Source organism: Diplotaxodon limnothrissa, linkage group LG14 (genome assembly GCF_057381915.1).
Source record: "Diplotaxodon limnothrissa isolate DT_005_m linkage group LG14, D_limnothrissa_male_GT1.1, whole genome shotgun sequence".
Classification (NCBI taxonomy): Eukaryota; Metazoa; Chordata; class Actinopteri; order Cichliformes; family Cichlidae; genus Diplotaxodon; species Diplotaxodon limnothrissa.
In genome coordinates this window covers 34,052,492-34,174,387 of record NC_140609.1, presented here as the reverse complement: position 1 = coordinate 34,174,387, position 121,896 = coordinate 34,052,492, and the positions used below count along the sequence as shown (strand labels likewise).

General features: G+C 40.5%; 4 protein-coding genes across 4 annotated transcripts in view; 2 read left to right on the top strand and 2 right to left on the bottom strand.

Moving 5' to 3' along the window:
* Positions 1-1,960: 1,960 nt before the first annotated feature.
* LOC146619243 (LHFPL tetraspan subfamily member 6 protein) lies at positions 1,961-54,086 on the bottom strand. The gene is made up of 4 exons (XM_085370987.1): positions 53,807-54,086; positions 52,422-52,933; positions 6,000-6,098; positions 1,961-2,708 (listed from the first exon to the last, which is right to left on the bottom strand). The coding sequence occupies exons 2-4, from the start codon at positions 52,804-52,806 to the stop codon at positions 2,590-2,592; spliced, it is 603 nt and encodes a 200-aa protein (XP_085227113.1). The 5' UTR covers positions 52,807-52,933; positions 53,807-54,086; the 3' UTR covers positions 1,961-2,589.
* On the top strand, positions 8,440-10,092 carry LOC146619244 (zinc finger MYM-type protein 1-like). The gene has a single exon (XM_085370954.1). The coding sequence runs from the start codon at positions 8,468-8,470 to the stop codon at positions 10,079-10,081; it is 1,614 nt and encodes a 537-aa protein (XP_085227080.1). The 5' UTR covers positions 8,440-8,467; the 3' UTR covers positions 10,082-10,092.
* A 1,323-nt stretch (positions 54,087-55,409) lies between the features above and the next one.
* cog6 (component of oligomeric golgi complex 6) lies at positions 55,410-78,885 on the top strand. The gene is made up of 19 exons (XM_085370675.1): positions 55,410-55,575; positions 56,012-56,155; positions 59,279-59,350; positions 59,528-59,586; positions 65,834-65,945; positions 66,343-66,425; positions 66,653-66,723; positions 67,623-67,716; positions 70,530-70,658; positions 71,636-71,727; positions 71,992-72,056; positions 72,137-72,228; positions 72,618-72,735; positions 73,927-74,058; positions 74,211-74,378; positions 74,879-74,986; positions 76,602-76,655; positions 76,744-76,823; positions 78,432-78,885. The coding sequence occupies exons 1-19, from the start codon at positions 55,441-55,443 to the stop codon at positions 78,577-78,579; spliced, it is 1,956 nt and encodes a 651-aa protein (XP_085226801.1). The 5' UTR covers positions 55,410-55,440; the 3' UTR covers positions 78,580-78,885.
* Positions 78,886-108,903: 30,018 nt separating this feature from the next.
* The window catches only part of foxo1a (forkhead box O1 a), a 25,236-nt gene continuing 12,243 nt past the window's right edge, over positions 108,904-121,896 (bottom strand). The window contains exons 2-3 of the mRNA XM_085370922.1: positions 113,419-113,610; positions 108,904-113,044 (exon numbers count right to left, since the gene is read on the bottom strand). Of these exons, the coding sequence (XP_085227048.1) occupies positions 111,857-113,044; positions 113,419-113,610 (1,380 nt within the window). The 3' untranslated portion in view covers positions 108,904-111,856. The remainder of the gene's footprint in view (positions 113,045-113,418; positions 113,611-121,896) is intronic.

Here is a 121,896-nt window from a genome sequence, read left to right as displayed (position 1 = left end):
ATTAAAAATAAATACCCCTTTTTTTGCCTTCAAGACTGCCTTGGTACAGATTTGAAAAGGTGCTGGAAACATTCCTCAGGGATTCTGGTCCATATTGACATGATGGCATCACATAATTATAGACAGTGGAATTTAAGGATGCTCAGTTCATCTTGAGGAGCCGACACAAAATCTCCTAAATCGTTACATCACCACGGCCAGTCTGAACCAGTGAAGCAAGTTAGGATGAATCCGTGCTTCTATGGTTTAGCTAATCCAAACTTCCATATGTCCAAGGAGAAACGATGACTCATCAGACTAAGTAATGATTTTTCTATATTCTGTTGTCCAATTTTGTTGAGCCAGTGCAAACTGGAGCCATAGTTATCTCTTCTTAGCTGATAGGAGTGGCAGCTGGTGTGGTCTTCTGTTGCTGTAGCGCATCAGATTCAATGATGCCACATTCAAAATCACCTTAAATTGCTTTTTTTCTGATGCTCAGTTGAACTTTGAGATGTTGTCTCATTCATACCTAAAAGCACTGAGTTGTTGCCATGTGATTAGCCGATTAGATTTTTGCAATAGCAAACAATTGACGAGGTTTACCTAATAAAGTGGGCTGGTAAGTGTATACTACTACAGTTGTGGTGATGTGATCCTGCTAGTAATGATTGTATTGTTTTTTGAGTACACGACTTCATAGTTCATCATTTGTATTTGGTCTTTAAAGCTTTGGCTAACTTGAATTTGTTTGTTGACTCCATTGGGGTTTTAAATCATCACCCTCGCTTATAAAAAACAAACTTCTGCTATCTAATCTTATTTTTAGATCTCTTCCAGCATAAATTAGGTGTCTATAAATCTGTTTGTGATTCTTAGAGCACAAAAAATATGTACAGCTCAAGGTGAACATCAGCACCAGTCAGTCTAAATTCACGTCAGTTACGTCAGTTGTAATATGTCTTCATTCAGGAGCTGATGCGAGCAACTGAATTTCTCAGCCACCACTCATTTATCATGTTTTAAGACAATCAGCCTCTTACTTGTTACAAGATCTCAGATTGAATGGTACACCCTGTCAGTCTGAGATTCGGGTGCAGATATAAAAGAGGGAATGCTCCAACGTGACCCCAATGTGTTTGCGTCTGCTGATGAGGCATCTGGTTGACTCTCTGTAACAATCACTGCTGATATCAATCAGCACAGGAGATCAGAGAGAGGGAGAGAGCAGAATGCAGAGGAGCCATACTAATATATTAAACAGAGCAAGTACTGAGAGGGAGGGGGCGTTGCCATTATCTGGGTGATGTTGAGAATTGTGAGAAAATGGGCATGCTAATAAGGGCTAAAACACATCGAGAACAGCTGCATTGTAAATGAGCTGACTTTGTGCACTTGAGCTCGGATGTGGTGTTTGTTAATCAAAGAAAGGAAAAACAGAGAACAAATGGCTAAAAATAGTAACTGGAAAAGCTGTGTTCAGCTCGCACCTCTAATGACACGCATGCAGCGGCGGTAATTGCTAAGAAAAGGTTGCCATTATTGTTATTCACACTGTGAAGGCAGGGTGAGGAGCTACGAGATAACCCCTGACATTAAACTGATGGCCCGACGGACGCAGAGCGCCTCAATTTCCCAGGGTATGATTGCATCTCAGGCTTTGTCTGGAAGACTCTGAAGCTTTTAAGCTGAGAAGCCTGATCAAAAGGCAAATACTCTGACTAGAGGTTACTAAATTTACTTCATCAATAAGGTGGAAAAATTAAATTCACAGCACTGCCCATCCTTATCCTCTTTGTCGATCAGAAAAAAAATGACTCCCACATGTAGCGAACACTATCAAGATCAAGAAGTCATGGGAAAAAAGCTTTTTAGGAATGCACGACTGTTCGTTTTTGCTCCGGGGCGTCGACTCAAAGAAGACTTGAAAAACCAGACTTCCAATAAACATTTATTTACAAAACAAACATAATGGCAAAGAATAATTTGAGGGTGAATACAAAACGTGATAAAATGATAAAATACGTTACCATACACAATGTATATCTTATGAATGTGTTAAATAAACTATGCTTTGATTTTTTTTGGGGTCTGAATCGAGGAAGCAGGCAGCCAGTGTCGGATTGCTTTACATTATAGGGATTATTGCATTTCTGTTTGTGTTTAAGGCAAGAATGAGTGATGAAGAGGAGACCGCAAACACTTCACGTAACAATGAGGCAATATTACTTCTGTTCATCACAGGGCGCACTATCACATAAACATTAAAGACCAAAGAAGAGGAAGACAAAAGAAAAAAGAGAGGGAGAATACACTTTTCATTAAAGAAATAGTTATGTAACAATCTTACAAACAGGATTGGTCCATACATTTTTCATTTAAGAACAGCTTTTAAGAGAAGTACCACTTTTCAAAGCCATGTGTGTGTGCTGCATTATGAAACAGTCCCTGCAGTTGTCAGATGAGTAGTGTCCCATGATGTGCAGAGCACCATAATGACTTGATGTCTTTGGTGCCTGATGTGCTGTACTGGTGTGAGTGCACAGAGTCCTCTCCCTTTTGTCGTACCGCCCGAGGTCTCCGCCTGTCCCTGTCTCTCTGATGCTCTCTTCAGTAAGGGTACTGCTTTTGCTTCTTCCCTGCGAAACAGGACAGCCAGGTGCACAGCAGCATAGCACCCGCCGCTCCTGCCCCTGTGCAGTAATACGCCCAGCCGATCTGACAGGAACCTGCAGAGGATGAAAAAAGAAAAGGTCTTTTCACCCTCTAGAAAAACATTGTAACAGATTCAAATTAATCTGGGCAAATAAGTCTTTAGCCAGTAAGACAGTCGCTTGATTTTAATGGAGAACGACACAGCTTACTCTGTATGTATAGCCCTTTTTAGGAAAACTGCCTAAAAATCTCACATCACTTCTGCTATGAAGGGGAACTCGAATGTTTACTCCACTCAGATCAACTACACTGTAAAATTGGACCTAACAGCTCACCCATGCTTTGAATGATAATTGAGCATTACGCTATGCAAAACACACCGAACCATTCAGACGTTAGTTTGAAACGCCCAATCATTTTGTTTGAGATATATCACGAGAACTCCGCACCGCGCCTTTGATCTTGCCCTAGATCTAACATTAACGTGTTAATGTTAATCACAGAGAATGGTGGCAACTACTTAACATCTCTGCTCAGGCTACTATGTTCCCATCTTCTTGTGAAATACAGCTAGCACTGTTGAGAAAATATGCACAAAACAGAGCCCCAATTCATGTGCAAACAGTCTGCTATGTGGGAGATGAACAATTAGAGACTTGGAGAAACGCAGAAATGGAGTCTCTGGAAATTACAGTGATGCAACAAAATGCTGAAATGCAAATAAAACCTAAACCATTAAGTGCCTCCTTTAGACACACCTTGCATAATCATCAGAGGTAATTATATGCATTATGAAATAGGATACAGTGGTTGAGTTTCTTTTGAAAGTGTTGAAAATACTTATTTCCCTTTTTCTGTGGCATTAACAAAAAGTACATCCCCTCTTCTTAAATGTGACTGTAGCTTATCTATTCATTCAAATTAACGACAAGGGTATTTTCCACTTGCAAAACATATCCCATCAAAGGAATCACTCGGATCCTTCATGCTTTGCTTCTTTGGACTCAGGTATGGAAATGAACACGTACGCAGTTAATTACCTCCTGCAGAGGCATTCAGAGTTTTCAAGCACTGACTACAGCCTTCATGGCTAATTAATGAGAGATGAATTAATGAAGGACTGCTTCAGATGTGGTGAAAGCATCATTCGTCGTCACCATCTTATCATAGTGTTGACATAAATGAGACGAACCTTGAGTCGCCAGTTGCTCTGAACAAAACTTTCAACCAAAAGCACTTGTTAACACAAACGTATATGTGCCTGTTCCTCCACAGAGGAAATAAAATGAAAACTGCGAATTCAACATAATTACCTCTGATAGCGTGTGGTGATGTGTTCTTGAAATTTAAAAGGGAGAAATCTGTTTGAATTATGTGGTTTAAGAGTAGATGCTGCTAGAATGGCAGAATCGGTGTGAATCCATAATTCATGTGACAGAAAACTGGATTAAAAATCACAGTTAATGTTTGCTGATGGTGTTCCTAATACATCTGGCTGCTTAGCATTTATTAACTTGCAACTCTTAACTTCATATTAGCAACATTTGCATTTTTTTTTCTTGTGGCAACAGTTGGAGAGGACAGTGAAGCTGTTTGGTTTTCCATTAATCTGTTCAGAGTATCATCTCAGCAGCGACAGAGCACATCTTCATGAAATGGGATACAAGTACTACAACCTGCGGCTATTTTGCCCATTTCCAGTCAGAAAATTGATTAGGATGAATAAGCAAATAAACAGTGGTTATTATTTTTTTAACATTTTATTATTTATTTATAATCTGTGTGAGTGCTTCTTCATATTCTGCAGTTGCAAAAAGAAAAAAAAAAAAACACATGTAGCCTGTGTGCTGAATTACATTTTAATGTTTGCATCCACTGAAATGTGCATCATACGTCTGTTGCCCGGCACCTTCTTTGACCTGTATGCTGAACGGTAGCATGCAGCATAGATAATCCAGTCCCCTTAGTTATTTTAAATCCCACCTAAAAAAGCAAAGAAAAAGTAGTGCATGGGCAGATTTGTTTGCTTTCACGACTAAGAAATTAGCATTAGCAGAAATTTCCCCCAAAAAGTCTATCTTGAAGATTGATTACTGTATGTCGCTGAAGGAAGAAAGACATCTGAAAGCAAACCAAACTGCACGTTAATCAAAATGAAATTTAAACGGATCTGTTTTCCACTGACTTTTTTCATTTATAGTCAAACTTGTTCACTTTTAATTTGTGTGAACCCAGGTAGAAGCTTTAGAGCTAGCAGGCCTATAAATGCTAATAAGTATTTCTTCCCTCCACTATTTGTTTTGTTTTATTGGTAATAAGATTTAGTAAAGATACACATTTTTCTTCTTTCCTTTAAACTTGTAATGAAATGTAAAAAGTAGAATGATTGTAGTGAAGAGGATAGAAAAAATCTCAAACTGAAGAATATTCACATGGGAGTAGGCTTTAATTACCAATATCTATAGTGATAATGATAATCTGTGTCCCCTTTATTATGCAGGTCAAATGTTTTGTGCAGCTCCATACAGATTCTTTTAATTCAAAAATCTGTTTTTATAGGTTTCCCATCCCTAGACTAGTGGTTCTCTGGTGCTCTTTTCCCTACGGCACGCTTTGATTCTGGACAAAAATATAAGAGCTGAATTTTCTCGAGGTTGATTTTGAGTATTCATGGTCCACACTCAGTGTTTTTAGTGAACCCCACTAAGCATTCAGATCAAGTCAAGATCCAAGCATGTGGGTGACGAATATCAAAATGGGCTGGGATGCTTCCAGGGATCCTCAGAGAGGATGAGCCTTTTAATTTTAATCCAGTGACATTAAAAAAAATCTCCATGTATTCTTGTGTTGAGTGTTAATAATATTAATCCAAGTTCCCAATAAAATATTTTACATCCAGTGAAAAACCAAACACTCTTTGATTAGTATCAAATAAAGGAGCAGCCGCAGTATGAAAAGCTTTTCCACCTCCCTAGTGTCTGATAAAGTAGCATATTACTGTCTGTGAGATAGTCCTGATAATACCAGCTGCATGCAGAGCACAAATCAAAGTATTGCTTATTCTCGGCACACATTTAAAGCTATAAAACATTTTGGAAATGGACAGCTACTGGATCTTCTGCTGTTAATTTTTTCCAAATGCATTAATCAAAACAACAAGAAATCACATCTTTTTTGACTACCAGAGAGAGACAAAAGGCAGCATGTCAACACATAAAGACAAACATCGGTCGTCTGTTTCACGTTTTCTGCGATTCGTCTGTTTTTGGGAATAAAAGATCCAGCGAGCACGGCACAAATTTATGAACCATCTGTGTGTAATTAAAGCCTCTGTGTGTGATGGATCTCCCTTGCAGACATCTTACCTAGTTGAAACTGGCTTGAGCTGTTGTTGCAGGTTTGCTGTACTTCCTCGCTGTCCCATCCCAGTGGATAGAGTGCGCAGCCCGATCCTATGAGCAGACCTGAGAACGAGATGAAGAGCAGGACAGTCGGGTCATGTGACGAGGGAATAGCACTAAAGACCGATCACCGGGGGTTCAAAAATATCACAAAACGTAGCAGCAGGCTGCAAAGACACCGTTTACGAGATAAAACCTGCAGCAAGGACAAACTCATCATCAAGGTGCTCGCTCAGCTCCTTGACGAAGGCCAGCATTGTTTTTAGGAAACCTCGCCTCTCCGGGTTTTTTTTTTTTTATAATTTAAGAATCTTTTAAGCGCTGTGAATAAAAATGCAAAGCGCCATGTGTTTTCTTATTTGTTCCATCCAGATATCAAGCAAGGTTTAATTAATTTTAACCTCAGGTTTTGTGCGGATTCTTCCTCATTATTTGGTCAATGATTTAATTAAAATGATCAAAAAGAGACAATGAGCTGTTGCTCTACAGGCATACGTGTGACCTCACCTCTGTGGTTCTTCCTTCTCCTTATCCGCAGCTTCTCATTCTTGTTCTTCCTATTACAGTGGCGTCGTTAGGCCTATTTTAGGGGTGCTGAAGCCTCCCTAAAATATTCTTAAGCCCCCCTAAATAATTTGGTGGGGGTTTTTTTTGGGGTTTTTTTTTTTTTTTAACTTATTCGATTTTTTTTTTTACAGAACTTGCAGACAAATTCAATATAAAGATGCAGGAATATGAGTTTAAAGAAATAATAATATAAACCTGTCGCTATTCACACAAATATGATCATAACTCGGTTGGTCCCTTTCGCTTTACATTGTTAAGGTAGCGTCAGTGCTTCGTTATCCAATCCGTTCCAGTTGTTCACAGGGGACATCCACATGACTGAAAATCCAGTCCTCGTTTTCACTGCTACTTTACACTCCGCTCGTATACACCTGCGGACACACTAGCGTACATGTGGCAAACGGCAAGAAATCATGGATATACGCAAGTTTTTCAAGAAAGTAAGTCTTCATCACTGGCTGGTAGTAACAATTAGTTAGCTCCAGCTAACAGCAGAGAGTCCCATGTAATTAATGAACCAGGTGCTCCCCATTTTGTAAATAAAAACCTGGCTAGCGCACTAAGTTAAATTGTTAGCATAATTTTAATTTCTGTCACTCGTTTTAGCTCTGAAAAATCCAGCTGAGCTCATTCAGGTATGGTTATCATCAGAGGAAATAATAATAATCACTCCATCCCCATTAACCTGTAGGAGTCAGGGCAGAGGAGCACAGAGAGGCAGAGGGGAGAGACGTCTGCTGGAGAGGTGAGTCAAAGGATGGAGTCATTTGTGATGCAGACAGTCTGATTAGAATTTTATGGGACTCAATATGGATATGAAATATGAAACATTTCAGTCACGGTACAACATATAAGACCCGTTTAACTTGAGCTTTTATTTAGGAGAGTCAAGGTTAGAAAGTGGAGAGAGCAAAGAGAGAGAGATATGTATATAAGTCAAATTAGCCTGACTCACATATTTTTGAGGGTTCTATTTTAATATTACTTCAATTCAAGTAATTTAGTAATATTTTTCAGGGCTTTAAATTGCAACCATTTTAGTCACATGCGTGCTCAAAATATAATGTTTGTAACTTCAAAATATTTGGGAGCAACAAATTACTGTGGAGCGGGAGCAGAAGTCATGATATTAGCAATTTACATTACAATTCAGTATGTTTTAATGTATCTTGAAGGGTGAGGCAGAAGGAGTGGCTGAGGGAGAAAAAGGTCAACAGGCAAGTTCAAGTCAGAGAGAGCAAGGAGAGACAGAGGAGCTGCAGCAAATGGATCGAGAGGCAGAGGAAGATCAAGTTATTACAGAGAGAGGAGAGCAAACAGGCCAAGAGAGGGAAAATGATGAAGCAGCTGCAGCAACTCATTCTACTACAGGGTTTGATTTAGGTGACAAAGACACAGGGCCCAGACAGGTGAAGCTGAAGAGCTATCCACATGATACATTTGGTACACAGAAGCGAGCATTTAACCACAGCTGGTTTGAAAAGCACAACTGGTTAGAATATTCAGTCAACCAGAGTGCAGCTTTCTGCTTCCCATGTAGAGTGTTTGGCAAAAACATCAAACATGATAGTTTGGTCAGTAACGGTTGCAAGAACTGGAAGAAAGCTTTAGTCATCTTTGGCAAGCATGAGATGGCACAAACACATAAGGACAGTGTTGTTACATGGAAAAGCTACCAGGGAACTAGCAAACAGGGAAACGTTGCACAGATGATAGCAACTGCAAATGTGAGTGAGATAGTCGAAAGAAGAGAGTATCTCAGACGAATTGTTGCAGTCACCTCTATGTTAGGGAGACAGGGACTCCCTTTTCGTGGCCATGATGAAGGTGAAGACAGCCCAAACAGAGGGAATTTTCTTGCATGCATGGAGCTTTTGAAGGAGTTTGATCCTTTTCTTCAAAAACATAATCCCCCATCAAATGCACAGTATATCTCACCAACATCCCAGAATGACATGATTGACTGTTGTGCCCAGGAAGTTACTAGTGTCATTGTATCTGAAATGACAAAGTCTAAAGTCTATTCCATCATGGTGGATGAGGCAAGGGATAAAAAGGCAGAGCAGTTAGCTGTTTGTGTCAGGTACGTGTCAGAGGGGGCAGTGAAGGAGCGTTTCCTTGCACTTGCAGAGATAAAATCATTTGATGCCCAGTCCATTGCAAATGAGATTCAGCAGCAGATCCAAAACTATGGTCTTGCAGAGCTTAAGTGTGTAGCACAAACATATGATGGTGCAGCCGTTATGAGTGGCTCCACTGGAGGTGTACAAGCACATTTTAGAAGGCTCCATCCTGAGGCTATCTATGTGCATTGTTATGCTCATCAACTCAACCTGGTTTTGTGCAATACTTGCAAGGCTGTCCCAGAGGCTGTGGAGCTTTTCAGCTTGTTGGAGTGTGTGTATTCTTTCTTCAGCACCTCCCTAGTCAATCATCATAAGTTCATGGAGACTCAGGCAAAGCTTGGATTGACAAAAACTGAGCTTGTGCAACTTTCAAACACTCGCTGGGCATGTCAGTTGCGATCAATCAGTGCAGTTCTTGAGACATTGCCTGCCATTTTGGAGTGCCTATCTGCAATTGGATCCCCCATAGCTGTTGGTCTCAGAGCAAAGCTCTACAAGTTCTCAGCAGTCTATGCACTACTGATGTTTCAGTCGATTCTGTCTGTAACCGAAGGACTCCACAAATTCCTGCAGAAAGAGACTTTAGACCTGGCAGAAGCTTTTATCTGCAAACAAGCTGTGTGTGACACACTTAAGGGCAAACACTCAGATGCATTTGCTACAGAGCTGTATGAGAAAACCAAGGCCCTGTGTAACACCCACAGTATCCCTGAACCAGGTGCCAAGACAAGGCACAAACAGAGGAAAATGGAGGATTTTGTCCTGGAGGCAACTGTGGGTTCACGCACTGAATTGAACAACTCAGACACATTGAAAAGAGAGTTACTTTTCCCTTGTGTGGATCGGATGGTTGGCGAGCTTGATCAAAGATTTTGCAGTGTAGCTGCAGGGCTGCTAAAAGGCGTCCAGGCATGCAGTCCTAAATCTGAGAACTTCTTGAGTGAACCACACTTGAATGAACTTGCAAAGCACTACAGACTTGACCTGAAAAAAGAGGAGGTTCTGGTGGCCAGAAACTTTCTTACCCGGAAAACAGAGGCTGGATGTCCACCCAAAAATATGTTGTCTGTGTACAACCTCCTTGATTCAGACATGTTTCCCTCTCTGAAGGCAACCATCCAAGTTGCCCTAACAGTGCCTGTCAGCAGCTGCTCGTGCGAACGGTCCTTTAGTGCACTGCGTCGGCTGCACTCCTGGCTGCGTCAAACAATGGGTCAGAAAAGACTTCACAGTCTTGCAGTCATGTCTATTGAAAAAGACACGCTTCAGCATCTGAGTCACAACAGAGTGATTGACCGATTTGCCACTCTTAAAAACAGACGTCATTCTTTGATGCTTCCACCCACCAAGTAACTGGTGATTGCAGCCAGAAAAATGTACTTTTTTATTTTCAGTTTTTTTCTTGTTATTGATGCGGCAAACACATTTCCTCTGTTTTCTTGTTGTACTGTATTATAAAGCAGACTGAAATAAAACAATAGATCTATTGGTGGCCTAGGATGTTTAATCTGTCCAAAAAAGTAGGAAAACAATTTCTCAGTCTTTGTTTTCTGTTTGTGAAATTTTGTGCTCATTCACTACGTTCGTTCATGTCGTGTGCATCTCTTGGGGGCTAAGCCCCCCCTGTCCTTAAAACCTAGTGACGCCCCTGTCCTATTATGTTTTAGCACATATCACCAGAGAGGCAGCACTCACCGCGTCCATCAGTTCTACCTCTGAACTAAGCCTCGCAATCCTTTGGTACATGACACGGGCTGTGATTTTACTACTCTATCACATTTATACAGCAACAAAACAAAGCACCACAGCCATGTAGCTCATAAAACTGAAACAAATGAATGAGAACATATGCAAATAACTTGGCAATTTCTCACTGAGGCAACAGTGAAAAAAACAAGCATTTTTGGTACACAATAATTACTGTAAAACTCTGGAAAATCCTTGAGGGACTTCTTTATGTCAGTGATTAAAGAGACTTATGATTATGCCTAAAGCTGCGCACAGAGACAAGAGCAAAATCTAGTCAAGGCCATTACATTAAGGATTAATATCCTCAATATTTGCCTGCAGCCAGGTCTTGACAAGTTATTCCCTGGATGTCAAGGCCTGTCTCTTAAAATTACCCTGTGGGGGCCCCTGGTAGGTGGCTCTGCCATCACATTAGCTTAATCCCCTCAGATGTGTCTGCTCTGCTATCAGTTATGGGATGTGATGATGGCAGCAGAGGGAGAGACGGGAAGAAAGCGCTGCCTTCCAACCTGATTACCCCTGCCATCCAGGTCTGCCTTATTACATCTAGGCCAGATAACAAGCAGGAATTAGTCCACATGTTAATGAGGATGGGCTAGACAAACTGGCTAACATCTGAGGAGGAGTAGGTAGAGTGAAAGAGACATCTGTGTTGTCCCTGGTCACAGCCAAAAGGACAAACGAAAACGGGCTGTCTCAAATCAATTGGGTGAAACTCTGGCATGTTGATGAGAATGAGGGGATAGCAAAAGGCTCTGACCATGTCTGTGTCATTACAGCTCAGGATCAGAGGGGATCCAGGGATTTTAATACATAACAACTGAGCTGTTTCTCCCTCAAACCCTTAAGAAAACTTCAGACGAACTCCTCCTTCAGACCTAAAAATACTACCTTTAGCCCGTGCACTGCAGCAAAAGCGAAACAGGAGCATTTGATGTAAATCCCTATTCAAGCAACCACTATGGATACCTGATGAGTCTAAAAACCCACTATTTTAAAAGGTGCAAAAATGTATTTAGGAGGAAGGGTGCATTCACGCAGCCATTAAATTTTCTCGGTTACATAATGTTACTCGGTATGTTTTGATTCAAATTTGTAATAGCAAAGACTGTAAAGCATGCCAGCATGATAATGTATTCATGATTAATATTTAACATAATTTAAAATTCTCTTTCAAGTGTTGTGTAATGCAGAGATAGAGCAGCATGTAATCAAACTGAATTTCCTTGCAGCAAAATGAGAGGAGGTAAAAAAAAGAAAAAAAGAGCAAAAAAAAAAAAAAACGACTTTATTTCCCAGAGATGTTATTATTCTATCCAGTGAGGTATAATATTTCCATTTGAAAAATCAAACTTGATGGCAATTCTCAATCATACTTTGGTTAACACGTTTGCTAAAACGATCAAAACCATAAAGTTGCTCAGTTCTGCAGCAGGCACCAAACAGAGTAGAATGGGAAAAGAAAGACTTCATTGCATAGTTTCCACATCAGGTCAGATTATGATGATGACAGTGAATGCTGGAAATTGCTCCAAGACTACGGGCGGGAGGGGAATTATTGCCACAACAAAGACTGGAGCTGAGGTTCATTGTGTAAGCGCCTAAAATCAAAGGTTTCCATGTGAAATGTCACTGTTGGCTGTTGTTTTTTGGAAGTAAACTCCCAGAGTCTGCAACGCTGCAGTGGGTGAAATCAATGTGAGCGCTCACATGTTACCGTAACACTATTAAGACAGTTACCGTGGGAGCAGATGAACAAAAAATATGGGCACACTGCTAAGGTGTAAATATGAGGTCCCACGTTTCTCTTTTGGCTTTTATTTATTTGATTTCTTTATTTTTTTTCCTCACGATGGCTAATTCCATCAAATCCCATCCTCCACACTCCACACTGGTTATTGAAAACCAGAGGTAGGGGGGCTGTTGACTGGGATGTAGGAAAAAGATTACTGAGAAAGAAAAAAACCCAAAAACATTCTTTCACATAATGTTCATGAGCCAAGCTGTTAGAAAGAAGTGTGCTGTTGTGAGAGGCAGCTACCTCAGGCTCTCCTTCTGCATGCACGCTGTTATAGTCAGATACTTCTCATCCTTCTTATTATCCCGTCCTAAGCTAACACTGCTACACCCCGATCTGCACAAACACACAGTTGGGGATTTGTGTCAGTTAGCGTGTGGTTGTCAGCTATAGATATGCTTCTCGACCTTTTGTGCCTTTCCAAGTGAGATTGAAGATTTCCTTTATTGCGACTGTTCTTGAATGTTTCAAGATGTTCTCACATTTTGTGACCTAAATCGAATGTCCTGAGTCCTGGTGTGAAACCTACTCAAGTTACAGACACACGACGGTCACAAGCACTAAAGCTAATTAACCATAAACAGCATTTTACTGCATGGAACTTCACATTCTCTTTGCTGCAAAACAGATTCTCTGAAAGAATTTAAAAGTCTTGAATTACGAGTCGTTTCGTTTCATTGAGGTCTTTGAGGTATTTCAGAGCTTTTCCCAAAGCACAGAAAGGAAATCGTCTCTTTCAGACAACATGAACAGCAGATGGTCTCATGATGAAATCGTTGCAGGACTCCGCTATAAGCTGTCATGAGAATAGTTAGTGGAATAAACCACAAGTCTGTCACAGAGCCTTTGCTGCAGCTAGATGACACTCTGAGACTGACAGAAAGGATGACAAATATGAGAAATATACAACAACAGCTTGCATCGACACACAGAGGCAGGCAGAGGAGTTATCACACCTAATACCCCCCCAAAATAAACTGACCCGCTGAAATGTCTGTGCGATCAAATCTGCCTCTAAAGCAAAGAATTAGTGAACATAAAAGTTCCATTACAGATACGAACTATTCTGTAGCCTGTCACTTTAATAACCTCTCTGATTTCCTCCTGTAGCTTTCAGCATGTGGAGCAGATTTCTCTTCACAGATGGGGTGATGGTGACAGGAGGTTATGTCAGAGAGAGCTTTTGTGCATGCACTCCTTATGAACATTGTAACCACTGCGAGGGTTTTTAGTGTAATGTTATGATTAAACTATAATGGTCCATATATGCTATGCCTGATGGTTGTACAGCATTTATCTCTATTGATGAATATTCTACCACATTATGTAGAATATATGTTGATGGTCTTTGTGTTTCTTTACTGTCTCTATAGATACTTTCTCAAACTAGTCCACTTGATTTTTATACTGTGTTCAGCTGGTATTACTGTAATAGAGCTGTTGGATAAGCCCTAGTATTCCTGCATTGGTGTCTTCTTTCTTCTTTTAACATTTAACGCTCTCTTGAGTGCCACCCATAGGTCAAAGTCGGAGGTGTGATTATAAGCATAACTATGGAAGCCCGTTTCCGCCACTAAAAAGAAAAAAGTACCCATAACTTGAAATTTCGACTTATTAACTCAAAATTTTGAGAAAAGTCACTTGAAATTTCGAGTTAGCGCTGCCAATCAGTAATCTATGTGAATGACAATGACATGAAATGCCTTTCCCTAACAGCCACACTTTGAACATAATGATATCAAATTGTCATGGCAACTGTGCCCGACTGAACTACTAAGTCCACTAGTCGTTGCTTGAGCCCATTGAAAAGTTTTGCACTGATCTGCATGCATGCTTTTTTAAGATTCAGTTTTATCTACTGCTCCAGTGCAACTGAAGTCAAATGAACTGTACTGAAAAGCCAAATTTGTTACTTAGTGAGCTTGTTTTTTTTTTTGTTTTTTTTACTATTTCAGCACTCCTCTAAGCTGTCATGATAGGGTAGTTAGTGGAATTCACCAGAATGCTGTTGCAGAGGCAAGGCAGGAACTCATAATCTTTAGAAATCTGCCAGCACCATCATCCACAGACCCCGTGTGTGCTTTCCACAGAGGTGATTAAGGATCCAAAGAGCTAGCTTTCTTTAGTAGCATCAATCATGACCTCAGGTCAAATTTAAAGATTCCCCTTAGCTTTCCGGGAGATCAGGAGAGGTTCAAGTGTGTCTCTATCTGGGAGGTATGTTTGTTTGCCTTACTGCATTTCGCCAGCAACCACTGTTTGTAGAGCGTGCCCCCCCCCATTTTTGAAGTTTTGTTTCAGTTGCTTTGGCAGCCAGCTGATGCTTTATAAGCTTCAGGGGTGGATGAGGCGAAGAAGAGGAGGAAAGGGCTGGATAGTGAGTGCAGTGCAGAATATATGAGGCCAGGCAACTTATTCATGATCGAATTTCAATTGATCTCCGTGTGGTCATTATCGGAATGACTATGTCAGGGCTAATAGCTTGTCTGAAAGGCTCTTCTATGAACTTGAAAGAGTTGGGTTAAATAGATTTAACCAAATACAATCAGCCTCACATATCAGTGTACAATCCAGAAAATCTGCTCTAAAATAGTGATCTTTCTTCTGCCTCTGCTTGCCTCAGATTTCATCATCACAGTTGAGCACTTTTTTCAAATCAAATTATTGCCTGCCTAAAAAGCATACAGAGAAGTGTTTCATTCCATCACGGCTAAGCCATTGTTCCCCATCTTTTTTTCTCTGTCAATGCTTTTTTACCTGAATGAAAAACTGCCCCCTTTTCATATCCCCCCACATTCTCTGATTCAGGCAGTGCTGATGCCTTTTGTCAAGCTTTCTTGCTCTCTGTCAAGACCCAAGGAATTTCTTTACCCTCTTTCATGCCCCGAGACAATACCATTCAAGGTTATCATTCAAGAGGCCAAAAAGGGCAGGGGGAAAAAATGCAGAGGCTAAAGCTGGAGAGAATTTTTGTGGCCAGGGAATTGGAGTGTGGATGTGCCTGAGTGAGCTGGCTTAATGTAAGACAGTCCCTTTTGGGCTTGGAAGATCATCCAAAAGAAGTAGGAAAATGTAAGAGCAACCACACCTGGGAAGACAGTCTTGTTCTTCTATTAATATACCCTTTGCTCAGCATATGTGTTAAGACTTTTACTTACCAGAAACATGCCAAAGATGGATAAAAACTACACGATCAATAAACTGCTTCATTACTCCAGGAAATGCATGAAACGTGACTCTAGCCACATTGTCATTCTCTCCGTGTTTATCTTCCAGAGCTATAATGAAAAGCACCAGGGGTTCACAGTGTCATATCAGCCTAAAGAGGCCAGTGTGACTAATCTGTTCACAGACCCGTCCCTGCATGTCGAGGCATGAATTCTCTTTCATTTAAAAAACAAGACAAACAATAACATGTAACGTTTCCCTGCCTGCTTTTTAAAAAAAATCTTATTTTGATTGGCTCTGTCATTCAAGTTGGACTGGCTTAGTCGTTCTAGCAGGGCTTACTCCTGTGTGAGCATTTTTGCTGGAAAAGTTGGGGAATTTTTTGTGAGTGAGAAAGAGATCTGGAGTTTCACTTGAAAGGAGCAGTGAGATGGTTAGATGGAGGAAAAGGGGGGTGCAGAGACAGGAGGGATTTAAATAGGGTATGTGAAGTATGTGATATTTGATATGCACAGTGAAGCATATAAATATTTGCTGCTGCTGCAAGTGACTGGCATTTGGCTGCAGCTGACTGTTAGTCTTCTGATTGGTTTTCCGTGGCTCAAGAGTTGGGAGTTCGCCTTGTAATCGGAAGGTTGCCGGTTCGAGCCCCGGCTTGGACAGTCTCGGTCGTTGTGTCCTTGGGCAAGACACTTCACCCGTTGCCTACTGGTGGTGGTCAGAGGGCCCGGTGGCGCCAGTGTCCGGCAGCCTCGCCTCTGTCAGTGCGCCCCAGGGTGGCTGTGGCTACAATGTAGCTTGCCATCACCTGTGTGTGAATGGGTGGATGACTGGATATGTAAAGCGCTTTGGGGTCCTTAGGGACTAGTAAAGCGCTATATAAAATACAGGCCATTTACCATTAAAAAGTATCAAGTATTTTTAGTTTATTCATGTTATTTTGTTAAGTAGCTACCTCTGCGATCCTGCCACATACAGGGCAGCTGGAAAAGACATAGTGGGAAAGATGCTTTTCCTGTTCTTTTTAAGGTGTTTTCATACTTGTACTGTTGAGTCTGTGGAAACTGAAATCTGGTTTTCTTTCCCCTTGGTACAGTCCATTTGTGCAGATGTTAACACAGCAATCACACTCAAGTACAGTGTGATCCGATCTTGATCTGACCCAGCTACCAAACTGTGCATGGTACGGTTTGAGCAACATGTCTTCCACATAGCCACATATGCTTTGCATTCTGGGATGTGGCTGATTACCATAGACATGCAGGAGTAAATTCTCCCTGTTATCCACTAGTTACGAACATGGCACCTTCTTCCTATATTTACTTTTGTTCTCCCTGCTCCAGACACATGTGGCCAATAAGTGGATTGAGGGCTCTCGCATGGTTTGTAGCGACACATTTTTGATTCCCTTGGTGTTTCCTGTTTGCTAGAAAAAGCCACAACTTTACAAACTCATAATTCAGACCAGAGTAAACGAACTACAGGTGAAAAAACATCCTTACTTGGTACCCAGGGGCTGGACCATGGCCAACTTCCAAGCAGAACTTCATATTCATTTAAACTACACACAATTACCTCTGTTATTTGCACAGTTATTGTTAAAATTACAAGTTTAAAAACCACACCCTTTCTGACATCCCTACATCCATCATATTACATCATATCCTGACAGTCTGTTAGACACACCAAGGACTCTATAACTGCACCCTCTCAGCCTGGCAGGCCTTTTGTGTCCCTGCCATTATACTGAAAACAAAGAAAACAGAACCATCAAGATGGTTGATGCATTAGTGTAGTTGAATTTAAGTTAACCTAATTCATTGAATCCTTTCAGCAGAATATTAGTACTACAGTTTTAGTTTGATCTGTAATTGCATTTATTTGTCTTTATGTATAAGGAAAAACCCACTGAACCAACCACCCACTCAACAAGCTACAAATTCTAAGAAATAAGCCTTTGGAACGACTTTTTGCATCCCAAGTGTCGATGTGCACGCTGCATCACATGTGCTGTGAGCCAACGCAACCGCCTTCACTGCAGTTTTTTTTCTATTATGTCATTATTATGCTGACAAAATCTGCCCAGAACGACATGCAAAGTATTGCCAAAGTACGGCAGATGGCGTCTTCTGCCATGATGAAACTGACAGACAGACTCACGAGGTGAAAACAGTACCTGCCACACTGTCACAGCTAATAATAAACTGAATAAATTTGTTGCCTACTGCATGATGGTTGACTACACACAGAAACTCTGCTAGTCCGCAGCTTCTGTTTAGTTTTATGTTTCTCCATGATTTGCTTCACAATTTGAATATTAAACACAGGAAACTCTATTACTGACCCGGTCGGTGAGATCAGAGCACTGTGACAAACACAGTCTGACTATTCATTCAGAGTGTGACCATCATCTCCATGACGCACCCACCTCATCTTCTCTTTGGTATTTGCTTCCGGCCCACAAAAAAGGTCAAACTGATAGAAACACTCACACACCCACATTATTATTTCATGCTCATATGATGTCTGTGTGGTTTTACTTTTATGTCATCCTGCAAACCTACATGTTTTTTCATGTATTCTCTCATTGTTTGGCTTATTTGCCTTTTGTCTGTCGAACATCAGTTGCCCTCCAGGAATGACTTTAAAGTAAGCTGAACAAAAGCGAATTAGAGTGTTTTAAATATCCATCAACAACCCTTATGCCGTTTAGTGGCTAATCAAATTAACATTTTGTCAACTGTATCTTGATTTAGCAAGTCAATTTAGTAAGTTCCTTACATTGTCAGAGATATATAGTATATGAGACGATCTTACAGAGTTTAGTTTCCTACTACAACCAGTAATTAATAAAAACACCAATTACACAACAAAATGAACTTCTGCTTCATCGGGCGTGATCAAAACCTCTCTCGGTCTGGTAGCCCAGGAGAACAACACGGTGCAGAAAATGTGCACAAGCTGAAAATGGGCTGTGCTAAATACGTAGCAAGTAACTTTCAAAAGAGAACATCCTGTGGATGCGTGCGGAGAATGAGCTTTTCACACAAGGGCGTAGATATTTTCTGTATGTCTCACCCTTTCCACTGACAAACCCATGGCTCTCTGCAAGCGTAACAATGTCTCCTCTGATCTCATACTGCAAATTGGATATCATTTCCCCTCCCTTTGGCTAAGATGAGAGTGCAAGTAGGAGGTATGGAAAAAGAAAGAAAGAAAAGAATTTCAGCAGCATCCAAGAGAAATTTCTCCTTTTTATTTTCCAAATGCTACTCATTTAGTTTTCCTTAAATGCAATGCATACTTTAACCTTTCTCTTAAATGTAGTCACCTCTGTGCTAAAGCTAGTGTGTAAAATCCTGAAAATTATATTCATATTGTATATCTTAGAAACCCTACCATTCCTGGATCACTTGACTTCTACTGTTATCAATTTGCTGCCTTATTCCCCCCCCCCAAACAAAGTCCAAAGAAAGATTAGCTTTTGAGCTATCTAGCAATATTTTAATGACTTATTATCACTATGAAGCTTGGTGGCAGGGTGGTGACAGTAAGCTACTTTGCTTGCACATGACACAGATGGAATCAAAGACAACTCTCAGGCTATTCTGGGCAACAGTTTTTCAGCCCTCTTTCAAATCAATTTTCAGTAATTAAAAGAAAGACGAAGAATGTGCTAAATAACATGCATCTATGGCAAAGTGTTGAAGAAATGATCTGCATGGCAGCCTGGAATCTCTGTAAGTCATAGCTTTTCCATCAAGAGTCAAATGAAGAAGAAAATGTATGTTGAGCACAACAGAGCCAAAGGTGATGAAAATCCTCCTCAGGGTAGGATCTACTTTATAGGGTCCTGTGTAGCTGTTTTAACTGGGTCATATCTGATGTGTCGAGTAGCTCCCTCCTCCCACTGACAGAGCCTTACAGAAAAGCATAATGGTGTGCCATGTGTCCGAAAGCCGGCATATACCTACAGCACTGCGTTCCTTTCTTAATTACCCTTTATAATGAGCAAAAAGCATGCTAGCACAAGGCCTTCTAGGGAGAGGCAAATGAAAGACATTGCAATCTACGCTGTAATATTCATGTTAATAGCATCCAAATATGCAATGAATGTTTTAGTATCCTCCATGCAGACACTGCCAGATATCAAAATGCCTTTGACAGTACTGGGTCTCATCATGTGAGCTGTTCCATACCGCAAACACAAAGAGCCTCCTTTCAAAAGACAATGCAACGCTTCAGGGATCAAGGAAAAACTGACTCCCAATGCCAAGTGTAGCTACAAAGTACTCCACAGCCTGTGTTTAAAATCCCGGCCCACTACATTCACGCTGCCTTCTGGGACACACACCAGGCTAGCTCACCACCAGGGATTTAGTTGGATTGAGTTTAAGCAGCCTTACTCTGCTCTCTAAAATCAAATATTCCCTAAACTAACAGGTCACTCTCGCTTCCAGGGTTTCATTGTGTGGGTGTGATGTGAAAACCATTCAGCAAGAGCGGGCTCTCTTAGGACCTGGGGCCAATTCTAAAGCCTTGAACATGTGTATGGATATCACCAGAACATAGATAACATATACATATATATATATAAAAATGTAGTAAACAATTTCTGAAGGTAAATAAGGCTTTATACTGAGAAAAGAAAAAATATTTCATAACTACATACTGTCTCTTAATGTCTATTTTCAGTCCGCATGCTAAGCTAAGCTAACTATGAGATGATGGAAGTTTTGCATTTCCCATCCCCACATACTAACAACTTCAAAAGTCAAACATTTTTTTTAGTGTCTTACTTATTTACAACCACCCATCCATTCTCTTCTGCTTATCCAATTCAGATCACATGTGGAAATTACTTTTAAAAGAAATAACTTCTTATGCATTAATGGTGAATGGTTATATGATAAAGCTCGAGTGGCTCCTCTTTCATGTTCTGCCGTACTGTTGACATTTAAGAGCCCTTGAGGAAGAGAATAGCAGAAATGAGAGCACATTATGCAACATGTCATGTAGTCTGTGAGCAATACAAAAGGGCAAATGGAGAGCCAGAGATCAGATTATATGTGCTCATATAATCATGTGTGCTCATGACATTTTGTATGATACTGAATTGGTATTGTGATCCTATAATCTTATAATATCTGGTTTATCCTGTCCACTCAAGGATGAAAAGCTTTCTGCCACAGTGACTTTACAGATTGAAACCAAACAGATGTCAAGAAAAGGCTACTGGTTCTATTTCAGGTGAAGTTTTACCATTACAATACTTTATATTGCTATGCCATCCATGACAGTGCAGTAAGTACTGAGGTAAAATGAAGCTAATGCTCTTACATTGTAGGAGACTGTGCTGATGAAATTATAGCTTCCTTGTGAACTCTTGTATTTTGGGCAGTGCTGTTAGACTCACAAATGATATAATATCATCTGAAAAAAGTCCAGTTTCTCGACACTGAGCGGTTGGAAAAGCGACATCACAGAGAAACTTGTTTGAGTCACTTTGGTCTTAAAATCTCAGATGCGGTAAAGCATGATGAAATATACAGAGCCCCTGAAGTCGTTTCCAAAACTAGTGATTATTTTTTTCCTTCTTCATTAGACTACTAGCTAAATGTGATGACTTAATTCCTGTTTTGACATGCACTTAAATTCCATGTTCATCTTGATAAACAGTTTCTAATTTGTCAGTTAAGCCCTTAGGCAGAATAAATCAAAAACATTTAAGGTAAAGAAATAAAAGCGTCTGGATGAGAATGAACTCCGACAAATTAAAACCCAAAGGGTTGGGCGATAGCGGGTGGACTGAAAATGAAGCACTTTATATGGGTAATTATAGAAAATACAGACAACAACCACAAATATGTGAAATGGCATTGCTTTGCTTAGTGCCGCATACATTTAGGAAAAAGCGAAAAGCCACACTCTAACGCAGGATGATAAATGGATAGGTTATTTATCATATTTTTAAAGGAAAATGAAAAGGTGGTATACTGGTCAAGTTTGTTTTTACTATGCCCCAGACAATAAAGACCTAACACCTCTATTACACTTGTGCCTCCCACAACCATATGGCTTCAATCTGCAGCAGGCATTCATGCCATAAGAGCAGTGGATCATATGAATCCACACATTATAGCAAGGCCACAAGGACGAATGAAAATCAATAGTTCCCTGGGACTTTCCAATACTGCCTTTCACTGAGGAAATATATATATATATATATATATATATGCGCAGTAAGATGTGGGAACAATGGTCTTTAAGCATGGTTGGTTTGCTCCACTACTCATGGTGTTTTTAATTTTCCACTATCCCACTGCCTTCTGCTTAATTAACTCTGGACTAACAGCAGTGCATGCCTGGGTATCGTATAACTTGGCAGACAGACCTCTCAGTTTCTCTTAAAGAAACAACATTAGGAAGACAATGCAAAGCAAAGCTAGACTTCAATTTCTCAAAATTCGTTATTTCTAACTCACTTAAATGGTTTCACAACACCTTGAAATTTAATAGTAAAGTCTAAGATTGTAGTTAAAACAAACAAAAAAGCCTGTGGATGCATAAAAAAAAAAAATCAATTTTGACCAAAGTGAACAAACTTGGACTCAACTGAAGGAATGAAATGCAAAAATTCAGTCAGCTGCCACTTCACATATACATTAAATTGAACTAAATTACTAAATACATTTAGTAAGATTAAAGTTTCAGTTCCACAAATGTTCCACAATAGAAGTGAAGCACAATGACATGGCATCCAGAAGTAATAGAAGTACAGGACAGATTGCTACTCACAGTGTTAAATTACAGTTGGAAAGCGTTAAATTACACCAATATCTCAAATTGTGAATACAATTATCAGCAATCTTTCTGAATTATATATATATTATATTAAGTTACTTTCCAACCCATGGTGTATTAGTTCTGTACAAACAGAGTTATAAAATTCCATTTTTTAAGATCCATCTGTATTCATGAACATGAACCAGTGTCTTCAGAAGCTTAAATTGGAAGATAAAACTCGGGTCCGCTACACTGATGATGTATTAGAGAGCTGCTTTGTGGGATAAAACTATGAAATTTCACAGCAAAATTAACTTTGCGTCATTATAAAGCTCTCAGTGATGAGGCTCTCGCCTCCATAATGTCATGCATCCACAAAGGCTCACTGTCAATAGAACTCGGGTCACAAAACATCCCCTGATTGATTCAGTCTGAGTGTCTTTGGATCAAAGAGGGGCTTTTTCCTACTCACAAATTATGACTGATTTGTCCTAGATCATAGGTTACTGCATGTGCACAGTCATCATTTTCTTTTTTTTGTCTTGAATGTTTATTACTGTAACCCTGTTATGGCAGCTTGACTGTGACTGAATAGGCTGCTAAGGGCTGTTGAGAATGTACCACAGGACATTTCAGAGCTAGTCACTCTGATTGATTGAGCCATAAAGAGTTTGTCCATGGGGTTAACAGGACCTGGACAAAAGATTAAGAGTCTGTTGAGTGTTGATTAATGGTCGAGGATATAACCTCTGGCCAGTGGTGCTGAAAGATTTATATAAACAGGGTCTCAGCAGCAAAATATTTTACACACACTGAATTGGAGTAATCTAAAGTCGGCGAGAACAAAACAATTACAGGATATCCGCAGGACATGAGCTAAATCAAAACAGAATTGTCACAACTCTGTAATCGGACAAACAAGTGTATTATTAACTGACAGAAGAGGTAGAACAAAAGCAAGCTAGGAAATAGGATGAACCATAAAATAGAACTGAAATGGAACAGCCTCACTTTCATTTTTCGTTTTCTAAGTGAGAAGGAATGTGATGACGGGGGGAGAAAAATTTCCTCTGCATATTTATACAGGACGTTGTCTGTGTCAAGCCCTGCCCCACCCCCTGGACTTGGACTGCCTGATTAGCATTCAGAGAATTCATTAAGACACAATCGCTGGTCTATGGGAACATGGGAATTCTTGATGGAGGAGAGGTTGAGTTCAGCCCGCTGGGTAACTTACTACAGAGAAAAACACCCCATCCCCCCAAACCTGAAGGTCACCACGTCCTTACTCTGCTACTGATCTGATGGATCAGAGACACACAGCCAATGCGGAGGAGGGGGATTGTCTTAAGATCTTTATTTGCACACGCTCTGTTGTTTCCAGCATCCGAAAAATGTGCACTAACTCTGCCTGAGAAAAAGGCATGACTAAACGCTAGTCTGACTTTTGCCTTGACTACCCCCAAAGGCAATCTCCCACAGTCCATCAGTTCCATGTTATAAAAGTGTTTCCCTTGTAAGCTATAAAAAAAAATATAAATAAAATCTGACTTTTATGCTCGCACACCATCCATCCTTCAAAGTTTTACCCCCACCCCAATTTCCCCAACTATTAAAATCAATGTAAAGATGAATGAACCGCAGAAACCAAGGGGACATTGGGTAGACAAATTCTTCCGGCTGCGCCAATGGGTCATACATTAGGAAGGCGAGCTTTGGTTGCAACCCAGTGATGAATCATTCCTCAGGGAAGTACTACACACTTCAACCCGTTTAATAAAAAACACCAAAAAAGTGTCCCGCATGAAAGCTTCACAATAATAAATCACAAGCGATGCATGCAGCGACGCTGCACAAATCCAGCAGTTTGGCTTTGGTCTCCGCTCACTGCTGGACTGTCATTCTGCTATTTCTTTCATCCCGCTGTGGTTGCTTTGATTTGCAGCACAAATATGAATCTTTTTGTCGTTACCTCCTTCCTCAGAAAATGATTTCAAATTATAAAGGAATTATCCAGCAGAGGGACAAATACTTCCCTGGGGTTTAATATCACAATTTATGCTTAAGTGTTTCTCTTGAAGTGGTCTCTTGATGGCTGATTAAATTTTAAGCATGCATTAGTTTTAAGGGTTTCACAGTAAAATTAATTACCAGTATACCAGTATGGGGGGTAAAACGAAGAACTGTTGTAAAAGTCCACAACAAATACCCCTAAGAGACATTTGTGCCACATCCTCAAGCCTCCTTCTTTCCTTTTTTTTACCACTACATGGAAGAAAGACTTTGATCATCCACTGCATCTCACTCAGAAAAAGAAGATGAAAACAGAGTCGGGGCATAAGAGTTGGGGTTTTTCACACGAGGGAATGCAGAGCGGTAGGAAAATGAGGTGAACAGCAGCCACAAAAAGAGAGCAGAAAACCTCCAGCAGCTGCAGCACCCTCGACAGGAAACTAAGCTGCTGAAGCTAGTGTCAAACAAAACAAATTGCTTAAACCCCTGTGACACGTTGCGAGGTCTCATGACAAGAGTGGAAATTAAGTTGCCACAGACAGAGAATGCCAAGGCTAGATCACCAATATGAAGAATAATGCTGACTCTGATGGCAGTGGTGAGGTGTGTGCATTAGTGTGCTTACGAGGTATCGCTTCACACATGAGAATTAATTCATAAATCACTAGACACGTGGCTCCTTTGTCCAACAAGGGATTGGAATTCTTTTATGCACCATGTTCTGTTTTTTGTAATGGAGCCAAAGCTAAAATAGACTTCCTCTCAGCAGGGACTAGAGTATTCTGTCTCAAAAGATCCCTTCTTCTCTCAGAACCCAGGCATGGCTGACACGAATGTGACAGCACGAGTGAGTCAACATACCCAGGCAGTGCACTTTCATTTAGGAAGGAGGGAGCGCTTCAAAGTTCAGCTTATGGAGTAAAGAAAGAATAAAGAACAATGAAGAGCAGTATGTGCTGGCTAAAAAGGCACTTTGAGATGGAGAGAAACTGAAATGGCAGCAACAAAAGAAACAATTTATACATTCGAGTTCATGTCAAGAAGAAGAGAAAAAGTATTTAATGCCCCTCAGGTGACTCATTTATTAATACAGCCGTAATTCACTTTTTGTAGATGAGGTTTGGTTTTCAGTGTTCTTCACTATGTTCATCGTCCGTGGCGAATCCCTTCATGGAAAAACTTTGCTGAACTACAGAGTCTATAGAAAGGCAAAGGGTAAGAATGAGCCATTACTCACACTAGAGCTAAAAAGGCACAAATGCAAGAAGACGTAAAAAAATACCAAGGTTGATGTATGGGATATATTTCAGTGAAAACTGCAACAAAGAAATGAGTGTGTTCCCATGAGTGTGTGTGACTAAGATCAGGAGCATGTTGCAAAGGTTTAAGGTACCCATTACTGCTGAGTATAGCAGCAATGGGATTAGTGGTACCCGGAGGGCACAGATGGCACCGAAATCCTCCGAGCCGTTCTGAAAAGGTCACACAAAATACAGGAGAGACCCCCCCCACCTACTCACCCAACCATTCACTGCTGCTAACAGATTCCTCGGGCAGGATTGTGCTCGGGCTTTTAGTCTCTCATCAATCCTCTGAATGCTCCACAATCATTCTTTTCAAGTGCGGAACAGAGGCAGGAACAGAAATGCCTTTAAAATGTCAAATGACAACAGACCTGAGTTGCAGTGTCATTGATGATATCGTGGCGAGGGCTGAATTCAATGAGAAACATGTGGCACTATAGAGGAAAACAGGTTTATCAAAGCTCTTTTGTTGAAATGTTTAATAAGACATGAAATGCAAGAAAGAAAGGACAGACGCAGAGAGATGTATAAAAGATAAGATAAGATAAGATAAGATAAGATAACTCTTTATTGTCATTGCACAGTCATACATAGTACAGTAGTACAATGAAATTGGAAAAACTGTCCTACGTCGGCACTACATATAACACAACACGACACGATATGACACATCACAACGTAACAAACAACACAACACAGTATATTAACTTAGTATAAAAAAGAAGAATAAGTGTATGTGTATTGCACACTGTTATTATTGCACATTAATTATTATTGCACCTTGTTATAAATATAAATATTATTGTTATCGTTTTAAACATTGTTACCTCCCCCTAAAAAGTCCAGGGAGGTATCCAGTCAGGTCAGCTATTTACATTGATCAGGGCTATTGCCCTGTTGTAAAAGCTGTCCTTGAGTCTATTTGTTCGGGACCTCAGCAGCCTGAACCTCCTGCCAGACGGCAGCAGCTTAAACACCCGGTGTCCTGGGTGTGTGCAGTCCCGTAGGATGCTGCGTGCCCTCTTGAGACAGCGAGTGCTGTACAGGTCCTTCAGGGAGGGAAGAGGATGTCCAATGATTTTTTGGGCCATGTTGATGACCCTCTGGAGTGCCTTTCTGTGTGCTGTGGTGCAGCTGGAGAACCACACACCGATGCAATATGTCAGCACACTTTCAATGGAGCAGCGGTAGAAGACGGTCAGCAGCTCCTTCTTCAGGTCCATTTTTCTGAGGATTCTCAGAAAGTGGAGACGCTGTTGGGCCTTCTTTAAGACCGCAGAGGTGTTAGAGCTCCATTGGAGGTCTGTGTCTATGTGCACACCCAGAAACTTGAAACTGGAGACCCTTTCCACGCACTCCCCGTTGATGCATCAGCATCAACGGGGAAATCAGTTCCAATAAATCAGTTCCAATAAATACGAATTGAGCTGATGGGCAGCTTTTAATCCCATTTGAAGGGCATTTTTGACCCCTTCATTTCTCATTTTCTCATTCATTTGTCTCTGTCATGGTGAATGTAGTCATGTTAGGTCTGCAGAAAGGAGGTTTGCATTCCTCCTCTGTTGTGCATTTCCTGCCACCATACGGCTGCACTGTCCCCAGGTGCCGGCTTGTTCGCCAGGACCATATGGCAAGGCCAGCAAAGCAGGTAGTGAGCTCCAAGACCCTACCAGTGTCACCAGTTTTCATGTTTTCTCCAAAAATACAAATATAGAATAATGAGTTAAAATATACAGACTAAGACATATGGACCACACCATGGCACGGATGTGATGTGGCTTCCAACATTAAACCTCACGAAAGTAAGGAAGGTAAGAACCTCTGTAAATCACTACAATTTATTTGATACCTTAGCACTAAGGCTGGGTTTCAATTATTGATTTTCCGATTAAAATCAATTTTAGCTTGAATAACGCGATATCGACAGAGATGGGCAGTAAGGTTTGGAGTCTTCTCTCACCCCCGTTCTCTGCGGCCTGCTGGAGCGGGGGGGCTAGGAGGAGTTGGCCGTCCGACTGCGGTCTGGAGTGTGGGGCCTCCCTGCTGCTGCGGAGTCGGGGCGGTCTGCCTCTCCCCACCGCAGGGAAAAGGGTAACACCACCTGGGTCTGGGTGCAGTTCCCCCCTCCAGGGGCAAGGGTACCTAGACCCGGTTCGTAGAGTACGCTTGGGGAGTGTGATCATGTGTACAGCGTCTCTTTATGTCTGTCTCCACGTTGGTTGAGTGTGGAGTAAGTGCATATGAGAGCATGAGGGGGGGAATGGATGTTTGTATCTGTGTGTGCCTGTATGTCTGTGTCTATATGTCAGGTTGGGTATCAGACGCCACCTCTCTGGGACATCTCAGGCCCTCCAAGGTTTGGAGGCCTATCTCCACCCACCACCACTTCCCCTGCCAGTGGCAGACTGCCTCAGGTGTCGGTGCATTGGTGGTTCTTTGTGTCTGGGGGTGGGCGTCCGGGTACACACCGGCTCACTCCTTGGCGGCCGCTTATCGGGGCCTGGAACCTGGGGCTCGCTCGGGCCACTTCGGAGGTGGGGTGCCCCCGGCCTCTCGGCCTGGGGCTCGGTCACTCAGGCACAGCTGGCTGCCGGCGGAGCTCACGGGCGCGTCACTGCAACTCCCCCTGGCTTCTGCTCCGCGGCTGCTGAGTGAGCCCTCATCTGGGGCTCTCCTCAGCTCTTACTGGGACAGTGGCGCGGCTGCCCCTCTGTTGGTCTTCCTTGGTCTCTTGTGTTCTGGGGGCCTCTGGATGTCTGGAGTTTTGATCTCCTCCATACCTGCTTCATACCCTGGAGGACGGGGCTGTGGCTCCCCACACTCCCTAGCAGATCGTTACATGGAGAAACCTTTGGAATGCAAGCATGCTGATCCACACAGGTATGCACACAGGTGTACACATGGGTATTCACAGACGCGGACTACAGCTTTCTTGGCTGCTGCCTCAAAGCACATTGTGCGCTGTCTATCTTGCGTGCTGCACAATATCGTTTATTACTTAGTATCTACTGATATCTACTGCTAGCTAGTTTATTGTGATGGTGCCGTTTTTTTTATTATGTTGCTCTTTGTTGTTTGCTTTCTCTTCTGTTTTTTTTCTCCATACAGGTGACCCAGGTGTTTTTTTTTTTTGTTGTTGTTGTTTTTTTGTTTTTTTTTCTTTCTTCCCCCCCTTCTCACCGTCTCTTCTCCCCTTTGGTTTTCTTTCTCTCCCTCTCTTTCTTTCATTCTTTCTCCCTGTCCTATCCCCCAGTCATGTCTGTCCCGTTTGTAGGAACTGAAAATAAAATAAATTCATAATTATAATAAAGGTCAATCAAATGGACCAATATGGCAAGGCCATGATGATCCACTTAGTAAAATAAATCCGCTTGGCATCTTTCTTTGCCTTAAGACGACAATTCTGATGGCTAAAGATCCAAACGGGACACAAAAAGAAAAAAAAGAAAAGAGATGGGCAGTAACGCATTACTTGTAACGCGTTACTGTAATCTGATTACTTTTTCAAGTAATGAGTAAAGTAAGGGATTACTATTGCAAAAACGGTAATTAGATTACCGTTACTTTCCCGTAGGAACGCTGCGTTACTGCGTTACTAAAACCGTGATTTTTTGCGAGAATGTCTCATGACAGTGACGTAAGCGAGTGCACCGTTAGTGACAACAGCTGTGTGCAGATCAACAATGGATCACATATCGATTGTGGGAGAGAGTATGAGCGTGCAGCGTTTAAAGCGTGGAAGTACTGACCTTACTTTGAGTTTGATTCCATAAAAAGTGACAAAAACATTAGTGTCCGTTGTGCGTGGGAAGAAAACTTCTTTTTGCAGCAAAAAAAACCCCTAAACTTCCGAGCAAGCACTGAGTGCGCAACGACGTAATGGGAAATTCACAGAGAAACTCGCGGATTCTTCCACTGACCGCTGCGGCACACCTGCACCAGGGTAAACCTCCGCCTACCGCAGTCCTGCTTTGCAGGTGAAAATAGAGCAACAGGACCGCTGAGTCTTTGACTTTATTTATTTTCTGCTGTGTTTTACTTGCATCTGTTTGAAAGAGTGAGTGTAAACACAAAAAATATTTTATTTTATGTGCTGGAATGTGTAGAAAATAGGTTTAAATGTTAAACTAATTTATTCAAGTCAGAATGTTGCATATAATTAAATTTTTGCTTGATGCATAAAGTTAAAAGATTAAAACTGATAAAACAAGTTAAAAAAAAGAGACTTTTCCATTTGATTACATTTTGTATGATGGATTATGTAGAAAAAGTAGAATTGGGCTGAAAGATCTATCGCTTTCTCACCTCTTCAGGTTGTAAATCGTGTTTTTAAAAAGTAACTAAGTAACTAAGTAACTAAGTAATTAATTACTTTTGAAAATAAGTAATCAGTAAAGTAACGGGATTACTTTTTGGGGGAAGTAATCAGTAATTAGTTACTGATTACTTTTTTCAAGTAACTTGACCAACACTGGATATCGATTCATTAAATCCTGAATCACTTTTTAAATATAAATGTATTTGCCAGAATCTCAGGTTAAAGCTTTCGTTTCAACAACCACCAAACAGCTAAAACAGCAAACGAGAGCAGATAAACGGATTCAACACAAAGACGTAAACACAAAGCGCGGACCCAACGCAACAGAATCTGTAAGATGTTGAAAGCCGACACCTCACAGATTCTGATGCAGCAGGTTTTGTCACTATCTGACCAAAATTGACTGAAAAGAAGATCAAAACTACGCTTCACATTTGATAAATATCGTCATTAATTCCCTCTTACCTTTGCTGTTTTGCTTCCACCATGATAAAAACCACACTTCCTCCACAGCCCTCTCTCTCTCTCTCTCTCTCTCCTCTCAGTGCACTTCAAGAACATTTTCCAATCTCAAATATCAGTTTTCTGTCTTGTCTTATTACGCACCAGTCTATTGTTGTGTACAGCGCTGTCAGCCGCTGTTTTTTTTAATTAAAAAATGACCTGAGACAAGAAAGCCCAATTTCTGCTGTTCAAAACCGAAGAAATGTAAACTTTTTAAAACTATACCAAACTGCAAAATGCTTAGCTGTGTCTCTAATAAAACCTCTGTAACTTTGCTCTGCTTGACTTCAGTTTTTGATCTACTGCAGAATATTTTTAAGGCAGTTATCTGCTACAAAAAGCCAGGCCAGGAAAATCTCCTTCATGTGTTTCTGTGCTTTATCCTTAGTTACTTTGGCACAAAGGCGCCTGCTGTGATGCTTACACCTGATAAATGATCAGAATTATAATATTTCTGACTGTCTGAGGCAAAATTTCCCCAATTCGATTCAGTTCTAATCAAATCGGGACCTTGTGAATCGGAATCAAATCGATTATAGAAATCAGTGACGATACCCAGCTCTACTTAGCACAGACAATTTAAACGAAACTTTCTAAAATGATCCTAAGAAATGCGCGGTACTGTGCAAGAGTCCTCATTTCTTCTGACTTTCTTATAAGTAGTCCTGAGCAATAGCCTTCCAGACTTTCTAAAGGTCTTTTCAAGTTTTTTCTTTCGACATTACCTGCTTTTTTGCTTATTTTTAGTCTGGTACCTGACTATTTTCAAAGAAGTATTTGTTTTGTTTTTAAACCACTTCTCACTGACCTATGACTCATTCAAGTATAAAAAGGCAACTAACTCATAAGACCCTGATAAGCCAAAGATGTGTCTACACATAACAGGTCATTTAAACTCAATATAAAAACAATTCTTAATTGTAACTTTAGGGACTTTGTTACTAGCAGCCTGTCACAAAAAATGCCAAATATTATTTTTGCATCGACAATGTGATTCCCAAAGAGCTATTAGCATTTGGTATATCTTGGAATACTGTGTAATGTGTCCTTTAACAACTTTTGGGGAAACTGGACAAGTGGAGGGCAAAAGAATAAGAATCACGGCTAAAAAACTATCTAGAGCAGATGAACAGTATCTGAAAGACATGTGCTCAAAAAACAGGGAAAAATCCAACAAAGACCTGACACAGGAGCTGAGAGACTCATGTGGCTCTTCAGTTAATCTTCTGTTCACCAAAGCCTCATTAGAAATGGTCTAAATGGAATGCAGGCTGCCAGGGGAAAAAGGCTAAAGCATGCTAAATTACACATGAACTGAACTGAAAATCAGTGGCAGCAGGTGAGTGATGAGTCCAAACTTAAAATGTTTTGTTAAAATGATCACCAGTATGTACAGAATTGGGGCTTCTCATAATTGATGGAATTATGAATGCAGAAAAGTACCATCGTATTTTGATGGAACATGCAGTGCCATCTGGAAAGCATCTGATTGGCAAAAGCTTCTTTTTTTCTTTTTTTTACCATTAAAATGATCCCAAAAACGCTGCCAATGTAGTAAAAGCATACCTGGATAGAAACACACAAAGGGACAGCCCACAGTCCAAACCTCAACATTACTGAAGCAGTGTGGGATCATGTTGACAAAGAATAGAAGAAAAGGCAACAACATCCAAAGAAGAGCTCCAAGAACCCCAGAGAATTATTTCTAAAGACTACTTAAAGAAATTACAAGAACGATTGCCTTTCAGGTTGGGTTGAAGAATACAACAACAACAACTTTATTTATATAGCACATTTAAGACCGAAGGTGCACCAAAGTGCTTCATAAAAAGGTTATAACATAACAGATATATGACCATAACAGAGTACAAATAAGCTAACAAATGAGAAATACTGGTTAAACAAAAATACAGATTAAATAAGAAATAGTAGAGTAGAGTAGAGTATTCATAAATATTACGTGGTACATCAATAGAAGATAAATAGGGGTGGCCATACCAAGATTTGTACAAACTACCTTATACCTTATGTACTGTATACACTGCATACACTTTTTATGCATTTTTCCACATTTCAATAAATGGCTACACCTATTCTCCTTATATAAAAAAATGAGGACTGGATCGAGACTTTTGCACGGCACTATATGCATCTTTTCATTCATTTCATACCAATTAAGTATCGGGGCAGCTTAGTAAAGTGAGATCATAAATCAGGTCTTACTTAAAGGCAAAACAAATAAGGGACTGCAGCTGCCTCTCTCGTGTCTGACCAGTTTTTGTGGGTAATTTATGAAAAGTGCTGACAAAAACTGCCGCATATTTTTCCAGTTGAAGATGGAAATCTGATTGAAAGATTAACGACAGCCAAATGAGTGGTATTTTCATCCAGTCAAGGGCAGGAAGACTATATAATGTAACATGAGTGAAGGAGAGATCTGTCAGTCAAGTATTGTGCAGCTTGGTTGAAATTCTTGCCAGGCCACAACGAGCAAAGTGAAACTTGCGGCTTGGCAGTGCGACCAGACCATTTATTCCAAAGGACAGAAATTACAAGGTGCGGTGCAAAAGTATTTTGGTCAGTACATATTGAACTGCTCGACTAAAACTCTTTTTGCACTTCACCCTGGCAACACAACACATACACTTGTCCGTCAGCTCCTTAGCTTAGAAGTTTGGGAGGAGCACCAACATCAGACATCCCCGGTTAACATTTTCCACCGGTTGTGTTTTGTCTGAAAAACAACCAACAGTGTAAGAATGAAACCATCTTGTGGAAGGAAGTGTGAACCCACCTCTGGAGAGAAATCTTCAAACCAATTTACCCAACCCTGGTGGCCAGATGGGAAGGCGGAATATGCGTTATGATATGAAGACGAAACATTTGGACTCTGCGATTACACGTCATGCATTAAATGGTGTTACACCTCACATCTAAGGAAATATAACTGTTGGTTAAGTTGTTTTAGTGATGACAAAAAACAAAAACTAATAAAAACGATCAAAGGCAGGATGGAATTTGACGTTCCAATTAGTAATCTGTTCACATGAGAGCCTCTCATGGAGCTCTACAGATCGCAGGAGCCTACAGTAGATTAAATGCATTATGTAGCAACTCATATCTGTGTCAAGACGCAAGGAGTGATAGAGAATCAGCACCAGCCCTGACATCTGTGACTGATTACAACTTGTAATGTTCCAGTGATAAATGTGTGAACAAGAGGCGGTGATGAATATAACACTGTTCCCCAAGGAAGAGGGACCTTTCATTACATGTCTTATTACTGTCTCTTCCTACTGATGGCTTAATTGATCCTTATGGGCCAACAAACAACCCCCTCCTCCATCCATCCACAGAATATGATACTCAATGCAAGGAGAAAAAAAAACCCCCAACCACAGTAGCTTTTAACCCAACAAGCCCCTTTGTTCATCATTCAATTACAGCGCTTTAAGGCAGTGAGCCTCGTGTAATATTGAGTAGTTGCTAGACCATAAAGGTGAATGCAGCATTTTATCGCATACTTTAATTTATATTGGCCATAACTTATTTTTCTCCAGAACAGAAACCATGGAAATAGTGCCACTGGTCTGATTGGCATGTCCTACTGCCAGAGCTTCCTCTGCTGTGGTGCGTGCTAAACTGAGCGCCTTCATGGATGAATTCAGAGGAGAAATGCAAAGCATGGAAGAATAGCGCTCCTTTCTGCCCACAGAGGTTGACCATGGCCATATGCTGCAGCTTATTATTCTGCTTCCATTGTATTTATAGCAAGGGGAACTTGATTTAGATCTGCTCCATGTGGTGATTTGCTGTAGGGATGGGTGCCACATCTTCCGCTCTTCTATATAATCTCCCCTTTCTCTGCTTACTGGCCTTTATTTAAAGATAGTAAGTGAGATAGCAGTGCATCGTTTTTCTCGCTCCGTCTTTCTTTGACACCAGCTGCTGCTGTGCACTTTATGATGCTGGTTGGGAGAAAATGAGAAGGGGGGGGATAAAAAAGAATCCCTCCCACTTTCTCTGGTGGTATGCAAAGATTCCACAGGCGGCCTCCAGAGCCCCTATCCTTCCACAACCCTCCCCCAGCCTCGGCTTCCATCAACCTTCAGTGGCCTCTGAAAGAGCGGGGTAAAGAGTGGAGGTAACAGAGCTGGGGTCTAAGGCAAAGAAGAGGAACAAGCGTATTAAAAAACAGCTTCACAGTTGACGTCAACGGCTGCATCATATATAGATGTGCAGCAGGGTTTCCAAGGATTTGTTCCCACAAAGGTAACAAGTGTGGGTGGCAATTTCTTTCATATAAATACACTCTTTGGAAATGTAGGGCAGGATAGCCAAGCTGCCAAAACACGATTTTGTGATCTAATGAAGTCTTCATATAGGCGCTGTCGATAAAAAAAAATAGACTAGTGAAATAAAATTCTGTCCGTTTCTGACCATTTTTGCAGGACAGGCACGAGCCCATTTCAACTGTAATTACATTTTAGAGGAGATCATAATACCTCCTAATGGGAGGGAAAGTCATTACAATGGACAACTGGTAATGTGATCGTCTACCCATGACTGACACTCAATTCAAATCTTTCTTTAAATGCCCTTATTTCATTACCCTCTAATGTATTCTTTACTCAGTGTGCCGGTGCAGAGAGAAGTGGGAGAGATGAGGGAAGGGACGGTTAAAGATGAGCTTCTATCTCAAATGCCTCGTTTCATGGTTATTTTTCTGCTGAAAAAAGTTCAAACTGGGGAAATTCTAATCTGATAATCAGTATCTGGCTGGTGCTGAAACAGGCAGCTTGTCTCCTTTGCCTCACTGTTAAGCCATCACATTTACTAAAGCTGTATTTGACTTCCACTTGAAAGGAACAAACAGTGAGCTCGGCCTGTAGCAGCTTTGTCAGGGGCAACATGTCATTCATTTTGCCACAATTGCAAGACTTTCTGAGTGTACTTGCCAGAGTAAACAACTTACCATAAGGCTGACCGTCTGTCTTCAGCAGAAGGCAAGAACTATAACATTGTGCTCTGCACAGTTGGAACAAAAAACAGCAGCAAGGCTGTGTTCAGTTCTATTTCTTTTAAGAAAAATCGGAAATTGTTCACGGTAAGCTGTTTGTAGTTAAGAGAAGGAACAAAATGTTTAAGAATTTAAGAAAATTAACCGTGCAAAATGACTGTGCAAAATGTTTCATCTGCTGTTTTCTAAAGATGTAGAGTCACATAGTGCTGCTATAACAGGCTGTAAAAGCCTCTGGCTACGATCCAATGGGTGCATTCTGTGACAGTACACACAATGCACCTATTGGACTGTAGTTTAGTGTGCATTGTGCGGAAGAAAACATAAACAAACAAGCACACAAATGACTTGCAAACAGTTCTTTGTCTTCCTAGAATCTTTGTGTAATGGAGAGCAAACACGGATGGGGAACATCTTTGGATGTTTCTGCACCATCTGCAAGTGTTTGCATAACTGGAAGACTGATTGTTTGCTCTAACCTGTCAATATGGTGATGCCAGGACTGAAATATACAGGAAGAAAATTTTAAAAATACATATATATATTCAACATTGTTTGAGCAAACATGTATGTGTGATGTGTGAGCAGCTTCCAAAACAAACAGAAGACAAACATGACAACAGGAAACTGCACAAAGAGCACAGCTAGTGAAATTTCCCATGCTATTCGCTCATCATCACCTCAGTGTGATGCAGTATCACACCGGCTTGTTTCCTCTGAAGAAGCTGGAGGGGATGGCCCTTTTCTGCGCAGGGAGAGAGGACAATCTTCACTTATTTTCAAAAGCTCACCGACACGTGGGAAGATACGGGCCACTGCTTCAGTGACCACCTGGAGACCAGATGAAGGCTCCGGGGTTTAGCATCCCTTGCATATGCAAGCGCAACAGGATAGGCATGAGGATGGTCTCACGCCTGTAGCCTGTCTTGAAGACGAATGAAGCGGTGGTGCTGGGCCTTGGGGCCTCACTGTGGGTACCTCACTGTTGGGCTGGTAGATTAGGTCTGGATCGCACTTGACATGCCACGGGAGAAAACAATTGGATGGAGGGGAAAGAGAGGGGAGAGGTTTCTCTACTACAAAGTGGAGCAGCTACCGTGTGATTATGTCCTTGTTTATAAAGATATTATAAAAGGTATATTTAATCCTTGCAAGTCAAGTAACCGATCGTTTAATAAACAAGATCTGAAATACATTTATTAGATAAAACTGTTAGCTTTTAAATCGTATTTTCTCTGGTTAATATCAGTGTGAATGGAATATACTTAAGTAATGGCTGTTGAACAAAACAAAAAGCCTTACCTATGTTAAGCTTTCATTTGTGCTGTTTAGGCCATTAGAAATAATAATAATAATAGATTGCCTTTCTAAGTGTTTTATATTATCATTGGAGAGACCACATTAGCAGCCACTCAAGTGACAGCAGCCTATTTTCCCCTGCTCATTTCGCCACCCCCACCTACTACTCCTTCCCTGGAGATATATAGCCAGCCATATACATGCCAATGAATCACACTCCTGCTCTGCACACACAAGTTGCCCTTGGTTAGGTGTTACTTATCAAGCTCAAGGTCTAACACTGGGGTAATTATCACAAAGAGCTGAGCCATGGGAGCATGTTAGACGATGATATGTTTAGCTAAGGTGTAAGGAGGGGGGGGGCTCTTTAATTGCCAGGCACAGACTGTAAGATCAATCATTTGTTGGATTTTTAAGACAAGAGACAAAAGAGGAAGGTCAATGGCTGAATGTGACAGAGAGATAATGCTTCACGTGAAGAATGCGGAGCGAGATGTCTGCAAAGCCACTGAAAGAAACAATGTAGAACAAATGAGAGTAAACAGTGAGGCAACAAATGCTCCATAATTACCTCAAGTATCAAATAGTGGTGTGCCTGTTGTTCATGAGAGGATGAAGATCTCTTTTCAGAGATCAATAAGTCCTACAGAAGCCTGGGCCTCTGGTGGAGTCTCCACCCTCCTCTCTTCCCACAATTCCCACTAGCTCCGTGTTTAACTGCCCACAGGGCTAGTTTAGGGGAGGAGGGCGAACTCGAAACAACAATGCTTAGAGCTAGGACACTAGTGAGCTTCCAGCTGGCAGATCCAAGCTTTGATCATGATTACAGATTACTGTGGTTCAGGGCAGGTGTCTTCCTGAGTAAGCGACACCCTGCTGAGGGCCCATCAATAAGCAGTGGGAAGAAAGACTGTTTGAATGGTATGCCTCAACAACTACAAAACCTTTCAACCACTGATACTGCTGTACAAGCTGGCTACTTTAAAATGTTTTGTTGCCTTCTAAGAAAGAGGATGCTTGTGAAAACCCAGGGTACCTTATGGGTAGATTTCAAAAAGGAAACTCTTTTTTTCTATGAAGGAAATCACAAACTTTTGCCCAAAGGAGTCTATAAAAACCACACCCAAGTTACTCTGTCCCATTTATGTATCTGTTTGTCAAAGCACACAGATTTTTACTTTGCGGTCCACGGCAGTTGCTGTTTGAAGCTTGTATTTTAGCATACGCGTTTTTCTTTAAGCTGAATGTGCATACCACCTCCAAGCACCAGTTGTTAGAAACCAGCCAACGACTGCACAACAAAAAGTGCTCAGCTCATCTCGAGCGTTTCACTTTCAATGTCTTGGAGAAGCTGAGGATCGACCTGTAACCATATATTTGCCAACTGTCTATAGTGTAAGCTTTCCTTTGTGCTGAAAGTGTGCAGAAATGTCAAGAAGTGAGAGACAAACACCAGCACATGAAAGCCTCAAACCCATGGGAATGCAATCTTTTAAAGCAAAAAGCTCCTTGATTTCTTTAGAAACCTTGTAATGTCACATTGTTTGTTTCTACACTTATCCCTCTTATTAAAATATATATTTTAAACCCTGCATTCACTGTAAAAACCTATTAATGATTCAGTCAGTTAGTTATTGAGTACACAGTGAAACCCTTTATGTTGTTTTTAAGTTAATTAATTAAGCAAAATGTCAAGTAACAGTTTTCATATTAGCAAACATGATGCCAGAGTAAACAGCAGGATTTTCACTACCGGTAGAAGACCTGGGTGCGGCACCTTAGCATTTTTTTTCATGGCGCCAAAGCTAAATGAACAGAAAAAAATATGTTAAGACATGTTTTGCTGTTATTTATCAAGTCAAATGCTTCTGTGCTTTCATTTGCTGTACCAAAGTATTACCATATGAAGGAGTTAGGCATGCTATCCACAGACACACAGCAACAATGGTGAACTAAGGATTAAACAATACTCATGACTAACATGTTTGATTTTTCTGATGATTTCAGGAGAGGTCATTACAGTATCATAATTCTGGTGTTTATATTACTGATATTCAAATTTATTTAGGATATTCAGATATATATTTTTCAAATTTCCTTTTGAAAGTCTGAATATTATGAAAGCTCATTGCTTTTAAAGGTACTTGTATTTTGTATTGTACCACTGACATAAAATGACCATAAAGTTATAACATTGTCGTTGTATTATTTTATTAATATTATGTAATCTAAACAAAAGTATTTACTATATCAGGCATCTTTTTTTTTTAAACTATATTAACTGAACCACATCCAACAATTCTATCAACATCAAAATACACACAAGTAAAAGTCCACTGCATAATTTACAACATCTTCAACAAAGCAGTATGTGAGCCACCCGATTTTAATCAAGAGGTGCAGCTCTTGGTGCGCAATCTAATCCAAAAGTCACTCTAACCATACAGGAAGCACCTGCCAAGATACATAATAAAAATCCTACTCAAATCCTCGAGGACATTTCCAGCGCAGATGAGCTGCAAGTGAGTCCACATGCTTTTCAGCTGTTTCTCTACTTTCACTGCCAGGCAAAGTGATGTCTAGCTCATTTCTAAGTACACTGCCCAAGAAAGTGGAGGCTAAATGATTGCAGAGCACCAGACACATCGGAGGCTAGAGAAGAAGATGCAGAGATAATAACGGACATTTACCGCCTAAAACCCAGCGGGGTATTGCAGGGTCTCTGTGCACTGCACAGCTGTCTCTGCTTTTATTGCTATTTTGTGCACGCAGCCTTTGTCAGTTTACCAGCTATCTTACCGAATAACCTTGATGTTAGTGCTGTATGTGGCTGATGTTCAGTGTAAATACTGAATGACCGATGTCAAACTCACCTTTCTCTGTAATAGCCATCAGTGCCGCCTCACTTTGGAGAGGTTATGCAGTTATAGAGGCAGAAAAAAACAATTTAAGGCAACATATCTTTCATGAACAAGCTGACTGAGAAAGAAAGATGTCAGTATAGCTTGAAAGCAAACATCAGATATCAAGCTGGCAATCAAAACGGTACAACCTACGCTTTGTCCAACTACTCTCTGACTGACAGTCTGCACAGTGTTATCAGCAGGCCGGAGCACCTCTGACTTCTCAGCTCCTATTATCTCTCTTTTGCACATGACGAGCCATTCAGCTTCCATCATGAGTATGACTGAGTGCTCTGTTTGTGGAAAAAAAACCCACCCACACTCTGGCCAGCCACTTACTCTGTGGTTATCTTCCAGTGTCAGATGGGGAGGCACATCATGGTCAGACTAAAACATGTTGAGCAGAACAGCTTTGGAACGTTTTAATATTTGATTGAGCAGCTCTCAAAGAAAGTCAGTCAGAATTGTCTTTAATCTTTGTATTTTTACCCTGGAATAATCACATCCAATGCATGCTTTGTAAACGAGCCAAATTCAATTTAAGATGCTCGACTAAGAAAGCCATATCTTTAGCTTTCTCGCATTTATGTGGTCTGGCTAAAAGACAGGAGGCAGGAAGAGGAGCTGCCCTGAGGGGAATGCCAACAAAGGACTGGCATTAAGTAGCACTATCAGGACAGTCACGATAGTGACATGTTCTATAATATTCAAGTCTTAGCTGGCGGTGCACGAGATAAGTAGATTTGAGTGATATCTCTGGCAGTGGAGCAATACGGTTCAGCTCCCAAGGGCTTGGCTCCAAATATATAATCACTCCATAATTACAAATCCTCCATTCTGCTTCACCTTAACAGGTGACACCCTTGTTTTTAGCGCTTTGTTAAAAGCTTTCTGGTTTCCTTCCAATTTGCCCATGTAATGGTGACTAAATGGTAGAGACTGACTACAGGGTGTGGAGTCTGTAATGAGGTTTACGTATACACTACTACACAACAGCCTGGAGTTGCCCTGAAATGATGAGACCATCTGAGGGCCTGACATTCTCCCTCCTTTGGCTGCACCAAGTTATAAACAGAATCAGCGGCAAAGGCGAATCCTGGTGCAAACCAAACCCCACTGAAAATGAGTCATACATATATAATCTCATTTATGAGAACCAAGCTCTCATTGTTTTTGTGCAGGGACCAAATGGCCCATTACAACTGAGAGAGCATACTTCTCCCATACTGGCTTCTCCTATCTTCTCATAGGGGATCATCTGATTGTTGAGGTTTTCTCTGTACTATTCCAGTACGGAGGGAACTATTATTGTGATTTGGCACCGAACTTCCCTAAAATCCAAAAAATCATGTTCCTGTAAACTGGCTGGTTGCACAAACTCCCACGCACCCTTGAATATCCTCGATCGATGAACTCTAGCTGAGTGTGAAACAGTTGAGATGAAAATTAGCATGTGTGAGGACAAAAGGGTGGAGTGCCCACTCCAGGTAGGGAATGAGTTGTTGCCTCAAGTGGAGGAGTTCAAGTATCTTTGAGTCTTGCTTACGAGTCAGGGAAAAAAAAAGGAGCGGGTAATTGACTGACAGCTTCGTGCAGCATCTGCAGTGTTGCAGAATGCTGTACCCCTCTGTTGTAATACGAAAAGATCTGAATGTAGAAGCAAAGCTGTTGCGTTACCCATCGATCTACATTCCTACCCCTATCTTTGTCCATGAGCTCTGTGCAGTGACCAAACTAAACAAGTTCACCGATACAAGTGAGTTTCCTTCACAGAGTTTTTGGGCTCTCCCTTAGAGATAGCATGAAGAGCTTAGTGATTTAGGAGGGGCTCAGAGCTGCAACTCCTCCACATCAAAAGGAGGCAGTTATGGTTGTTCGGCAATCTGATTAGGATGCTTCTCGGATGCCTCTTGGTTAAGGTGTTTTGGGCACGTTTAACTGGAAGGCGGCCCTAGGGCAGACTGAATGATTATGCCCCTTGGCTTGGGAATTTATATGTATAACATTTACAAAATAATGTGAAGTAGTTGGATAGAATAGCCCAGACACTTACAGAAAAAAAGATGATACAATTATGTCCTTAGAAATGATTTGAAATGATTACTTCATCTTGTGAGGCTTTATTTAAAATGACAGTCACACACAAAGCAGAAAAATGATGGTGGTCAGTGTTTCCATTATCTTGTAGCTATTCACTGAAGATTGGTGTTTTCATTATGGTGGCTAGTCTATAAAGCCTGAGAATAACACATAGTTAATCATTTCGACTGATCCACACCATCTCCCGCTAGAGACATCAACTCGTGTGCTTGTTCAAGCATTAGCTGGACTATGTGGGCTCAGTCCCAGTGTGGTTCTAAATCAAACCCATGAAAACTCTCTCATGTTGTGACGTAACTTGAGCCAGGTCGCCATTGCCGTGGACCTTGGTGTAGATGGGCTGTTGGGCCTGGGATCAAAACACAGGGGAGTCAGAATGGGTGAGATCCAGAATTAGAGCAGACAGCAAAGTCAAAGAGTACCTTTGTTCCCAAACTCCCTTTGAAAAGGAGCAGAACTCTCAGCTTTCAGTTTTTTTAATCCAAGTATTTTGTGACATTTTGCTTTTTGTTCAACATAAAAGAACAAACAAAAAGAATGCACACGGGTGAAAGAAGAAGAACGTGAAAACAAAAAAAAAAATGATGTGAGTAACGGTAATACAGTGCATGAACATAGCAGCAGAGGAGGTGGAGCCCACATGCAGGACACACTGTCTTGCTAATGTTCTCAACTCTTATAACAGGTGAGGAAAGTGATAAGGTATCATGACTAATATCAGTATTCCCCACCAACCTCAAGGCTGTTTGTACACTGCACCTGACCCAACTTGTCACATTGCAACAAGTCCTTGATTTAGCTTCCAATATGAGTTTATCTTTTATAAGAACCTTTCCTTTGTGACACTTTGTGTAAAAGCTGCCAAACCCCAGACGGCTCTTCTGCAGAGCTGTTTTCCATAACAATCCTATATATGGTCACCTCCTGCTGATCTTCATAAACATATACAAATATGGGTAGAGGAGTATTCTGTCCCCTTTATAGCCTCTTCAAACTCTCTCAGAGATGGAAGCTTACTTTGTGCATTCCAGAGACACTGTGTTATGCTTTCAGAGGCTTATTTTGAACAGAGTGGCTCAAAATACAACCAGCCACTATGTCGTATGGTAAACTGAATGGGCGTCCCAGCTTGGGGTCTCTTATTTCAGTCTGCTTTCACAGCCTTTGTCTGCTCGCGGTTAGGATAACTGCCCGAATTCAAGCTTTTTCATGCTGGGCTTTGTTTATGCCTTGCTGTTGTTGCAGTTTCTTTCTCTCTTCTAGGTTCACCTGAAGGCCAGTCAACAAGGTGCCATTTAGCTGTTGAGGCTTGACAACAATCTGCCCAAAGAGGGTAAAAATAGACTTTGAGCGCTGAACGGACTGTAAGCTGGATGGTGGTGGTGTAACTTAACCTGTTTATCTAGCAGACCCCCAACCACTACAAGACTCCGGGGATTTAGACAAATGTTGACCCTCTCTTTCCTCTTTCCCCCCTCTTCTCTTCCTATCTCTGTCTTTCCTCTGGTTCTGCACCCCCTGCTGCTGTGGAAACCAGATCAAGTAATGGGAAAATCCCACCCAACTGCTGCTGACCAGCTGGAATGAGAGTCTGGGAAGTAAAGGAAAACTACTTCCACCAAAACACTCAAACCTCAGCAGTCAACACAAGTACAGCCACAGGCCACAAATTGAAGATTATTCTTCAGCTTGTGTCAGCCTTTTAAAAACTGAGGCATGCACACTTTTTCCCTGAGACATAATTTCATGAGGCACAATTACATGGTTGTCATTTTATGATAATGATGGGAGTGACATTTTGCTTATTACTACACCAAGGTGCTTTGGTGATTTTTTCCTGCTTCCAAAAAAAAAAAAAAAAAAAAGAAAGAAAGAAAAGGAAAAGGAAAAGCCTACACAGCACATTTGACTTATATCGAACACTAAACACACAAACACTCTGTGCAGAGTGTGTATTGGAAAAATCCCTGGATAAATGTGAATTTTAACACAGATAGTATAAAAAAACTGTGAAATTAGTGCAATTTTAACACTTTCTCTTGTGCAGCACAAGTAACTAATAAAAGCCCTTCAACTTAAAATTGTACTGGGGACGGTTAGTGGGCAGAATATATTTACCCCAAATTCCCACCATTCCTTAAGGCAGACAGCAGAGGCAGGCCTAGGACTCAGCAGACAGGACATTACTAAACTCAGTCACATGCAGAGTTATCTACAGACACCCACCAGAAAATAAAAGCATACAAAAAGCAACCTTTCATGCTAAAAAATGTAAAAAAAAAAAAAAGAGTCCAATTCACACATGCAACTACAGTCACCATGTCATTAGGTGACATGGTGCACAGGTGACCTCTGTCCTTCTCTGATCTGATCTTCAGCTGCCTTATATGTCATCTTCACCTGTCTTCACATGTGTTTGAGTGACCCACTGAAGTACAGGGTCTGTCCCAGAGCTGTACACTGACCCTGATCTAATTCACCCAGAGACAGTGCTTACACTCTTCCACAAACTGACGGCTCCGGCTTGCCATGCAGCATGTTAATGCTATTTCTGGCCTTTCAGTGATAAAAAAAAATGGGAAACGCTTGGGTTCCCTAAGTCAAATTAAATGAGACATCTACAAGTCAAAGGAGGGAATTACTCACTCTGAAATGAATCTTCGCATTGGCTCTTTGAATACGCAAATTTGAAATTTAATGCAGATCCAGTTTGATGGAAAACACACAATTTAGTCATATTTCTTAAGCAAAAATACACTTCTCAGCATTCCTAGCTGCCTTTTTAGTTGTAGAATCATCTCAATACATTGAGCATATATTCTATTTTCTCACCGGCCTGCTATTTGACCTACGCAGCAGCACAAAAGAAGCACTGACCTCACATTCCTCTCACTTGGAAGAACAGGGTATAATTAACTGTAGTGTTAAAGGCATGGTGCCTCTGAGACTGTAAAACAGGGTATGAATACAGAGCAAACTATTTTATCCCATAGGGCTGAGAGCCAATCCATACAATCTATACTTATTCATTTATTCAGCCAACTCATGGCCTCGGTCTCCCTCGGAAGCGTCTAACGGGTCAAATGTGGGCTTTTCGTCCTCTTCATCTCCAATTAGACATAGCATGTGGTGATCCAGGTATGTGTTGATGTTTTTCTCTTTGCATTGTCTGCTATTTGTGTTTCTGTTTAAAAGAGTTTACTTTTGTGCCTCCCACTTCAGTATTGCTCACTGTGAGCAAAGACCTGGACGCTGACATCATGCATGCCCTCCACAATGTGTCATCAGTGATACAGAGGAGTGGAGCCTCTACCATCTGTGAAGCATCTGTTTTAGCACTGATTCACCCATTCATGCATACAGTATTCACTGTTTTAGTTGTCAGTGGCAAGGATCTGAGATGTGTTAACAATTACTTTTCTGTGTACTTTGCCCTTTCTCTGAAAACAGAGGAGAAGGTCCCAGAAAATAAACTTTTGATGGTCTAGGACAACAAGTAACAAATATTACACAGTCTGTGTAAACAGGAAATAAAGACGCAAAGTTTCACAACTCGAGGAAGGCAGTGTTGGTAGGTCAATCCACCACTTTGGCCCAGGATGAATAATGGATGGTAACATCATCAAGTGTCATTATTAAGATAAAGCTCTAATTTGTTCAATACCAGAAAACCACATACTGTAACTAATGGCATTTCCATCAGCTCTGGCTGTTAACACACTAAACTACTATGATGAACACTGCACTCTGATTAAGTTAAGTGTTGATTAATAAATTACTCAGTCTATAAAATGCCAGAAAAAGGTTAGGAAATATTGATGTTGATGTGGGCAAGGGTCAAATGAAATGTTTTGTGTAGGCAACAGTGAGGAACAACTACAGCTGTGAGTGGCTGGATAATCTCTGACGTTTCACTTGCTAAATTCCTAAATTAACAATGGATAATTGCTTGACTACCAAAATTGTTGTTGATTTTTTTCTGTAACTCAGCTAATCATTTAATCAACTTATAGTTTAATTGCTAGGAAATTCATTTCCCCAAATCACCAATTCCCTTCCACTCTCAAGCTGCTAGTTGTCTGTTATTACAGCTGCTTCAAAGTCAGACACGAATGCAGACACAGTTATGTTCCCCGCGACAAAAAACAATCTGATATGAAGCACGCCTGCAACTACAGCAGAGAAAACAATGACTTAACAGAGGAATAGACTGAAATAACCCTTCTGTCTGTGCTTTAGTTCCCCAGACTTCCTGTTTGACAAAACCAAATCCCTGTTGATGCTGAGCTTTCCGCTCTTTTCTATCTTTTTTTGTTTTTGCCTCACTCTTTTCTCTTCTAACATTTGTTCACTCTTTCTGTCTTTCTGGCTTGGACCAGGTCCACTATTCGGGTCACTGGTTACTGGCCCAATCCATTTTTTTCATGCTTGTAGCCAACAGCAATGTACAGTGCCGCTGTGAGGAGTAGGAGGAGGCACTCGTGAGAAAGGGATGGAGAAAAAGAGGGGATGGACACAGATGGGTGGACACAAAGTAGATATAGGGGAAAGGTGAAACAGGCGTGATATAGAGAGTTAAAGACTGAGAGCACTGGAAATAATACTGAAGTACCCCCAAATTGAATGGCAGAAAACAAGTTCAGAGAGTGGAGGGTGAATGAAAAAGACAGACCTGAACCCTCCAGACAATAGACTGCCTGTAGTTCACATGCTACATTTCACTGCTCTTTGACTCCAAACACTCTTACGCTGGTATTAGTGGAGCTTTGAGGCAACAGTGCACTGTGAAAATAGCTGCCGGGCTAAATGAGTGTATTACAGTGTAAGAGTGGTCTTTACTTTAGGTGATCAACCAACCCAGAGGTAGAGACTTCCACTTTATAACCATTAGAGGCCTGAAACATAAGCAGTGAAGAGCAAGACACAGTTCTAAACATCATTACACTAGACTCTTGTCCACAGTGAAAAGTCCTGGCTCCCTCCTCTTAAACATATGCTTTCTCATTAATTTTTTCCAGTGCTTACATGACAGATGAGACACTGCAGTCCATCATCATCAAATCAGACTGGCAGGCCTATGAGGAGGGAGGAATACAGATAGGCTTTGGAAGTAAAAAGGATAACAGTGCATGTCAGGAAATATTTAAATATTGCCCAACCCCCTCCCCTGGAAATGTCTTGTGATCTGACACCATTTACACATGACTGTCAAGAGACACTGTTCCAGACAGAATATTTCCCGGGAAATGCGAGCCCCTCGTGCTAAGCCTCCCTCATATGGATGCGATTTCATTTTGTTGAACCTCTCGAAAATGAGTGCTGGTGGCGAGAGGGGAGTGGAAGCACGCATTCTGGGACTGGGTGGGATCCAGCTGGCAAGAACTCACAAAGCAGCCACAAGGACAAAGCTCCTGGCTGTGCTGGTATGGCTCCAAAACAGGACAACACAAGGCTGTGCCAAATAGCCCTTGGCAAAATTATGAAAGCCATGAAGGCTGCCCATCTGTAATTTATTTACATGTCTTTAAATTTATCACTCATGTCCATGCCCTCCATATACCCTTTGAGCTACACAGGCAGTGCAGACAGAGATGGTAGTAAATGTCATCCAGCCTCGCCAACACACGAGCGGGATACCGTATTAACATGTTATATGTGACAGGTGGGTCACTTCTGTGGAAATGACAGAGCTACTCAAGAAAGTGAGTGAGACAGATCGAGTTGAGTGCATTTGATGTGCTGCTTCATATTCTTCACTGACCGACGTTCCACAGCAGTGCGGCCAAAAAGAGTCGCTGGCACAGAGGTTCAAACAGAGCCAATCAACCAGAAAACGAAATGGAGAAGCTATCCTGAAAAGCAACATGGCCAATTATTTGATATCACAGATCAACTGCAGCTTCAGTGGAGGCTGGTGTGGGAAGTATTCAACCAGGACGGTCAACACGTCTGTGCAAACTGCAGAGGCAAGAGTCAACGTGTCGCATGGTTTCCCTCATAAGCACGTCCTTCTGCTAAAACAAACCGGACTAATAAGGTTTCACCAACTTTTGCTATATTCTGTTTGTACTTTCAGTCTATTTGAAGCTTTAGTCTTTTCTTCAGTTCTGCTTTGAAGAAATAAAAAAAACCCCATAAAGAATAAAAATAAAGCTTTGCAAACACTCAAAGGATAAAACATGTCACATAAAATTGCAAGTTTATCATCTCAGTCTGGAAGACCTCACAGGGCAGCGAGGGAACAGTGATGCATTTGAAAAGCCACATTTTTCTGATCTAATTTCATCAAAGAGCTGTCAGAAGCCCGGGCTAACATTTAAATGGTAAATGGCCTGCATTTGTATAGCGCTTTTCTAGTCCCTAAGGACCCCAAAGCGCTTCACACTACATTCAGTCATTCACCCATTCACACACACATTCACACACTGGTGATGGCAAGCTACATTGTAGCCACAGCTGCCCTGGGGCGCACTGACAGAGGCGAGGCTGCCGGACACTGGCGCCACCGGGCCCTCTGACCACCACCAGTAGGCAAACACGGGGTTAGTATCTTGCCCAAGGATATTTGGCATGCAGCCAGGAGGCAGCCTGGGATCGAACCACCGACCTTCTGATTAGTGGCTGACCTGCTCTGCCACCTGAGCTACAGCTACCCCATGTAATAGACATTAAATGTCTCTAATCAATAATAAATGCTTTTAGCCCATCCCACAGTGATAGCATTGGATTTTCTCCCTCAAACTGTGAAGAGTTCTTCATGGAACAATGACAGATAAAAAAATGAGACTTTATAGATTCCCTGCTGACCACAACTTTCCCTTATAGTAGTGAAAACGCTGCGCTGAGCTATTTCTTGTTTTATATCCCAGGAGACTGTACACCTCAAAGGTCTGCACCCCCTCTGAAACTGTAGCAGTACAAATGAAGTCCCCTATTTCCACCAAACACACTGCCCTGAGAAAGTCCCTGGAAAAGGACAAGCAGAACCTGTCATGCATTATATTGTTTGTCTTGTTGTTTCACCTTCAATTTTAGGACAGAGCAGCTCCCCACACTCTCAATAAAATATAGCTTATACCCACTGGCCTTGAGTTGCTATATCTGCTGACATTTTTATCAGCAGTTATAATGACTTCAATCCAGCTGACATTTTCTGCAGGTCGAGGCAATATATCGAGAGATCGCAGGTTATGTTTTGGAACAATGCTTTACCACTGTCACTTTAGCACTTTTTGTTTTTTTATCAACAACTTTTTTATTTGATTGAGTGCCTTAAAATGAAGATATGGCATAGTTTTCTGTCATATAAATGCAGTTCCAGTTATTAACTTGAACTGCAACAAACTGCTATGCTTTGGTCTTAACAATATGTCGGAACTAATACCTTTAAAATAATTACACTTCTTCAAAATCCCCTTTACTGAGCAACAAAGAAATGATAGGAAAGATCATTTTGTATTTTCTTCTTTTACAAGCAACAACAATACTAATCAAGCCTTTGTTATTTCTGAACAAATGTATAACGCCAAGTATTTTCATCAGGTGTGATTAAAAATAGGTTGCTTTCCTCTACTTTGGCATCTCAGCATTGTTTTCCTGCCTATTTTGTAAAATGGTTTTTAGGCTTTTAAGCTATGGTGCAGTTTGGCATCTGGGTATGTCACAAGGTTATTAATCCCTTAAGGCCAGTCACACACACTGCTTGACTTAGTCTGTCTCAGACAAGGTTTTGAGATCTGGACAAAATCCTGATATCGGACCCAATTCAGAGCACATGGCGGAGACTGAAACCTCCAACTTCAATCTGGGCTGAGAGGCAGCCCGAGGCAGGGATTGTGTGCTTTCAGACATCAGTAGATTTTAAACATATTTGAAGTTTTTCAGCGCACAGTCTGCATTGCCTTTGAATGGCACATAGAGTAAGCAAGGCAACATATAAATACAGAGTGACTTTGTTAAAAAAAAAAAATAAGTCAATGTTGCAGCCACAAGCTCCAGGCTATTATCAATTATATCCAATATTTACTGATGCTTGGGCAGAGCAGTTATCCAGTCATAGGACTTGTGATTGTTAGTCATTAAGAATTGATACAATACAAAATATCCAAACAAAATTAAATTAAAAACATAAAAACACAACTTATTGTTAGTTTATTTTAGTATGGGGGAAACAGAAAACATTTAAAAGGTACAGAAGATGTTTAAATCATAGCTTTAAAATAGCTTTCTTCCTGCTGTGTCTAGCTCCACTTGAAGCATGCAAAAAAGACAAGGCAAGGCTCTGCGGGGGGGGAACAAAATCCCCAACAACAAAATCCGAGTCAAGAATCTTAATGTTTGAATCTGTCGTCTGGGCCACAGTCGGTTTAAGTCCCCAACGCTGTATAAGACAAGACGCTACAGTGAACGCAGTGGTTTGGTGCAAGTACAGGATTTATGAACCAGAGCAGTCTCCTGCTCTCATACTTTGACTCCAGCTCTGTTTCCTAGAGGAAATCTGGGCCTCAGCCATTAGCAATTAACAAGCTCTGGAACAACCTTGCCTGTAGTGAGCTGGGAATAAAACGCTGTTATAAGAGGTAAACAACAACACTAGAAACAATAACAGCCATTGTCAAAAGTCTTTCTCTCCAACTAATGAGATAAAGAACTGATTTCTTTCAACTCTAATCCGTTTCATCAGAATGAGATGAATTACAGGAAGATGTAAAGTGGATGGGCTACTCGTGCCTTCTCAGAGGTCCTGGCCTCTCTGGCAAGATGCTCTTCATTAATCAGAATGGCACCGGTATCAGAGAGCGGACCATTAGGCTCACTTCACTTTCGCTGCTTCACAAACTGTCCTTGCTCTGGCTAATCACTGATATTTGATCACACTTTTCGGCACCTTCTGCAGCTGTTCTGCTGCAGATCTTTATTTCTCAGCCAGGTTCTCAGTTAATGAGAAGTGAATGCTCGGTGTTTCAGTCATCAGGTATTTTCCGTCCTCTCTCTCTCCCTCTCAACTTCCCCTCCCTGCCTGGATATTTCAACACTTTGTTAGCGATAAAAGACAATACATGGTGCAGCCCACTGAGTTTCCCCAGTTGTGTCACTTCCAATTAGCCCTTCTGAGACATCTCTGCCCTTTGGCTCACCAGTATTCGAGTTAAAAAAGATCTGATCTTCGTTGTATTGCGTGCTGCCTTGCTTCACTCTCCCACTGTCTAAATTCATGCATGTCTGGATTTGTGAGTCTATGAAAGAGAGAAATCGCAAGAAAGACAGACGGGGAATTTTTAATCCTATAACCAGAAATAGCAGCTTGCTGTAAGGCTCCACGTATGGGGCTGCTGTGAACTTAAAAGGAGCTTTCCTTGTATAAAGGTACACATTTCTGAATAAAGCAGCAAGCCTTCACCTTAATCAGCTTCCATATTATACATCATTAATACCGATGTTCTTAAGTAGCTAAGCTTTTTAGAACTTGGACATGGCATGTTGTGGTGGCCCTCTGTAGATTTATCCCTCAGGAAAAAACCTGGCAGCTCTGTCAAATCTGCCCGCAACCTGCTTCTATGTCACATCACTTTTTGAAGCCAAAGTGAAGTGGTGGGGATTGTAAACAGCAGAGTGGTGAGCCACAGTATGTGAGCAAACGTTTTTGAGCTAATGAGAGGACTGGAACGCCGCAGCTTCTTAAACTAGGGCAGAGAAACTCGCAGTTTCAGTGGAAGACCTCCCTCAGACCTCACGTCCCGGGAGTACACATGTGCAAAACCAACAGCACAAACAAACAAAACTGGTGCTGTGCGAAACAGTGTCCACTTAGCGGAATCAAACAAACAGCCAACAACAGGACGTTTTCAGGGCCAACGTTGCAGTGAGGACGGGACTCTGTCTTTACAAAAAACAGTGCCGGAGGTTTCATTTAAACTTTAGGGGCACAGAAGAGAAAGTGTGGGTATAATTTCAAAAGTCAAACTACAAAAAGAAGACATAAAATTGATACCAAATGTTGACTTCACAGAAACAAGCACGGGAAAAACAACTGATCATAGTAAAATAAAGGAAAGTATATTAAAATCCACATTTTCATTATATAATTGATTCAGCATATTCACACACCTCCTCTAATTGGACCAAAGCTGTACATGGCCAAAAGGCACTCAGAATTCATGTGATGATGTTAATATTTCAGTTTTTGCCACTTTTTGACACATTTTTACAAAAAATCAGTTCAATTCCAAACCGCAATGAGTAGATAGTGGGTAACTTTTACTATATTAAATGTAAGTAAGTATTAAGACCAAGATATCGGGGATGGTTTTTCGTTTCCTATGCAACGAGTATCGGAGGAAGTAACAGCTTAACTGGACTGAATGCAGGTTTGCTGGCCAAGAAAAGTATTGAGATTTCTATACTGCCTTGTTTCCTCGCTGATGCGCCTGCAAATGGGTTTGAGCCAAATCTGACGAGAAGTTAATTAAAGGCATTACATCCTTCATAATCTCTATAAACATCTACATCTCAGGAGTTTACAGAGGCTCTTTAAACCATCTTTCAACAGAAAGCAAACCGTAACAAATGAGTGATCTGTTCACTTTTCATAACTGCAGTCAGAGCTTCTGCGTTGCATGCCAGCAGTCACAGCCCAGTGAGCACATTGTAGAGTTGGGCTCAGAGTTGGCTGCAGGTACGAGCATGCACAAATGCACACAGACGAACACACACACGCATATAAATACTCACCACCAACAAACTGAATACCGCCAGCCACGCGACCGATTGTACGTGAGATGAGGTCAGAGATGCAGCAGCCCATGAGAGCTGTGAGCGCCACCAGCAGGAGGAGGCCACATCCCACGCCTGTCACCACAGTACAGATCCTCCATTCAAGACTCGGGATGCCGTGGAAGGAGGCGTACCTCCCACACTGCTCCAGCATCACCGTGGTCTGGCTCTCTTCATCCCTCACTGGGTAGGAGCAGCGACGGAAAGTGCCAAAGGACACTGGCTTGTCCATCTGTATTCCCAGCAGCCAATAGGGCATGAAGAAGCCAACACAGGAAGCAGCAGCGCACAGCAGGGACAGCAGGGCCCAGATAACACCCGTACATGTCAGACTAGACGCCATGGTAAACAGTCTGCAAATGGTTCACACTGAACTAACAGCAGTTATATGAGCAGTTGCTATGTTGTGGGAAGTCTTGCAGTGAGCATTTAACACTAGCAGCCTTCACCTCCTCAGTGACTCCGGGTTCCTGTCAAGAGGAAGAGAAACATCCAAACTGAGCACTGACCAGACAAATCATCTGTGTGAACAAGTTGCTGACTTTGACATGTGACCCTGAAAACAAGAAATGTGTTCCCCGATCTTTATAAATGGATCACTAACACAAGCAGAGGAAAAGAATCACAGACAGGAGAAAAATCAGGGGAATAAAGACCTTCAATTATGACATCATCAGGCAGTTATTCTCTAATCAGGTCTTTTGCATGATTGTTAATTAGTAAGAAGTGTTTTTAAAAGTCCTCAGCTAAACTGGGAACTTAGTAGAATAGACTAAAGTAGACTAAAATGACACATTTCTGAATTGTGATTTAAATAGATTTAAGATCTAAGAGGAAAAACAGTCACAGATCATATTCATTTAGTCAATAATTAATCCAAGTTTGATGAACTAAAGGCTGGCTTATTCTCCATCTCACTTATTACTCTTGGGCTTCTTTGTTTATTACATATAGGAATTCATTGAAGATATATATATATAATAAGAAAGTAAATATGAATGCTAATTAGTACATCCTATAATTGGAACAACTGGGATAACTCAGAATAACTCAAATTTAGTTTGATATTTAAAATAGAGCTAATCCCTATAATAAACTTTAAACTTAAGCTACAAACAGTATTATATCGTAACTGACTATGACCCATACTCACAAAATCAGTAGAATTTGGATGCTTAGTACAGGAAACATAGTTCAAGTGTCTTCATGAGCCGCCACTTCTAGAACATAGTGATTTTTTGCTAGGGGTGACCTTAAGGAACACATTATCGCAGTGCCTACACTATCGGAATGAAAAGAATGAAAACAGGGCAAACACAGGGGGAAAGCAGAGGAAAGCTTACATGTTGGGAGACCTCCGAAATTAGGTGCGCTCGGTGTGCACTGAGAGCTTGTTTCCATCTGCAGACTCCAGCTGTGTTGGATCTTAAAGCAAACTTTTCTTCAGACGAGGGAAAAATGCAGAAGAAATGCGTTCGGTCCTGGAATGTAAATCCAAAAAGTGACTGCAGAATTGGCTCATGAATCACTTCGTGCTCGTCAATATATGTAACTGAAAGGATGATCAATTATTTACTCCTGTGCGGGCGCACAAATGTGCGGTGCAGTCTGACTTAACTCCCGTTTCCACATTCCTCCTCCTCGGAGAGAGAGAGAGAGCGAGCGAGCGAGCGAGCGAGGGAGGGCTGGATGGGGGCGGGTCCATAAAACACTCTCAGGAGGCGACCATCAATCACACAAATCCTCACCCAGGGGCTGGACTCGCCGCTACTATCGCTCCTACAGGCTCCTGGTGCATTCACTGACCCTTCGAAAATGATGCACGTTCTCGTACTAAATCCTTCGGGATGCTCAAGATAACGAAAAGCTGTCAGTGACTTTCATGTTAAAATGTTTACCACATCTAGCTTTGCATTTGGTTAGGTAACCTCAAATTCAGGTAAATTAATTCAATATTGACTGACATTGTATGTCAGTATTTGCACTGGACATCCTTAAGGGAGAGTTTAAGGAGCATTGTACATGTATAACTGTTTGTGTGTGTGTGTATATATATATATATATGTGTGTGTGTGTGTGTGTGTGTGTGTGTGTGTGTGTGTGTGTGTGTGTGTGTGTGTGTGTGTGTGTATTACACTCTTTTTCATAGAATTATGGTGTACATATTTTTTCGTAATGCAATTTGCACTACTGCCTATAGTGTCAGTCTCACTATTATTGTTTTTTTTTAATCTAGCTGAATTCGGATATTTGTGATGCATCTTTCATTTAAGACAAACCTGAGAGTTGGCTGCACCTTTCTAAAAACTCTACCTGGAAGTTTGTCTTTCTTTGAAAGTTTGTGTTAGATATTTCAAGCAAATCTTTTATTATTTTCCTTTGGTTTAAACTCCTTGGAGTTTTTACCCACTATCTTAATTGCATAAAACCAAGGAAGTGCCTAGTGCAGTTGAGCAAAAGTGGGTTATTCAACATTTTCAGATTAGTAACAATGTCTTGTGTTTGCTTTTTTCATTTATTCATTTCTGATTCGAGTTCATGCTTGAATTTTAAAGAGTGCAATATTGCCAGAAGCATTTAAATGCAGCTTTGCTCCCTGTTAATGTGACACAGATATGACTGACGACACAAGAAACTGGAAATAATGAAGCCTCTTGGGCCTACTCTATTCTTTGTAAAAGTAAATATGACCATTTCATTCAGCGCTTGTCCCGCACTTGCAGTAATTTCGAGGACATAGCAGTCAATTAACAAAAACAAGTTTATTTAAATAGTTTAGCTAAAGCCTCTGTAGTAGTTTAAAGGCACGGGAGAGTAAAATGGGTATATAAACTTTCAAAGCCTCTATTTTAATTCCGCATTATTGAGCTCACACGATGGAACGTTGTATCGTTTCTAGTCAGGAATCCAGACGGACGTTTTTTTCAAACGGACCACAACATCTTTCCCAAAGTTGACGTGGAAGTGTTTGTGTACAATGGCTGATACTAAAGTAGAAATTTCAGCTGACAGCTCGACTGCAGCACAAAATGCAAATGCGGCTTCACAGCCGAACAATCCTCTGTCGAGGAAGCTTAATAAGATATTAGAAACCAGACTTGACAACGACAAGGTAAGTCGGAAGACGTTAGCTTCTTGCTTTTTGGCTAACTAGCTGAATGTAGCAACGAAATAAGTCGTGTTTAAATCGGCCGTTCATTATTATTAGAATGATTTTTCGAAGTTAATCTTTCCAGGTGGCAGTTGATCATCTCTGACTCTATCAAAGCTCGGTAATAACATTGGTCAGATCTTTAGCTGTCCAAGACTTAGCTTTTTGCTGCATCCATTCACTCTTGTTATCCCACCACAAAGTGCTTGTTATTTAGCTCAAATAAAAGGAAACATACACTTCAAGTGTGAAAATGCAGGCCACAAAACTATTTCCACATTTTATGTTCATTTTGAGATATGTGGATTTGCCAGCTAAAGCAGCTGATAGCTTGGGACATTACAGTTGTCACAACACTGCAGCTGACAGTAATGGTTTTGTTGCTTTGTACTTCCAGGAGATGCTTGAGGCTCTGAAGGCGCTGTCGGTGTTCTTCACTGAAAACAGTTTACGCACCAGGAGAAATCTTCGCGGGGATATAGAGAGGCGAAGTCTGGCGATCAACGAGGAGTTTGCGCGAATATTTAAAGGAGTAAAAGAGGTGATATGGAGTTTATTATAATTGATGAGCTCTCAAGGCTGTGGGATCATAGCCAGAAAAATGTATAAAATATATATGCAGTAACTGAGGTGGGTTGGGAATTTCCACAATGAGCAAATAAATCTGTTAATTTTTAACTTTATTTTATAAAAACAGTAAATATTAGGACTTTTTATTTCTAAAGAAAACAGTATTTCAGGGAGTGAAATTAGAGAGAGTGATTTATTAAGACTTCTACTACTTCCAAACAATTTATCTGGGCATTCATAGTCTTTTAATACTAGATATTTTGTTCTGACGAAGAATGAGTCATTACTTTTATGTAGTTCTGTGTGCCAATGTCATTTCAAAACTAATTCATTAATGCTTTTAAAGTTGCTTCTGTGGAGAAAAATGCCATCATTCAATCATAGACATCTCTTCCCTTCATTCTAAGCCCTTACTAGCAGGCAATTACAGGTATGTTCATACTTCAAATGCACCAAAAGTAATTTATAGTTAGTTTTTGTTCTCGTACTAAGGAAGCACTGATCCAGTTTTTTCCATTTCTGATACAAGGCTATGGTAGCGCTGAGAAATTAAAAATGCACTGTGACTTAAAAAAATATAACAATGATGATAGTAGTAATAATAATAATAATAATAATAATAATAATAATAACAACCTTGGTTAGACTGAGAGGCTGAGTGCATTAATAAGGTCTTAGAAGCAGGGATAAGCAGGGATCTGTCCATGTAGAGCTTTATATCTTAATAACAGAATTTTAAAGTGGATTCTAAATATCTCTGGAAGCCAGTAAAGGGATCCAAGAATAGGTGTAATATGTGACCACCTCCTACATTTTGTTAGCAGCCTTGCTCCTTGTGTTGTGCCCCAGTTGGAGACGAGTTAATGAGGACCAAGAGATGCACGTGAAAAGTGCATTAGAATAATCAAGGCAGAAGAAAATTAAAGTTAAAGATGATTGAATGACAGTGAAGGATTGATTTTCACAATATTGTGTTACCAGCATCAGGATGAAGGAAGTTTGAAATGTAAAAACACTGCAAGAGCACAGACAACAAATAAAAGCTCACAAAACATGCAACAGAACACACAGACACAATGAGGATGATTTAGAGGAGACAATAACGTGAGAGAACAGCTGCAGTAAACAGCTAACAGCAAATATACATCTACAGTATTATATGACTTATTATTTATTGCCTTTCCTGTTTTTCTCTCTCACAACACTGACAGATCCCCTGCTTATTTTAGGCGTGTCTCAGTAGAGTCTGTTGCATCTTTCAGTTTCTGTCACTTCAGTAGCTTTATGATGTTGTCTTTACTTCATGTTATTATCTCCCTTAAATAACTTCTGTTGCAGTTAAGGGAGCTTTGGTTTTATTCAATTTTTTATTATTTATAAGATTTTTTTTTTTTACTTTTGTTTTTCTTCAGTTGTATATTTTGTGTGCTTTTTCAGCATTTATTCAATTAACGGATGTTTTTACCAGTGGGTTTGACCTCTCAGGCCACAAATACAATACGCTGAGAAGGTACAGTACAATACTGATACCGTGGTATCAAAATCAAGTACTGATCCACTACAGTTGTTGTTTCAATAAACTGCATTACTTATTCTGAGGAGAGAAGAGAACTGGGAATCATTTCATCTTTTGTTTAAAGCAACAGCATATCCTACTGTAGAATAAATGTAAATGTTAAATGTAGAATGTAAATACTTTCAAGAATATAACTTTACAGAGTTGGTATTTGCTGGTAAATGATGAACTGGTAGAAGGAAAAAATGCATTCATGTTATTTTGTAAATTTAGTTGCACAAGTCTCATTTAGGGTAAGTTTAAAGTCGTCACTGCATGTGGCCAAATGGCCATTCATGGTCATCCTGGTTTCTCCGTTCCCTGCTCTTAGTCACACTATGGGTGCATCACCTCACATACACACACAACATGCTGAGTGGAGCTAAGAAAATACAGATGCGGTAAACATAACAAGATTAGGAGTGAGCGTGCCTTGAGGGCAGCCATTCCCCAACTTCAGACCACTGTGGCCCACTTTGATATGTGAAAACTGTCCATGCAGTCAAACTTGTAGTCACATCTCTGAATATCACACAAATTTAATTTAATTATTTGCATGACTTTTGGAGCCAATCCTGAAGAATTTTATTTTATAGTCCCATACAATGATTGGACCAAAAGGACTATAATCTGATTTACCCTTTATCCTATAGAAGTAAGTCAGGTAACATTTGAAAAGGCTCAGCTTTCAAAATTGTGTGTTTCAATCTGTTAAAGTTATCAAATTGCGTAAGGAAAAAAAATAATTTCAGTTGACTAATTTTTTTATTTTTTATTTTTTTTAATGAGTTGATTGTAACTGATGGGCGCAACTACCATACCTTCACACCCCATCAATAGGCCCTAGCACATACTTGGGGAATTTCTGTATTAGGGAAAGCATGCTGGATGTTGTCAGTTATGTCAACTCATTTGACCACAGTTAACGGTTAAAGCTTTTGCAAACATACAGAGAAAAGCTTTTAGCATCACAGATGTGAAAAGGCTCCAAACTTCTCACCTTTTGATGTGAGCTTCCTCCCTGCTATGTTGGCTCTCCCATTAGAAACTGGTGCACTGCAGCTGATTTGTGGTGCTGTAAACTAAGAACTGAATTAAATGCATTGGCCTTTTAAATCAGCTGTTGTCACAACACCAGATCAAGCATTTTGAGTAAGGATCAGGCTGCTATCCAATCCAAATATCACATTAGTACATTCCTTAATCGAAAGCTGATATCCAAGATCTGTCCTACAGATACTTTATCTCTCTTTATGCAACTCACTAGATCTTGTGCGAAAAGACTAGTTATTGGGCGAGTCACTGATCTAGAGTTCAGAGCCCAGATGACTTGCAGAAATCTAGTGCTCCATCTAATAAAATAAAAATATGCTTACAATTTGGATATTTCTTTATCCAAAACACAAAAATGTGTGGTCTGGACTCTGGACCAGCTTTAGAAATATTCTCACGGCACACTGTAGTACTACTTGTGTTTGGTTTTTGAATGTGATCAGAGGTGCATCAGTGCTGGTGTAACTGATTTCACATGATCTGTAGGAGCTTGAAAGTGTTCACGAGGATGTCCAGGCGATGAGCACATGTTGTGAAGAAATGACCAATAGATTAAAGGTACGTTAATCAGCTCCATATGTTTCAAAATTCTCCCGTAAGTTTAAAAAACATGACCTAGTTTATTCTTATTGGCTTGATGGCGTGTATCAAAAATATGACTAAAGTGATTATAGAGTTTATTTTGGGAATATAGTTATTGTAAACTGTCTTTTAAACATAATCCCTCTTCTACAGGCTGCAAAAGAGCAAACACAGGACCTCATAGTGAAAACCAACAAGCTGCAAGGAGAAAAGTGAGTAAATTTGGATGTGTGTGGAGATCAGCTTGTAACTTGATGTATATTTATGTTTTTAAAAAAGGATACAGGTGAAGAATCAATTGTGAATTGTCCTTAAGAATAAACAAAAGGAAATAGACAGTTCAGTTGGATGCCTATAATTTGTACTTAATGGCTGACTGACAATCTTAATATCTTTTATCACATTAATGGATGGAATAACTTGCGTATACTTAAGTGCACTGATGCACTTAAGTAAAGTTCTGCAGCAGGAAAAAGATTGGTTGACTTTGAAAGTTATTGAACTTTATTTTTATTTTTTACTTTATTGTTATTTGAAAGTTTATTGGACCCAGTTTGTTTGGAAAAATAGATCATGCAGTATAGGATAGCACTTTCTTGTTTTCCCATATTTGCCTCGTACTGTTAGCTGCCAAAGAGGACTTCTCCATTTAACTGGAACATGTTTTAAAAAATGCAAGTGTAGTAGTAATACTATTCTGATTGTTTACAATATAAGATGGTCAGCAAAAGAGGAGCAGACCATAAAAGGCCATAAAAATAAAACTAATACAGAATCCTACAAATTCAGGCCAGTTATGCTTATTACTTATTTAACACTTACTTTAAATGACTAAAGTAAAAGTTAAAATATCTCTTAATTCAGCTGACTTTACACATAAATGCTTTATAAATCTTTAACACCTCTATACCACCTCTGCAAAAACCAATGTTCTCATTTATTCATTGACACACACCATTGGGGGGCAATGAGAATCAAATCTGGACAACTACCATCTGTCTTCCAGCTGTCCTACTTACTCCAGTGTTACAGTTTCGATATCCACAAGTATGTGGGGCTCAGCTTAGTCTTGAGTTGCTTGGTGATTTATACTGCAGTGAATACTACTGCAAGTCATCAAGGTGGGCTCCAGTAGTGGCGTGTGAACAGGTGCAATCCCAGTTTTAGATACAAAGGAAGTACAAGGTTATCACTGAAAGTTGTCTGACCATCACTCATTTAGGTGATAGTGTTACACGTGAACATGAACTGTACTTCTGCATCAGATCTACATTGTAACTTGCACCATAGCCGGAACCCTATTTTAACCCTACGCTGTAACCTTCTGCGACATGCATCTTTCCGAGAAAGATGTCGGGTCGAAAACATAGCAAAGCGACTTGTATGGTGCGGAAGTTTGCGGTGTAGTTATGAAAGGAGTTTCTGGTTACTGTGTAAGTTGGGATAAATATTTCCCACAGAAGTCAAAATCAAGCTTAAATTGTGTGCTTTAGTAAGTCAGCTTTTTAAAGTTCTGGCTGCACTTAAAAACCTTACTGCACAAGACAGTAAGGTGATTTGATGTTACTGATACCTATGATATGTTACTGCATTTTTAACTGTACTTTGAATATAACTGTAAAATAATTAACAGTTAAGATTCAGAAGAACAAGACAATATTAATAATCCTTACAGTCTTCTCTACATGTAAATGTAAGTCTCAAAATCAAGGGTTTGTGGGGGTTTTCCTGTGCACTCTCAGATCTAATTGAAGCCAGACTCTTACTGGAGAGCAGCCGTCAGTACATTCCTGCGTGGGTGTGTGTACATTAAGATTTGCTGACAGCACATATTAACGTCTATCAGATATGCAGATCCAGTACAGCTCATGATACCGAGTCAAACTGTAGACACGCAGTGTATATTGGGTACTCTCTTACAGCTCTTGGAATACTGATGGATATTTTTTGGTTGAAAGCCTTCCAATAATTTTTTATCTAGGTTTCATTAATCTGAATTTGGCCACAAGAGTGCTGGCAGCAATGCAAAAATAAAATGTCCCCCCCTCCCAACATCCTGTTGGCTGATGGCTGACAATTCGGGTGGGGTTCATTAACATTTGTGCCAGATGTGACCTCCGCGCTCAGTGACCTTGCCAGTTGACATGGAGGCAGGGGTAGAGATAATGTAGCTTCCTGGCAAAAGACATTGCTGACAGCTGTGATGTACTGCGGCAATTCCATGCTCCACTGGCACAGCTTCAGGACCTCCTAGACAAAAAGGTGACATGGGAGCAGTGGCAGCAAGATTGAAGAGGAAGGAGATGAGTTCCGAGACTGAGAGCAATGAAAGACACCGGTGGGGATAAAGCCAACAGTGAGCGTGTGCAGGCAATTTTTTTTTAAAAACAACGTGTCGCTTTGTGCAGTGGGTCCTGTTGAAGGTGAACAGTCAGAGGTTTTACAAGAATGCCCTTCTGAGTGGCCTCTTGCCTTGTCTTCTTCTTTGCGTAGCAGTCCCGTGGGACCTGCTGTCTGTCTGTGTGACATTTTCATTTGCAGAACCGCAATGCCCCCACAACGAGATTGGACAGTTTGTGAACGCTGGGCTATGACCTTGTCTTTAGCAATTTTGTCCCAGAAGAGTTGCCAAGGGTGTGCAGTCAGGCTGTCTTTCTTCACCCACCCACCACTCAGCTCACTACACCACCCCACTCCAGTCTTCTTGGTCCGATCTATTTCAGGTCACACAACCCTCTGCAGTCCTGAGACACTTCTTTTTTTTTATGTTTTGTCCTGTTGACACTTATTATAGCAGTGCTGCATTTGCCACACAATCCCCCATGTTTTGCTTACAGGGCAGCTCTACTGAGAGAGTGTAATCGTTTTCAAAGGCCTGCAGATGCTCCAAAATTGTATTTACTTGGCCGAGGAGGCCTATCCTCTACTGTTTGCCGTCTTATCTGCCGGTGGCACTGTGTCATTTGTCAACACTAATGAAATGGAAGGCAACAGCAGATCACTTACAGTGTGCAGAAGCAAAGGTGGGAGCATAGAGCTCCTTTGTTTCGAGCTGGTTCTGTTCAAAGATGCTGTCAGCAAGAGCACATTAGGTTGATATGTTGTGTGCTGTTCCGTAATGAAATGTAATGTTACCCACCTGTACTGCTTTGTGTGATCATTGGGTTAGTGTGACATGTCATGGTGTTGAACAAGTTTAGACGTCTCACAAACAGATGTTTCCGTGTAACCGCATGAGCCAGAGCTGAAGGGCATGAACTGTTGGAGCTGTTTACTGAGATGCTCGTAGTTGGCTGCCTACATGGCTAAGATTTACCTGCATTTCCGTTGTGGCAGAAACTCATTTGCCACATTAATTCCGTGAGCATGTGATGAATGATCAAATATGGATCCCTGAGAATAAATGTTCTCAGTACGACGTCGGGGCAGGTCATTAATAAATACAAGAGTGCTGAAACCCCTTAGAGAACAATCAGGGACATCAATAACAACCCGTGTAAAATGACACTTGAGCGTTATTAAGACTCAGCTTGCTGCTAATGAGGACATGGCTGTGAGTATGCCTTTATGCTTTCTGATGTAACTGCATGCTCTCTCTGATCGCTGGCACTTGGCTAACAGCTTTGGGAGTGCCAAATTTCTCTGCAATTCTTTGAAATGGCCCCTGATAGATGCTAATGCATAATCGACCTACATGCTTCTGAACTCGTGTGAGACTATTGGACATTTGCTTATTAAGGAGAGGTGTTGCACTAGTTCTTTTCTTTTTTTTATGCATATGCTTATCAGTCATTTTTCAATTTAAGCAATATTGCAATTCTTTTTAAACAAGTCACCTTACATAAGAGCAAATGGAATTGGTAAACGGTGCTCTGCAATCAGGCTGTCAGTTTTTATAAACTTGGTGCCAAGCTCATAGCGCTTGGCACTGTGAGGTAATTAAGAAGGTACTGACAAGGCTGTTTATGAGCTTGAGCAGTGTTATATTGCTTAAACAATTTTCATGCTTGAAGAGACTAAATCAATTGGCCTTATTGGGAAATCTGAGCACACACAGAGACACCAGCAAAGACACAGGCTGTGACTTGTTTTGATCTCGTCACATGACCCAGCTCTAATTCAATTTTGCACGTGTTGGATATTGTTAAGATCAAAGGTAAAATATTGACTAAATTTTCCTTTGAACCACTAACCCATAGTCTCTTGTCATACTTACAGTGTGCTGTTTCCGATTCACTCAAGTACTGTGCCTCTCTCTGGTATTCAGTAATTGCAGTCTTGCGAAGAATGTGTCATGTTCTGACAGCACTGTAGAAAATGATCCTCCTGCTCCACTGTTCCTTTGCTCTTGTTTGGTGTGTAAGAGAGCTCCCACAATCCCCCTCTTTTCACCTTGTACAGCCTCTTTGTTGTGATTTACATCCTGGAGGAACGGGTCTGTCACTCCTGGCTCGGATGTGAGGGGGCATTTCTTATCTTCTAAAGGTGAATCTGATGATGCGGGAGCAAAGTTTTTTTTTGTGCTGCTGCTAACATGTCTGTCAAGTTTGGCGTTTCCACACGGCGAAGACGAATTAAGGATGCGAAACAACGGGGTACGAGTTAGGATGAACCGCATTATGTCGTATTTTATTTAGAATGGGAAGTTGAGTAAATAATAAGTAGTGGTTCACCCATAATAACTGAAAATAAACACGTAAGCTTCATTGTTCCCTTTCAGAAATTGCTAATGATTTTTCTTTTTGTTGTTATTGTACATCCGTGCGTTTGTCTTTTTATTCCCTCTCTCCCATTGTGAAGATAATAACTCAAGTACCTTAAATGATAGAAATTCCATGTTTATACCACAGTATCTGACTGTAGAACAGATGATCCAATTAGATTTTTGTCAAAGCCTGCTGCATAAATTTGCATATTAGTGATAAAATCGTTTTTCTTCAGACAGCCATTGCTCCTCACCCTAAACGAGTTTACAGATTTTGAATTAACAGTGAGTGTGTTTGTGTGAGGACCAGCATGTTCACATGGAAATGGTTTCTCTCTGTTTAGTTAATGACCTTGTTAGCATAGCTTGTTATTTTGGTGCGATATCAGTGTTTGAGTGTCTCTTGTTTTAATTTGTTATCTCGCAGTAATGTGATGTTTTTTTTCACTTACTCCTGCCAATTTTCATTCCATTTCTCTCCCTTTGCCTTTGGAGTTCAGTGCATTCTCTTCTCGCAGGTACTTCTTATGCAAAACATATAAGTTTGTTCTTTTACTTTACCTAAATATTGTACTGTTAGGTGTTTCTAACAGGCTAAAGAGCTGTTTTGGACAATCCACTAGTGAAAACCTGAAACACAAAAGGCCAGTTTATGTAGGGGGTGCTCTGCTTTATCGCTGAAAAAGTAAAAAAAAAAACTAAACTTTTTACAGTCACAACTTACAATTTTGATGTCGACAGGTAGCTGTAATGAAGCCAGCTTTTAAAGTATGCAATCCAAGCGTGCCGTTGGATCTGTTGTGTGCTGCAGCAAAATCTCAATAAAGATTTTGCTTGAGGTCCTACAGTGTGTTTGAGCCTTGGCAAGTTCTACAGAGAAATACTGAATTACTAGTTTCTGTAACAGTTTTACAACCCTTTACTTTCAGCCGGCTGAGCACTAGTAATGGCCATGTGAGAGACAACTGTCAGATAATGTTGGGTTCTTCTGTTCTACCCAAATAACCCAGTTATTTACTGATCTTTCTGCACTTTTGCCAAAGAGAGAGACTATAGAGGAGTTGGCTCACACGGGGATGAAGGGAGGACACGTTGCTGTTCCGCTATCCCGTGACAGAGTTCCCCATTTGATCAGGGTGGTTTCCATGGTCACTACTGTGTTAAGACACTTATTGTCACACTGATAGCCATCGCTCTGCAGTCATTGGTGACAAAACCTGGTCGGTATCTGGCTCTGTGCTTTCTTTGTGTCTCTTCTCTTACTCTGATATTCAAGCTGCTTCACATGATGCCTGTGTCCCACCCTGCTTTTACTCTGTTTTCTCTGTTTGTGTGTGTGTGTGTGTGTGTGTGTGTGTGTGTGTGTGTGTGTGTGTGTGTAGAGTGTGATTGCCATCTGCTGCAGGATTTTGATCATTGCACCCTGTTGACAGCTTGCCCCCTTCTTTGTTAAATGAAGGCATATAAGGTAGTTTTTCACACCTTTTTATTTGTGCAGTAAGGAAACACAAGGGGCCGTAACAAAATGCTGTGATAACACTCTTTGATGAAAGACTGAAGAAAACAAATTTTTTTTTCTATGACAAAAATCCACAAGGGTTTTATAGAAAGACATAAAACATCATGATGATAAGCAAATACCCTGCTGAACAGAAACTAAAATAGAAGTGCATCATAAGGATAAGAAAAGGTTTTATTACAGTGCAGCTGTGACAAGTCAAGGAAATGAACAACATTTATCTCTTTCCATTCAGTCAGCGTCTGGAGGTGAGGGCTCAGGTTGCTCAGGCATTCCTCACCAAGTTCCAGCTATCTAATGAGGAGATGGCCACACTGCGAGGGTCTCGAGATGGACCCATTACTGAGGTAAATCTCTACTGTCATGAACAATGAATTAGAAGAAGTGACAAATCTTATGTTTTGCAGGGGAAGGATTAGGAGACTATATTTTATCTTTAATTTTTTTGACTTGTCTTCGGTGATCATCTTTCTACTCGAGGCTATACTACCTGCATACTCCATGAAATCTATAGTAAGATGTGAACAGTACTACAATTTCTTAGCAAGTAAATGTTCAATGCTATATTTTCCATCTCTTTATACATTATATCAAGAACTGAATGCAAATACAAAAAGAAAACTGCTTTATTGATCAAATGCACTTTATGTTTTTTACTGAGTACCCAGAATATCAGATTGTTTTTGCAGTTCTGCTAGCATTATTGCTCAGATTACATAATTTGTGTGTTGTTTATTTTGCCAGGATTTCTTCAAAGCTCTCAACCGAGTGAAGCACATCCATGAAGATGTGAAAATCCTCCTGCGAACTAACCAGCAAACTGCAGGGTAAGATCCACATTTCACTGTGTAACTGCCTTTGCCTCCACTTTCACTGAAATAAAAGAATGTCACTTACAGTAATTTAATCTTTGTTATATTCATCTCTATTAAATTTAATAATTTAAGTGGAAGAATTACCAGTAAAGTGTATTCACATCACTGTTATGCTTCTGACATTATGCAGCAAGTCTCGAGTGTTTAATGTGTGGTCTTGGCTTGCATGCTTCTTCTAGGTTAGAGATCATGGAGCAGATGGCAGTGTTACAGGAGACCTCATATGAGCAGCTCTACCGCTGGGCTCAAAGTGAGTGCAGAGTAGAAATACATAAAAGGCATGTGCATGTTCTGAAAAGACAAAGAAAAGTATGATTTTTTTATTGCTTTTGATCATGATGTGTTCTTTTTGGTTTCGCATTTAAACAGAAAACTTTGCTCTTTCAAGTGTGAGTAACTGCGTGTATTGGATACATTTAAGGATACATGTGACTCATATCCTGTCTGTCTTTGCAAAAGAATGCCAGACTACAATATTTTCCGCAGCTTAGCCATGTGTTTTGTCACTGATGTCAAATGGATTGGAAATAAACTGTTTAGGTCACAGTAACTTCATTTGTGTCTTCATGAAATTACAAAATGTAGAGCGTCGGCTAAATTATGAGCTGCTCTACGCACGCTTGTTTTGCTGTGGTTTAGACCTGCCAAAAGCCTGAAATACAGAGATTTGTCAAGTAATAGTTTGTTAACTGTGAAGTGACACTAGGTTAGAACGTTGTTTGGTCGTTTTTGAATTATGTATTTTGGGGAAACCTCTTTTTTGTCAGTTGTTTAAGACTGAGAAACAAATTTTACTTGCAGATACAATTGCAGATTTATCTGTGTTTCCAGCTTGAGTTGAGATTGACAACAGTGGATTGTGTGTTTTGCCACAATCTGGAAGCTTGGCTGTGTGCTTGTACTGTGTGAAACACAAGCAGAGTCACCAAATTCAGGGGAAAGAAGAAGAAGAAGAAGAAGAAGAAGAAGGAAAATAGAAAATTTGTTTTCTTCTTCTTCTTTGATTTGCTGTCCCCAGCAGGGTCGCCATGATCCACAACATTTAGCAACAAGGAGTAGAGCATAACTCTCAAGACTTCTGTTGTTAAAATCATCAGATTATGCTCCAGTGGAAGTATTTCTTGTTTTATTTTGTTTCTTTCACCATAGATGAATGCAGGGGACTGACCCAGGAGACGTGTGATATCAGCCCCGTCTTAACTCAAGCCATGGAAGCCTTACAGGACCGACCTGTTCTTTACAAGTAACATATAATCACACACATTAACAGAAGCATGTCTCTGTGTTTGTCTTTCTCTTTGTGTCAGCATGTCTTAAAGTCCTGAACCACAGGATCATATTGTGGCTAAAACATTATTTTGGATTTCATAGTAATAATAGTAAGATAGGCCACAAAATACATCTACAAACTTTCACTACAAATCCATGTTAACTTCAAAATTATGTAGGGTTTTTTTTTCACAGTGACTATATTGCACTGTGTTATTGTCTTCTTCTGGCAGTCAGTGGTGAATAGTGAGAACTAAGGGCATTGTTGTCACTGTGGTCTTGGAAAGAGAAGCAAAAAGCGTCTAAGTTATAAAATGACGGCCTGGCACAACCGAATGTTGCCCTCGTGCAGCCTGTAGGACAGGAGAGGGGAGGTCTGCTAAAAGGGAAAAAACAATCCCTCTTATTATAAAAATAGTCTCAAAATAAATAGTCTTAAATATATGTCTGCAAATTTCTGAAAAATCCTCTATAAGTAGTATAAATTCAAAGGTTGTATTTTGAATTTCCAAATCTACATCACTCATAGTTTTTATAAGGAGTATTAAAAAAAAAAAAGGAAATCACTTTCCTTTGCACTCAGTTTTCCTCTCCAAAGTTCATTGTGTGTGTTTTTTAAAGTCAACACAAACAGTATAATGTACTGTGTAAGCAGTCTTTCTTTCTTTCATTGCTGATTGTTATCTGCATCATTCCCCCTGCAGTCTACAGAAATCAGTGTAACATCTTTACCATTTTCTTTCTTATAAGCCAAAGAGAAATAGTCATTAGTCTTGTTTTTTTGTTGTTGTTTTGTTTTGTACAATTACAAATGTTTCCAATTCAGTTCAATTTTATTTATATAAAGCCAAATCATACTAAGAGTTGCTACAAGGCACTTGTAAGGTAAAGACCCTATGATAATACAGAGAAAACCCCCTATAAGCAAGCCCTTGGCCACAGCGGGAAGGAAAAACTTCTATTTAACAGCAGAAGCAGGGAGGGAATCTGAAAAGTAGAGAGGGACTTTTGATTGTAATGGGGGATTTATTCTTCTGTGTCAAATCTATGCTGTTAGTAAGTGTTAACCACAAAACTCTTTCTAACGAAGACATATCCTACACCTTAACCCGATGTGCCCTGCCTGGAAATGCAACTACACGTTCCACTGAGGTAGCCCACAACTATTGCGAATGACCTATTAAGTACTGTCTGTGTATTTCTTGGAACTTTTTTGCTCCAGTTATTGAATTTATCAGTGAGAGAATAACAATCATTCAATATAAGGAGTTATAGTCAAAGCCTCAACATAAGTAGAGGCTAAGACAGAGATTTCAGCATATTTGTGGAGGGAGATTGCTGAATGCCAGACTGTGCAAAGAAATATCAAAGCTACAAACTCAAGGGGCAAATATGTTTGCCTCTGCGGAAAAAAACCACAACACAGAGCGGAGATCCAGGAGGGAAAAAAGTCCCGACCTTCTCTTTGTTTGTATTGTGGCTGACACCAGATTCAAAACACTGGGACGTGACCACGAAGTAATTAACACATAAAACTCCACGCAAAAGCACAAATGCTTTTAACAGTGTTGCCACTTATGTAGGTTATGTTGTAGGCTCTACAAAGATTGACCGCATTAGTCTAAATCCACAGTAAGTCTGTAAATACAACTTGGACACGCATAAATATTGATGCTTTGACTGAAGCAACAGAATGAATGCAGAGGTAATGCTCTGTGTGCTCAAAATTAGCCAAATGCATTCAAATGTATAAAGGTGTGCTACGGGTCAAACATTTTCTAATTGATAAAATTTTCATCGCGTATCAGGCTAATTCATTTTGGTCACTGTCTCGCACAGTTGTGTTATTGAAGCAAATCCACTCAAACCAAAGCTAGGACTTGACACGTTAATTCCAAATTAAACGTGTTAAATTGAAAAGGCTAAGGAACAAAAAAAAATTAATTGCCCAGTGTTTTGGACCATGTGAGTCAATAACATTGAAACATGTTACTCACAGAAAGAGGAAAAGCTTAAGGGCTGAATCAACATGTGTTTTAAACCAGTGAATATCAGTATCTGCAAATAATTTATACCTTCTAGTACAGGAGAAGGTCATTCGTCCTGACAGAGAACAAATATTTGCTCATAGATTTTCCGAGGCATACCGTGAGATTAACAAGACAAGTGAAAGTTTCACACGTTTTTTTTCTTTTTTGCTTTGTTTGTTTTTGTGGCAGACCTCTCCCGTCTGTCCCGCTTTCTCGGAAATGCACCTGTCTCTGCACCCACAAAGTTTCCAAGGTCAAGCTCTGGCTGTGGATGTTGAGGCTTAGAGAGAAGATATGAGAATTTTTGGAATCTTAAGTCAGCGCTATCTTCTGTTTAGTCTGTCACAGAGCCTGACACTGCATGGTCTTCAGAATAACCTTAAACTCTTTCGTTCTGGAAAAGCTCCCTTCATGGGCAGGGATAGCTCAGTAGGTAGAGTGGGTGCCCCATGATCGGAAGGTCGGGGGTTCGATTCCCCTTAACAGCTACCCTGAGGTACCCCTGAGCAAGGTACCGTCCCTACACACTGCTCCCCGGGCGCCCAATGGCTGCCCACTGCTTCACTGAGTGAATGGGTTAAATGCAGAGAGCAATTTCCCCACGGGGCTCAATAAAGTACAATAATGTACACACTTTCTTCTTCTTCATTGTTGACCTTACCGGCTGACCACACTGCAGCCTGCACAACAGTACAGCTGCTTGTTTCACATTACATTTGGTTGTTAATTATTGCTTTGTTTCCTTTTGTTTTGTAAGGTACACTCTGGATGAGTTTGGCACTGCACGCAGGTGTGCCGTTGTTCGAGGTTTTATCGACGCCCTCACCCGTGGTGGGCCAGGAGGAACTCCCCGGCCTATAGAGATGCATTCACATGACCCTTTGAGGTACAACTCCCCTCACACTGTAATTTTACTTTAGGTTCTCAAACTGCATTTAAGAGCTGAATACTGCTTTTTCCTATCTTAAAAAAAGAGCTTATTTTCTTATAAGTATGATCATTTTTAAGTTATCAGGTCTGTGGTAGGTCTTTTATAGTTTAGGGAGTCTTCCCTTTAAGTCAGGAATATCTAAGTCTGCACATCTCAAAAGACACATGGCTGTTTGTCTTTAATTCTTTGATGTTGTTGCATAAATAATAGATCAATTTTTAAAAAATCAGAAGAAAAATTGCAGAATCTTGAACAACTATTACTTATGAAAATTCAGTTTTTGATGATATGATAAGGATAGCTTCTCTAATAAATTGTTCAGTAGAACTTTAATAAACAGACACATACAAGCCTCACACTGTATATCAAGAAATGCTCTACAGTTCTTCAGAAGCACAATCATGCCTTTAAAATATTTAGGCTATAAATATTCTAGAGCATAAATCAATCACAGTTTGTTCCTTACTTCTTCGAATTTGGACTCTTAAAACCCAATTCAGGAAGATATTAAATGTCTATTGAATAACAGGATCTGAGTGTACCCGTGTTTCCTGTTGTACCACACACTCCATCTTCCCCCTTCCTCCTCTGCCCAGGAGCCAAATGGGAGATTTTCTCAGAACACCAGCCATGTTTGGAACACAAAATCACCTCCACTTTATAGGAAGCACCAACAGTTCTGAGAACATCAAGTTCTTTCTCACCTCCTTATGTCCTCGATCACACATTCGCAGTCACACAAACATACACTATAATAATTTAAGCTTAGCTTTCCTGTTTTTTACCATTATGTAACACTAAAATTCACGCTGTGTGTTTTTTGGCTGAGGGGAGTGAAACGCGATGGCCCACTGTTGTAGCTGTGACCACAGTATGGAAAGATTAGCCTTGGCTCGGTCCATTGTTGACATGCTGTTTTGTCACCCTTTCAGGTATGTTGGGGATATGCTGGCCTGGCTGCACCAAGCCACTGCCTCAGAGAAAGAGCATCTGGAAGCTCTGCTGAAACAAGTCACTCTGCAAGGTAATGACAAATTATACAATGCACAGTTAAATTCCCATCATCCAGTTCAGGTTTCTGTCCTAAGGCTAATATGGTTGTATGATGCCATTTAAATATAATTCAATATAAATAAGTCATATAAATCGTCTATTCACTAACTATGTTGTAGTTAAGGAATGATGTATTTTTTCTCAGTTGTATATTTATGAATCCAGTGATTACATATACAGTGATCTCAAATGCTAATGTATTTTTTTATGTCTTTGGGCCTTTTGCTTGCATTAGGCGTGGAGGATAACATGCAGGAAGTGGTTGGACACATTACAGAAGGAGTCTGCAGGCCGCTAAAAGTGAGAAATCACATCAAACTACTGGACGGCTGTTTGTGCATCACTATTTGACTGATTTACTCACTGTTAATGTTCTTCAGGTTCGGATAGAACAAGTCATAGTAGCAGAGCCAGGCGCTGTCCTTCTTTACAAGCTGTCCAACTTGCTCAAGTTCTACCACCACACCATCAGGTATTTAAAGTTTTGGTCCAAATAACTCAGCAGCAACCGCAGAGCTACAATGAAAGGTTGATTAATCAGCAACAAAAACCTGAAAAACATCAATTTCAATAATGAAATAATCAATGAACTCATTGTATAGAACAAAGAATTCTGTGGCTTTTTCGACTGGTTTTTGCAAACTGTGGAGTTAGTCTCTTTTCTATTTTATTTTCTATTAGTCATTACAGTAACTTTCAGGTTTCACGCCTTTGGTTGGACAAAAGATGCTACTTTAAGCTTTTAAAGTGTGAGATTTCAGGTTTTTTTCTGCTCAAGAATGGCAAACAAAAGGTAATTGATCATGCAAACATACACTGATTGTGGCTGTCTGTTTATCTCTCTATTTGGTCTTTGTCCAGTTCAATCATTGGAACCAGTGTGGCCTCCTTGCTCATCACTATTGAGGAAATGCACTCACTCAGCAAAAAGATGTTCTTCAACAGTCTAAGCCTTCATGCAAGCAGACTCATGGACAAGGTAGCATAATCCACAGTATTGTTTTTCTTCACACATTTGTGGGGAAGTGGCGGTTTAAAAAAAATCACTAGTGCAGACATAATAATAGAGAATACAACACTTGTAGTGTAATTTAGAAAAGGTGTCACCATATTGTCTGTCCAGCAGAGAGCACTCTGTCTTAGTTATGTACCATATGCTCTTGTGTTACACATTTACTATACAAGCAAAAGGTCCCTGGTTCAATCCCATGAGGACACAAAGAGCGTTCCTTTGAGGTAGCTTTTCTAGTAACAGATCTTCGTCAAAAGTTGTAAACTAGTTTGTAAAATACTGTGTTAGAGAGTTTCTAAATAGTCATATCATCACTTTTCTTTTTGTTATAGCTTCAGTTTACTATTTGTCTATGATTATAAGAAATGTCTGGTGAAATGTCAGTATTTATTTCTTTTTTTGTCCCCTAAAAAAGATCATCGGTCTCAAAAAGCCAGTATCGGTTAGCCTCTTTACGACATCTTAACTAAAGAAAGAGATAAAAGTTCACAATGTTCTTTCATAAAAATGCTTAAATGACAGTGTAGTGAAGTTTAGTATTGCACCATGTGGACACACTTTGTATATTTCAGCTCTACATCTAAACCCTCAAACACAACAAGGCTATTTCTGAACCACTTATGCTTGTAAACAATTTCGGCCTGCTGGCCGCATCATCAAAATGGCGCTAGCTGCCAAGAAACACCAGACTTGTCACCATTTAGTCAAATTGCCATCCAAATATACCTCAGCACGAGCAGTAGCTCTTCCACATTACATGCTGGCTGTGTCCCGATCGATAGCAGTTACAAGAATTATTGCTGTAGCTTGCTGTTAATCAAATTGAAGGCCCTCAGGGTTTTGGTGTCAATTCCACCTAATGCCAGGAACACAGCTTTCTCATAATTTGCTCTATTAGTTGGACAAAGGTGGCCATGCTCAGTTCTACATTGTGTGTCCAGAGGCCAATAAAATCAAAACCCTCTTCATTAAAAAAAACAGCTCAACCGACTGAGGATCAGTGTGATAGCAGGTTGTAGCATTGTGTGCAGTGTAGTTGGTTGACAACTTGCCTGTGTGGAGGATATATCCTGCACACAACTAACCATTGCGATTGCCATTTTGGTTGTTTTTCTACTTCGCTTACATCTTGTCTTATGGCGCCGTCTGCCTGAGCAGGTGGAGCTACCACCTGCAGACCTGGGACCTACAGCCTCCCTCACTCAGACCCTCACCCTTCTCAGGGAGGTGTTGGCCTCCCACGACTCCTCAGTAGTTCCTCTGGATGCTCGTCAGGCTGACTTTGCTCAGGTAAATACATGTTTTTGGATTTAAAAAAATGTATTCCCTAAACTAACCTCCCTTTATTGTTGTCTATTGTAATATTTGTTTCCATCTATTAATTTAGAAAAGGTGCTATTTAACTCAGTGATTAAGGCTTTGTCTTACTTTTTCTCTCCCAGGTTCTTTCTTGCATATTGGACCCCCTCCTACAGTTGTGTACTGTGTCAGCCAGTAACCTTGGCACAGCTGACATGGCTACATATATGGTCAACTCACTGTATGTCATGAAGACCACATTGGCCCTCTTTGAATTTACAGACAAGAGGCTTGAGATGCTCGAGTTCCAGGTCTGTTCCAGTTGTAAACATACATAAATAATTAGTGAATTAGACATTCTTTTTCTCATTTTACGTAGCTGTATTTGATGAATAAGTAAACACCGTGACTCTAATAACAATGATTAAGAACCATATGCTGGTATGGAACAAGACTTATTGAATCACAAGTCTCTGTTATTCCACATTACTGCATCTGTATTGTTCATTATTAATAGCTGATAATTATTCCCATCCTTTTCATTACAATCCGCAGAGGCCAAATCTTTCACTAAAGAGATCTAATTTGCTGTCTCATAAAAGGGTGTGCATCGTGCATTGTTGTTCACGCTCCAATAGTCCATCTACCCCTTTTATTTTTAGCACTTTTTTTGTGTAATTGAACACCACAAGAGCTCCAGTAGAAGCTTCATTATCAACAGCACAGTGATTCTCTATTAATCACAAGTACCATTTATTCACAATGCACGCTTGGACTTGATTTTGAAGCCACTCTCTCCCACATTTTTCAGATCGAGGCTCACCTGGACACTCTGATCAACGAGCAGGCATCCTACGTGCTGACCAGAGCCGGACTAAGTTATATCTACAACTGTGTCCAGCAGCACAGTGCTGAACAGGTCTCACACAGAGCACTTAAACACATGTTCACATGTGCTCACTTATGAGTTTATAGAACTGGATTTTTTTTCTGTCATTTCTCTTGTTAGACACGCTAATGGTCCTCCTTTTTTTTTCTCTTTTTTTTTTAACAGTATACAGACTCCCGCAGTATTGTTTGCACTACCGCTTTGAGACACATTTACAGGCTTTACTATTGCTATGGTTACATGACCAGTTTCTTTGTTAGGGCATAATAGCATGTCCATCAGATTTTTCAGATGAAGGCAACAGAGAAGGGCAGATCTTATCAGCTTGTATTTAAAAATGGGTTCTCCAGTAGTGTCCTGTGCAGATAGGAGCTGATGAGCCTTCCACCCTCTTTATGACACATTTTGCCACTGGACTGACTAAGACCCATAGTTGTGGTTTAGCATGCAAGCTTTGACTCTGGGTCATGTCAGGACATACCACACCCTGCTGCTGCAGTTCAACACAGAGGTCAATCATAAACTGTGATCTTCTGCAGACTATTTCTCTGCCCGGGTGGCCTGTCTTGTTTTTTTTTTTGTTTTTTTTTTTGTGGTTGTCTTTTTAAAAAGATTAAATCACGCCTTTTGCACTTGATTCCAGCCCAACTGTTTAACTCCTTAATACTTTGTGTTGTGCTGTATTTTGGGTTTTTTTTATGATGCATTAAATTTCAGAAACAACAAAACAAAACTATGATTTTAAATGAGGCTTTTCACAGAGCTTGTTGCTAGCAGATGACTTTGTAGGTTCATAGTATGTCTGTTAATGTATCCATATCCCTATAAAACGACTCTTTTGCTTTGAACCTTGCACTGCTTTCTATTTGCTGGTTTTAATGTTGGCAATTTAGGCGCTTAAGCTTGACTTAATGTTACCATTCTGGATAATCAGTGGCAGCTAATTGCCTCAAAGGTATCTGCTGTTGTGTGCACACAGTCAGGCATTTATTTACTCAGTGTAGTTAACGTCAGGATTTAGGAAGGGCATTTCTCTTTTTCGCAAATCGAGGCGTGCATTTCTGATTTCAGTAATTTTGCAAAGATGAACTACACTGACGAGTATTTTCCTAATTCTGTGTCTTATAGGTCAATTAGAGGTTGGGTACTGATTTAAAATAGTGTCTTTGTAAATTTCAGATTGTAAATCATCTAAACCACATATAATTAAATCAGGAATAGCTCCAACTAACCCGGTTAGGCCTTTTAAAAGGACAAGAAAGGAAGTGTCATGCACTGATGCATATTTACATTTATAGATGCTGAGATAAAGATGACATTTTATCATGATATAGCACTTAGATCATATCGTCTAGCCCTAATGTAAATCATCTTTCCAGCCAGCTCTCTAGGGGTCAGCTCAGCCATGCACAATTACGATTACCTTTTTGTAAGCATTTTAAGTTTTGGCCAGAAGAGCAGGTTATAGCTGCTGCTCAAGACAGCATAGACGGTACACAAAGAAACCTTTTTGGCACTGCATGCAGACATGAATAAATGGAGACCCTCCACTGCCTTACCTTTGTTCAGTTCTTTACATTGTTGCTGCTCGAGTGCTGTAACCTGAAGGTGGATTCTGAACTGACAGTTGCTTTTCTTTTCTTAGGGTGCTCTGTCCCTCCTCCCCGGCATGGACAGCTCTTCTGTGAAGGCGGCAATGGTGAGTTATGCTAAATGTGTTAATAAAGCTAAGGCCCATGCAGATACCTGATTCATGATGCCTGCTGTTACCCTTCGCATGCAAACAGGTCCAGTTTGATCGGTACTTGTCGTCCCCTGACACGCTTGTGATGCCGCAGCTCAACTTCCTGCTAAGTGCAGCCATCAAGTGAGTTTCTGTCCCTAATGTTGATAGGTGTTTCTCTGTTCACACAGAGAACAGCATACATGCAATATTCAGGCCTCAAATTAAATGTTTACCCAAATCACCTGGTGTAATAACAGAGTGGAGAGCGTTGTTCTGACTGAATAAAAATAGAACCGGTGCATCGACCTAATTATGTTCAACATTCATCACTTACTCAGATGTAATATGATCATTACTGCATTCTAAACAAAACACTCGAATAAATTTACAGAGAGTTTGGATACTAAATTGCTGAAGCCACCAACACATCAAGAGCACGGTGGGCAGGACTGGCTGTATTTGTCTTACTGATCAGAAAAAGCACATGCTTTTAGCTCAATGCAGCTGCTACATTGGAGGGCTCTTTCTATGAGTTACGTTTACTGGAAAGTGCAGCAGGCTTGAGGAGCACTCTGTACCTCAGGTTAATGTTCTCTATTAATGGACATGGAGGACTGATGGGCAGGACGCCATTAATTAACTTCTGGTCCATTTCTCACCCTCGCTCGTTCCCTGAAATCATCCCTCCTCTTTGTCTTTCTCCCGCTCTCCCCGCTATCGCTCACGTCCGCTCCTCTGCTCACCTAAACACATATAAACAGCCGCCTGCACTCTGAAAAATGCTCCTGGAGCCCACAAATAATGGGAATGTGATTTTAGACTCCTTTCGCTTCACTTTTTGTTTTTCTTTCTTAGTGCACTTGGTTTGGAGTGTGTGGTGTTACACTCAGCACTGTGCCACCTCGTTCTCTGCGGGCCAATTAAAAATATGGATTCTCAAGAGCGTGAGTGGGATACAACCAAGGTGCTCCCACTGTGTCCCCGAGTCCTCTCACCAGGCTCTTCAGCCCAGTTGTTCTATCCTCTCTTTCTATTGCACTGCAAATAAAATGGTCACCTAATGTTTCTTGGACAACACTGAAGCAAATCCTGTCTGTAGAGAAAGAAGTCGCAACTAAAATAAAATGTAGTAATGTTCCTTTTATGTTATTGTCCAATTATAATTAGTTCCTCAAAATATATGAAGATAATGTCTTTCACAGTATCGTAAACACCAACATACTAACAAATAGAACAAAATGGCTTTATTATAATACAAGCACAGTTGTCAGAAATTGTTGCCAATTGTTGTTTTGTTTTGTTTGTTTTTTAAGTTGGCTACATTTTAGAGCTTTAGAACTTTAGATGAATAGTGGCGCCAGATCTTAATTGCATAATTATGACGTCTGTAAAATTGGGACAGAAATCGGAGAAAGAGATTAAAAGTCCCTCATGTGAGCGGTATTTTCTTTGCCAAGTCAGTATGTGTTGTTGTGGCAGTCACCTGATTCTTGTGCCTTAATGCTGTAACGTGCGTCCATAGATGGCAGTGTGCACCACACACTGTTGTTCTTTGTTTTGGTACAGTAGTGGCAGCACACATTGGTCACATGAAAAGACACATCTCATTCAAGGCTGACTTTATTCAGCTCTTGATCAGTGATTAATTGCAACATGCCTTCACTTGCCCGATTAAGAAAAGCTTAAAAAGCCAATTTGATACTGCAACATTGACGGTTTGGTTTTCACGAGTTGTATTTGTTTGTGCAGGGAGCAGATTTTCCGCCAGTCGACAGAATTGGTTTGCCGAGCCTACGGGGAGGTTTACACAGCTCTGACCAGCCCAGCTAATGCCTACAACGACCCAGAAAACCTGGTGCCCAGATCCCCTCAGCAGGTTCAGACCTTGCTGTCATGAGAGACACTTTTGTGCCACTTTGTTGATCTCAAATACACCGGGCGAAGCACAGGCCCAGCAAAGGTCAACCCGCAGGGTATTTAAAGAGCCGTGTAAGTTGTATAGTGTAATAACATCAAAGTATATAAAAGTAGGAGTAAAGGTGGGGTACTTTCTGGGAAATGTGGGGTGTGGTCACTGACCTCAGAGAGAGACAGGACCTGTATATAGAGAGCATTATATGTATATGCTGTATGATGTTTTCACTTTCACTGGGGCTTTCTATCTGTTTTCACCCTGTGTGCTCTTTGGGTTCTATAAGTGTATCTATAAAGTATCTGTACTGAAAATATTGAACATTATATTAAACAAAATAAAAAATAATTTAACAGACTTGTCCAATTTGTTTCTTCACTATACTGACAGGGAAAAACTAAACAGCATTGCAAGGGGGAACCTCAGAAACTCCAACAAAGGCCATGTTTATTTCAATCGCAGGTGTGTGAAGTTGTGGGTTTAACACAGAATTTATTTTTTATAGGTGCAGTTGGCTTCCATGCAGTCCTTAATATGAGTTCAGTGAGACTGAATGTAGTTGCTGACCCAACATTTGATCTTGTCATCTTCTTCACACACCCAGAGCAATAATTTGTCTATACATTTACATATAAAACTGGACTGACTTTCAGCCCAAGGTGCAGTATAACTTCACCTCATTTGTAGGCATACACCTCTAAATTAAAGTTACACTATATGGGCAAACGTATTAGGTCACACATCATTGAATTTAATAATGCTTTGGGATTGTTTTTTCTGGAGTTGTCTTGGGTCTTTTAGCTCCAAGGAAATCTTACTGAGACATTTTGGACAATTCTATGCTTTCAATTTTGTGAACAGTTTGGGGAAGGCCCTTTTGTGTTCCAGAACGACTGTGCCCCAGCGGATAAAGGGTCATAAAAGCATGGTTGGATGAGTTTGGTGTTTAAGAACAGACTGGCCCACACAGAACACTAACCTCAAACTCAATGAGCACCTTTGGGATGAACCGGAATGGAGATTTGATGAAAATTCCCATAGACACACTCCATGCAAGCTGCAGTAGCTTTAAAGGTGAACCAACTCCATAAAAATGCGAGTGGGTTTAGAATGAGATGTCATAAAATGTTGTGTAGGTGGCCAATACCTTTCTCAGTATAATGTAGAAATAAAAGGCTTACTGGGTTTTGGTTTGACACAGAGAATATTTAACTTTTTGAACAAAGGATTTCTCTGTTGATAAAACCCAAGGATTAAGGAATACGGTTGGCCAGACTTATGCAAGTGAAAAGAGTTGTCCTTAAGTTAACTTCAGTCTTAGTTATTTATAAACGCATGCACAGCACAGTTGATCTTTGTAGTATTTTTAGTCTCTTGCCACAGTAAACTTCACGGCTGGCGACGTCATATAATATCACATCGCCAAAACGTTGACTCCGCCCAGCAAAAATAATCTCCACAATCGATTGTGCCTGTGGTCTGAGAGGGAGCATTTCATTTCTGCTATCTGACATCAGGGTTCATGGCAACAAGCCTGATCTTGGCAGCACTGCCAGGACTGAGTCCCAGGATTTCCCCAGTCACCGGATGTTACTCAGCTATCATTGGCCAGGACATTGAGTACTGGGAATAAATGGAATACCACAAAGTTCAGCATCTGGACAGCGTTTTTAAGTCCTTTTAAATAGCCCAGTTCTCTGTTCCAGTTCAACAGAAAGCTGGGTTCTTGAGTGTTTTTACACAGCAGTCTTTGGCAGAAAGTGCGCTGATGTTTGAGATGCAGGGTTATTGAATAACAAATCGCTGTTTGTGTGTGGCAATACACTGAGTGCTTGCCTTCGCTTACTTACCTGCAGATAAGTTGTATGTGAATATATGTGGGCCTGCACAGTTCAGCATGTGAGAGCTTTGCCCTTCCAAAGGCTGTATTAATGAGAAAGCAGATGTGAGAGCTACAGGGTTCCTACACAGGATAGAAAAGGATGACATTTCGTTTTAGTGATTTCTAGGTCTGGGTAAGCATGGGAAATAAAAGTACTATTGAGAAATATTTGTTTTCAGACCCATTCTCCTGTTCTGTTTTGTAAAATGTAAAATTCAGAATTCCCAAAAATGAAGAGACCATGTAAGCAGGACAATTCATGGCGAGATGTTGTCTGTGAGAAAGCTTGGTGGTGGAGAAAGCAAGGCAAGAGTGGCATAGTTGGTAAAATAGCTCTGGCCCATGTACAGCTGGAGTTGGAAAGATGGCCGTGCTCACTGCAGTTTTTACAGAAAGTGAATTCACAAGGCTCAACAGACACTATTAAATCAACCAGATTTTTAAAACTTTTTTTTTTTTATTGTTATTCGTAAGGGCGTAAAAATATGTGTTAAATAATAAGCATTGAATATCAGGTAGTGCAAGCATAGGTGAAAAAATTTGCTGTTTTTACAATTTCCCAGCCTTCTCCGGTTTGGGAGATGGTTGATCTGCATGATCTACACTACCTAGAACGGCAATCGTGTGGCAATAACATACTCACATTTACTTGCATAATAAACCTGAAAGTTTTATTTTATGCTGTGTCCAAAAATCTACAGAGAAATCTGGAAATTTGAGAGTGAAAATGTAATGGAAAGTTGTGTGGAAACACCTGGAAATAAATGAGTCAGCACTTAGAGGCAGGGAGCAGTAAGTCTGGTGGAAGGCATTCATCTCATCACTGGCAGCAGATACCAAGCTTTTGCCAGTTGAAGCGTAACACATAAAAGAATCTGGGTTAAAGGACAATATGGAGTTTTTGTTTTTTCTTCCTCATGCTCCAGTGACTGGCAACAAACAACAGACATCAGGTGACCAGTTGTATATTGCCTCAGGAGGAACTTTGAGAGGAAAATGAGAAATTCAAGCTGCTGTGGAAATCCTTCTGCAAATCTGTGCTCTAAATTTTGTCACTTCCTTATTAGGAACTGACTTACCTTTCTCAACCAAGGCTTAGTAAATAGTGGAAGTGAGAGTTGTCACGGTGTCGTGATGTTGTTCTAATGCACTGTATTTAGGAAAAAAACTATTAAGTTATTACAGGATAAAGTGGGGATAAATGCTGTTTACAAAATCTTACTTCCTGCCTTTTTCTTCAGAAAACTAAATGCACAGCATGATTTGCTTTATTAACAAAATACAGTACTGGATGTATGAGAACATACCTCACCTATAGCTAAATGTCAAGTAACTCTTAATGGCTTTATTTTTTCACCCATTTCCTTATTAGCAAGAACAAGCAGACTCATAAAATTTCTCATATATCCTGTCAAACATGCAGAAGAGATTTGAACATGAGATTTCAACTTTCATGTTGACTAATATCTTTGCAAGGTGAAACAACGGTGGATGTGGCTGTATTCATGTTTTTAATTTTCACATAAAATAAAACCAAATATTACAGATTAATAAAGTCTTGTGTTAGAAACGCTCCAGATGATTTTTTTGGAAACCGAGGCAATGTTCAGTCAAGCAGACGAATCAGTAAGCCAGAACAATTAAAACCACCTACATAATATATAAGTGGAAGCCAGGTTCCTACATGTTTTGGAGGGGGCTTTTGTTGTCGTGTTTGGAGGAATTGTGTTTCTAATGAGGGGGCAACTACACCAAAGTTTCTTTTTTTATGTGTGTTTTCTTTTTTATTGTCGTAGTGAGCTCCCTATTAGCAAGATAGTCCCTCCAAAAACACAGCAACAACAACAGTTAAATAATAAATCAATACCACTTCCATACATAAGCTTTTCATTCAATTTTCTAACCTTTAGGCAGAAAATGCTAGGTCAGCTGTCACAGCAGTTAACCTCCATTACACACGGATTATGTCCATACTTTTTTACCTCATATAGAGTCTTTAATTTGGAACATACTAAACTTTGGAGGAGAAAAAAGGCATGGCTCAGACAAGACACTTTCTACTGTCTTTTTGAAAAGACAACATAGCACCCAGCTGGAAGCTGTTAGGAGATCAGGGATGAAGTGATGGACTTTGCAACACTACCGAGCTAGCACACAACAGTGTTAATGAATTATCTGTTCAGGCACCTTTTTTCCCAGACTGACCTGTACACAGTTGCATCATGTCCTGTGCACCTGTTAAATAGTAAATGCAAACTGGCTGCAGAAAGGGAGCATTTTTTTCCTTTTTTTAAAATCCAGAAATCTAAATTATCAGTAATATAGTTTAACATAAGTAGTACTTGGAAAATGCTTTGTTTCTGGATTCCCTCCCATCGGCCAAATTCTTGGTTTGAATTGAGCCTCTCACCCCTCACCTCATATTAAGCTCATTTGACTGAAGACATAAATTATGTAACATGCTCTCCGAGCATTGTTCCCTCGCTACTTCAAGCCCAGGGTATGATCACCATCTTATTATGAAGCTTAACTATGCCCTCCCTCATATTAGTGCTACTCGTAATTATTTCTCTACTTTGCTTTTGTAATTTTGAGAGGTTACCTTGTGTCAAACTTCTCTCTCACTCACTGTTTGGAGGCTATTATGTAATTTGTCTATTAGCACAGGAAGGGGAACACTGTGAAGTACTGACCTGAAACGCGAGTGCACAGTAATTAATTTTCTCTTCTGATTGTCTGCTCTTCCCATTACCCTAATCAGCATTTCATTCACTACACTCAACATAACACGGCGTCAGGAACTTCAAAACTACCTCAGAAGTCTGCGTTTGCAACTTGTGATTTTGACACACAAGGCACGGTTATTAATGCGCATCCATCTGGCTATTGCTATTGACAGGCATGCTCCCTAGCTGACCAGATGCATGTCCAGGTGGCCTGATAAACAAAGCATATCAGAGACGCTAACAGCACAGTGTTTGGATAGTTGTGGGATGAGAGGAGAGCGCAGAGCTGACTGGCTTGCTCCATCCAAAGATTAGCCAATGATGGAGCTGCTTTTGCCCTCGCACTGTTAGAAAAGGTTGGACCCCCTGATGGTGCCCCAGAATGCTTGTACAGTATTGCGTGTGGCTGAGATACTTCATTGTGTAAGCTTTCCCTCCCAGCAGAAACATGTTTGCTTTAGCCGGCATGAACACTTTGTACAGACTCCTGATCTGAACATAAGCATGGGCAGTGATTTCCAAATTGTGTCACTAATGACCAGATTTTTCCTGTGTTGTTGTTGGATTTTAGTCACTCATGCTGTTTTTTTCCTCTCCACGAACAAAGAACATTTTGCAAAATTATGCACGATACAATAGCTAAGCTCTTCTTTTTTTAAACTTTGGTGATGCATTTATTTATTTAATGTATTTTTATATACCTGAATTTTATATGAATTAAGTAACTGATGTGCTGAAGAACAGCAGAAGCTTTTTTGCCAAACTTTGTCAAGATCACCAGGTTTGCCACCAACATACGACCAACTCTGTGGACTTGAGAGACAGACAGACCTATTCACACGCACAGAATAGAGAACAAGAACATGTAACAAATTTAGCATGACTAATGTTTCGATGAGTAATCCAACATGCTGTCAATCATTACTCACACCGAGAACAGTGTCCTTGCTCTCATTGGTCCACAGGCAGCCGTGCTGTGCGCTTTGTCAAAGCACAGTCCCGTGACTCCCATCCTAAGGCAAAGAATTGGGCCAAGCTGTGCTCGTGTGTGTGTGTGTGTGTGTGTGTGTGTGTGTGTGTGTGTGTGTGTGTGTGTGTGTGTGTGTGTGTGTGTGTGTGCAGAAGAGGGGAAAAAAAGTAGTGATTATATGAACAGGGGTTGTTCTTGTCACTGGGGTGACGGCTACAGACCAAATCAACCTAAATTCATGTGTTCCCGCTCAGGAACTGTAAACAAACAGGGCTGCAAGGACAGGCTGGAGCTGCGTTACATGCGACTGTTTTGACGCCTGGGCGGTAATGCAGCACCGTGAGGCTTTTATCCAGTGACAAGTGGCAACATCCTCATTGGTGACCCAAGCTTCCACGCTTCTTGCGTGGAAGCTTGAAGCATCTGTATCTTATTACGGATCGGTTACACACACATTTAGTAAACAACACCAACAGCTGGTTGCTTGTATGTCACATTTGCTGAATTTTCATTTGCTTTATTCTTGTGTTTTTTAGAATTAACCCACTTAATTCTCAAAGGTTACTTATGTATAGAACCACTTGCCAAATTATTTAATTTCTTGTGATCTAAATTGTCTGCCTAGAGCGGACTGAGCGCCTCACTGAATGATAAATGCTACAGTACTGCTGAAGGGAAAGGAAATGAAACTCTCGAAGAGATGAGTAAATTTCCCATTAATCCCATCGTTTTCTGTTAAGAGGAAGATGTTTTAGCTTCTCCTGGCTTTGCCCCTGATGTTCCTCATTCAGGTTCTTCTTAATGTATTGCTAAATTTTTTCTTTTCCTGATTGCCTAAAACCAAAATCTGTTATTTACAGTTGGATTTGTGCACTGTAACTTTTAGTCACGCTTGCACACCAGTTTATAGTGTAGCTTTGCATTAGCCTTCATGCTTTCCAGGAAGAAAATGAATTTTAGAAATAAAGTATTGCTTCATTTTTTCAGAAAAGGATCACAAGGAGCAGTGACACAGCTGTAATGTGGTTGCGGCGGGGGGGTGGTTGTGCACAAGCAGCAGTAGAGGTCTAAGAGGGAAAGAACAGAGCTCCAGTTACTGAGTAACCCCGAGCAGCAGTCCCATGCTCACCTTTCCCCTAATAGCCCTTCACCTTTCGAACCACGTGAAATGAGCCTGCATGCTGACTCCCCATAGTGTGCACACACACGCACGCACAGCTCACTCAATAAGAAAGCTAAACCGGTGAGAGCGTCACAGCAGAACATGAAAACACTAGAGCATTAGGCAGTAGTTTTCCTTGACAGAAGAACACACAAAATAGCTTGAAGGTGGAGTGCATTATTTTTTCTGCCATATAACATAAAATGACCAGAGTGTACTGTAATGTGTCTTAATTTGGCTGTTGGTCAGCACTAATGACTCATCGCTTGCCACACTGTGCTGACATTTCTGTTTTAAAGCTCATGTTCACACACTTTAGTGTGCTGAAAACACCAAGCTGTTAGGTGCCATTAGGGCCACACTCAACTGACTGTCACATCACCTATAGTCAACTGTTTTTTTTTCTATGTACAGTACTATGCAAAAGTCTTTATGTTTTGCTGGGAAAATGGGAAATAGGTGCAGTTATTGAAACATTCGCTATCACACATGAAAAATAAATCACAGAAAACAAAAACAAGATTGGCAGTCAATATTTGGTATGACCGCATTTGTTCTTTAACGCAGCCTGAACTCTCTCAGGGAAGCTTTCTTGTAATTTCTTTAAGTATTCCTCAGGAATAGTTCTCCAGGGTTCTTGAAGGTCATTCAAAGCTCTTCTTTGGATGTTGACCGCTCTTTTTTCAATTCTGTGTCAAGATGATCCTGCACTGCTTTAATAATGTTGCGGTCTGGACTGTGGGGAGGCCAGTTGATGACTGGCAATGCTCCACTGTGTGTTTTTTGATCCAGGTATGCTTTTACTGCGTTGGCAGTGTGTTTGGTATCATTGTCATGCTGGAAAGGAAGTAGTTGCTAATGACGCCTTCCATATGATATTGCATGGCGGATCAAAATATCACTGTACTTCTGAATTTGTAATTCCATCAAATTGGACAAGATCCCCAACACCACCAGCTGAAATGCAGATCCAAACCATAAAAATCCACCACTCTGGTTTATAGATGGCTGTCGATACTATTGCACCTTTCTTCTTATCTTTTGATGACAGTTTGAAACATAAATTTCAGAAATTTGAACCAAAGCTTTGGATTAATCACTCCCTAACACGGCTTTTTCTAAGGCTTTAGTGAAAAGGAGGTGGATCAACTGAATGCCCAGATGCACCTCTACTGTCATGTGTCAGGTATTTGTAGATTTTTTCCCCATTACTTTCAGACTGTTTCAGATACCGTTTATCTGAGTTTTGGTCCTGTAGTGTGATATTTGTTCTCTACTTGTACAGTTTAAGGACACGCATACTGCATGTTATCCCAAGATATTCCAAGTTTTCATTTAATATTTCTTGGAAAATTACCTTGTTGGTGGAAAAACTGTAAAAAGTTTTTATACTAAGCAATGTGTAGACACAACACTAGTTCATCCCTTGATTAGGGATGAACTAGTGTTAGGTTAGGTGCTGTTTTTCATGCTCGAATGATTTGTAAGCCTGTGTTTAGTGGTTTCGCAAATAACAAAAAAAACATTCCTCTGAAAATGATCAGATAAAAGGATTGGACTGAAAATGGGTAAATAAAAAAGCAGCCAATGTCTAACGAAAAACTTTATAAAGACCTGAAGCTTAGTCTTAGTCTTTAGCCAATTGCTCAGGACAACTTAGAAATAATTACACAAAAGTCTGCCTCCATGGAAACAAATTATAAATTTGAAACGAGATCAAGGGCATCTTTTGAATGCATGAAGAGATGCATCCGTTGGTGTATGTCAGTGTTACATCTTTCAACATTCCAGCTCCAGGCACTTCTGTTTTCAGCTTTGGATCCAGCTTTATACTGACAGAGTGCTATATGTCACAGAGGTCACAAAACATTACAACTATGAGTGTTCACAACCCAGATGACGTGCCAATGTGTCATAAAACTATGTTGTTTTCTGTTTCTAATTAATTTTCTAATGACCTAACTCTTTTAATTTGAACTGAAGCTTACTTTACTTTTGTTATTAATTAGTCACTGAGGCCCATCCCGACACATCTGAAATTTGAGGAACACACACAACAGTTGAAAATGACTGGATGAAACAATGTGTGGGAATGTGTGTCAGCAGAAAGCCACTCCTTCTCATTGTAGTAGCTGAATGACTAAGATGTCGATGGAAAGTATTAGTCACTAGACCTACAACTCACAACAATAATATTTAGTATGAACTCGAAGTTGTCTGCGAAGGTAGATTGGTGATTAGTGGCTTTATACGCAGACTGGGAGTGGCTGTGACAAAACTGCTAGCCTGACATCATTAATCCATCCCAACCCACACACTCTCTACGCTAGACTGGTAAGGGAGGTGCTGGCCGAAAGACAGGCTAGTAATTCAGTCCAGGGTAAGGAACAGAACCAGAAAGATCCAGATTGGCCACACGGAAATCTTTGGTGTTGGGTAACTGGGAGCTTTTGTGATGTTTTACGGGGGGGGGGGGGGGGGGGGGGGGAGTATACGTTCTCAGAGACTGATTTCTGCAAAGTCATTACATGCATGGTTTGAATTTCTGAATGAGTCAAAAAGAGCTGGTGTTAAAGAACAAAACAAAAAAGACCCCAATAGAAACATGTGAAATGTACTTTTATTGGTATTATGTTAGTAGTAATATCATTTTTAGGTACACCTATTCAACTGTCTGTTAACACAAATATCTAATCAGCCCATAACATGGTATGCTTGTTGGTGCCTTATAGACTAGTCTGACTATTTACTGGGATTTTTCCAAAGAACCATCTCTACAGTTTAAAGAGAATGGTCTGAAAAAGACAAAATATCCAGTAAGTGGCATTTCACAGTTTGAAAATCGATTGTTTATGTCAGAAGTCAGATGAGAATGTCTAGACAGCTTTGACCTGACAGGATGGCAACAGTAACTAAAAGCATGGGTCAGTCCTTCCTCGTATCAGTGGTTAAGGCTGGTGGTCTGATGATGTGGGTGTGTGGGGACATTAGTACCAGCTGAGCCTGGTTTAGATGCCACAGCCTCCCTGACTATTGTTGCTCACAATGTCCATTCCTTTATGACCACAGTGTATTCATCTTCTGATAGCTGCTCATGCCACAAAGTTCAAATCATCTTAGGCTGGTTCCTTGCACATCAAAATTTGGCCTCCATAGTCACTCAAGCCAATAAAGCACTTTTGGGATGTGGTGGAACGGGAGATCATGGATGTGCAGCTGACTAATCTGCTGCAACTGAATGATGCTATCATACCAACATGCACCAGAATCTCTGAGCAATCTTTTCAGCACCTGGTTAATCTATGCCACGAAGAAATAAGGCAGTTCTGAAGGCAAAAGGGAATGCGACCCAGCACTAGCAAGGTGTACCTAATGAAGTGGCCTGTGAATGTATTTCGGCCAATAAAGTTTCCAAAAATCTCCATCTCTGTCAATCAAGCAGATGAGTCATGTGCTGTTTTTTATGGAAAACGGTAACTATGTTTTTGCAGCAATATGATGGAAATCAAACGTCTGAATGGCATGACTTATTATAGCCCAAGCAAATTTAGGGGAAAAAACATGCACAGTCAGACTGTGAAATCAGTGCATTTCTATCCAAAACTTCAATAGCCTTGTGGAAGTTGTAAGGTCCTTAAAACTTTTATTATTAAGTACAAAATCACTATATAGAATTTGAACACATAAAAACATTTCATTGGTAGTGAGACATTCTTTCTAATATTAGTTAAGAAAGGAAACACACAAGCTGGCATAAATGCAAACGCATCATTTGACAGTGACGACTTTAATTAGTAGGGATAAATTCATAGGAATGTGTCCTAAGAATAGCATCGACCAATCAAAAAACCCAACAGAGACCCATAAACTGGACTCTAAATGATAGTAAACTGTGAAGCTGTGAATGTAATGATATTAGGGAGACACAAAGCAGGTAAGAAAAAGAAGCTGGGAAATTTCCTACTGACTAAGACTAAGAAAAGACAAAGACTTTAAAAAAAGAGGAAAATAGCTGAAAGATAAAGACTTACACTTTCTCTGACGTGCTGATCTTCTCTCTGTCATCAATACCAAGAATAAGGCAAAAAACGAGCTTATAGGGATTTTTTCTTTTTTTAATTAACAAGCATTGTGGTCAACATTGATTCAGATTTCTCTTTGCGAGAAAAGAGCAGTAATAAATATCCAGCACTCATGACACATGCGCTCGTGACAGCAAACAGAAAGCAAAATATGTATACCTTTTGTCTGGTTTAAAAAAATGAGGAAGGAAAGTCTTGACTTGTCTTTTCTTTTGAATCTCTTTTTTAAAAATAACGTTTTCACGGCTTTAATGTTAGATGCGCACAAAGTATCTATGGTGTACACATAAAACTGAGTAATCATTCAAATTTACAAATCTGGCGTGAATCACTGCTGTATTGAGGTTGAAGCTCAAGTTCATGGTGTTGACTCAGAAAATGAATCATGGAACCTGCAGCGGGTCCAGATCATCTGAGCAGCTGTCCCAACAAGCTGGCTGCTGGGGCCAGATCGGGCCCTGTTTTCACAACGGCGGCAGTGAGTGGGGGTGGGGGGGAGGGGGGGGGGGGGTCACTTTCATATCATGGAAGCAAATCAAGTCTGTACAGAGAAAACAAGCTTTGGTATTTAACCTGAGAGCACAGAAGCAAAGAAAGGGTGTTATTATTGAATGACTGACTTGGTGGGTAAACTCTCCAGCCATTTCCTCCCATTCATACACCAAAAGGTCTTGACTTTCTCTTAAATGATATCTTGGCTCCAACCTACGAAATTCTCCGGATTGATCAAGAAGTAGGAAATTGTGTTTGACTTGAAATAGGAAATCGCAGTAGGAAGTCAGATAAAATGAAAGAATGGAGGATCAAACTGTCACGAAGCACTATTTTGTATGTCTTGCAGTGTGATTTATGTGGATTTGTGCTGTTCTGGTCTTTGTCGGGGCCCAACATCTGTTTTGGCATAATGCCAAATTATTACAAACATCTGTTTTCAAAGGTTTTGACATACAAGGCTTTGTTGGTTCAGATTAAGGTTATTCTTGTACCCCTAGGTAGATTTAGTTTGCAGTAGAGTCATTACTACTCACTGACATTTTTTCAAAACAACACAAGCTTTGGCTCACCAATCAGCCTGCTTAAGTTATCTGTTGTTGACGGTCGAGTATCTAAGACATGGCATCAAGAAAAAGGACAAACCATACTCAGTATATGTTAAAATCATAGTTCTGTCAATGTGAAAATGATGATGGTCTATAATTTTTGCACAAGGCTTCAAAGTTCAGTTTGATTTCCAACAGATTCCACATACTGCACATATACTGACCTCATATGAGACTATTTTCTAAAATCATTAAGAAAAAATTAATTGCTTTTCAATATTTTTAACTGAAGATAGAACTTATCACACCGTTCAGCAACATTGTGGTGCTCACCTGTTCTGCTGTGCATAACAGGTGAACAATGCTCATTCTCAAACTAAGCAAAACTGCACCATATATGTCAGCCTGAAAGTTAGTTTCTAATTGCACTTTTTTTGCTCAACATGAAAGAAAAAATTGTTTTGAGGGTATAAATTATGGTTGTCGTGGAAACAGTGTGTGATTTTTAGCTTGGCGTGCTCAGACGTGGGTGGCCCAAACATGTGAGTCAGCGAAATAGACCACTCACAATGCATCTGCTGTCACGATATGAGAGATTGTGAACTCTATGTATTTTTTTATTCCCTGATGGGAGGCCATATGGTCGAGCCTCTTTTTCGGGTGGTGCATCCTTCAAAATTACTTTGCTTGGTTTGGGTTTCTCTAGGTTCATCTCAAAGACGAGCAAACACCCAGTGAAATGAATCATAAAAAGGCATGTGCACTTACATTATACACAGTAAGGCTCGAGTTTTGGTAGTAAGAAAGAACAATAGGTGAGTATTGCAGCTATATAAATCATCTATAGTGTGTCCTTTATGACAGCAGTTCAATACTGGAATCCCAGTACAAAAAGATTTTCCTTTCCTTCATTTCCTCTCAATAGGCTTTTGATAGTTGATTTATTGACCATAACCTTGGACTGACCCAACCAATGGGAGCTGATTACCCTCTTTTCAGCTCAGCTGTTAACTTCTAGATAACAGAAAGTGAAAACAAAACTGAGTATAGAAAACATTTAACCTCAAGTGCATGGGTCATTTTCAAAAATTTACATTTACATGCTTTCAGTCACATGAGTCCTTTAACTTAAATAAGGTAGACCAAGCCTGACACTAATATCAGCTTGCTTGTAATCTTTTGAGATCCTACAATTAACAAATGTGAATACAGCATATTTTTTGTCATTTATAAAAAAACTTTTTTTTAAAAATTTAGACAAAAACAAATACATGAAATTCAGATTTTTTTTCTTTCTGTAGACTCATGTTTATAGTGTTTTAGCAGAAGTGTCTAAGTACTGGGGGCTATTTCAGCTCACTGGGATGAGCAGGGGACCATATTCCATGAGGCTGAGAGCAGCCAGCCCAGGTTCAAATCTGACCCGCAACCCTTTGCCGCATGCCTCTCTTTCTCTCGCCCTCTGCTTTCCTGTCACTCATCACTGTACCCTATTTAATAAAGGCTGAAAAATGTTTTTTAAAAGACAAGTGTCTCAGTGCCTACCACATCAATAACCCAAGATCTTTACTGCAGATGCCCACTGTGTCGGAATCCCAAAGACTAATGACCTTCAGATGAATCAGCTGATTGCCTATGACCAAGCACTAGGCAACAGTGGGAAGGAAAAACTCCTTTTTAACAAGAAGAAACCTCCAACAGAACCAGACTGAGCTAACCGCCACAACTGGTTGTGGGTGAAAGTGAAAGACAAGCGGGCAGAGAGCTACAGGAGAAAAGGAGTGGGAGACAGAGTTTAATAACTGCTAATGACTAAAAATGGTGTATAAACATACAGAGATTCAAAACTGTGAGTGAAGAAGAAACATACTTCACACACTTTCAATCACCTAGTGATTGCACAGGTTGCCTGGTAGGAAACAACCTATCTCCAAACAATTCCAATCTAACTCAGGTTAACAGTGAAGACTTGCTACTTGTAATCTAATATAATCTAATTTATGAACACAGATAGATCGCTAACACATTGCAGACAATGAAGGTCAGTCTAACCCAGGGGTGTTCAACTCCAGGCCTCAGTCCTGCAGGTTTTAGATATCACCCTGGGTCAACACACCTGAATCAAATGACTAGTTCATTACCAGGCCTCGGGAGAACTTGTTGAGGAGGTAATTTAGCCATTTAAATCAGCTGTGTTGGATCAAGGACACATCTAAAACCTGCAGGACACCGGCCCTTGAGGCCTGGAGACACCCCTGGTCTAACCTAATGAGGATAGCCCATCTGGGATAATGCTTTGTACTAGGGGACTCAATTCAACTGCTTGCCAACTGGTTATATTCTGGTTATATAATATATATCCTGCAACGGCTACAGCGCCATTGTGTAGGAATTTTTGAATGATGTTGGATTCTGACTCTGTAAGTAGTTAAGTAGTACTAAGTTAATTTGTAATGTAAAGTTAATCTGTAATGCAAAACGCAACAGATTGCAAAATTGCATCTTTGCAATTTTGGCCAATTTCTCACAGATTGCAAGTAATTGCCACCTTTATGACATTCACCTGCAAACTAACAGCACACTGACTCTGCATTATTTTTTTTCTTTATTACTGTCTTTACACAAAGTCACTTTGAAGATGGTAAGACAACACTGCATCAATGAGGTGCAATAGCAAATGATAATATCGTATTTATATTGATGAATATAAATGAAGGATGGACTGAAGAGGTGGACAGCTAGACGTGGGTATCCCACAGGCCAACGGGAACCATGAAAAAGATCAACCACAGCCAAAAACATCCAAACGACAGGTGCTGACAAGCCAGCTGAACTTCAGTTTTTCAATTCAGTTCCATTCAATTGTATTTCTGTAATGCCAAATCAAAACAACAGTTGCCTCAAGGCGCTTACAATAGAAATAGAATCCAAGCCATCAATACATGTGCACTACGAGATATCAAAGTCTCCAGCTGAAATAATAAGCTGGCCACAGAACAAGATATCTGCCCCTGAGAAATGTCAAGACATGAAGACTCCTCACAATGAGGTCACAGTGATGTCCACCCGAAATCCAGCACCCTGAGGCTCTAGGAGCAATGGAAATAGGCAGGGGTGAAGATTAGTAAGCGTCAGAGCCAGGATGAAACACAAAGCATCTGCAAATACATCAGATGACCCACTGAGATGAAGTATGCGTCAAGCAGCTGAAGACAGACACTACAGGAAGAGGAACTATCATAAATGACCAAGCTCCTACATGGGATATACCACTGACACATAAAGCAATGGCTGACATCATTAAATCCTACCAGTGCCTTGAAACGGCCGACTCAAAGAACAGCACAGAGGTACTGACCATGGCAGCACAAAAACAGGCCCTGAGCACCAAACCAAGTGGCTGGAATAGTGTGACTTCCAGTTCCAGCATCATCTGTTCAGCCAGTCAGACATGCAGGTGAGAAATTATTTGAAAAATCATATCAATAAACTACGCAGGGTGTGTAAAAGTTTCGAATGCCTGTTCCAAAGATAAGAAACTTCAATTAGAAACCTCAAGCGACGAAAATATTTATCATGAATAATAAATTTTCTGTTACTTCAAATCTCAATCAAAGAAATGCACTGATTTAAAGAATGTGCAGGAAATACAATCCTGTTGGAAGGCCCATTATCTCCTAGTCGGTAAAAATCTCAGGACACTAATGAGCTCAGGGAGTCAAAAAGGTAGCTGTAGCCTTCCACCTGCTCCCTGGCACAGGCACCCATGGGAGCAGGTTTGGATCAAGCCTTGCATGAAGCTCTCTAGTCTCAGGAGATGTTCCGCTATACAGAAAACCTTGTCCAGACTTGCCAGCTTGCAGTCGAAGTGACTCCCACAGTACAAGTCAGGCCTGTTTTCCTCTGCTTAGCCTGGAGCCTTGTAGGGGATAATTAGCAAACTTTCAAATGTGTATAACATTGGCTTAACTGTAACAACTGAGCCACTGCTTTGATATATGTGATCTTGTGCAGGATAGAATATGTGTAAAACCATTCCAGCATCTTTTTTCACAACATTATTACACAACTTTTGAGGTCCTCAGTTGGATTTTGTCAGTGAAAATCCAACTGAATTGAATACAGTGAGTTCGAATCCGGATGGGATTTAAAAAAGGAAGGAAAGTTGAGATGGCTCGGTTGGATGTATAAGTGCAGTCACTTTGGTAGAATGTATGTATATTTTTTCATTATCCACTGAGTCTGCAGTTGACTGGGTTGGTGGACTATTTTAGTCTTGTTTGATTGTTTGTTTTTTATAATAAAGTGTCACTTTTATTTTTTTATAAGGCTGTCCTATTGTATAAAGGTAAATATGAAACTGTAATTGATGTAAAATGTGAAAAAAAAAAAATCCCAACAGCAAAGAATAGCTTTTCTCCACACCTTCAAAATCCACCTGATGATATAAATCATGGTATTGCTTCCTAGGACACGGCCTACAGGGACTGACAATGTCGGGCATGCATTGTATAATATTACCTCAAAAATGAGAGCTGTTCCTCGTTTTTGTGTGGCCGCGATACACCGGGGCTGTGAGCATCAGCTGGGAAAACAAGCTGAGGCTGATAACAGATCAGGCCCACATTCCACATTCCTTGCTCTGCCCTGCTGAGGGACACAACAGCCCACCAATTCTCACACACATGGTGATACCTGTAAGCATGAGAGTAAGTGTGAGGCCTGCAGAGGTGCAAGGTCGGCAGCATCTTACAAAACTCCTGCGCTTTGATTACGTATCTTATTTCACGGCTAAGTTGCGCACGGCCGTGTGAATGTCTCTTTGAGAGAAGAAAACAAAAACATGGTATCTTACTCACTTTGTTTGGGGAGAGTTTAGGCAAGTCTGTTGTCAACAATGTGAGGAATGGTTTGGAGCTGTACGGTCCAGGTGCTGACAGACCTCCCTCAATGCTGAGCAGACTTTTTGGATCCATGCTGTGCAGGCCTGGCTGGGCTCGGCTGGACGACTGAGTACAGGTTGCCCAGCAGGCTGTGTTGTCTCAGCCTTCAGCCGTGGATGATAGATGGAGCTGGAAAGGCTCCCAGAGAGGGGGTGAACATGTGTGGCAAGCCGTGGCAGGTGGCGAGCGCTGACTTGACAGCAATTAAATGTACAAATCTTTGATTAAGCTCATGGGAAGGCAGTCATTAGCGACACTGAATTGACTCTCGCACACATGCAATTCTCTCTTTCCCTCAAAATGTACACACAGGAACATTTTTCTGTTTGCGTAACAATAATAAAGATATGTGAGTAGGTCTGATAGCACTCATACACTGTTGGGAGACAAATGAAAGTAAAAACCCAAACCCTTGAGCCCTACACTGAGTGAATCAAGTGGTTCTGCTACAGTATTTTTCGGACGATAAGGTGCGTCGGATTATAAGGCACATTGAGCGAAACAAAACAGTCAGATAAGTCAAACTTTACTCAGCTCATTCTTCTTGCTTCCTCCACTTCTGTACCATTGATTATGTTGAATTCTCTCACAGCTGCTCTATTTCCGTGTTGTTGCAGTATATTAATGACTAATTTCGTATTGTGGATGGATTATCTCAGTTGTTCTCCTGACTGAATTTTGGTCCGTTTACAGCATCCTGCAATGCGATTGTATTTGTCCCTAACCATCGGGAACCCTCATGTTAACTTTAATCAAGTGGAAAAAAGTTAGCATTCATCCTACAGCTTCACTGTGTTTATGTTATGCTACACATCATTATATACCAGCTAGTCCAACTTCAGTAACCCTACAAACATCACTGCTGTTTAGTTTTCTGTCTTCATTTATGTTGGAAGTGATAGCAGAGCTGTACGTTTTAATTTGTTTCAGAAATCTCTCAGTCAAATCATGTTTAGTTGGAAACTAGCGAGCTAATTCCCTGCTAACTTCTAACTCTGTTAAATTTAATAAATTCTGTTTTCATGGATGCATGGATGTAAAACTTAATTGTTACACCTGGTAAAGCAGCAACTCTGATCATTTTATTAAAGATGACAGAATTTAGACAGTTTTTAACTCTTAGTGATGCTGCAGTGTTTGTTTGACTTTGGGACCTGAAGCGGACGGAGTCTTGGACCCAGATTACTTCGCTAGGCTAATGATCCAACAGTCCATTAAGCGGTGCGGCTTCGTAGCTTATCAAAGTCATACTAAAACATTTTTTGACAGTTTTGAGCACGGTGTACCACATAAAATCGGTTCAAGGTCAGTAAGCACAACCGGGAATTCATACATAAGGCGCGCTGTCAATCTGAGAAAATTAAAGGATTTTAAGTGCTAAGGTGCAGAAAATACGGTGTGCTGTTGTGGGTCTTTTGGGGGGAGAATTTGAGTCCTTTTCTCCCCTTAGAGGGAAGGGTAGCACAAATCAAACTTTATCCCAGAAAACATATCTGTCCTGATATGAGTGGTCTCTCCCAGGATCACAATACCCGCATTTCTGTTTTGTAATTTAAAATTTTAGTTTAAAAATATTTGGAATCACAATTAAAATACAACTAAAATAAAACATATTTCTGGTGCTTCTTTTTAACAGGTACATTTTATATTGCATTTTTGAAACTGATGCAGCAGTCATCACTGTTGCATCATAGCATGAATCCAGGTGGCTGGGCCCTTTGTTTGGAATTATATTATATCCTCCCTGTACAGTTGTGGGTCCTCTCTGATTATTCTCTGACTTCCTCCCACAGCCTAAGGACATGCATAACTTAGGGTAATTGGCAATTCTAAAATGGCTATAGGTGTGAATGTGAGCATGAATGTTTATCTGTTTCTCTGTGTTAGCACTGTGATAGAGTGGCAACCTGCCTGGGGTGTATACCACCTTTTGCACCATGCCAGCTAGGATGGATGGATGCTTAAACTGAACAAAAAAAATGCTTTTCTAATGGCAGCACCAACACTGCTTGTCCTGTCCTTGCTAAACAACGGTGCAAAAACCTGTTTTGTGCATTATTTCTCACATTTATTGGATATAAATGTTATACCACTCAAGCACTCAACTCAAAAGCACAGCACATTAAATGGAAGTGGAACAATGAGTACTCTCCATAGCCTGCCCCCTTGAAATATGCAGTATATATAAGGTCAAGTAAGTGTGTTTGTATGTATTTGTGTTAACATCATTGGTTTTCTAATGTGGCTGCAATCCAGTCTCCATTTTCATTCTCCTTTACCACGTTTAAACTGAAAGGTAAAGAAGAAAATATTAAATGGGATTATTTTGCCTTGTCTATCAACTGATTTGAGGTTATATGTTGAAAAGCCACAATAAATACAACATGGTCAATTCCCCTTTAGTATATAGAGCATATAATACCAAACCAAACCCACATAAGGAACCTTTCACACTGAAGACAAAGCTTCACCTTTACATACAGTGTAGCACACCTAACAACACCCTTTAGAGTTGCCACTGTCTTCCTGAGGGACTCAAGAGTGGTAATTGCTATCCTCTTCCCAGCTCACTAATGAGAGAAAAGCCATTCCTTATACCCAGGCTACCACCAGCACCAGCATGTCTCATGTTGTATGTCCAATAACCCCACTGTCTAGGAAAATGAGGAAAGCTTATAGCTTAAAACCTGACAGCTCTCTTGTGAATGTGCTCTCAACTCAGAGCGAAGTAAAAGTTTTAAAAACTTATTATGTACCTTAGTGTACAAAAACACACTTTTTTATTTGCGGCCAATATACAGGATTTTGCATTTAGACTTTATAAAATACATAATTTTATACTGTCAATGATCCCATCTGTTCAGGAACTAAAAGAAATATTTCCATCTCCCCTAAAAATAAGTGGCTCCACAATTTATTTAATAAGTATTTTGGTTTTTGAAGTGCTGTAAAACAGAACTCTTTTTCTTTAGCGGCTGTTTGGTGTGCTGCTCTGCTCCTTTCATGGGAGCCTGTCACCGTGGAGATGTGGAGGTGCTCCCACCCTGCCAGATCCAGGAGAAACTGCAGCACATCCCACTGGACCAAATCCATCCTGAGAATTACACCAGTTCATCTTCATGATGAGTTAATCAAAGGTGTAGAGCTTAATGTGACACATGGTAGTTATGCTTCTCCTGATGCAAATTTCAGAAAGTCACAAAAACACCACAATAAAAGCATTGAAACAAACAGCTGGGGATAGTTTATGAGTAAACTAACTTACCATCAACAAATCCTGTACATTTTTTGTTATTCATGACATCAAGCAAATAGAGGCAGAATCTAAATTTGAATTTCTAAGAAATTTGTACCAAAACCTGGACTCAAATAATCGTTAAAAATAACAATGAATGTTTACATAAATAATTTACAGATGTCCAACATTCATTATCAAAAAGAACATGCTAAACCCCCATGAATGGATCCATAAATGCTCGCTTTAGGTTTTGTGTTTATTCTGAAAGCTTTTATTAGATATGTTGGTTTGCAGAAAGAAGAAACGTACAAAACTCTAAATCAACCTCTTGATAAAGCTGTTTCCAATTTCAGTAGTGAAACATGAGTTAGGTTATCACTTTGAAGAAGCTATAAACATAAAAACAATGTGGAGACAAAATGGCAAACTCAAACTTGACCTTCATATTTATAAATGTACACAAAGTAATTGTGCAATCTACAGATACTCTCAGCTGTACCAAACTCTACACTTGTTTTAAACTATGTGGTCTGCTGCATAGCTCTTATTTTTATTGTTTCACACACACTGCTCTTAGTGTCATTTTTGGCAGTGATTTTCAGATAAATAGCACTGCAATATTTCATAGTGAATAAAGTTTTAATTCAAACAATTGAATCAAAATTTGCTTAACATGAATTTTGGTTGTTTAAAAAACAAAAGACTTTGTTTAATAAGACTGTTAAGAATCCACTTAAATGCTACACCAGCTTTTCATCTGTATATAAATTTACCATTAGAAAGAAGGTGTTATAGTTCACAGAACATGAAATAGCATTAGCTCAGGTTCTTTAATTTCCTTTTAAGGGCTTCTGGTTGTAGATTGACATGGCTCAGCGGCTGGTTCTGGTACTCGGGATGTATTTCGCCCTTGTGTCTTTTAAAACTTTCTGCATCCAATCTGTCCAGCTCCAAAACAGCATAAAGCTACAAATATGTAAGCCAACATTTATGAATTAGCAACAACTGAAAAACAAACCAAATAAATAAATACCTCTCTTTAATACTGTATCTATTATTGTGCGATCTGCCTTGAGGCGACTTTTGTTGTGATTTGGCGCTTTATAAATAAAATTGAATTGAATTGGACACAGTAAAAAACAATGATTAATGAAGCTTAAAGTGATATTCAAATTACATTATATTTATCTGTTATTTATAATAATAGCCAATTGCTTCAGGAAAATTGCTACCCGTGTTAAACCGATAATGAGAGTGCTTTATTTGGTTGCTGACAATCAAATAATGAGCTGATGAAACATAAACAAGGATTTCAAAAGACATATTTGTGGTTAAAACTTTTCGGTGGTATTTTTGTTTTGGTTGGATGTTGCTGTCAGACCATATCACGCCATTATATTAAGAAAGACCATGTCAAGCAATCAATAGCCTTTCCTGGGTCTTGTTTCATTTCCCCATGTTTTTGTGCTCCTCCCCTCTTCTAAGAATACGCTGGCTGGCCTAATCACAGGAACCGACCCAGGCTAGAGGTGCATGCCTTTGCACATGGCAGCACAAATTAAAATGTCTCCTGCCACCCGCCTCTCTAATTCCCTGGCACTATGCCCTGGCCTGTCCCACGAATTACAACCAGACCTCGATATGCTGGAGCCAGCATGGGGCAGGCCTGCTTATTGACATGAGCTCCTCCCTGAACTCTCTAAGTCAATAACTGAGTATCTCAGAACACACAGAACGCCTGCCACAGAGGGCTAACCTTGTAACACTGTTAGAGGCAATAGCAAAAGGACTTGGATAGGAGTTGCTTTTTTTGTCTCTTATTTACATGAAACTACAAGTTAATACCACAACATGTGTTACAATGAGCAAGAATGAGACCTTATGAGGTATACTGTGTGGTTGTTCACAGTTCTAAAGAGTGACTCTTGGTCAGATTAATTATTTTTTCTTCTCCCCTGTGTAATAACCAGATAAGTATAAAGATCGCTCAGTTAATGAAATGTGTCTCTAATGCTCAAAGAAATGCTTCAAATGATCTGACTCAGTCATAGATGTTGCTATATTTGGTCAAACCAAAAACCAGACTTTGAAAGGAGAATAGGAGAGAACAATGGTGCGCTATAGGTAGCAATACTTGAATCATAATTGTAAAAGGGTCCATTAAAGCATAAGTAAAAGTCTGGAAATCTTATTAGTAATCTCCAAATGATGGCAATAATAGAATAAGAAAATTGGTTGAAGTATAATAACAGGAAGTCAGAGAGCAGCGAGTGAAAAAATTCAATGTAAAAAAACGATACATATATTCCACATATTTAAGACGCAACAGAGCCTTTGAATATTTGGACTTAATTGAAAACATTCTGTTTCCGTGTTTACACAAATGCACTTTTATAGCCTTTTATGCACATAAAGCTTTCAAAAATAAAGATTTGCATTTTACATTTTCAGATGAAAGACGATGGGGAGGTTACAGTCTGAGCCTACATAACTGATAACTTGAAATGTAAATGCAAAAGCGGTTACCACAACAAAGCTGCGGCATGAAAGAAAAATACTTTTGGTTGCTCGAAAGATTTTTAAAAATAGTTTTGGAAAAAAATGCTGTAAATTTGGAAAAAGACGGGTTTGGCTCCCATTTCTTTTGCTTTGATCTCTGCTGCATGTATCACTACTTTTTCTAGCGCTTATTGTTTTTCCATGTGGTTACGTCCTCACCACTAGAAGGATGAAGAAATTAGTCCAAAAAGCAGAAACTCAAAATATGCTCTTTCTGCAAGGCAGTATTGACAATACAGTAATCTAAATTTCTGAAATTTAATGGAAAGGGATTATACAAAATAAATCGATGAAGCCTGTGGACAAAGGGACAGCTCAGAGGCCCAACTGTCATCCTGAAACCCAAAACCTCACTATGATGTTGTTGATCGTATCATCAGAGAGCAATCACAAAACTTGAGTGTAACAAGCATGAGATAAATCCTGTGGTTGGAACACAGAGAAAGACTGCTCCCACCTGCAACTCAGCGCCAGATTTTTCCAAACACACATGCTGCTTTGTTAGGATCAGCAATCGGTGTTTGTCAGCCACGCTGAGTGCTGTTGATGGTGTTGTTTTCAAATGTCCTGCTGATACTAGGTTCTCGCCCACACGTACCCTGGATGCATATTATTAGGTCAGGGCTCAGGTAAACGATATGTTCCTAGATAAAACGTAAACAAGCCTGAAACACTTTATGACACGCACGAGTAAAGGGGACACTGAATCAAATGCGCTAATGAATAACTGCATCGCTAACTGAATGAGAAACTGCAGGTTCAGGATACATTGTCCTATCCCGTGCCATTGAAACTCATGACTTATGGCAAAGTAACACACTTGTTCCTGCGCTCGTACACTGAAGACAACTCTTTTATTAATAAAATCTGAGATTATGAAACAACAAGTTTAAAAGTGGTATAATCCTCTAGCTAGATTGACCAGTTAACATCTGTTAGGATGAAAATCTCGCTCACTTACAAGAGAAAACCAGAGAATCATAACTGATAGATGAGAGCAGTCTGGAGCAGATGTGCTGCATCCGCAAGAACTAGCAGATGATCTTTGTGGCTTCACTGGAATGAAGTTATGACTTGCAAGTTGGTGCTATTATTCCAAAACAATAAAAATGTACTATGCCGAAAACTGCAACCAAGAAAAATACAGTTACAGCATCCTGTGGTTTTTATATTTTAAGCTGTGTAGAGATACAAAGCCCTGATCTGTCTGTAACACTGAGGATTTGTTTCTTTGATATAAAATACATTTGAACAAATTATTTTCATTGTGTGACAGACCTCATACTGGTGGAATAAGGAAGTACAGGAAAGTATTCAAAGGAAAAGGTTATAAAAGAAAAAGCGGGATGGTTAAGAAGATGAAGAAAGTAGACAGGAGTGCTGGGAGGCCAGCTGTATGACAAAGAGAGACATAGCAAAGGCAAATGAAAAGTGAATTGTATGTGAGACTGGACACTAAGGAAGGAGACGAGGACTTGTGTTGATTGGTGTAGAGATCAAACTAGAAAGGATGTGCAGCAGTTAAGGATGATTAATGATATAGAGGAAATGTGCTAAGGAGTGAGCAGAGTGTGTTGAGAAAGTTGAAGGAGTTCTTGATGAATGAATACAATGAAAAAGAGGAGGAAAAATGGAGGAAAGTGAATTAAGAAGTGCAGTTGATTAGAAAGGATAAAGTGAGGGCACCTATGAACCAGAAGAAGAGTGGAAAGACAGCTAATCCAAAGGGATACCTGTGGAGGTGTGGAGAGAGGACAGATTTCTTTTCTTTTCTTTTTCTAAATCAAATTGTTTAACAGAATCTTGCGTGGATGCCTGAGAAATGAGCCATACCATGAGGCTATGGTTAAGAAGAGAGGTGACAATTAGTGAGAAGCAAAATGACTTCTTGAGAAAGAGCACTAGAATTGCAATGTTTGCTTGGAGAGTGGGAAGAGTATATGGAAGATCAGACAGAACTGCACTGTGTCATTGTGGATTTAGAGAAACCATACGATAGAGGTGCTAAGAGAGGAGATGTGGTACTATATGAGGAAGTCAGGAGTGGCAGAGATGTATGTGAGGCTGATGCAGAATGCATGGGGACAATGAGACAGCGGTGAAGTGTGTGGTAGAAGTGACAGATGGTTTCAAGGTGGGGTTGGGATTAAATCAGTCCCTTCTAGTTTGCAGTGCTGATGGAGAGGAAGAGGAAGGTAGAATGGAAGTCAGTAGGCACAAGATAGAATACATGTGTGTGACTAAGAGGTAGGCACACGTAACAACGAAGCTGCAATGCGTAGAGATAGTGAAGGTAGATGAGTCTAAATACCAATGTTCAGTCATCTCCACTTCTATTGGTGCACAATAGAAGTGGAGACGAAGAGCTCAGGCAGAAGGAAAAGAGGAAGACCTTTAAGGAATCACGAGATGAAGACCAAAATGAAGAAGAAGATGTCTGGAGTTTTGCCTGGTTTCTTTGCCTGCAAATGTTAAAAAGGAACTATTCTAAAGTGCTTTGTAATGTCTTTCTGTCTGCTAAATGTCAGAAATGTTTCTTTTTGCATATTTTTTCTATTTTCATGTAACTTATTTTCTCCTTTCTGTAGATGTTTTACTCCGTGTATTTTGTCTCTTTTCTCTTTCTCTTTCTTCTTCTTCTTCATATTATTGCAACTTTGCCATAGAAACTTTCATGTTTACATCCTGTGTGCCTTTCAAGACTTTGTTTATTCTTGAGCGTGCCGGTGTGTGACTCTCTTACTATCATTCTGGAGGAAATACCATGAGTCGCGTGCCAGTCACAGCTAACCACAAACCCAAGCTGGGTGGAGAGGGGCATTTTTCATGTAAATCATGGAATATGTCTGTGGGCGAGCCATTGCAGGCTGAGTGAACAGCCACAAATAGACTCCCATTGCATGTAGTAACAGCTTTGAGCAACACAAAGAGAGACTGTAGTAACCATTGCCTGTGGTATAGCTGGGAAGAAGGGCTCGTGTTGTTTCTGTGCATTGCAGGGTTAGTCATAAGATACAGTACTGTGCAAAAGTCTTGATTCACCCCTCATTTCTTTATACCTTGCTTCCAAAAAGGCCAGCTTTTCTTGTCATTTTTAAACTGGTCTTGGGCAATAGTTTCCAGTAATTTTAAAAAAGTTCTTTCAAAGTTTTTCTTTGGAAGTTGGCCGTGTTTTCGCTCATTATCAGTCCAGTCCCCGTACCTGACCATATTCAGAGGAATATTTTTACATGTTTCTTAAGCCACTTAACCCTTGTGTGGTGTTCGTATTTTTGTTACTCAGCCAGTGTTCATGGGTCTGGTGGACCCGCTAGAGTTTTGGCTTTCCAAATTAACACTATCAAACAATTTTATGTTAAATTACTCAACAGATGTTTACTTCATCCCAATTACAAGACATATGAACAGCAAACATGGTTAATTTTTTCCCTTTACCTTTGTTAGATCACATTTATGAATTAATGTGCTTCTCGTTTTTCTTTTATATAAAATATTATAAATAAATCAGTTATAATCAAGTGGAGTGAGTGGAAAGACACAACACATTTACACGTGAAAAAATAATTAATTGTTTAATTTTTCTTTTGAAAAAAACTGAACACGGGTCTCACAGACCCGAACACCATACAAGGGTTAAATATGAGTCATTGAAGCATAAAAATGCCCTTAACTCAATGGTTGACTGTTTGTCTGCACACAACAGGCAACTTAACAGACATACTTGTAATTTTCCTAGTAAAATGTTAAGAACTGAGGATTGGCTCAAGACTTTTGCACAGTGCTGTATTACCAGACAAACCAGAAGCAAATGTTTAAAATTTTCACTTAAGGCTGTTACTCCCAGCACCTGCAAGACTGAAAACATGACCAAAAACACACCATATTTGAGATGTTAGTGGGCCGGCTCTGACACATGTTGGCCTTCAACAAAACACTTCCAGACTGTTCTGTCTAGCGCCCACGCTCCAGATTTCATACATCATTTGCTATAAGTAGAACTCCCCAGAATATATATCTAGCACTGCCATAATAGACACTAAAATAGAGTATGAGGTGGAAAATAATGTCAGAGGTGTTTAGCGAGGTCTTCATGAGCAAGAATATGTGACAGTACAAAGGCGCAGGGAGCAAAGACTGATGTGGAATGTAACTAACCTGGAAGCTGAAGTCATATGGGCTTAATCGGTTCCAGCGATGCATAAATTACAAAGGAGGACCAGCGATGGTCAGCAGCACGGGCAGAAACTGTAAAGATAAAAAGAGAAGGAGAAAAGAAAGCAGCATGCGTGTGTGTCATTCGTGTTGGGTATCTTATCGGTGCTGATGGAAGGGTCAAGTCAGGACACAAATCACCCCCCAGGCTGCTGTCTCTTCTCAACTTACCCAGCAGTTAAGCTACATCTGTTTCTCCTTTACTCTCTGCGTCTCCCTGTCTTTCTTTCTCAGCCTCTCTTCGCACTCATGGAAGTGTGCTTTTTTTTATAATAGTGATTTTTATGGGCCCCAAAGTACAGCTGCTTTGATACAGTTCGATGTGATGAAGTGCAAAGGAATACAACTAGTGATGTAATTGATGCCATGCACAGGTTTTTTCAGTCAAAGATGGAAAAAGTGGCAGCTGTATCATGTACCTTGGGAGGTAAGTTTTATTTGGCTAAAGGTTAGAATAGAATAGCATTTAAACAAACCACAGAATCGTTTTTGGTCACCAAGACAACACTAACAACAAAGTTTCTTGCCCTTACCAAGGAAACATTTGGAACAAACCAAAGACAGCCAGATGGGGTCAAAGAGAACAGAAAGAAGATCTGGGCTAGCTAGAAGGAATTTAAACTAACAATAAGGACAGATGGGAAATCAAAGAAAAATAAAGGAAAATGTTTAATTTTACAGGCTTTGTGGATTTAAAAACAATAATAACATGATAGATAAACTGTAATAAAGGTTAAAATGAGTCATTATTATGGGTGTGGCTGCTTTAACTGACAGTTAGATGCTGTCATAGGTGGCTGGGCTGCTATATCTATCTCTGAGATCACATGGGCCTACCAGTGGACACTTAGAACAACAAGTGTGCCTTGGTTGTAAATTTCGGTGAAAATAATGTGTAACTTTACAACTGCTCGATAAGTTCTCAACATGTAGGAGACAGGCTCAGCTGATACTGGTGGCCCATGGGTCTGTCATCCACACTGGCACTTCACTAGTTACATGCCCCTTTGCTCAATGTGCTCTGTGCCCAGAGTCTCTCTGAGACTCATTTGTATCACCTACTGAGCCCTAAGGACAAACCTCTAATATACAGTCACACGCACACTTGCGTGTTCAGGCTTGATAGCCGGAAAGGATAAGCATGATAAATGAAAGACGATACAGCCTTGTTGTTAGTAGTGTTTTGTGTTTCTTCTATATCCGGTTTGATCAGTGCATACAGCACACTTAACACACCGTATTGCATTAATAGAATTGTAAAATAGTACAAAATTATAAATGTCAGTGTCTGAAAGCACAAACAAGGACATTGTTAATGTAAAGGTATCACAAGGTGGCTTCGATAAAAGGTTGCATGTCGGCTGTGGTATTTTTGTTGTGAGAGTCTTATGACTGCAAATCTCACAACCCTGCTATATAATAACAGCTCAGTTTTAACAGTACAGTTTCTTTTAAATACATTCATAAGCCCTTCAAGTCTTCAAGTTAAAACTGGGGCTCAATGAAATACTGAGTGGAAACTGCAGGGGAATTCAAAATCATGCACAGTAATAGGAATGAACTCAATGACATTTTACTACGTCCTCACACTACATCTGTGTCCTGACATTGCCCCAACTATTTAACCACATTTTGTCTTCTGGCACCCAAGGGAACATAAGGATCACATATGCCTTTGGCAGACGTCCACACCCACATTCTTCAGCTATGTGCTCACAGGCATTCTCTTTCTCTCATCTCCCTCCCACTTTGCTCTGACACCAAAAACTTGGCCCACATTGGTTTACACTGTAAAGAAATGCAAACACTTTTTTTCCTGGACACAGGGGGAGTGACATTTAGAGAGCCACTTCATCTGTTAAGTTTAGTTCCAGTTCTTCCTGACATGTGTCTTTTGTAAACCAACATTTTGCTAGCTGATTATGTAGGTGATGATGGTTATTGCACAGAAATTTTCATTAGTGTTAAATTCAATGTTTTATTTACAATTTAGAGCCAAAGACAGTAAGGGCAGAGAGGCTGTGCAGTTTTCTTTCTGGGGTGACTGGGTTCAGTGGTAGGGGGTGCATGGTGTGGAATGTGGCTGTAAGAAAAAGCCAGGAGGAACCATTATAGGGAAGAAATGAGACGCCAGAACTGGGAGTGCAGCACAAGATGAGTAGAGATTTTTAATCTTAGTTATAAAAGTCTCTGCGTATGGCATCAATCTTCTCTTCTGAGGGTCTTTTATCTTCCTTTGGCAATGTGTAGGCAGTTTTTAAGTCTGATCGTTTGTCATTATTGCACATAGATGCATTGGGAAATGCAACTCTTATTTTCACATTTTCATCTGTAGTTTTTGCCATCTGAGTTTCCTCACCAGGGATCCATTCATCCATCCACCTGGCATATTACTAGAAAATCACCTAAATTATATATAAAAAAACAGTCTTGTGGGGTCAAATGTATAATTCTGAGCTTTATTGAGCATGAGGTTTTCGAGTTGTTTAAGCTTATTTAACCAAGAAACATTGACAGTTTGTGTGAATGTTTAGCGTGCATGCTCATGACCAAAAGTCCAAGATTCTGATATAAAAATTCTGCTTCGTGCATTATCATTTTCAGCCATGTGAAAAAAAGTTTTTGCAGGGCCCTACACAGTCCTGTAAAAAATGAAGTGTTTCCATAGCAATTGCAATGGCAGCTTGTATCATCTATAACTTCTCTATAAAAGCAGACGTTTGAATTCAAATGTGTTTTAACACAATGCCACAATCTTCCCAGGAGCGGACATCCTATCAAATTTACAATCAGACAATGTAATGCTCCAAGAATTTCCAAAATACTTAAGAGCTACATCTCAGCATCCGTAAGGCTGAGTCATCATGGTAATGTTCATGACGCCACGTTTTGAAAATGCCTGAATAAGTATGGCTTGTTTGCAAGGGTTACAAGGAGAAAGCTTTGCAACGTTGCATCTGAACAAACCACAACACTTTTGGAACGATGGAACAACCAAAGCAGAGATGTGTGGCCATAATGCACAGCACCATGTTTTCAGAACAAACAAATTTTAGGCACAGTAGTGGATGGGGTAACGATTTGGTCCCCCTAGTGAACCTAGGCATGGTGCAGTCATCGAGTCGACCATGAAATAGTCTAAGTATTCTTGAGTCAAATGTGAGGCCATCCCTCCGACATCTAAAACTTGGCCGAAATTGGGTCAGACCTCAACCCGACTTTAGCGCTGCACCGAGTTCTCAGGAGAGCTGGGCATAAACAAATGCCTGCAAACCTCAATGAACTGAAGTAATGTTGTGAAGAAGAGTGGTCCAAAATCCCCCCACAGTGATTTGAGAAACCGGTAAAGCGTCTAAAAGCATCTGGATATTGGGGTGTACGTTGTTTTTCGTGGGACTGTAAAGAGTTGCATGAAGACTCTCTTAAATGAATATATATTGACGAATGACAAATATGACACATCCTTTACACATAAGTACATTTATTTAGGTTTTAATACATTAATATTGAACATGTTACATATTTGTATTGATTGCATATCACACAGCACAATTCCAATTTATTCCTGTATACCTGCTCAAGGTAAATGTAACAGATTTTCATTTAAAATATGTAATAGGAACTCTTCCTCTTGTTACGAGGAGCCCTTAGTTATTAAATATACAAGTGAAAGTGCAATATCTGAATTGGTCCAGGATCTGCATTTTGAGCAGGACTTCTCTAATGAATAAATATTGTGTGTTTCATTTTAAAAATGCGATAAATCTTTGACATTTTTTTTTCATTAATTTGCTTTTTGATGCCATTTTCTAAAAACTGTAGCTGAATACAATAAAAACAACATTGTCAGTTTACAAAAGCTTAGCATATCAATCACTGCATTTTCTATTTTCTAAATAAACTTCATTTTTTTCCCCATAGACTATCTGAAACATAGAGTCTTGACAACACCATAACATCTCACAGCACTATGTTACAATAAAATATCTCTGTTAAAAGTTCAAAGAAAAGGAAAATAGAACAATAGCAACATAAAATTAAAGAATACAATGCATAGATTAAATCATTTAAAAATGTAAAGATATAATTTAGTACAACTCTTTAACTTTTAGAGTGAACCTATGTGGATTCATTACAGTTTATCCTGACTTGAGTGACCGGCACAAATATATATATGTTTATATATATATATATATATATATATAGTTCTGAACATATAACATGATAAAAATGCTAAATATATCACTTTGACTTCAAAGGCAAATTTGGCTATAGTACATTATGGCATGTTTGGATAAGAAAAGGCAACACCTGGCAATAAAGCCCAAAAGCAGCTTCTATATTGGCTCCTCTGCCTTTTGAAATGTTAAGCATTTAATTTGACTCTACATAAACTTGCTTACTCCCTGGCTTCAAAAAAGAAAAGAAAAAAATCTACGTCACTGGAGTCGGATCATTTGCTGGTTTGGAGTTTGCAGGTTTTCATTTCAACCAGAGAAAACTTTAAACTAATTCAAGAACCTTCACTTGTGGCTGAAGGTAAATTCATTAGCGACACAGGATCGCCTGCTGCTGTGTGCGGTTTCTCCATCATAACATCAAGACTAATGTAAATAGGTGACTTTCAGTTTTTGCCTTTGTCTCTCTGCCACCTAACCAGTCAATTTTATGAGAACCAATTATGTTTACAGATATAATCTTGAGTATTACTTTTGATTCTGCTTAATAAAAGTCAACGACGGGCTGAAAAGTTTGTCGCTAGAACAGCAACGACTGGGAAACGACCGTTTGAAAATGCAAATATACAAGCTGAGATAAAGAATCAGACACGTAACACTTAGTGGCAGTTTGCTTGGAAAACGAACAATAATTTAAAACAGACCTGTTACGGAAATGATAATTTGCGCTATCAAGTCACGTGATACCATAATATCAAATGTTTAGAAGGACACGATGATATGTAGAGGTAGGAGGGGCAGTGAAAGCAGTAAGGCTGTTCCTACTGACAGCATGAGAGGGCTCTTTTGGACGCTGTGCTATCTAAATCAGTCACAGTAACCTTTTAAGACACAGAAGAAAATACAAAAAAGTTGTGAAACTGAGCAGGGCACAGGCTGGTTACTGGCGGCATCTTCTGCAGGTGTTATGCAGCCTTGGTGTGAAAACAACAGTAGAATATCTTTTATCCAAACCGTCTTGACCTCGTAACATTCACAGCGCCGAAAAGTGTTCAGGAAACCATAACAATAACAATTTACAGTCACTTATTTCTTCCCGACTTCTAAAGAAAAGTCAAAGTAGGAAACTGACAAGAAAGAGTTCACCGTTCTTCAAGACTGCTGGATTTGAGTATCGTATGGACCGTAGACATTTACAATATAAAACCCTTCAAGCCTGCAGTCTAAATTTACTTTGTTAGGCACAATAAATAGGCCCCTGTGGTATTAAGGTTCAGAGTGACGAATGACCCAGAACAATTCTCATGTCTGAGTGCAGGTTATGCACCAGCATAAATCTCTATTAACCACAAATAATTTATGCTGAATCTAGTAAACATCTAACTGCATCATTTTTAATAGACATTCTTAATGTATTTACAAGAAATCAAAACGCGTGTTTTCATTTTACAGCCCGATTGATCTCAAGCGCAGATCTGTCCACTTAGCACGGTTGAAAAGAGTCTGATCCAGTTTTCTCTGTGGGGCTCATTTCTGCTGCCTCGATTTTTGCTTCCATTCTGTAAACACTATTTACAATTGTGAAAAATACATGACAAGAAATGATTTCACAAACTGTATGATTACAATATCTACATTCAAGAAGTAAGTTTTTATGTAACATCACTCAAGGATCCGTTGAGAAAGATCTCTCTTTTTTTTTCTTGTTTTAAATCATGTCTGTCAACATAACCCATTCGCCAGATTACCTTCTTTGATTTCTCCGCAGCAGTAATCGATCACCATTACAAAAATCTTGATTGATGTGACACAGTAAACAGCTTGGTGTGAGTTTAACTTCTTAAACAGACTGCTCTGCTGCTGCTTCTGCAGATGACCATGATGAGATGGTACTGTAGTTGGCAGTATTGTCTGCAAAGATTACAACTACTGTATAGTAAACCAGAGACGTGTGTTTCAGTTTGGCTCATATGTTAAGGCAAAACGTTTGGCACTTAGTTTGCACTGACTTATTTCAGAAAATAATCCTGACGTCACCTTCAAGAACTCTGGTGGTCATTTGTCCTCAGCAGATCAGGACCGGTCAAGTCTGCTGCAGTGATCTGAGAAGTATTTTTTGAAACAGAAATGATGGTGGAACAGTGACTGCAGGTTATGTCCAGATGAGGAATGTATCTTCAGATACATTTTTAGTCCGATGTCAGTTCTGATTGTGACCATGTCAGCAACGGGAATTTAAGTAGAAAGAACTTTTTTGTGAATCACAGTCTCTAACCTGATACCCAGCTATGCGTGGTGGTCTTCACCCCATGTGGGAAACCTTGTTGGGTCACCACTGGCTCAAAGTTGAAGTCCAATGAGTCCCCGTCCATTAGAGTGTCATGGAGGACTGTCTCCATGTCAAACTCAAACTTCTCAATGGACATATCATCCAGGTCACTGGGCAGTTTTTCTTGATGCGAGGGTGCTGACAATCCCGGTCGACCGTATCTGTTGGTGTTAAGAGGACAGAAGCCGCCGGGCATGCCTCCCCCGCCGAGGTGGGCAGAGAGGTCATAAGGCATCTGCATCTGGCTTTTGGCTGTCGGTAAACGTGCGGCGCCCCCGCTGTAGTTCAAGGTCATGAGCAAACGGCCATTCATAGCCGATGATGTGGCTGAGGCTGGGCTGTGCACATTGTGGGGATGAGTGTGAGGGAGACCATGTGGATGACTGCTTCCTCCTCCCATGAGTTTGGCCGCATGCTGGCTGCTGTTGTATGGTGGCAGCATACAGCCTCCGCTGGACTGAGACACAACAGTGTCCACTGATGGCATTAGCTCCCCGTGCTGGTCCGTATCTGATGTCAACAGTTCCTTCAGAAGCCCTGCGGTGCTGCAGTACTGGCTCATACTGGGCCCGAAGCTGGATTTATTCTCTGACAGTGTCTGCAGTGGCATAGATGACAGGCTGTTCATTCCTGCTTGGCCATACACACACTTGTGGTATTCCTGCTGAGACTGGGAAGCCATGCTGGGCGAGCTGTAAGAGGGGTACCCAGGGCTCGGCTGCATCATTGGAGAAGGGGAGGACTGGGAGGAGCCAGGGGTTGTCGCCCCTCCTCCAACCTGAGAGTTATTTGGAGAGAGCAAGTTCAGGTTGTCCAGGAGGTTCTCCATGACATTCTCAGAACTGTGTCCCAGAGAGCCTGTCATCTCTGTGAGACTGGGCAGCGTGCCTGTCATCTTGGCCCCGGGGGCTCCGGGGTAGCCCATATGCACGTCTGCCTCTCCAAGGTCATCCTCAGGCACAAAGGGCGAGAGGCGACCGCTAAGAGTGCTGGCGTTGGAGCTGGTCCGAGGCCTGAAGCTGTTCCATGCATCATAGTCATCATTGCTGTGGGAGTTGGGGCTGCCAGGCCACTTGGAGTAGGAGCCTGGGCTGTCTGCACCTCCATCAGGGCCGCCCTGCAGGGACAGCTGAGGGGAGACAGGAAGACTGTCAGTGAACCAGTAATATTATGCATGCCAGAGACGTCAGTTTAAGTTTGTAAGTGAGGCAGAAACCATTGAACACAGGGCTGACTATTACTAAGCTGTCAGTGTCCATATATTGTAATATAAGAACAAAGTTAAAGACATGAAGAATGTGACTTTACTTTTCAATCAATAGCATATTTTTCATGTTAATCAGCTTCAATTAACCTTTATTTAAACTATGGCAGATTAACACATTATCTCAAGGTACTGTACACATTGCATACACAGTGAGTAAACAAGTATTGAAAAAAAATCAATAAAATCAGTATGTAAATCAATAAAGAATTTTTTCTGACCTCGCAAGCATGAGTTACCTTTTTCTTTGCTGCTCTTCCTCTGCTCTTGGTGAACTTGCTGTTGTTGTCCATGGAGGCTGCCCTGCGTCGCGGGGACTTGCCGCTCTTCCCGCCCTCCGGGTTTAGCATCCACCATGAGCTCTTGCCCGTCCCCTCATTCTGCACTCGAATAAAGCGGCTGTGGAGGGACAGGTTGTGTCTAATGGAGTTCTGGAGCAGAGGGAGAAAGAGAAAAGCTGGGTGAGCAGCGGACAAACAGAGGGTTTTAAGCATGCCCTTTTCCGACAACACCTCAGATCTGATTCATCATACAAGTGCAAATCCATCTGTACAGGTGGTCCTTTGTAAAAACACGCTCACCTTTACAGCCGACTTACAAGGAGAAAGCGGAGATTTTAATGTCACTCAACAATCTAATGCTGCTCGCTATTCAAAAAACACGTGCACAAGCAAACAGACAATAGATGTCAGTAAGTTTACTCCATGAGCAATATCCTAAACAGAGCGGGGATTAAACTGCAGACACTCTTTTCTCCAAATTCACTGTAGGTGCGGGCTTTCCCTCACAAAAACAGAAGGGCCTATTGTAAAACACTATTATACCACATTCCTCCTAACTATGTGTCTTGTTTAAACCAGTTCAAAATCAAAGGGAGGAAATAGACTAATCTTTCCTCCTTACAGACACACTTATGCTGCGCTCTAACGTTGCTTAGTGACACCACCAGTGGAAAAACTAATTTTTGTGCAGGAAGCTAGTGAAGCGTTGTTAAAACAGAGCAAACAAAAGAGCGAGAATATTGAACAAATGTCTGCTAAGCACAGCGCAGAGAGTAAGACAGCACGTCGCCCCTGCTTTATTGGAAGTTGGAAGTGCACTGGGACGCTTGGCTCTTCAACATCACAGAGTTAATTTGCTGTTCAGCCCGTAATGATTTTAAAACTCTACATCAGCCTAAGCTGTCACTGAAGTGACCATTTAACCTCAGATGATAATTTATAGTCTCTAGGCTCTGCATCATTTTCTGTCCAGGTCTTAACATGAAGTAATGAGCCTTGTCCAGACATTACTGTGCATGCGTAAAGCTTGTTGTTTTGGAAGAAAAGCTAAAACTCCCGGCACACACACACGGCTTAGCATGCATGGTGTCTAACGTCATCAAGGCTGTTCCTGCTGTGAGTCACCGCTTCACATCTGGTTCACAGTCTGCCCTCTGCTCTGCCTTCACCTCCGCTTCTCCTCATTTCTACCATCCCTTTGGAGTCTGGACACTAAAATCTACAACCAGTATAATCTATTACACAGTTTTTATTGCTAGTGATTTTTATTTCTTTAAAATAAGAGATACAGGACTTTCTCAGCATTGAAATTTATCTGTTGGAGAAATACTGAAAAAGTGCACATGTGATTTCATAGCATTTAGTTTACAATGATATGAAACAAACAAACAAACAAACGACTCATATTGTTGCTTTTCTGTAATTAAAGTGCACTACAGATCTGACTGGTAACCCTTGGAGGAACTCGGGGTCTAAATTAAGTTCTGGCTAATATTTTAAAAGTATTCCAGTTATTAAAGATCTCTGGGGTGATGACTGCAGGACTAAATATTAATACAGTCTAGAGGATTTGCAGTATTTCAGTCTTCTCATTGTCAATCTACACAGTTGCTTATTTTAGGTTTATCATTTCATGCATTTTCCTCTGCTTTGCCACTATTACTGGTTTCTTTCAGCAGACTATCACTATCAATGATCCCTGTTGCAAAGCAGCATGTAGTACCTGCTTACTATTGTTTCAGTGGTACCTGTCCTTTGCTTTCTACAGCCTCAGCATCACCTATTGGATTGCAATTGAGCATAGTCACATGTAAAAATGATAAGTGTAAGCATGTGACACTTTTTCAAGTGTCAGCCGGCTAATTTGACCAATTTTCATGTATATTTAGACAGTGCAGGAAACACACAATAGTCTTTATCTGTTGTTAAAAGGTTCAAAGACTAAAGGTTTTTGGTCATTTTGGCGAAAGCTGAGATGCTTGCAAGACTGAAACAAAAAGAATGATCAAACGCTGAGATGGTAATATGGGTCAACCTCTGAAGCCCAGACTGAGTTCATCCTCATGAAATTGCAAAGTCATAATTTGATTATTTTCTCAAACCGTTAGAGCCATAAAATACATTAGTCGCAGGACAAGTATGATTCCCCCATCACAGCTGGACTCGCTTCATTATGAAGTGATTCTTTTTTAAATAACATAAATGTTGCTGGATATGTTAATTGGAAAACAGATAACTTCAGAAAAAACACGCCATATTTTATTTCCCTGTCCTTTATTTTCCTTCAACATCTTCTGTTCCGTGTCGTACTTTTCCCTCTTTCCCCTCCTCACTGGAGGACTTGAGCCTGTAGGGCACATGAGGGCCTGCATGAACACTGGTGCTTCACAATAAATGTAATTACCTCTGAATCAAATGACCCAACTGCTTCAGCCAATAGTTGTGGTTTAGTTTGCATGATCTGAGGTACGTGACAGCCCTTCCGTGATTCTCCAAGTAAATGCTTTTCTCCCCCTCCTCCCCCTCCTGCACATCGGTAGCTATGACAAAACTCAAGGAGTAATGTCTGGTCATGAGCCTCTCTTTCCCATGACTGCGACGAGTGCTGCTGATTTCAGCTCTGCTGGGACAAGGAATGAACGCAATGTGTGCATCGACGCCGGGATGTCCTGTTGCAGCCCTATATCATCCCGGTGACAGAAAGTAGAAAGTCACAGCTAAAGTCTCTTACTTTAGTGACCCAGGTTTCTGCTTTGTCAAATGTCACGGTTAGAACGCGGGGTGTAATAATCCAAAACATTTTAAAACCCAGTTTAAAAATATTGATGCAAGGCAGGGAGTACCAGCAAAGGGTCATAAAAGCTGCTCTGATGGGAAATGCCAGAACTCGGCAGAACTTGGTGTGCCGTGTGGGGAGTGTGGCTGAGTGCGTCTGGTGGGGCCAGTGGAAAAGCCTCGTCTCACACTGTGTTTGTGTGTGTGCGCGAGTGTGTGTGCGAGAGAGTGCCAGCTCATGTTTTTAGTGGAATGGCAGTAGGACAAACAGCAGCACAGTATGGTTTTGATTTTGTAGCTCACTCCGCTGCAACCAGTGATATATTGGTTTTAAACACACGCTATTGGGAACAAACAGACACGCACACAGTGATCCACTAAGACAGAAATGCAGATGTACAAATGGAAATCCCTTTGCTCTCATAATTATGAAGCCTTTCTTCTTTAAGACCAGGCAAGTATTATTTCTTTCTTGTTAATATCTTTTTAATTAAAAGTATGCGTTTTTTTTAGGTGTGTGTGTCCATGTGTGTGTGTAGGGGAGGGGTGGCTGTGGGGTCCTCTGACTGAATGCGACACTGGTTTATCTCTGGCTGCAGTACACAGGAATCTAAACATTCCAGCTAATCACTGTGTGCAAAGTTCAATTGTAATCACAGCCAACTTGTTAGTATCTCTTAGGAAACAGTAAAGGCAGGATTCCCAGCCAGGCAGCCATCACAATCAACATTCCTCAGCAAGGTTACAAAACCCATAATTTCGCAGAAGTGAACTCTTGATTACTGTCGCTGGAGGACGGTCCTATCTTATGTTGCATGAAAATTTGACAATAACACTTTGTCATTTCAAAAGCAGAACATTCCGTTTCTTGCCACACACACACAAAAAACCCCACCATCTGCACTTACAATGCTAACACATTAACATGTGCTTGAAATTAATCTTCTTTGCAGTGAGTAATCATAATAAATGTTGACTGAAATACACATGCGCGCACACACTGTAGCCTTCTCTCCGTTGTTCCCGAGCTCGCCGTGAGGAGCACCACCTCCATTCACGGTCAACACTGCACAGCCGTACTGGCAAAACACAAGGAAGTGACCACATGAAAGAGGACTGTGACAGGAAGCAGAGCTGACTTCCTGTCTCACAGGAAACATGGCGGTCAGTAAGCAGAGAAAAAGGCATGGAATGTGAATTCGTGAGCCAAGTGGACACCGCAAAAATCGCCTCCCCGAAACCCGCTGCCAAAAGAGTTTATGTTTGACAACAGGCGATAATCCCTGATGTCTGATGTCACACCACAGTCATTAAACGAAAGCAAAGTTCACGTTGTCGTGTGACTGCTGAAACTGAATTACATGACTGAATACGTCACGACTCGGCAAGAGGCTGCAGCGTGGCTGTCTGGGCGGTTTGAGTCCAGGAGAATGTGTTTTGAATGTAGGCTGTTGAGAAATGCAGAAAGAGGAGCTGTGTGACAGAGTGGGCTTGGATCAGTAAAGAACAAACTGTGCTGATTTAAAAACTCCTTCTCTGGCAGCACTACTGAAAGGCCACACTGTTCGGTACATCACCCTCCCTTTGCTTCTGTCCTCAATGTCCTCTTCCTCTCGCCTTGTCTGCTCTTTCCTACTCCTTTCATCTCTTCTTTTCCAGTATTCTCTCCCCTCTTTATCTTGTTTCCATTTCTGCTCTTTTGTTGCCTACCTATCCTATTCTCAGCCTGCTTGCTTACCTCTCCTTCTACTTGCAAACTGCAGCCAAATACCTGCAAAAATCTAGACACTGTGCCACACAGGTGTTTCCGATTGACCAATGTGCTGGAAGCTCTCCGAGTCGTTCAAATGTCAACTTGTCTAATGAAAAAATCCCCAGAAGAGCGCAACACCACCTACATGCAGTGCTGCTTTGAATAATGTAAACCCGCAAGTGAAACCTCAGCTGCAAAGGCCATATAGCTACACGTATAAAGTGCAACATTGCTCCCACCTCACTGACTGAAAGCGTGCAGCATCTATGATCTCACACGCAGCAGCTATAGCTTCACACACATTTACCAGAGATACGGAACACATGAAAGTGAAAATGTGGTTTCCATGCACTATTTCCACTGAACTCATTAGAGAAACGGTGCTGTCCTTACCGTGCATTTTCACCTTTTGTTACGCAATTTTCAGCCTTAAGAGGAGCTCTTCACTGTAACTACCTATTGTATGTGTAATGTCTGCACCTGTGCGTGAGACGACAACCTATAGAGTATGCGCACAATTTCAAACCACCAAGATAAGTAGCCCTAAAAGCTGCAGCTGGGTCACGTCTGGAGCCTTGTGCTGAGTCTGGCAAAGGGCGAGAAATATGGTCAAGACAGAAAATGTGTAAACCAGCTATTAGCCTAACACCAGCTTAGCATGTCTGCCCGCTTAACAACAGGATGGGGTTGAGAACACAGCTCTAGGTGAGGTGATGGGTCAACAAACCGAATGAACTCTCGCTTGCTGTGATGAAGTCATCTAAATATATACTTGCGATAACTTTCTCCACTCTGTGTCAGACACACTTAGCACTCTTTCGTCCAGAGTCTGACTCATTTGTTTTGTTTTTTTGTTTTGTTTCTGGGTTTTCTTGTTTTGGTTTTGTCTTTGAATGGGTGGGGTGGCATCTAATACCTGGGGAGATTTCTACTCTAGTTGTAACTGATCAGTGTTTCCTTATGTGCATATAAAAGCCACATTCCCTACAAAAGGCTTTTCCAAAAGTATCTCAAATATTGTCACAAATTTCCAAACAATGCAAGGATTTTTCATCTTCATAATCACTTTTTTTAACTGTTAAAATATCAGAAAATAAATTACTAAGGTTATATTTTGTCCCATCTAGTATTATGCAATTAAGTGATCTTGATCATTATCATTGAAAAATACTTTTAAGTGTTTAAAAACTGGGTTGCTATAGCTCACTTCGCTGAGCAGGAGGCCTGTGAACGGAGGACTAGACTTTTCACTGCAGGGGCCAATCATCAAACCGATAAATGCTCGTTTTGGGTTGCTTAACCTTATCCTCACAGTCAAAGTAGAGCATGGAGACGGAACAAAGTGAAAATGGAGAGTCAGACATCAGTATCTGTGGTAAAGAGTGGTCTCGCAGCATCTGGAAATAGTTTCGATTTCTAAAACTATAAACACTAGAGCAATATCTGCCGCAAGATAATTTTTCCCACCATTCCAAAGGGGGATGTTACCATCCCATGAGTACAAGAAAGAAAACCTGCAGTCCCCAAAATGACCCACTTAGCAGCATCGAATGCTTGTGTCTTCCTTTTCAGCCACATCTCTCCTAAGAATTGGGCTCATAGCTCATTATCTATGTCTTTGCATATTATCAAGACATTTAGTTGTATGTAATACTTTGTGGTTGTTTTGGTGCTCTGTTAAGGTGCTGAATAGTTTACACCATTGGATTCATTTAGGATTTAGTTCTAAACCAAGTCAGCTATTACTCCTTGAACCTAAAATTTTGGAGGCTCCTTCTTAAGTCTTCTCGTTTAAGGTCTAACAAACACAGTGAATGAGTTTCATTCCAGCTATTACATGCATATTAAGACCATTCTTTACATCAAGATGATAAAAATATGATAATATTTTTGCCCAAATTGTCAAGCTACTTACAATGAATTTGTTTGTCTCTGTCTTACACACATATACAACAATAAACCAATACAAACTCACATTGCCACATTTGCAGAGCAATCTGACCAGACCGTGATGACTTCATGTATTTGCAGTTTGATATGTTATCTTCAGCACCAATATTGAATTGACCAGTGATAATCACTGACCTATTTACTAAAGTCAATAAAGCGATGATTATAAAAGGCAGTGGAAATAAAAAGCAGGGCACAGGAAATGTAAAGCCTTAGAACTGGGTTCATTATTTATAGCATCTTGATTGTTGCCATTTATTTTGCATAGCAGCAAGTGGCACGGCACAACACCTTAGGTCAAACTAGCTAAGGAAAGCACAAACGTGTTACTGTTGCTAGCGATATAAAAGGAAATCTATCTTGCCACAATTCAGTTAAAAAAAAAAAAAAAAAACGAGTCTCAGATTAAAAATGGAAATTGACCCCAGGATAAGGTTCTAGCTAGAAATAGCTTCTTTTTTGCCCTCTCCCAACATCCTACCCCCTTCCTAGTCTTCTATTCCTCCCTTGTCCTTTTCACTTGCTCCCCAGGGACATCATGCATGCATGCATGCTACTTGCCACAGCTGATCGCAGACTCATGTTGCAGCAAGAACAGTCCCTTGCTCACCCGTTGACGTCAACTTTCAATAAATCAATTTGGCAAAGAGAGCTGAGTGAGAAGGCCAATAGACAGAGCACTCAGTGTGCAGCTCCTCAAATTCACTTTAGAGTTCTATGAGTCCAAGTAGCACTCTATGTCTTCCAGGAAAGTACCTCTTCAAAATGGTCATTGTCAGATGCTGACTTATATGAATGTCGTAAAGTGGAGAAGGAAAGGCAGAAAACGCGAGTCACGCAGGAGAAAATCTGTCTGCAAATGTATTTACTGACGCCTTTTGGCAGGATCGCCTTTTCTCAATCCTTTGCGAGCAATCTTAATGCAACCACCCCCCTTCGTCCAGACACACACACACACGCACATATACAGAGCTTGGAAGCCCGAGTGGATGGTGATTGGTTAAGTTGAAGGTTGATCGATCTCAGACGCTGCAGACAAATGATAAATAGTCTGTGAGTGGTTTTGTGCATAGAGGCAGAAACCGCAAAGCTACTGACACTCGAGGATCTTTCATCACCGTCCGATAGTGTGAGACAAGTGGCGAGTGAGATGAGTGGCAGAGTGGCTATTAGTGAACTTCCTGCTGCATTGTATCCGCACAGGAAGCGCTGGCCAGTCCTGATACTGATTCTTCTGGTTTATATCCAAAACACCGCAAAATGAGACCCTGGTAGGTACAAAAGCAATGGACCAGCTGGAGAAAACAGTGGGTTCAAGAGCCACAACTTCCTAATCACAACTTTCCCGTCTGACTGCACAAAACAAGAGGAAAAAGGAAAGAGTGGAGCCTTATCCAGGTAGGCTTTTCCAACAGGATCACAATGGTGGATAAAACTCTTACTGCACATTTAAGAAGCAGTTCCCAACTTAGGATTTGCTCTCATTAAGGAGCCAAACACACATAGCTTGGTGAGAGAATAACATATCATCTATCATTTCCTCTACTTTGGACAGGCCTCATATTTGGACAAATTACTCCAAAGAAAACTTTGCGGAATATCTGAGTGAGTGACCAAACTTTAAACTATATACTCTAACAATCGAACGAGCACAGTCGAGCATGCATTCTCAATTCCATTATTTCAAAGGATGCAGAAATCCAACATAAATCTTGGCAGCAACACTTGATGGGGGTCTAGGTGACATTTATGGGCATAAGACACTTTGAAAATAATGACGCAGCAAAAAGAGCAATGGCAGCTTTCTGTTTACATGTTGTGCTCTCTCTTGTGCTCGTTAATTTCTTGACTCGGGCTTGTGCAGCATGCTGCTCATGTGTATAGACAGGGACTAGGTTGTGCTGGCTAAGCTTACCATGCTAAAATATGTGCATGTGTTGCTATGTGCAACACAATGC

Coding starts and splice junctions, on each gene's coding strand:
- LOC146619244 (XM_085370954.1), top strand. CDS start 8,468: ATGGAGCTTTTGAAGGAGTTTGATCCTTTTCTTCAAAAACATAATCCC.
- LOC146619243 (XM_085370987.1), bottom strand. CDS start 52,806: ATGGCGTCTAGTCTGACATGTACGGGTGTTATCTGGGCCCTGCTGTCC. Junction 6,099..52,421: donor CGGTATTCAGTTTGTTGGTG/GTGAGTATTTAT, acceptor TCTCGTTCTCAG/GTCTGCTCATAGGATCGGGC. Junction 2,709..5,999: donor CTCAAGCCAGTTTCAACTAG/GTAAGATGTCTG, acceptor CATCCTCTGCAG/GTTCCTGTCAGATCGGCTGG.
- cog6 (XM_085370675.1), top strand. CDS start 55,441: ATGGCTGATACTAAAGTAGAAATTTCAGCTGACAGCTCGACTGCAGCA. Junction 59,351..59,527: donor AAATGACCAATAGATTAAAG/GTACGTTAATCA, acceptor CCTCTTCTACAG/GCTGCAAAAGAGCAAACACA. Junction 59,587..65,833: donor AACAAGCTGCAAGGAGAAAA/GTGAGTAAATTT, acceptor CTTTCCATTCAG/TCAGCGTCTGGAGGTGAGGG.